Source organism: Ambystoma mexicanum, chromosome 9, assembly GCF_040938575.1.
Source record: "Ambystoma mexicanum isolate Mex_15411 chromosome 9, UKY_AmexF1_1, whole genome shotgun sequence".
NCBI lineage: Eukaryota > Metazoa > Chordata > Amphibia > Caudata > Ambystomatidae > Ambystoma > Ambystoma mexicanum.
Genome location: NC_090931.1, coordinates 1,491,120,100 through 1,491,264,278, shown reverse-complemented (window position 1 = coordinate 1,491,264,278; position 144,179 = coordinate 1,491,120,100). Strand labels below are relative to the sequence as shown.

Genomic DNA, 144,179 nt, shown 5'->3' with positions numbered 1-144,179 from the left:
TACCCGTCACTGCTGCCCTGCAGGGCAAGCTGCGTGCCGCGCTCCTGCGCTTTAACGTGGCCGCACTGAGAACGCTGTCGGAACCACAGTGCTACCAAACATTTGCACTGCAGAGTTCCCTTGACACTACGTGGGAGCAACGCAGCATGGTTCTTTACTCACTGCAGAGCCTAAAGTCCCCAGTGACCACGTTCTAAAGGCCATCACAAAGCTAGTGTCCACAACGAGCCACCAACATGATGATGAGGCCACCACCTTGCTGCTTCTCACAAGCGCGATCTGCCCACCATGGTGGCTGCTTGACCTGCCATCCTCCCAGCGGCTCCAAGCCCTGAAACAAGTTTGACCACTATGCACCACCTCCAGCACACGGCTCCCTAAACACTGCACTCCACTGTTGATCGATGGTCATCGGACCATAGAGGGGCAAACGCCCTCACTTCTGCCATTCTCCACACGCCTTACGGCAGTAAGATAGTCCATTAAGGGATGTGTAGGCCCTTTGACATTCAAGTCTGCATAAGCGTCTCACATCTCTTCCAGGTTGTCAGAGCCGCCACTTCTGTGTCTCTCCTAGGCCGTTAGAACCACCATTCGCCATGTCTCTCCCAGGATATCAGCCGTCTCACTGCTTCTCCTCCAGGCTGTCCACCTGCCTCACAATGTCCTGGCACTACATGACGGCCAAGATGCTACCACAGGGCCTTTTGCTTCCCCTTGCCTGACGTACCCGTCCCAAGCTGCCCCTTGTTAGCAGGTTAGGCCTCCAACTATTGAGTCAGGGGGTCAGCTCACCTTAATGGGGTTGGGGTGTGGGGGTGTGGTGGATGTTCCCTCTCCTAGTCTTCACGTTTCCTTTACTTCCCCAGGTGCTGCTCTCTCTTGCCAGCTGATGCAGGTTCCTGGCTTCTCCCTCTAAGCCAGCTCATCTTCATTGTAAAGATGTGCCTTTGGTGAAGTAGGGTTCTGAGACACCAGGTAGGGAAGTTAACTCTTTTACTTAAGTTCAAGTTGACAAGGTAAATACAAGCAGGTAAGTCCATGGTTGAGTTCTTAGGAAGACATAGAAAACATCCACTGTGTCCCACTCAGAGAGACTCTTGGTTCCAACTGACAACCGTGGAACATTCAGGGGTACTCAAACAACAACATTCTACAGATCAGCATTCCACCAGGCATTCCATCTTGCCGGCATGCACACAGCACCATGGCAGGGGAGACACAAGACACAATATGTATCTACTACTGGCCTGAGGCTCACAAACATACATAGCCTATGCACAAAGTGCAAAGCTGTGGGTTGGGCCTACACGCCTTCCTACCATTGCACTACTCATGGTCACTCACCACACACGCTCGTTTCACGGCTCACCTGCTCTGTACTCACCTCACATTGAGTTAGCTTCTTCTCAGTCAGTCTCACGCTGACTCCGAATCCAATACAGGGCAGGAAACGGAACGGTACGCACACTATGGGCAGGCTGCAGGCCGGCAAGTCAGGGTCTGACTGTCAGGAGAGCAGTGGCGCGGGGGTGATGGCCAGGCAGACTGCGAGCAGGCCAGGCAGCAGAAAAGGATTTGCTGCTGTGGCCATGGTAGGTGGCTGTCTGAGTGGATCTCAGGCTCCCTGACTGACAGTCAGTGAGTGACTTGACTCTGAAATGAGTATGTGAACTGCATGGTGTGTGCTCCGTAACACTGGTCCAGGCCACTTGTTTCAGGGTTGGGCCTGGGCGGGTAAAAATCATTTGCTACGTTATAGCAGATGTCACCTACCTGGTGCCTGCCTACCCGTGTTGATTACAGATAGTCTGGGTCTGAGCCTGGGCCGGGTGGTGGGCCCAAGGAAATCAAAACTACAGCACAGTGTCATTCGTAACATTCTCGGCTCCTGGGCCGGCACCTAACACTGAATGAGTGCCTACTTGGAACACACCATAGAGTAAGCAAGGTTAAGCACATTATAAAACTAATGGACATGTTGTGCATCCTTGCAAAGAGAACCATTGCAATGGCATGGAAATCACCTGGGGGCCCGAGATATGAAATCTGGATTAGGGAGATGGAGGGATGGACTGAAGCGGAAACCAGAGCCTGGCAAGAAGGATCCATGAGTGGAGAGGGAGACAAACGACAAGCTTGGATCGTGGAAAGCACTCATATCGGACATACACTTTTCAGCGGACCACAAACCCCCCTGAACCCACGCACTCCATCCATTGAGAGCGTGCAACGATACAACCAAACCACCAAACACACCCCCCACGGGACCCCTCAGGGTCGGAATTTACAAGCCCTTTCAACCCTCTGCCCATGTAGAGTGAAAAAGACATGACACAGCTCAATCCGAAGACAGACTCTGTTCATTGTTGTTTTACTGTTTGAATGTTAATTCTTAAAAGATAAAAGACATTATGCTTTGACTAAACTCATTATATTTCTCAATTTAAATGTATGCCTGTAAGCAAATGCCAATAAAATACTTTACAAAAAAAAAAACACTGAATGCTGCCAAACAGACTTGATCATCCCAGGCATACAAGGGAAGGGCCACCTGCAGCAAGGTCGCGGGCTCGCGCCTCATAATACACAACGTCGGTGTGTGCGGCCATGCACCCAGTTTTTTGTTTTTATTTTTCAATTAATGTATTGACAATTCATGGCAGATGCTCCGAGTGGAGCGCCAGCCCAGCGCGAACCAACCGGGGAGGCGCACCAGGACACAAGCGTTATGCTGCTATGCAGCACCGAGCTGCACAGTGACTCAGCACCTCTCGAGCGAGGAACACACTCATCCAGCTCATCTTTGTGCGAACATCCACACAGATTTCTTCCCAGAAACATCCTGAAATTGTAAACCTCAGTAACCACAGGTTTACAAGCCTCGACCACGGAGGACCACATTGAGATCCTCACTACGCCTAGCAGTTCCTAGAAAATAGTGCCTGTGGAAATAATTACCCACAGAACGCACTACATAACGTACAGCATTCGTCCTGATGAAGACTGTGTACAAGATTGGGCTAAATAGGCTCTCCAAAACGGTTGAAACACCCCGGTGTAGACGCACCCCTAACCACAGTGCATTGCCACTGCTTACCACCAAATAGAACAATTGCTTTCCACAAACTTTGTTTTGTTGTTACTATGTGAAATTGTTTTTGTTATATATTGTATTATGTGAATTGTTGTGACAAACAACAACTGTGATGAAGTTTGTCTTACACACAAGAATTGACTGTTATGCCAGAAAACCTTTGGCTCTATGTGTTGTAAATCCTTTAGTCTGTACGTTTTTTGCTTGAGACATTCTTTGATGTCATATTATTGAAAGAAATGTTCATTTTATACCAATTTATAAAAATTTAAAAAGATTAACAAACAATCTTTTCTCAAGAAGTAAACTGAGTGAGTTTTTCTTTTTTGTATGCAGAGGGAAATAGGGTTTATGAGTGTTTTTTTTAGCACATCTTTATCTGGACCTATTCAATTGTAATTTTGTTTAAGTAGGAACCCTCCTGGGTAGAATAGGCTCCGAACCAGGAGCCCATTTATTGAATCCACCAGCAGCCTGTTACTACTCTACAGGAGTATAAAAGGAGTGTCCACAGAGAGCAAGTTGAGCGAGTTAGGAGAGCTGAATCGCCAGAGCCATCAAAGGACCAGCTAGAAGAGAATGGAACGCCGAAACACTGAAGGTCTGCAAGGTCTGCAGGAGAAGAAAGCTTGGCAAGGGAGCTGTGTCTCCAAGGAGCCAGAAGGGTCTATAAAAGAGAGCTGAGAGAGTGCTGATCCCATACAATCAGTTTGAAGTGAGGTGCTCGTTCCCCTAGGCTAAGAAGGCAACTTAGGAGTGTCTGAGGGGCAGCGAGACCCTGACCTCCGAACGAAGAACTGATGCATGCAGAGTCAAGAAATCACAACCAGTGAGTGTGTATGAACAGTACAGCCTGGATTGTGGTGAAAGACGCGAGTGAATACAAAGTATCCCTGCGAGAGCGTATATAGAGTGAGACAATTCCTGCTCAGTAATACAATGGCTTCCGCATGAGACCCGACTTCTTGGCGCGCACAAACAGCCCCTTCGACCTTGCAGATGAACTTCTTGGCAATACCTCTTGCTACTCCAATCTCAGAGCTTGGTACAACACTAGCACGTCTCCTACTATAGCTCTCTGGGATCCAGGTGCTTAGAAAAAACACAGTTGAGACACCCCTTCTTAAAGCTGGATTTCTCTGATTTATTCGGTCTATTTTCACAACCGTCTGCAGTTCAAATGGGCCGGTCACTTCTCAATGAGGGCACTTCTGCTCCAAAGTCCGACCTCTTGGTAAACCAGACACCATGCTCCGTTCTCATAGATTCGACCTGTGCAGCTGCAGCCTCAAACTTCAGGCCTGAACCCAACTTTCTGTTCCCAGCACCTGTGTGCTGCACGGCCTGATACAATTAGCTACTGATCTGGGCAGTGCGTCTTCCTGCAACCTTGGGTGTCTGAACATTCACGGTGAGAAAGATGAATTTCTTCTAATTAAAATCTCCAACCGGGGCCTGCTTCTCGTACTACCACAAAAGGCACAGATTAGAACTAAGAACATTGCCCTGGCTCCTAACGGAGAACTTCATTCCATTGGTGCTCTTTCTATCATTATATAAGGCTTTGTGGTGTTTCTAAAGCGCATCAAAACTAACTCCAACTAAACACATGCCTAAAACTGCTGCTTTAAACAACAATCTATTAACATTAAATGGCCTATTTGTTCTATTAAAATATTTTGCACACCCTGAGCCTCGTTCCCTTTTCAGGACGCTGCACTTGCATCCCAACTCCCCCTTTTAGTTAAGGCTTAGATGGTGCAAGCAGCCAAGTTGTCCCCGCTGGTTAGTTTGTCCCGGGGATGTCCAGGAGCCAAGGTGGCACAAATCCAGCATGGCGGAAGCGACGGCAACTTACCCGGTGAGGTTGAGGCAAGCAAGTGACTCCCGGGCGCTCCGATGTTTTCCGCATGTGCCGCACAGATCATTTCAGTCGCGGGTGAGTGAACGAAGCGCAGACAAGTCATATGAATACCAAACTGTTACAAGAGAGTGCGAGCATTGCCAAGGGCCAAGAGAGAGCAAATGTTGCCAAGACCTCAGAGAGCGCAAGCATTGCCAAGGGCCAAGAGAGAGCAAGTATTGCCAAGTGTCAAGAGAGAGCAAGAATTGCCAAGGGCCAAGAGAGAGCAAGTGTTGTCAAGAGTTAAGCGAGTACAAGCATTGCCAAGGGAGAGCAAGTGTTGCCAAGACTCAACAGAGTGCAAGCATTGGCAAGGGCCAAAAGAGAGCAAGAATTGCCGAGAGTCAAGAGAGCAAGAATTGCCAAGGGCCAAGTGAGAGCAAGACTTGCAAGAGTTAAGAGTTCAAACATTGCCAAGGACCAAGAGAGAGCAAGTGTTGCCAAGAGCTAAGAGAGTGTATAAATACTGTCAAGAGAAAGCTAAAACTGGGTGCAAATAACCAAATCAAGCATTGCCCAGACCAATAGAGAATCGGTAAACTGGCAGGGGAGTATACCAGGTTCCCACTGAAGATGAAACCTTGTGATTTGCATATTGAAAGAACCCTGAAGCCTGACAGGAGAATACATCAGTTTTAAAGTGAAGGAACCTTTTTTTGTGAACTTTTTGAGAACTTTGCCAGACAAGAGGCGTAAGGAAACACCACCTGTTTGTTATTTGGAAGTGGTTTGAGAACTTTTGAGTAACTGTGTCTTGAGGAAAGTGAAGAACCTTTCGGTGGACAAAAGGGGCTGGGATGCACCCACTATTTGTCATTTTGAAGTATCTGAAAGCTTCAGAAGGGAATCCCTTCTCAAGCCACGAGCTGTGAAGATCTAGTGGAACATTTGTTGAACACCCATCATTTTTTAGACTTAACCCTTACACATTTTGTTTCAAGTAGTAGGTGAGGGCAAGAGTAGGTTTGGACACAGACAGAACATTTGATTTGGACTTCCCGCCATAGACTGACCTTAGTTTGAGTTAGGTAGGGAAAATCCCACTTATAATAGGGCAAGATAGGCCTTTTTCCAACCTCAATTTTCCTTTCAATAAATGTTTATAGCCAAAACGATCTCTCGTGTCTGCTTCATGATGCATTCCAAATAAAATCGCAAATAAAAACAGTTATTTACACAATTGTGTCGACCCTTGCTCTGTCTCCTTCTCTCCAGATGAGGGAATTCAATTGTATTTATGCACCATTCTATGGGACAGAGGAATCCCCTGGGTCGTCTATGTACGGGACTGTGAAGTTGACTGTGCCGCTGTCTTTCCTCTTCTAAGAGGAGATGTCCCACTTCAGTTCCGCTCCATTATCACAACTACACCACTTATGACGTTAACTTTCCTCACAACAGAGGGGATTCACCTGGACACTACTTAAACTCATAATATTGCCACCTGGTATTCTCCCCTTACTCACACACCCCAATCTCTTCACCTTTCATCCTTATTTCTCCCACAACAGTGCACTTACGTTCTATATGTTCTACTGACCTCCTCCAATGTGGTGTCCCCCTCTAATCGCCTACACAACTGGGTTCAGGGTCCGGCTCCAAGAATCAGGCAGACTTTCTGGCAGCGCGGCCAGTGCGGACCTCCTCTGGTTGTGAACCTGGACTGGTCACTGCAGAAGGGTGCTGCAACCCAGGATTTGCGAACGGGAAGCCCCAGTCTCACTGATGCTCTGGAATCATATCAGGGTCACTGAATTTGTAGGTAAGGACCCAAAACCTGAGCGTTAAAGAACTAACTCCACAGGGGTCAAATGAACACTGAACCATTTGCAAGAGAAACAAGTTATATTATATGCAAATATGGCTGAGAGTTTCCGTCAGAATCGTAGAACTAAAAACAAAACTAGAACTTGGCTCATCGGTTTCAGGTTACAACTTTTATAGCGGAAAACCACAATTAACATAAGGTAAGCATATTAGTTTCATAACATAATCCCACCTTCCCCATTGGCTAAAACATATCCAGAAAATCTAAACATCCTCTATAGTTCAATACCCTATTGGTCCCACGTATCTGAATACAACGCCCTATGATATGACTTAATTATGCAAGAACTAAATTACACTGTAGTATGATTGGCTCATTGTACTTAGGTACTGTGTTGAAATAATGAACTTCCCTCATTTCTTAAGGTAACATTGACTATTGCATGATGTGCATACCCCGGACAGGACCCAATCAGAGAACGAATGGGAATAACGAGTTCACTGCCGCTCAGTAATACAACGGCTTCCTCATGAGACCAGATATCCCGGGACGCACAAACAGCCCCTTCGATCTTGCAGCTGAACGTCTTGGCAACACCTCTTGCTACTCCAATTGCAGAGCACGGTACATCCTTGGCACGTCTCCTACCCTATCTCTCTGGTTACCCAGATGCTCATAAAAACACAGTTGAGACACCATTTCTTAAAGCTGTATTTCCCTGGTTTATTTGGCCTATTTACACAACCGTCTGCAGTTTGAATGGGCCGGTCACTTCTCAATGGGGGCAGTATTGCTCCAAAATCTAGTTGCACCCTGTTGCACACCAGACACCCTGCTCCATTCTCATAGATTCGACCTGTGAAGCTTCAGGCCTAAACTTCAGGCCTGGACCCAACATTCCGTTCCCTGCTAGTGTGAGCTGCACGGCTTGATACAATTAGCTACTGATCTGCACAGTGCGTCTTCCTGCGACCATGGGTTTCTAAACATTCACGGGACGAAAGATGAATTTCTTCTCATTAAAATGGACAGAGCCTCAGCTCCAACTGCGGCCTGCTTCTCGTACTACCACAAAATGCACAGATTATAAACAGGTCTTAAATCCAACATGGCAGGACTCTTGTTAATTTGGTACATAGCCCTCTTGTTACCACACCACGATACTGACCCTCTCTTGCCCCTGAACACTCCAGCTACCTATTGGCCTATTACCAACAATTTCACAATCCTCCTACTACCACGAAAGGCAACATAAGCCACTACCACTAGGTACAAAAACTATTAACATCGCCCTAGCTCCTAATCGAGCACGTCTTTACATTGGTGCTCTGTTATTAAAATATAAGGCTTTGTGGTGTTTCTAATGTGTTTCAAAACGAACTCCAAATAAACACATGCCTAAAACTGCTGCTTTAAACAATCTATTAACACCATATGGCCCCTGAACCTCTGTCCCTTGTTGGGACGCTGCACTTGCACCCCAACATACATAATCAGGAGTAATGGGATACGTTTGATACTGACACGTTCGATCGTGCTCGCCAAGTGCTCGCCAAGTGCTAGCAGTCTGTGCGGTTCGGAGGCTGCTATTATCTTCCAGACATTACTTCTATTCTGCCGCTTGGCTGTTGGTTTTTTCTTTCTTCAAGATAGTGGCAGGCAAGTGGTTAAATCCAAAGCTGCGTGAATTGTACCGTCATTGTTTGCAGCTGACAGGCTCTATCACGACCATGGTGGTATCCCGGCAGTAAATGCGCTGGGATACCGCCAATGCAAATAGCATTACATCAACTTGGTCCAGCGCTATTAGAATCAGATCCTCAGTTGTGGTAAGGCGGTAATTCCTTATTTTATTAAGAGTCCACAGGACTCTAAGGGGCTTTTCGGTGCCATTACTGCTGTAATAGTGCCAAAAATGGGCAGAAAGCTGGAGACTTACCTCCAGCTCGAAGCTAGACGTAAATCTTCAGCTTTCCGCACAAACTCGGGATTTGGCAGAGCAGTAATGCAGCGGTAATAGCGTTACCGCTGCATTTTTACTGCTCTGCCCAACCCGTGATGACCCCCAATTGACTTTTTTTGATCTGTTATGTACTGTTAATAGTGCAAAGTCTGAGACTTGATAAGTAGATTTCTAACTATTCTTTCCTTTTGAACTCGGGACATTCACAGCTATATTTTAATTGGCGAGCATTGTGGGGCCAGCAGTGGATGCACGGCCGGCCTCACAGGTGCTGGCGGGCCAAGCAGCCTGTTGGGTTGCCGGGGGACATGGGCCTGTATGCCGGTGGCACCATGGATCCCAGGAGCATCCGACATGGGCGGTGGGTTGGGTGGACCGAAGACACCAGGCTGATCCAGGGGGCCAGACCAGCAGGGACCTGCAGGACTGTGATAACACGGTGTGGGCCTGCAGGCCAGGTCCGCAGGACTGTGATGACACGGTGTGGGCCTGCAGGCCAGGTCCGCAGGACTGTGATGACACGATATGGGCCTGCAAGCCCAAAATGAGCGACAGAGTCGGCAGTTGCATTCTTGGAGTCTGAAGCCGCTCTGAGGCACGTGCATGCAGGAACTCATTTTAAAAAGGGTAATACACTTTGGAGGGACCCACACATAACAGTGACTACAGGATTTAATACTGTTTGGTGCAATTTAGATACAGTGAACGGCAGCTCTTGAAAGTGGCATGCTGGTGAAGACGGCTCTATATGTGGGACTGGTCCTGCTTTGTTTAGTGCAAATATCTCGTGACACGCGCAGGCTCCCACGGTCGGTTATGGTGTGCCAGTGAGTGCCGGCGAGAGCAAACAAGCACCGTAGACAGGCCCGTTTAGGTTTGCCTAAACCAAGGGTCTGTTCAGTAGGCGATAGGTGTGGTCTGTGTGACTGTGAAGATTCGTTTATATGGTAAACCTTCTAATTATCCTATAGTTTGTTGTTGTCTTTCTTTTTTTGATGGCTGATGTAGAATTTACGTAGCATGATAAAGGTGCTGCTACTGCCATCATCCACGACCAGGAGGGGAAAAAGCGGTCAGGCCATCAATCCTTTTGTAAAGCAGCATTTCGTTGCCATGTTGGATCTGGTGCGTGCCCTCCCGCTACCAGTTTCGCCCATTTTACAGCCGTAATGGCAGGGTTTCCTAAACCAGCTGGAACTATGCCAGTTAAGGTGTCTGAAAAGGCTGCAGAGGTTGCGCGTGCCAGGTGGGAGGTGGGGGCCGGTCCTGAAAAGACAGGAAAAGGGAAGGGCAGGCAGACAGAGGGGGAAGGCAGGCTAGAATAGAAGGTATGGGGGTGAAGTGGCACTTCTTTTTAGAGTGGAGTTTCACATTTGGGAAATGCAAAACTGTACATTGGAAGTGGTAGAATCACTCCATGTCAAAGTAGGCATGAATGCAGAAACTACCCTTAATCCTATTCTGATATATAGACCTCCACCGTGCACAGTAGATTTTCCCTCCGTGCTCTCAAATTACTTAATGTCCTTCTTAAAAACTAACTCTAGGTGTCTATTGATGAGTGATTTTAATCTGTGGTTGGACCACCCAGGCAACTGTCTGGCTACAGACATGGTGAAAGGCTTATCAGAATTAGGCTTTACACAAAGAGTTTGAGCCCCCCCACACACTCACTAGGTCACATACTCGATTGGATCTCAACTAATAACATTGAGAGTAGTGTTACTGAGATACTAACATGCCCATGGTCTGATCACTCATTTATCCACTTTAATATCAAAGCAGAGTTTCCCTCTAAGAATAAACTCAGGCGCGTGTTAGGTCCTCAGGTCAGAAATACCAAACTTATGACTAAGGAGAAGATTTTGCCGTCGGTAGCTCCAGGGTTACAGTTCTCTAAGCCAGCAATTGTTATGGCAAAAAAGTCTTTCCAGAATAACTAATACCAAGTCTAATATTAAAGAACTTTTTAAAATCTTAAAAGAAAATGAAACAGGCATTAAACCCATAGTTCACTCCACAAAGACAGGTGCCTCCTGGTACCAAGAAATACAGGACTCCATGCAAAATAAACTTTCTACCATCAGGGAAAATATAGCCCGAAAAAGGCCATATCTCATACCGACATAGAGAAGGCTTCATCCATAAGATGTCCATCAATACCTCAATTTCACTTTAACTGTACATCAGTGCAGGACCTGTCGCATATTATTGGACAACTTAAAACTACATGTTGCAGGAAAGACCCATGCACTGCCTTAATCATAAAAACCCACCCACTGCCCCTTTTGGAGGCTATATGAAATTTAATAATGCATCATTCTTAGAAGGCCAAGTACCTTCTAATATCAAGCAAGCTTGGGTTTCGCTAATTCTTAAAAAACCAGACATGGCTACTGATAATCCCTTGAATTATAGGCCGATAACTAACATCCCTTTTCTTACTTAAAATCATAGATTGTGCGACTTATAACCAAATCTCTCAACATCTTGATTCTCATCATATCTTAAATCCTCGTCAATCTGGATTTTGAAAAGGCTTTGGCACAGAGACTGCCTTGCTAGAATTAAAATCAAGGCTTCTGGAAAGAATGGACAAGGGCGCAGCATCTATGCTCATGCTCCTAGACTGGTCAGCCAAATTCGATTTAGTCGATCATGCGATCTTGGCTGACAGCCTAGGGGAAGCAGCACATTTTTCACCTGAGGCAACTCAATGGACCATTTTGTTTCTTAATAATCGACTTAGCCGTGTCTTTATAGATGAGGCAACGGCAGATCCTGTGGCTGTATCGTTTGGAATGCCCCACGGGGCTTGCCTGTCCCCTTGCATCTAACATTTTCACTGCCCCGTTTTTTAATACTTTAGAACAAGAGGGTGTACTGTTTACCAACTACACCGACGACACCCAGTGTGTCTTACCTCTGAGAGGCTCCCACGCCTGTGAAGAGGAGGAACTTAATTGAGTTTACTCGATGGTGGAAGAATGGATGATAGAAAACAATTTGGCCCTTAATAGGGAAAAAACGGAATTAATGATGATTGGTACACTATCTATGATTAAGAATATGGGACCATGTTACTCTGAATTTCATCTGGGAGATGTTATAATTACACCACAGAAAAAAGTGAAATCTTTAGGTGTATTATTTCACCAACATCTAGACATGCAAGCTCATGTGAAAAGTTTGGTCTCATCAGCTATTTACTTTATCAAATTGCTCGCCAATTTGCGCCCTTTCATTACTCAAGCTAATGCCGAGACGCTGGCCGAACCTATTATGGGATCAAAGATGGATTACTGTGGGAGCCTTCTGATTGGATGTAGCAAAAATATGACTAATAGATTTCAAGTGGTGCAGAACGGGGCTGTTCGAATAGTAGTTGGATTGTCCTGCCGCGATCACGTCTCTCAAGCAAGAAGGTCTTTGCATTGGCTTCGTGTGGCATCCCAAATCCAGTTTTCAGCTATTAACAATAAACATGAAATGCAGGCTTTATTTAATTTCAAATAAATCGAATAGCCGCCCACTTAGATCCAGCTTCCTGAACCTTATGAATATTCCTAGGAGCAAATCTAAAAAGATGGAAAAGGGAGCTTTCTCTACAGCAGCCCCAGCAGCCTGGAATGCTCTCCCATCAGATTTGCGGGGTCACACATTGCTCACCAGCTTCAAGAAGAAATTGAAGACCTGGCTCTTCGCATAGACCCTGCTCCGACGCTTGTCTGATGGCCTTACACCGACGCTCGCTCCTTTGCTTTCCGTTATGAACCCTCTCTCTGTGTTTTTTTGTCTATGTTTCTCTCTAAGTCTGCGCCCTAACGCCCACGGGTTCAAGGTTGCGTGATACAAATGCTTATTAATGGCACGGGTGCAGGGTATGTGTACTCAGGTGTGAGTCTGTGCAGCCAGGGGCGGTCCTTTTGACAGAGTGAACTGGTAAACAAATATTCGAGCCTTGTGTTGAACAGGCCTTGTGCGAGCATCTATCATCTGGTATAAGAGATGATCGAGTATAATATGATACAAGTCATTTATAACGCGCCTGTACACAAGTGTATCAGAGTTATGTGTACAATGGGAACCAAGTGTTAGTTTACGGAATGTTAAATGGAAAGAGGGGGATTATCAGGATGGGACTGTATGGAGTTGGGGGCCTCACCTGCAGTAAGTCAGCACTCTACGGGTGTGGGTAATGTTGCAGGTCTAGGGCGGAGGGAGGGGTCGAAGGATGGCCCAAATATGGGAAACACTAAGTGCTAAACGTGTGATTGAGGAGAGATCACATAATCCCACTCAGTGTCTTGAGGGGTGCTCGATCCACAGATATTGTACCCGACAGCCCTAAGCAGGTGCAGTATTTGCTGCAAAGAGAATGGGGAGACATTAGAATTAAGGAGCCAGTGTTTTCTGGCATGATCCTGGGGCAAGAAAATAGTATACAAGTGGAATGCTTAGTTAAAGAAGCCCAGCCTGTGGTGACGAGTATAAAGAATGTTCTACTTCTCTTTGCTGAGATTCCTAACTTGCGAGCGATCTCGACTAAGGATATTTCGAGAGCAGATTTTGTAGAAGACGCTCAGGTGGACTTGGTCATATTGGATATAAGATCTAAAATAGTCTTTGATGTAACTATCAAAGAAGCTCCTTTGATGCAGCACTTGGGATACTATGCAACTACATATTGGCCCCCCACCATGTAAAAATGTCAATGCAGGGTGTTTGTGTAGTGGCAGATTCATTGTGTCACATGAAGGGGAGGTAGCTGGGCAGGAAGCAGGTTCCCAGTATTGTTCTCAATTGCCAACTCACAAGGAGGCGGATTGGTCTTGGGTTTCACATGCTTTGTGTAGATCTGGAAAAGGGGGCCTGCATAATGATCAGCCCCAGTAGCTAAAAATGAAATTGTTGCGTTGGAACTCAAGAGGACACTCACAATTCTATGTACATGTCACCTTGGGTCAACTAATGAAATATTATGAGATAATTGTGCTGCAGGAGATGTGGTTGAGGACCCCCCCCCACTGTATTGGATGGCTTTATACTGGTGTTCCAAAATGCTAAGCATATCACAGGAGGACGTCCCACGGGGGTTCTGTTAATTGCAGTTAAGTTTTCACCGTCGTCGAATGTGAGAGCACGTTACGATATCCATGTTGGTGCTCGGTGTTTGGAGACTGGGATTACATTGGTTGTGTATCTTATTACTATTCTTATTGTCAACATGTGTTGGCATCCTGGAGTTGCGCACTTTACATCTTTTACCGATGTGTTACTAGTATTCATAAAGGACTGGTCGGAATGTCTTCTGTTGGCCACATCCTGGTGTGAGGGGATTTAAATCCCTGTTGCTGACCTTTAATCCTCGGTTTGGATGAGTGAGTACAATAACTCCACTAGGAAAATCGTATCGGGCCAAGTCTGGTCGGCATGTTTTGAATCTTTGGGCCTCATGCGGCTCAATGGGAACATTGATGGGGATTGTGCAATGGGTGCTACCTAGTTCAATGGGAAACCGGAATCTGTGATTGATTATATTTACGTCGATCAATACCTGTGGCAATACTGTGAAGCGAGGAAAGTATTGGGGACCATGGCCAGTGATCACAGAATGTTGTCCCTCACCCTTTTAAGGAGTAAAGAGGTCTATAAAGATAGGATACAGGGAGCGACCACAGTCAATGAAGCAAGAAACACGATTAAATGGAATCCAGAGTAGATCGTTTTTTATAATGAGACTGTCACAGGTCTTTTGATCTACTGATTTTGAGTGGAAAACCAGATTGTTTACTCCCGATTTGTTTCACCCTTTTGTGAAGGATTTGGTAAACCCCAAGTTCACTAGAAGAGGAACAGCTGGGGTATTAACGTGCCAGTTCATAAACCATCGGCGTGTGTTTGATGCTACTCTAAAAGAGAGAAAGTCCCAAAAGCAGAAGGAGGTTAGGAGAATAAGGAGGTCATCATTGGGCCTCATTCTGACTCCAACTCTGTTTTCCTGGGCAGTTGCGCCTGGCAGGTCAGACCCGGTAGGCAGGGTTGTCATGGAAGCACCGGCACCGTTAGCAATGGTGCTGGTGCTTCCGTGTCCCCATTCCCGTGGCGTTCCATGGGACTCCACGCGAATGGGGACTTACACTTTCCACCGCCTGATACCCCGGGCCGCCGGGACTTGTAATGTCCCAGTGGCACTGGGATCTCAGGCGGTGGAACAGTGTTACAAGTTCAGCGGCAACCTCCCGGTAGCCAAACTCGTGATGAGGCCCATTGTCTTGGGAGATGTGTATGGAGGCCGTTGTTAAAATTAAACAGGGGTATCGTTGCTGGGTGAAGTTCCATGAATGGAAGTTAAGGCAATGTTGGAAGTCATCTTGAAAAAGGACATCAAGGGATTCTGGGACCTGGTGAATAATCAGGGTGGGTGCCAGGCTGCAGTACAATCTAATAGTAGTTCCGAACCGGAATGGACAGAATATTTTTAGGGGCAAATTTGGTTATACAGTGTCCCTCGATAATGTTCCCCTGGCCACGGCACAGGGGCAATGTGCGATGGAGTTTGACTGTATTCTTATCTTCGTGCCCCGATACCTTCGGGTCCAGCGCGCGTTACAAATAAAGAAACAAACTGTGAGGATGTCTTATATAAGATTTGGAAGGCAAGTTCTTCCTGTGCAATGTGGCCCACCAAGTTAACAAAGGTGTTCTTTAAATCAGACCCTCTTCTGTGGGCCACAGTCTTGGATATGTTTTTCAGACAGATCCTCCTATCTAACTGGTTTCCTGATTCGTGGCAGACATCCGTTGTTGTTCCTATATATAAAAAGGATCCCGAGTAGATCCCAGGAATTATCAGCCCATTATGATCATGGGCACGGATAGTAAGATATTCGCATCCATGGTCCCAACTCATCTGGAAAAATGGGCTGTGGCAGAAAATATTATTTTGAAATATCAGACGGGTTTTAGACATGGAAATAGCAACACGTTAAATGAATTCCCTTTGCATTGTCTGCAGGACTTAGCATGGAGTAAGAAATACGAGTCTATCTATGTGGCATCTATTGACCAGACGGCAGCATTTGACTTGGTGAATAGGGATAATTTATGGACCAAGCTAGCGGCGTGGGGTTTGCAGGTTGGGCTCCTAAATATTCTGATAAAGTTGCACGCGTCCTCGAATGTTCAAGTTCGATTAAACTTGGATGGCACCTTAAGTAGGAAAATTGAGACGAAATTGGGACTCGGGCAGGGCTGCGTATTAGCCCCCTGCCTTTTTAATCTGTTTATGGTAGATATTGAAGAATATTTACGACCGGTGGCCTTTGTTACTCCAAAATTGAGCAGCCAGAGGTATAGGTGGCTGTCCAATGCAGATGATTACTTGTTGTTTGATTGCACGCGTTTGGGCCTACAAAGACTTTTGAGGGGTTTTCCACAATATGCAGATAAAACGGGATGCAGATTAATTCAACTAAAATGAACGTGTTAGAATTGACTGCAAGACAGAGCACCAAAAGGGAGTTGGTTTGTAAATGATGAAAAATTAGCACAAGTTGATAATTTGATCCATTTGGGCTTTCCAGTGTCTTAGTAAGCCTACTAAGTACTGTTTGTGGGAATATTATAAAAATAAAGCAAAGTCCCTTTCTTCCGTTTTGGTAAAGGTAAATAATAGGTTTGGTAAGTTCTCCGAGTCCGGTAGTGAGGTTTTACAAGGCGAAATTAGTTCCTACGTTATTGGGCTCTATCACAGAGATTCGTACTCCAACTTTCCATCCAACTCGAGATTGGGCGGACCCTTAAATGCAGCGGTAATAGAGTTACCACCGCATTTGAGGGCAACCACCCAACTCGTTATGAGGCCCAATGGAATTGAAACCTCCCAGACATGGCTATGGGGACAACTCTATGGGGAATAACTTTATCGGAAGGTTTAATGTGGAGGCAAATGTTTAAAACTGCCAAATTGTACCCCAATTGCACTTATTAGATATGAGTTGGGTCTGGCTTCTCTACAGGCGGGGGTGAGTTGGAAATGTTTCTCGCCTGCCTGTCTGCCAGCCAGCCAGCCAGCAGGATCAGGCAGAACCATGCGAACTCGGCATATGTAGGGCCTCTTCATTAATGCACTCAATCTGGTCTAAACCGGCCTGTCCTGTGCCCTCCAGGAGTGCAGCAGGAAGCCTTCAGTGTTTCGAGGGAAATGAAGATCTTGCTGGTGCCTCCATAATTTAGGTGTGCTTTCAAATCTGTGCATCCTATTGCCTCCCTTGGCTGCTAGGCCGTCTGGTGAGTTTGCCCGTGCATTGTGCAGCCTCTCCAACTGTCCCTTTTTCCTCCACCTCAATGGCACGCTCCATCTCCCCCATCTATTCTAACTGCTCCTCACTCACATCTGGAAGAAAAAAGTTTTAAAAAGATCTCTTGACCTCTAATCCTGGCATACCTATTGCCGACACCTATGTTATGTGCTACTTGCACACAGACTATCACTGATATCCTCTTCTCTGTCCCCTCTCCAGACCTTTAGACCTCCCACCTGATCTCTACCCTCTCCCCTTTTCCTCTTCACCCATTGATGGCAGCACTAGATGGGAACTACTCTTGGTGCACTTCTCATCCTCTAGGGGCCATCATTAATGTCTATCACAATGGCACTGTCATGGCGCAGGGTCCTCAACCCAATCTTTTCTTCCTTGACCGGTATCTGCCAGCCCTCATTAATTTCCTACCTTCTCCTGCGACTCCTCCTTCACCACCTTAATCGGGTGTACCACTTTCCTGTACCCCTCCTCGGAAAACCTTCAAAAGGTGGTGACCGGCTATACTTAGCCACACTGAACGCTCGATCTGCTGTCAAACATTTGTCTGACATCTGCCTCCTTCTTGAAGACTTTGATCTGGATGTCCTTGCTCTCACTGAGACGTGGTTCAATGCCAGCTCAGTCACTGCTTTTGACTCCCTTTTCCCCAACAGCTACAAGATCCTCTCCAAGCCTCAGCCCAACTAATCTGGTGGTGGAGTAGCCCTGATCTTCCCTGAGTGGGTCCCCATCTCTCTCATACCCACCCAGCCCTACTCCCCATTTAAGTCTTGACTGCAAGCATGGCGTCTCTCCGACACTCTCTCTCTCAACCTTACCACTATGTATGGGCCCCCTGGCCCTGTATCGATCTTCCTCTCGTAATGGGTTGACTTCACCTCCTCCCTTCTGACCTCTACCTCTAAACTCCTCCTCCTTGGAGACTTCAACATCCACCTTGACTCCACTGTTCCTGCCTCTTCACTCTACCGTGATCTATGTACCTCTGCCTCCCTCACTATTCTCCCCCCCAGCCCTAACTCTGCTGGGCACATTCTTGATGTCTTCATCCCTGATGATTTCTCTTTCCGATCATCTCACTACCCCTCTCTCCTGGTCTGACCACTCTCTTCTCATCTGGGACTTCTCGACCCCCTGAACGATCCTCCACCAGCACTGCCAGCCTCCTTCGCAGTCATCAGACCAATGAAATGAGTGGCAGCTGCTGCGTTTGCCTCCACCTTCATGCCTCCTCCTTCCCCTCCTTTCGACTCTCCCACTGACTCTGTCCTTGCCAATCTTCTTGTTATCACCAACACTATTGACATTCTTGCCCCTGTCCCGAGGATCCATCTGAAACCTGCCTCCAAACGTAACATCAGGTTCGACTCCAATCTAGCCGCTCTAAAACGCAAGTGCAGAGTTGCTGAAAGAAAGTGGCAGAACTCTGGCTCATCCTCTAACATACTGGCCTGTCGCCTACTCCAAAGGCAATACCATCTCTCTATCCGCTCTAAGAGGGCCCACACCCAGAACCTTTTCTCTGTAGCCTTTAAAAACACAGCTGAGCTCATCAAAATCTGCAAGGAACAAGGCAATCCATCTGCAGTCTCCACCTCGCCTCTTCCATCTCAGGCCATCGGTACTGCACTGGCCACCCATTTCACCACTAAAACGCAGGGCATTCTGACCTCTCTCTCTTCTCCCCATTCCTCACCCTGTCCCCCTTCCTCCCTTGGACACTCTTCCATCCCCACCCACTCTCCTTCTCACATTTCACAACTGATGAGATCTCCAGAGTAGTCCGCTCTATGAAGGTCTCATCCAAACAGGTTTCTCCCTGTTCTTCCAGAACCAGTAAGGACAACAACATCTCCTCCCTCGCTCCAGCTCTTGCTGACGTCTGCAACCACCCATTAGCATCTGGCTCTTTCCCTTCTTTTCTTCCTAAAAAAGCCTTCAGCCGATCCCTTCTGTCCGGCCAACTACCGCCCTATCTCTACTACACCTTTCCTTGGGAGAATCCTCATGAAAAGTTGGTCTTCCCCCAACTGACAACACACTGAGCTTGTTGGTTGTTTACACGACCATCAATCTGGATTCCGAGCATCCAGAGGCACGGAAACTGCTCTCCTGAACAACTGTGAAGAAATGCTTGCAAATCTTGACTCTAACTCTCCTGTTGTTCTCACTCTCCTTGACCTCTCTTCCGCCTTTGACATGGTCAACCATTCTATCCTCATAAAGCGGCTCTAAGATACTCATGGTATCTCAGACCGGGCACTGGACTGGTTGACCTCCTTCCTCGCTGACCGCCCCTCCCAAGTACTCCTGGGCTCCTTCTCCTCCACTCTCTCTACATGTAGTGTTCCCCAAGGCGCCATCCTCTCGCATTGGCTTTTCAACATCTACCTTGCACCTCTTGCTCACCTGATATCTGCCTTCTCTCCTCATTTCCAGTGTTATAGATGACACACAACTCTTCTTCAAGCTCCCCTCTTCCTACTCCTCTTCCTCCTCCATCATCCCTGACTGCCTGTTTGCTATTCAGTCTTGGTGCTCTTCCAATGATCTCCGTCTTAATGCCAGTAAGACTGAGACCCTTCCCATCGGGACACCTGCTTGCAGTTTCCCTCCTGCACTCTGGCCGCCTTCTATGGGCTCACCTTCCTCTCCTTCCACTAGGGCCAAAAACCTTGGGGTCATCTTTGACTCCCCTCTCGCCTATACTCCTCACATCTTGGAACTTGCCAAGAAGGCGGACTTTCAAGTTCACCTCCTTAGAGGTGTTTTCCCTTTCCTCACCTTCCACCACAAGCTTAATGTCTCTAGAGCTCTGGTCCTCTCCAGACTAGATTATTGTAACAGCTTCGTCCTCAACCTGCCTCTTTCTTTGCTCCATCCTCTTCAACTAATCCAGAATAGGGCTGTGAGACTTATCCTTGGCCTCAAGCCATGGGACCGCATCTTTCCAGCTTTAAAATCTCTCCACTGGCTCCCGGTTGTTGCAAGGATCAAATTCAAAACCCTTTGCATCATCCACAAGGCTGTCTGGGGCCTGGGACCACGCTACCTGCAACTCTCTCTTACTAAATACTCTTCTTCCAGATCCCTTCGATCTTCTTGCTCTGACTCTCTGCTGATCAAACGCTTCTCCAAGCAGAGAGATGGGGGCAGATCTGTCTCCTCATCTGGCTCCCTCCTATGGAACAGCCTCCCTCTCCAGTCTCCCTCTCTCTCTCCGTCTTGAACCAGACCACTCAAGTTCCGCAAACAACTTAAGACCTTTCTTTTCTCCTCCTCCTTCCCTCTCCACCTCCCGTGCTAACCATTCCCTCTGACGATGAGATTGGCGGCCTGTCCCTCGAGAGCCCAATAGGATCCTGGCCTTCTGCCCAATTGCCCTCAGGACCACCCCCCTGCACTGCCCTCTGGGCCCACACCCGCCTATCGGGTGGTTTGCCTCCGCCCTGCACTTACCTGTCTGGTCGGTAGTCCTCCTTCGCCTGGGATGTCTCCGCCCTTGCACTTACCTGTTTCCTCCCCAACGGGCACCTCCGGCACTTTCCTCCCCTAGGGCACCCTAATACCACTTGCCCCCCCTTTTTTCAATTTTTCTTTTCACTGCACTTGCACGCTCCGAACATCACAAGGCCTAGTAGGACCGCTCTTTTCCATTTTATTTATGGTCTTTTTCATTGTTTATTTGCTCCCTTGTTCCCTTGCCTTGTGGGGCTTTAAAACACTGTCTTATTGTAGAAGGGCCTTATAAATATCCAATAAATAATCTAACGAGGCTTCCCTCGGTCAGTAATCCAAGAAGCTACAAAAGTAATCCAAAAAGGAGTACATGCGGTGCAGGAAAATACAGCTTATTAACCCAACAGCTGGGAGAAAAACAGACAGCACCATGGAGCTGAACTAACAACCATTTCTCGACCCGCCCATCACAGACCACAATATTCATGCAACAAAACCGCAAATCTCCATAATTCACATGTTACATTTTCAGAGCAGTTCTAATACAATGATTGGAGACCTGCCACTGGGCCCCTACAGAATCTTGTACATTGTGTACTATGAATGGATAAAACATTTCTTGGAACAAAAAACACAACACCCCTTCATAACGCCATAACACCAAACATCCCACCCCTCAATTACATCACTATTTGCTGACTGACAAAAACTCTGCATTTGGATTGGCTGGCACAGGTCATCATACAGGGGGATAAGCTGCCACAGGCTGATTGGGCCACGTTGTCTGTAGATTGCGCGAGCGAGACCATCCCATCAAGCCAAACCAATAATGTGCTGTGCGGACATCAGCAAGGCAACATTGTTGAACCCCAGGAGCACTAAATGCTGTCCCTCTGATTGGCTCCCTCTTACTTCGCTGCCTGCACCTGCTCTGTCCTCACCTCCCTTTGCACGCCTGGTGTCAGCTCCATTTAGAAAACAAATGCAAGGCACCGTCGCTGGAAAGTAATTCCTGCTATTTTATTAATTCTACCAGGAAATGTTGCCGGAGCTTACATGCACACGGCACCTTGGCCTTCGAATTATCTGGGACCGCTCCAGCTGGAGTGTGTACCATGAGAAAGATCCTCCCTTGCAACATTAATAAGCTCTGCTTGGCATCCTCTACCATCGTGCCCTTCGCTGCTCAAGGTTTCTGCTCAGCTGCAAAACTAAAACACAGCTAAAATGAAGACAGTAGTCTTTCTTATGCTGGCTAAAAAATGCTTCTTCTACCATGGGCCTACAACAACATGACGGCCCTATTGGTATACAAAAAGACCTACAGCTCTACCTAACAAAGCCCAATCTATATAATAGCAAAAACCCGTCTCTGCCCTCCTAGCTACCCCCTTATAAGTGCCACACACCTTTCCTTTAACCACAATTCTCTTGCCCATGTTTTTTTTTACACATCGCCAGCTCCCTGACATTGTGACCCACTCTACGTGTCACCCTACCGTGACATCACCCCTCCTGACATCACTCACACATGACCCTTACATCACTGTGTCACTCATGTAGCAGATACGTGCTGCCCCTTTGTGGACGTTGGATCTGCACCTTTACAATAGTGTGGTTTTCCCTCTGTGTTGTAACTCCTACAGGATGGGCTTGACAAGCGGTTGGTAGTATCATCCCACAGGGCTCAATAGGCAGCTGTGAGGGCCTTCAGGGAACAGTGGGTCTCCGAGGAAGAAGTGGAGCATTTGCTGGGAAATATGATCAGGACTTCTTCTGTTTCTCGTCCTCCGGCATGTGCACAGACTCCAAGTTGGGCTCTTTCTTTAGTGTTGTCGTCTCTTCAAGTGAGCCATTTTGATCCCTTGGATGAGATGGATATCAAATTCCTAACTCTAAAGGCTGCCTTTAATATTGCCATTTTTTCAGCTCAGAGGTTGGGGGAGGTAGGGGCTCTTCTTTGTTCAGAGCCATAGCTTAATGTTTTCCCAGAGGATCGGGGTGCTGCAATTGCAATTTGGCCTTTTGTGTCCAGGTTCCACAGGTCCCAGGACATTATTTTGCCAGCTGTGGCGACCTGGAATGAGGAGTCTGACCAAGCGAAGGCATGCTTGTTGCTACAAAGTTTTATTTTTAAATAAAATAAAATTCCACCTATCCCTATGAATAGAGGTGGTCTCCCTACCTAAACAAAACTAAACTTGGAGCATTCTGAAAGACTGTTGTATCAAAAGAAATGTTACCATCCTAGTCAAAAATCCCTGTCACTTTAACACAAATCACTAAGCTAACGAAATAGTTTGTATGACAGTCCAGGAGAATGACTCCCTTCTCCTAGTTTTCATCCAGCTTTAACAGGTTTTCCGAGAGTTATTTTATCCTTAAACTCTTTCATCAATTCTTTAAGTTCTGTGCATGAATTTTGTATAATCTTCACTTGAATACGGTCCTTCAACTTGTCGACAAGGGAGAACCTTCCTTGACTTTCCAGCATTCATACCAAATGTTCTTCGAATTACCCCCACCAGGACGAGGTAGAGAATCCCCAAGTTCTCCTTGGCTCTTCAATACTACAGTCTAATGGAACTCACCAGAGAGTTGCCTCACAAAGTGATCTACTTCTCTCGTCTTCTTGTTTCACCTTCTAAACTTTTCCCAGCCCGCTCCCGGATTTATTCCTGTTCCCTTTACCTTCTCTCAGGGAACTCTTCACCGGCTTCACCAGGGGTCACATGTACGCTCTTCTACTTTCTTCTTCTTCTTTTCTTTGGTCCGCTTGACATCGCGGTTCGTTATTGCCGGCGGTCTGGACGCTAGTTTCAGACCAGGCAGTCCACACGTTGCAGGTTGCACAACCATCACAGTTCCTCATAATTCCCATGCAATTTCCTACGCGATTGCATATCAGGCTGGTCTCGGCATAGTTCTTGGACTGCACGGTCCACCTACCACAGATCACACCGCTGCCACACTGACTCAACTTCAGAGTTGCTGGCTCCACCCAAATGATGAGATGCTTTCCTGGCGTCCCTCGGTTTGTTTCCTCACTCCACAGAGATGTTTTGTTGCAGTGTTTGAAAGTGCTGTTTCAATCTCGTGAAATCTGCGTTAGCCGAACTCTCTTCCTTGCTCTCTCTCCCTTTGTCCTTCTTTACTGTTTGTCTTGAGTAACTGGGACTGCCCCAGCGCAACATCAGCTCGATTCACAACAGCTGGCCGAACACTCTTCATGACTAACGTAGAGTTCTTGGATTCCTCTTCGTCCCAATATTTATCACAGTGAGGCAATCTGACACACTACAGTAACACATTGTTTCCGACTTTACCATAGGTTTATTATTTCTTTATTTCTAGATCGCCGGAGCCCACAGGCATTAGGGTGCACATTTACACATTAGACAAAAAAGTTCAAGACCAGAAGAGAGCAAATTTAAATGCAGCAGTAATACCGTTCACACCACATTACCGCACCAACCAACTATGAGTTTGGCAGCAATGTAAAGGATTCACCTCCAGTTATGAACTGGAGGTAAATCTGCTGACTTCCTACCCGTTCTCAGCGAAATTACTGCTGCAGTAATTCTGCCAAAAATGCCCCATAGAGTACAATGGATTCTGAAAAAATGGGAACATACTCTGCCGCCACCACATGTAATCCAGCGGTTAATCTGCCAGAGAAAGTGGTGGTAACGGTAAGACCAGTGGAAAACGCAGAGTTCAGGCCAATAAAAACGCAATTGTATTTGTGTATAAATGGTTCCCATGAATCTGCGGTCTGCTGCCTAAGCATGTAGGGCATCCGATTTATCATGTGTGTTTAAATTCATGTCCTAGTGTTGATGACTGCAATACCACACTCAGCCCGTGGGGGCAGAGCTGAGCAAAAAATCAACACACCAAAATAAACACAGGTCACCACAAGGCCATTTTTTTTAAAAGTTATACAAATTGGCACAGACGACTTTTAAGTTGTTTTAAATCATTTGGAAGGCATTACCATGTGGGGACTTGGGTTTAGGTCCCAACAGAGAAATCAAGTCCCCACAGCGTGTGTGTGTTTTTATGCCCATGTCCCCACAAGGATAGTAACACACACACACCTATCTTAATGATGTTTCCACCAAACCTGCAATACTCCAAAGCTCTAGACATAGGGCCTCATTAGAAGTTTGGCAGTAGCCTTGCCGGTAAAACCGGCAGGCTGCCGCCAAACTTCCAAAGATTTCCAGTGCCTGCGAATGGGCAATTACTGGGTTATTACAGCCTTGCCGGACCCGGTAATGGCCCATTCGCGGGCGCCAGAACAAAATGCTCCCCATTAGCATTTGAGCCTCATAGGGCTCAATGGGAATGGGGCGGTCGGATGCACCATCCAACATGCTGTGCTCGCGGGTGCCTTTCTGCCCAACAGGTCCGACCTGGTGGGCAACTCGTAGTTTGCCGGTCTGGGAACTACAGTATCGGCAAGCTTACCGGTACCGTAGTTCCCGGACCGGCAAACGTATAATGAGGCCATACACTTTGAACCCTCACAAAGAAATGATTTCTCAGCATCCAGTTAGATGGTCACCATTGGCCCATTCCAATCGTCCACCAAATAGTGCGTGTTGAAAAGCAGACGGGTGTCGCAGACACCTTCTCGATCCCGGATGAAATATACTTGATGCTGATCTATTAGCTTGGCCAGAACACTATTTAAACCATTAGCCAGAATAGAATTCTAGTGTACATGTTGCCATTCATGTCATTTTGTAACTTCTGGTGCCGTCCCTTTTTCATTCATCAATGGAATATTTAAATGGACCTTGCACAGGGGTATTCAGCAAGCCATCTATTTGTATTGAAGACACTCAACAAGTAAACGTTGAAACTTTCAAATAAACTTTGATGTGAATTTATCTAGGTTTATTCATTTTACACTGTTTGAGGCATAACACGAGGCCGAGTACAAGCCTAAAAAAAAGCTTCAGTAATTTCAGATCCAAGGCACTGCATTCTCAGGAATGGATGTGGGCAAATACTACACTGCCTTCGTCTGTATACCAGAGGTTTAGCAACCGGCCCAGCGCATTCCCAGAATGACACATCCATCTAATATTAAATACAGTACAATCATTTTCATTGATTCTCATCAGCCAGGATAACTTGGATGTAGGGGAAGGGAAGGCTGCCACTTTAAAACGATATTGTAAATAACATAAGGAAACTAGTAGCCATGGCAATAAAGCTCATGAAAGTTTCACTAAATCATCTCAAAGCCCTGTGAATAATTATTCAATCAAAAGAAGCTCTCTTAGGTTGCAAAGCACTTTAAGTCAACAAGTCATGTATCCATTGTATGGTTTGGACGGGATGTCTAGTGACATTGAACTTCCCTCTTTGCAACAGTGACAGCCTCAGCAACCCAACCTTTGTGGAATATCTTTCTATAAATAAGTTAATTTTCTCGGGCAACTCTGCCCAACCATACCCATGCCTTTGTAAAAGGGTGCAGTACACATGAGAGCATTTTGGAGGATGCAAAGCTGACATGATTCACTAAATGAACATCCCAAAGACCTCTCCCCATTCACCCCATGGGATCTCAGCTGGTGAGGCTGCACTTCTCTTAACACTTGCCTAGGCCGACCTGTCTTTCTCCTGTTGTATTCCTTAGTATATAAGATGTTAATATTAACAAGTGACTTCAGTGCTACCACAAAACATCCTGAGAGATTTTCTTTATCCTTTATAGCTTTATGATGATTGAAAAAACATTGCTTAGAAATGTATTTCATAGACTTTAAAATGTACCTATTGTGTGTGACTACTATGGTCAAGAGATCTAAGACATTGCACTGGATGTCCTGTTTCACTGTTATTTATAATGTTAGGCGAGACTTCCCTAGCCCCATCTTTCCTCCACCCCCTCGCCCAATCCCTCTTATTTTACCTTATACCCAAAGCCCTTTTACCACATTTTACTAGTGAAGCGTACCATGGAAAAATGTGGTAAAAAGAATGCAAGAAACGAGGGGATACTGTCGGGAAGCCTCTAAACTCCCTATCCTAACAAGCAGAGGTAGCAGACCGCTAGCAGCAAGGTTGATCAGGCCGCTACCTGAGGCAATATGCTTCTCCAAGGGTAGACAAGGTGGGGTCCCACAGGCCCCCTTCTCACTGTGAGATGCAGTAGTACCTCATCGGAAAACACTGGGGAAGAGTTGGACTCTGACTACGGGTACAGGAATGTCTGGGGGTCGTTACCCTCAATCCTAGATTGTTATCCAAAGCTGCAGCATTCGGGAAACTCCCACTGAACATATTAGACTTTTGTTATCAACACTATGAACCCACACTATTCACAGAACACACACCGAACATAGAAGAGAGTTACCTCGAAGGAAGCTGAAGGAAAGAGAAATGCACATACCGTGGTCTGGTGATCCACAGGCCATGCCGGTGTTGGCGAGAGAGAGAGAGGAGGCGCAACTGTGCAGTCGCACGTTCGAAGCACAGGGAGCTCCTAAGAGGGCTATGCATGTTGTGCTCCTCTTTAACTCCTCACAGACTCTCATTGATGAGAATGAAACATGGCAGGTATTTACCCAATCCGAATAGACAACTAACAATTGCATAATGAGGGGGGGAGTATTATTGACTCAGTGAATAGCCAATCAGGTCCCGAGTTACAAACTGAAAGCTGGAATGACCTATGGAGAATCAGAGAGAAAGCCAAACCCATTATGAGGAAGTATACAAGGGGATGTAGAAGCACAGAGAGATATAGAAGTGGAAAATCTAAAATTAGAGCTACCAAAGAGGATGCCAATAGTGGGAACACAGCACAATGGGGAAGACTGCAGACAGCAAGGTTGGGAGCTGCAGAACGGCTTGAAGGGGAAACCAGACTAACTGCTACAAGGTCTTTCCGAGAACACGAAATCTTTTCAAGATAGGGACAGACTTTGAAGAGAAGGTTATTGAACGTTTGCTTTGGGCTTATCCTTAGAGCATTTCTGTTAGACTAGGGTAGTCAGGAGGCCAAGGACTCATTGAGATTAGGGATTTGGATTTTGGGGGCTATCAGTATGAAACCTATTTTCTTTCTAGGTTAGGCTGTCTCCACAAGGAACAGGAACCTGGAAGCTTAGGGATCCACATATGTGGAAGGGGGGGCTCTTACGCGGATCACTTAATTCACAGTTGTCCAAACCATCACCCGTTTATCCAAGAACGTTGTATGGTTTGTAGTTACGCCCATAAGACTGGTAGTCATGAATCCCAATCACACTCTGTATTGTGTCCTTAATAAAGATTCCAGAACCCAACCTACCCGGCACCTCTCGGCTACCGCAACACCTACACATTCTTTTAAAGGAATTCAATATCTAGGATGCATAGAATCAGGGCTTTAGAATTAATAAAGGGATTTGGCTTTGTCTCTTGCATAGTGAACACCATATCCCTACCTTTTGGTATAGATATGGAGAAGAGATCAGAGAGAACATGGTCATGTCCTACTAAATCTCACCCCACGTTGACCATTAGGAGAACCTCAGCAGCTGTATGAATCCTCCATTTGGCCACCTGGCAAATGGAGCACTCGCAGACTGATGCTAAATGAGTAGGTCTAACAGATGAAGCCCTCCGAAGTCACTTGAGTTTGCATAGATTTCAGTTAGTTCTCCTTTTACCCGCAAGAAACTGAGCGTGTATAATTTGTCAGATCAGAAAAACGGTGCTATCTTTGTTAGGTACTAGCCCCAAGGTGTAACTCAAGTGGGGCATTATCATTTTGCCACAGGTTGGATCAACCTTTCACTTAGATCTAGGAGGTTCCATGTCTTTACTTTGACTGTAATTACCAGGAGTGCCTTTCCCATGCAGTAAACACATCGCAGCACTTCCCTCACTGCCTGGTCCTACCCCTTCAAAGGGGTGGTCTCGTCCCTGCACCCTCTACCCCCTGCCTCCAAATTCCACAAAGGGGGTGTTTCACCCCTATCTCATGCTCCACTACCCCCACACCACACACCTCTGTCACTTACCTCATCCTCCCAACCTCGCGCTGCGTCTTCCTCTTTCACTCTGCATAGTGGACATTGCTCCAGTATCCCACCTCAGCACCTTAATGCCCACTACCCGCACCCCACTCTCCTACTCCTTCACCAACCTGCCATAAACACACCCTCCATACACCTCACAATGCATGGGTGTTTGCCGCTTTGAAAGTGTGGCACGGTAAAGACCTGTGTGTTGCACTTGCAACATGACAGACACATCACCAACTAGGGACCTTCTACCTCAGATTTATGTTTTGCAATGAAACATCTAAATGAATGTGGGTTATCTTAGAGCTATCCATCCTTGCAAAACCATTCCCAGATATTTAAAGGTATTGTAAGTCGACCTCACTGGTCAGTCGTCATAAAGAGTGCCAAAGCAAGTCTTCAGGAGGGGTGGCATTTCAGCTTTTGACCAACTCCTGCTCTTACAAGCAAGAGCATTACATAATTTCACTAAACTTAAGACAGGAAATGAAGTAGTTGTTTCACTTAATGTTACCAATTGATCATTGGCATACAAACATTGCTTGGCGTCAGTCCCAGAAAGTCACATTCCCTTCACCGCCTTACCTACCCTAATAAAGAGGTAACAGCAGATGGCGTTGCTATGGGCTATCATGCCAAAAAAAGAAACACAAAATGGCTTACCAATGGAACATTTTCACACACAACAGGCCACAGACACAGACCCGACTGTCCGTAGATTGCACCACCTTAATTATAAAAATTGTAAAACTCCGAATCTCAAGAAGTACATGTTTAACATTCATTTTCAAACGATTTCTCAGACTAAGTGATATAACAGCCATTGGTCCATTCCTATCTTCTATCAAACTGTGAGCATGGAAGGCAGGCGAGTGTTGTGGACCCATAGACCCCAGATAAAAGACACTTGATGTTTGTCTATTAGCTTTGCCATGAACTCCATCTAAACCATGAACCAGAATTCTAATGCACATTTCCCATCACAGTTAATAAAGGAAATGGGTGTTTAACTTGCACGTTCTTCTGGCACCGTCTCTTGTGTGCTTAATATGCAATAATGAAAAGTAAAGCTTGCAGCAGGGTATTCAGCAAGTCTCTGATAGACCCTCACAAAGAGGTCAGCAAGTAAATGTGGAAACTTTGAAATAAAGTCTGATGTGAAGTCATAGTAGACCCAGAGATTTGTCCTTTTTCACACCATTTAGTGCATTAAGTTTAAAGCTGAGTAAAAGCTAATCGAAACTTCAAGTATGTCAGAGATAGGGGGTCACAACACCACACTTTTAGGAAATGAAATTAGTTTACATAACGACAGTCTCAGCCTGTTGTCATAATCTCACCGCCTTTCACATTAAATACATTACATCACTTACCTTAGAATCTCAGTAGTCAGAACATTTTGGAATTTACCAATCTGAGTTTGAAGTTCTCTCTCAGATTCTGGTCTTGCATCCTATGCTATTGTTCCTTCAGTGATTAAAAAGGTTCCCATGACAGGGTGTTTTTCTATGCCATGGAAACAGCAAAGAGACCCCCAGGATTGCTGGGAGCAGGTGTTATTTGATGCAAGATCCACCCAGTGTTTCTCTAGATAATGATGTTTTATTTAAAAAGTTTGTACGGTTAAAATGTTAACTTTTTACACTTCCACTTTACAATGAATAAAATGAGCAAATATCATTTCATTATAATACATATTCAAATATTACAAATGTGAAAAGGTCAGAAAATGATTATCAGTTCATTTAAGTCATAATGGGGTGAAAAAGAAAATCATATCATCATAAACCAGATAAAAAGGAACATAAAGAGTATGATCTACATGCCTAAGGCCAAACATTTCTCCACTTCCATCCATGTAGGACGCTGCTGCAGTAACAACCAAGGCCTTGGCAGAAAACACATGTGCCCAAAATTGAGCAGTTTGTATCAGAGATGGTCTGCAGACAAATTTCATATATCCCAACATATAATATTTTCTCCAATTTGATGCAAAGAGTTAAAACATGTCGAGGCATTTCTAGTTCCATCTGACAGATGCGGCATATTCAGAGTTTGTGCAGGATGTTATATCAAGCACCAGTTATTTCTTATTCTTCTTCCGTTTTTGCCTTGCCTTTCTCCTTATCTACCCTGGTTCCCTCGCAGTCTCCCCTTGCTGCTACGATCTGTTGCTCAGTAGTCTTGTTACCTCCATCATCATCCACAAAGGCTCTGAACACTCCTCAAGCATCCTCCTAGGCTCAGAACTCTCAAGGATTCTCAGGTTTTTCTCTCCAATCTGGGGTTTTTCTCCTTGGCATTGTCCCCCCACTACACCTTCCTGTGTTACCTCGCAGTGGGTTACGCGGCAATATGGACTTGTCACTACCTTCAAACCTACTGATAATCACGATAGGGTACGAGTGCATGCTGACAGGATGCACTGCATGTTTCTCCTGTGTTCATCCAGACACGCACAGACAGGGCGCCAAAGAATGTGGTGCTGGTCCTAATGTTTTTCAAAGTCCAATCGCCATAGCAAGACTGCTCCGTATCAGCCCATAACATCCAATGTCAATAACATACAAGCCAAATAATTGAAGACAATTGAGGCGCCAACCTAGAGTACACGGACAAGGACACCAAAACCACTTTAAATCACATCATGACATCGAAAACCAAATTGTGGCAAGAGGTTATCCGGGATTTGCTCAAATTTCAACTGATTGAATGTTTTACAGATTTTTTTTTAACCAACCTCCCACACCCCAACTGACCATTTACTGATTTGCTGTAATAAAACAGGATCTTTATCTTTTGGTGCTCTTTGTAATGGTGTATGTTACTTTCCCATCATTTATTTTGTTTAGTTAATAAAAATATGAGAAGATGCACCACGCATTCCCATTTATTTTCCATATTTCCTAGTTCCCCTAATGCAGGTTCCCATCTGTTTTTCTGAGTGCATTTTAAGGCGCTTTGATGTGACCCACACCCCCATTAATAGAAAGGAATCCATAAAAAAACTAACAATGAAATGAAGGCCGGTCCCTTCCAGAGGCAGGTCCCTTCCAGAGATTTCTGATTTTCAGCCATCCACACACTGCTGGTGTTCCCTTCCAGAGGTTTGTTGGGCTGATGCGTGTTCATGTATAAACATGTACAAAGTCAGAGGTGCAGTTGCTCATCACATTAAGTGCACACCTGAACCGAACTGGTGGCAAAGAATCTTCCCGAAATAATGTTCATATTGGGATGAAAGTCAGTCCCACTTCATACATCCAGTGCATGATGGTTTTCCATGTCATTGTGATTTTATTGAACTGAATCACGCCTCAATTCATGCTTTTGAAATGGGTAATTTTAGGGTCTGCTCTAGCTGGGAATGTGGCTTTTCAAATGGCAGTCCATTATGGCTTTTTGACCATTAACTGCTCATTGGCTCAGCAAGATATTGGTATAGAAATCTTCTGTTCCAGTTCTATGATGTTATTGATTCTTCATGCATATACATGTTCATTCGTGCTTTATAGGTTGGCGGTAGACAGGTTATTGGGACACTGAGTGGTGGATTCTAAAGGAAGCAATATTCTGATTTGGCAAGCAGTAATGTTCATCTGGTAAGCCCGTCTGATGTTCATCAAGGCTGCTGGTATGGGTAGATTTTCCAGACAGGCTGGTCCTCTGCATAGATGTTTATTGTTGCAGCCAGGGGGTGGGCACCTGGCAGTATTCTCATTAAGGGTAATTTTAAGTTTTCCTGTTATGATTTCTGTTGTAAATAGATGCCATCCATTATCCTTGATTCTGATGCTTACATCCAAGTTATCTTGATTAATATGTTCATCTGGTTGCTCCACCGAGGCTTCTATGGGATTCAGTGCATGCATTTCTCCTGCACGCTCCTCTCATGCTGGATAGGTGTGTTTACAATTGAATGTCGGTTCACATTCAGTAGAGTGGTATGGCTTTCCTTTCATGTCCATTTAGATGGTTTTATGACTGAAACACTGTTGACCTTTAGAGCACTGATATTTAAGTATCTCCATTTCTGGATTTTCAGTACATGTGTTTTTGCATTTTTCCACCGAAACTCTAACATTCGATACATTTATACGCTTCTTCTCCTGTATAAGTTCTCTCTTGCAGGGTCAGACTAATAATAATGCACTTGGGAGGTTTTTCCCAAGTGTGTGTCCTCTCATGGAGCGCAAGATGATTTTTCTGACATTCCAAATGAATGCTTTCTGACATTGAGTGCACTGATAACGTTGTTCTCCCACCTATGCTCCTCTCATTGCTTTCTAAGAATGTTTCCAATGGAATCTTTTCTGACATTCAGTGCACTCATAAGGTTTTTTCCCATATGCGTTCTCGTGCTGAATAAGACCGATTTTACAACACAAACATTTCTGACATCTGAGGCGTTGATATATTGTTTCGTCCGTATGTTTCCTGACATGCTAAGAGTTATTTTACAACTTAATTCTTATTTTAACATTCAGTGCACCAATAAGGTTTTTCTTTAATATGAGTTTTCGCATGCTGAATAAGACTGCTTTTGCGACTGAAGCACTTCTGACATTCAGTGCACGGATATGGTTTTTCTCCTTTGTGAGTTCTCTCATGCTGGATAAGATTGCTTTTGCGACTGAAGCACTTCTCACATTCAGTGCACTGATATGGTTTTTGTCCAGTGTGAGTTCTTTCATGAAGAGTAAGAGTGAGTTTGTCCCTGAAGTATTTCTGACATTCACTGCACTGATGAGGTTTTTCTCCTGTGTGAGTGCTCTCATGCTGAATAAGAATGCTTTTGCGACTGAAGCACTTCTGACATTCAGTGCACTGATGAGGTTTTTCTCCTGTGTGAGTTCTCTCATGCTGAATAAGAACGCTTTTGAGACTGAAGCACTGCTGACATTCACTGCACTGATATGGTTTTTCTCCAGTGTGAGTTCTCTCATGCTGAATAAGGCTGCTTTTGCGACTGAAGCACTGCTGACATTCAGTGCACTGATATGGTTTTTCTCCAGTGTGAGTTCTTTCATGAAGAGTAAGAGCGAGTTTGTCCCTGAAGCACTTCTGACATTCACTGCACTGATATGGTTTTCCTCCAGTGTGTTTTCTCTCATGCTGAATATGATTGTTTTTGTAACTGATGCAGTTCTGACATTCAGTGCAGGGATCTGGTTTTTCATCTGTGTGTGTTCTCCTATGCAGAATAAGTATCTGGTTTTGACTAAATGCATTGCGACATTCAGCGCACTGATATTTTTTCTTTGGGGTGTAGAATTCCATGTCTGCTTTTGCTAAGATTATAAACAATGGCAATGTAGAAGGCAAGGGTGAGATGCAAAGTTGCAGGCCCGGGATCTTAACAGTGTAGTTAGAAATGTCCAACTGTTGGACATTCACCAAAATGTAGCTTCAGAGGGAGTACATCTGCAGAACGTTCCTAGTGGAGGCGTGGTTCTACTTTTTCCTCACTAACATGTAACCCTCTGTACACATTTCCATGCCATTTTAACGGTACCCTTAATATTCCATCCTTCTCATAGTATCCATAATATTGTATTTCCTGTGCCACACAGTGCTCAGTTTTTCCCAGTTAGATTTACGCTATAGAAAACCCAATACATAGCTGAATAAAATTAATTCTAGAGTGAGGACATGCATGGATAAAGCCTAGACTTTATTTTCAAATAGTTGCAAGTTCCATAGCAAACATTTGCATTTCATTATAGATCGATTAGCTTTAGATTGTGGATGTTGTCACTTCTACAAGCAGCCTCGATAAAGTTGCCACATATGTGTTCCTTGGTTAATATGGCAGCTTTAAAGATGACTGGATTATGTTAACCTCCCCCTGTCTGCTCTGTCGTGGTCCAACTGCTTTTGACAATATTTTCTAGCCACCTAGAGCAATATGGTTTCTGTCCAAATGTGTCTATTGTCATGGGAAATCGGGTTTAATTTGTAACCATTTTCTCCTACATGCTTCACATGTATGTAGTCTATATCCCGTTTATGTTCATGCAGATAACGTGTTAGACTCAAAGTCTTCTTAATAGTGATACTTTCATGGGCTCCAGTTTACCTGTGTATCTTTGATTACATTTGGCAGCTGACAACAGTTCAAGGTGCAACCTATTAGCCTGGCATAAAAAGTCAACACCTCAATCCTACAAATACACACATCGCCCCATTTCTGACTGGCCAAGTGGCATTTATCAGTACCCAGTGGCTAGTGAAAAATATGAGCCCTTGAATTTAGGAATCCTTCTAGTGCCCTCATTTGACCTACACTCATCTGTCCAATTACTCAGCTTTGGGAAACATGTGGTTTTGAAGACATCATTTTTTAAACCAGTAGAGTTCTTGGGTCTCCCGATTCCTTCCTTAACACAGCGGCTTGTGGTTTCCTTTGCAGAGCATTGAAGCATCACCCTTTTCCTTTTCAGAAGTCCTTGTAGGGTGTTAGTTTTAGCACAAGTTACTAAATCATCTTCTTGTCTTTTCTGGCAATGTAACAGTCATCTGTAGAATTAAAGTGAAAAGTTAACTTTCAACATAAAAATTTGCAGATAGAAATAGCATTCATGAACTGAAAGGCAGTATTGTATGAATGGAATGTTCTATTAGGAAAGGCAAAATCCACAGACATATTATTATGTATTTTTCAAACTCTTCTTTTAAGAAGTGTTATTAGAATGGAGTGAGCTTACTGTCCCCCACTGGCTGATTCAGGTAAACGTACACTACCTACCTGTGTCCAGCTGTTGCTGGTTGACTGAATCACACAGGGACACACATAAATAGATGTATTGTCATGGGTAAGAGGTGAAAACAAATTGTTTAGCCATTCTTGTTAAAACTTACTCATCCCGTTATATTCACATGGTTCTAAACAAAAAGGTCATATTTCACCAAAGACATTGAAAAGACAAACAGAATCAAAATATTAAAGCATTGAGAGTGATCCAAATGTAAGTGAAAATGCCCCATTCCTTCTTACAGAGAAAGTAAATTATATTATCAGCCCAAAGTCAATGGTGAGAGATTACAGGACAAAGTCCAAATCACGTGGACAGTTGCAGGTTGCATGGTGTATGTCGTAATGAGTTTCTAAAGTATGGCCCCGAGGACAATATCATCAGCATACAGACATATTGATAGCCAGAGATCCATCCATGTACAGGTAAGTAAGCGCCTTGGTCGAGTACTTAACTGTACATGGTAGGTCCTCACGTTTGCAGTTTTTAAAAATCATTCCCCAGACATCACTCTCTGAACTAACCCAGTCCCCTATTATTTGTAGGTGGATGTTTTTTCCTTAACTTCGACCCGACTTGAACCAACTGTCCTGAAGACCGTTCGGTACTTTTACAGCAGCGCTGTCCCAATTTTTACAGCCACTGCTTCCAGCCATCTATACCGAACCAGAAACACAAAATTGTGCGTCGACAATGTTAAATGCATTGCCATTTAAAACAATACATGAAGTATACACTGTTTGTCACTCTGCCTACTAACTCACAAAGATGCAGACCAAAATGTGCTTAATAATGCATATCTTCAGCGCCACGGCGCAGTTTGTAAAACTGTTTTGTTCTCTGTTAGTGTAAATTAAAAAAAACCTTTTTTGCCATTCCTGCATCCTTAGGTGTTTTTTTGTCTATTGAGCTAGCAGTTATCTAGCTCCACTGCAAACCTGGTGACCCTATGTCATGCTTTTGGTTAGGGTAGCTTTGACTCACTTTCTCTCTTACTGTACCTCTCACCCTCTTGAGTCAAGCCCCCTTATAAAAAAAAAAAAAAAAGAGGGTCCGTCCATTTATTTCTCTTCAGATACGTGGTAGGAGAAATTAACCCTCTTCTTTATATTTCTATGGCCAAACCCAACCATAACACCAACTCACACTGCTCAGAATGAACACCTTTTTCTTCTACAGTTCCTTTTAGTAAAACTAGTATAAAGAAGTATTCAAATGCCATAACATCTATGAACTTCAACTCCCAGAATTCCCCAAGAACTGAGATCCAGGAGTTTGAATCGTGTATCAAGAACTTCAATGCAAATAACAAGGGGGGTCCTGGGAGACTCTCTGCCAGACATTAGTCCTGGTTACAAGAGCCTTACCCAGAGTCTTACGCTCACTATCTTTCACAGAGAAATATCCCAAACATATCAGTCTTTGTTTTGCCCAAGAACTTCAATACAATGTGCAGTCTAGTTGATTTTCCAAAGCACTTGTGCGCTGGACATTTAAACCCGGCGAGCACACTTTTCGGAGAGGCAGTGCAGGAGAAGACGTTGGCTCCTATTCAAAGGCTCACGAATGTGAAGATCACATACCAGTGGTAGAGCAGAAGAGAGTGCCACGGGAGAGATGCCGAGTCAGAGACTGAAGTGCTGTGGAGACGCAAAGAAGGTCCTGGGCACTCTGCGATCGAGAAGCTGACGTTGTCCATTTGGGATCCTGAAGTGAAGCAGACGTGTAATCGCAGAGCCGAGAGGGAGGCCGGAGGAACGGCTGCAGCCTCCAGATTGGAAAGTGGGTAAAAGCAGCACACAGCAGAAGCGATAACCCAACTGGAGATGCTGCAGAAAGCCAGCAAGTCTGCCCGAAGACAGTGGGGACCCTGGGGCATTCCTGCGACCACGACAACAGCACTTTGAACATTGTAGCCTTGTGAAGACGACGGAAGGCTTGTTTTAAAATCAAAAAGCTAAAAAGCAAACCCCAATGAACTGTGAATATCTGAAATATAAATGTGGGGCCAAACTTAGAGAAACATTACCAAGAATATGTATCTCAACCCAAGAGCCATCATACCTACAATATTGTTGATACAGAGTAAAGCACTTGAGAAGTCCTGGTAAACCAAAGACACCAAATGAGTGAAATATATGAGAAATCCTGACAAGCAATTGATAAATATAAAAGTCCTGGCAGGGGAGTATACAGGCAAGTGAAACTCATAAGGGAAAACCTGGCAGATGAGTACAAACCAGACAATTATCGTTGGAGAAAGAACCTGGCAGCAGAGTAAACCAGGCTTTTTGCAAGCAACACAAAATGTTAAAGGAAAGATTGGCGTTTATTTGTTGAATCTTGGAAAGTTGGGGGTTAAAGAAAGGCAATGCTATCCAGACCGAGGAGAAAGTAAAGAGAGACTGTTGAAGACTTGATTGACTAAACAGGAATCTTGTGAATCCAAAGAAGACGCCAAGGAACGGTTTACAAGAGTGGCTATTCTTCTTATAATTAATCCATAAGGATCCACCCTCTGGAACCAAGGGCATCTGCCTTGGGAGATATTTTTTTTGGTTGGAATTATACTTTTTAGTTGTGAACACTTTTTGGCCAGTTGAAGATATTTTCCTTACACATTGTTATTTGTTTATAGTGTGAGGGTCAGGATAGGGCGTTTTGGACACAAGGACGTTTTGTCAGTTATTGACATCCTGACACAGACAGATCCTTAGTTTTGGTTTATAGGCAGGGGCATTCCTCTTTAGCATAGGGTCAGAAAGGCATTTAGCCAACCCTTTTTCATTTAATAAATCTCTTTGGTAAAACATGACAACCTTGTTTCCGGCTCTCATTTCTGACTGCTCACACACACGAGTACAAATAAAAATGGCTCGCCCATGTCTGCACTAGGATACGTGACTGGATTCATTTGTGAGACCTGACATACAATGATGCGCCAGAGACCACTCTCCAAAAGGTCTTGGACTCTGAAGTGCTGCAGCAGAATGGGTCTGTTTCCAAATAACTTCAGAAATTTCCTATTTTCCAAATACAAAAACGGTTTATATTCTTTTGATAATCTGATGTTATTAGGACATAGTGAAAAAATGTTTAAATCGAGGTATCATTCGTTTTTTTTTTCCCTTACCCTGCATTTTTATCATACCATTGATTCATTCTTTTATTGGTAGATCTTCATTGTTTAACTTAATTCCTTTGGCGCTTCCTCCAGGAGCCGTTAAAGAGAAAGGTCTTGAGGTATTTTCGGAACTTAGGGAGGTCTTGCTCAAGATGCAGAGGGAGACTGTTCCACAGGAGGGAGCCAGCCAAGGAAAGTGATCGCCCACCAGCTCTCTGTTTAGCAAAGCGCTTAACCCGCAGGGAGTTGGTGCCAGAGGAACGGAGGAGTCTAGAAGGAGAGTTTGGTCAGGAAGCATTGAAGATAGAGTGGTCCCCGGCCCCAGATAACCTTGTGTATGATACAGAGGGATTTGAATTTAATCTGTGCTGAGATTAGGAGCCAGTTAAGGCTGTGTAGGGCAGTAGAGATGCAGTCCCTGGGATTGAGGCCAAGGATAAGCCTTGCTGCCCTATTCTGGGCTAGCTGGAAGGGTCGCAGGGTGGAGGAAGGCAGATTAAGGAGGAGGCTATTGCAATAGTCCAGCCTGAAAAGAACCAGAGCACGGGTAACATTGAGTCTCTGGGGGAAGGTGAGGAAGGGTAGAGTCCCTTTGAGAAGGAAGAGCTGAAAGTGGGACTTCTTCAGTGACCTGAATATGAGGGATGAAGGAAAGGGAGGAGTGAAAGAAGACTCCAAGATTCCTAGCTACAGTGAAGGGGGCAAGAGGGGGCCCATGGAGGAAGGCCAGAGTACAGGGAAGAGGTATGGTGCAGGGGACCCAAGAGGTAGAATCTCAGTTTTGCTGGCATTGAGACAAAGGTCATTGGCAGTGCACCAGGCCTGGATTGCAAAAAGGCAGTCAGGAATGAAGGAGGGTGCAAGGGCATCTGAGGGAAGTTTGAAGAAAAGTCGTGTATCATCAGCGTAGCACTGAAAGTTGGGGGAGAAGGAGAAAATGAGTTGTGCCAGTAAAGAAAGGTATATGTTAAAGAGCATAGGCAAAATAATGGAGCCCTGGGGGACGCCACAGGTAGAGGAGGAAGCAGGGGAGGAGAAAGGGCCATGAATGGTTTTGGAGGAATGGTCAGTTAGGAAGGAGAAAGGTCAGTCCAATGCCCGCTCCGAGATGCCAAGGGTGTCATGGAGCCTTTTTATGAGGATGGAATGAGTCACTGTGTCAAATGCAGAGGAGAGATCAAAAAGGATGAGGACAGTGGGGCAATTGGAATCAAGAGATACGAGCAGTTCTTCACAGGTGTTCAGAAAAGCAGTTTCCGTGCCTCTGGATGCTTGGAATCCAGACTGGTGGTGGTCATCATCAGCCTTGTCCTGTTTTCATAATAAAATCACCATCTCTAATTTTATGAGTGCTTGCCCTTTCTTTAACACACATATTACTGGGCGTTGTATACATTAATGAAACTTCTGCCAATGTGCCGCAAGAGGAAGCTTGGGGGGTCCAGGCTTCCTATCATATTCACGTGCTCCTGATCTGCACTCAGTTCACGTATAGTACTTCCAATATAGTTCCTGGGGGTGGACCAGTGAGGGAGGATAACCTGGATGAGGGGCTTTACCCCATCCTACCAGGTAGGATACTTAGGAACTCAACCTCCCGTCCCCCCCTTTTGTCACAGACAGCTCACTGTGAGAGAAAATGGACCAACACCCAAACTGACGTGTCCCAATACAATGATCAGGCAGGGTCGGGCAATTACTGATCATTACACACACCTGACTTCCATCACACTTCCCCACACGGATAAAAGGCAGAGCATGAAAGCACACTCTGAGCAAGGCAAGGCACACGAGGAAGCAGCAGTTCCAAGATGGCAGTTAAATCCAAGATCGAAGAGGATTGCAAGGAGGGAAGCGCCCTTGACCTTTTTATCCACTGACCGTAACTTTCATGAGCCTTTGAGAAAAGAAAATGTAAGACCTAGAATCAAAGCTGAAGAATCCTGCATTGTGTGCCGGAGGTACCTGGGGCTCTGCCGCGTCCATAGTCAAGGCAGGGAGAATCGTTTGCCGCCATGGTACTGTCCTTGGCTCCTACAACAAAGCAGCACCATTGAAGTCAGCACAGCCGGTGAGTTGGGGAGGACTGATACCAGACCGTTCTGTGTGGAAACCAAGGTTGCAAGCGGCAACATTGTATAAAGAACATTGAAGAGAACAGTGTATGAAACATATGTGGCAAGAGATGCAAATATAATTAAAACAGCAGATGAGTGACTGAACTTTGAAGCTAAGATACAATACCATAGATAGAGTGGTCCGGCACCGCGTGGGTGCTCATTCAAAAGTCTCTGTTAGGTATCCAACTGAAAGATGACAAATGTCAAAATAAAAGGAAAGGAATTGTGAAAGTGAAGTGGTCCTGCAACGGGTCAAGCCAAACCCTGTGCATATTCGAAAGTCTTCAATGCTTGATGTAAACTGAAATTGGTCCGAACCCAGCCGAGGAGAATGTGTTAAAAAGGGATGAGCCCGGCTGAGGGGGATCCAGGGTGAATAGTGAATCACCTAAAGTGAATGGTTGTGAAAATCCAAAGAGAAAAAGAACTTGTCGTTTTAGTTGGTTGCATCAAGCCCTCTGAGTGAAGATACTTTGAGAAGCATGAAGACCTGTGCACAGAAGGCCCTGATGCTAATGATTGAACTGTATCCTCATGCTAAAGAAGCCAGAGACTGCTGCGCTCGAGTGAACCGCCTTGTCCCGTGTTGAAAACATGGGCAAGGGAGGCCAACAGCCTGGACATTCATTTTGTGAACACTTTTTCGTAACACTATTCCCCACACTATTTGTATTTAGAGGTAAGGCTTGGCAATAGGTTTATTAGTATAGGCCCTTTTATTTTTACGAGACACCACTAGGACTGTGTTATTATTTGATGGTCGTAGCTTGCTCCCATCTGTAGATTTAGGATTAGATAGGCGTTTATCAAACCCTTTTTGAAGTTCAATAAAGACCCTTGAACTGTGGTCACTTGTGTCTGTCTTACTGTTGATACCATGCCTTCCTTACATTACTTTCCAACATGCCACAAACCTGAAATTTGGCATGTGGGTAGGTTCCATGGTGTAGACAATGTAACATGTATAAAATATAAATGTACCTGTGTATTTTTTTTTCTGCATACCACTTATTCCATATGATTACCTTTTTCAGTTCAAGCGCCTGCAGTTCCCAGTTAAACCCTGTTTGACAATGACCATTAACAAAGCTCAGCGACAGTCATTCAAAGTAGCTGGAATCGATTTACGGGATTCATGCTTTTCTCATGGTCAGCTTTATGTGGATTACTCCAGAGTTAGTAACAAAAACAATTTGTTCATACTAGCTCTTACAGGAAAGACAAGCAATATTGTCTACAAAGAAGCATTGGTTTAGGGAAATTAGTATACCACTTACGGCAGGAGTCAAAGGGGGCCGACCGGTACAAATTAAACTCCCCATAACTCTCTATACAATACAATTCTCAAATACAGCAGTAGTCAGAAAGGCCTGCCGGGACAAATCAAACTCTCCATAGGAATGACGTATGGTCACCTCCACACGATGTCATTGGGGTAACGCAAACAACCATGCAACATATTCTATATTCGTTCATTGAATAAACTTCACACTACGACTGAAGTAGGAATGTCCGTGCGAAGCACGGATGCAACTGTGTATATATAGATTTCTGAGGTTTGTGGAATCTGCTTAGATCACATGGTATGCAAGGGGCTAACATCTAGTGGTAGCTGCAGAGTATTCATTTATTACATTTTTTGTTTTCGACACTTGAAAAGGAACGTTGACAGGGCATGACAGTAATACTATCCCTAGTGTGACATCTACTTGTACGGTCCTTCATGCATCGAGGTCCCTCAGATTGGTTTTTTTCCACCATTATAGTCGGATGCATATCGCATAGTTCCTTCTTGGCTGGCACCATTATTTAGAAAAGTTTAATACTAGTATTGCTTTCTGTCCTTTCGATATCCGTCTACCGCAAGATCTTCAGCAACGGCTTGAAGGACGAGTTTCATTCGTCGATGACAGCAACTCTGTCTCGACGATCCTTTTTTTGTCTACAGCCTTGGACCTGCACAGTAGGGAGAGCGGGGGTAAGTTCACACTGTCTCGTTAAGAGAATGTATATTCCCCTTTACTCCCCATTTATTTCATCAGTCTGCCATCCCCATACATCATGGAAAAAGCCCCTTTCACAGTTTCCCTGGAAAGACTTGCACCAGGTGTGCAACCTTTGTCTCCCCAAGGACTACGCCGAGGGATAGTGAAAGTCTTGCCAACTGTTCATGCCTAAAACCCTAAATGACCGCAAGACCAAATGCTGGGCGCACCACACCATGCAGGCTGAGGCCGCCATGGACGTTGATGGAGCCTCCAGTGATGGCAGCATCAACATCTTAAGTGATGCCAAGGGCGTTCGGGATCCATCGGATTTTCGCATGCGAGCCTCAGACCCCAACAGGCAGGCCGGCAGTTCTGCTACGGGGATGACACCCGGCGGCTCAAGCACTACCAAGTTGCATCACACCAAGCACACACACCCCATGGCAGAAAGTCGACCACGTCGCCGACCGAGAGACCACAAGCGGGGTCGGGGGGAGCCTCTGGGCCATCGCGGTCGTGTTCAGCACACAACAAGCTCCCGAAACAGACAGTCAAGTCCATTTCCGACATTGCATCTAAATCTACAAATTCCTAGAGCACCGACGACCGGGCGTCGAAAGACGCATCAATGGCCTTGAGAAAAAGCACAAAGAGCTAATTAAAAAGCATGTTGCCGATACCCTTTTAATGGCCAGAATGTCGAAAAAACCATAAGTCTTTGACGCCCCAGGTGGAAAGAGTTCAAGCTAAGAGCAGGGATTTCAGTGCCCCAGAGGGCACCCCTTCAGGGCCTGTGCACTATAAGAAAACCCCTGTCTGAGAGCCCCCACCTACACCTGCTACTCCTGCTCTCTCTGTATTATCAAGTGCCTCACAGTGGACCACAGAACAATTCAATAAAGTTATGAAAAGAATGTCCTCTTTTATACATTTCTTTGACCACCACCCGGAGGTCTTCCAAAATCTTCAGGGAACACAGAGTGGGGCAGCAGTCCCTCAGCCCGCTGCCAGAAAAGCCCGCCCAGGCACCACGCAGGCTAACACCTCGTAACATCAGGACCTAGAGCAAGACACTTATTACCTTACTACACAAGACTCCCAAGACCCTGGCACATGCACAGACCCAGAGGGCGAAGGGGACACAGTGGACCTGGACCAATATTAGGATGAGGACGTATAAGTCATCCAGTCTCCAGATCACACCGACCCACCGGTGGCTGACTCCCCAGTAGACAACCAATTGCAATATTATGACCTGCTCCTAAAGGCTGCAGAGCACTTCAAAATAGAAACACAAGAAGCCCAAGTAGACAAGGACTTCGTTTAGGACATACTTGGGGATATAAAAAACAAAATAAAAATTGGAAACTCAATTTATTCCCCTGTTACAATCGGTACAGAGACGCATCCAACCTCTGCTTATACCCAATTTAACACAGGCGGTCAACCCGCGCATTGAGAAGATGTTCAGACCAACCCCCTCAAACCCCTTATACATTAGGGGGCAGTTAAAGCCTGACTCCTTAGTAGTTACTACAAGAAAGAGTGCGGGAACTGTTAGGTGAGAATTGGTGCAGTCACACTGTGAGACTGCACAAGACTTATCTGCTTGGTATTAGGTAACCCACCTTTTGGTATAGGTCTGTACTACACACGTTGGTAGTGTGACTGAGCAGCCAGGCCTATCTCAAGAGGGGTAAATGTGAGCTGTACAAATGAAATCCTTAAATACAAGTAGCCAAGTAACACTTATACTCAAGGTTTCAGTTATAAATAGTTATTTAACATCAGTTTAAAATAAACATTCTTTAAAAAGGCAAGAGACTGTAACAATACGAATAAACTTTGAAATTACTTTTCAGAATCAATAAAGCCAGTGAATAAATCCTTGGATATGCCCAATACATTTCTCCTACACCCGAAGGTGCCTTCAATCACAAGGATAGGACTTGCATGTATATATTACACCAGTATACTTTGTAGAAAGGAAAGATTAAGGGAAGTAAAAATGTTAGAACAGTTTCTCAGAACATGTGAGGACAAGTGAATCCTCCAATGAAGTCTAGATAAGCCTTTCCCAGCAGTAACAGTGTTTAAAAAGCCACAACCTATGGGGGATAAGCAATACCAAAGTCAATGGATTTAGAAGAATGCCTTTAGGGAGCCAGGACAGCCAAAGTCATTTTGGACACTATTCAATAGTTCTGATGCACTTCTTGGATAAAAGTCTTGCAAAGTTAGAGAGTTCAGAGAAAAAAAAATTCACTTGTAAGAACACAAGCGGTTAAGCCTGTGCAAAGGGAGTTGAAATCAACTCAGAAAGTAAGTAGGTGCAAGTCTCAAGTGAGACAGCACGACTTACGGCAACAAGGTAAGTACCCCAAAGCCCTAAAAAGTACCTTTAGTTAGAAGAAAGGGGTCACCTGGATTCTGTCTTACTACAGCCAAGCAGACCCTGGTTCCTGAGCCTCAGTCATGGGGAGAAGAGGGAGGACATCTGGAGGGCTCCTGCGGCAGTACTCGGGAAGGTCGGCGGCAGTTATGGGTTTTCTTTGGTTCAGCAGCACTTTGCGGTGTCAGCGCTTCGCAAACAGCACTGATGCAGTACGATGGACACCGGTTGGACTTTCCTTGCTCCCTCGGTCCTGCACTTTGAGGAGGGGACTCTGGAACAGGATTTCCTGCTTCTGGGGGGTCCTTCGGAGGCTCCTGGAGCTTTTGGCCAGATTCGTTCCATGGCAGACATTGCACTCGACTATGGACACTATTGGGCTTCTGCAACAACAGAGAGGCACAGCAAGTCAGGGTTGGCGCAAAAGAGGAGTTCATCTCGGGGTTAGTTGGTCCCACTACCCAAGGGGAGAAGTCGTTCCGTCTGAGCTTCTCTGTCGAGGTGAAAAGGAGGTCAGCACAGCAGCATGGCTTTACCAGGGAATTGAAGGTCCAGGAGGCTGCAGCGGGCTTCTCTTCATGGTTTCTTCTTCAGATGTTTCTTCCAGTGGTCGACTGCCTGTAGTTCCAAAAGCCTCGCCTTTTAAGCAAGTTTTCCCATTCACGCACAGCCTAGGCCTTCAATCACACAGCAGGGTGGCTGTCCTTCCAGGACAGCCAGCCGGCCAATCAGGACTAGTTTCGTTCAGGCACTCCTAGAAACAAAGGACAGGGGAGTTTCGGGACCCTACCACACATCATGTCCTTCCAGACACACTGGAGCCAGGGGCGGGGCTAAAGGGCTGAAGCCCGCCAAAGGCAACACAAACAAAGGGCTCAAACCTATTTCGACGCACAGAGTCAGAGCCAAGAAAGATCTCACAAACAGAAAATGGCAAAAAAAGAAGACGGGCCATTTTGATAAAATGGTCACCCATGGGTGCTGTACTGCAGCGGAGGGTTTAGCCTGCGGTAGAAAAGCACAATGGTAGGACAAATTAAACCACTGCCACCAGGCATTTAAAGTAGTGAGGGTAACAACAAATGTTACCTGAGAAAGTAGGATAAGGGGCTACAAAGTAATCCCCCCCAGCACTCCACATAAGATGGTGTGTGCTGGACCTACAAAGAGAAAAGGTAAGGAAAGTTGATTTCACTTTACTATTCTTGGAAACTGTAGTTCACCAAGAAAAGGTATTTAAACCTTAAAGGAATAGTACGCCCAGAAATATTACTGTCCCGAGGGTTCGGGCATGTGTTTTGAAGCATACGTTGATCGATCGTACAAACATTTCCTATGCACCTTACCGTAGATTTCCTCTTTTGTACACATGCGAAATCAGGCAGCAGGACGCGGCCATTTTGTGATATTCTTATCCGTTGCCACATTGCCCAAGCAGGACTGCCCTTGCAGCACTAAATCATATCCCCCGCCCCCGAGCCTGACATCACTAGACTTGTACCGCCCATTTCATAAAGCCAAAGTACGTCTCGTGTCAACATTCTCTGTGCTTCAGCTAACGACGTGTCGCCATGGAAATGGCAGCGCGCCTCTTTCCTCAATAAGTATAAACAGACCGCTTCACAACAGACATGAGATTTTCTTTTCCATTCCTCTCACTGTATTTCTTGGAGTATTCTGTGCCTCGTTTCTGTGCTCTAGTCAGCTACCTTCGTTGCTTGTAGCCCGTGCGAACAGATACCAGTACCATTACTATAAATTATTTTGGTTTGTTTCCCACACAATGGCAACAATACAGCCCTACCAGTACGAGCTGGTGTATTCCGAGGCGGAATTACTCGAAAGAGAAAGATGCGGAAATGATGGGGCTTTGGACAACATTTGGGAGGACGATTCAACAGATGAAGAGCCTGGTCCTAGTCGCATGGACGGCGTTTCCACCTGGTGTACCTGCAATCGGTGCGTGCTAATGCCAACCGAGGAGGAGAACTGCTGCTTCTGAGAAAACTCTGGATGCTTGTCCTACATATCGCAAGGCGAGCCACGGCCGCAATGCGTTACCGATCTGCCAGAGTTCAGGGCAGCCTGCCTCACACGGTCCGGTTGAGGATTTTGATGGTGCATATGCACGAACTTTGCGCAACCGTTTGCCCTCGGAATCCAAGTAACGAGTAAGTATACTCTGGTTGTGATGTCACTTAGGCCACTACTATTTCATGGTTGTCTCCTATATTGTCGTAACTTCAATATATCATTGTCAAACCAATTAAGTCTTGCAATTCTCTAGTAATATTCGTTCAATATTGTACAGTCTCTAGGTAGCATTGTCATTGGCAACTAAGGTTTAATACACTTATCTTGGTCATTTAATAACAGTGTGTATCTTTCTCTTTCACAGGTGGTACAGGCTGTTGGACTATCGTTCATACACATAGTGGCTTCATGGGAGGCTTGGACACCGCGTTCGACGAGTAATACCCGCCTGTGCCGTTGTTGCCATTAGAGACACATTCCCCAGTATCAGCGGTCAATACAAGGTATTTTTCCTCACTGTGCTGCAACCTGAACTTTATAATTTGTAGTACATTTGTGCCATAAAATTAAGAAACAAAATAAAGCACAACAGAACTTTTATCAATCGTTGTTTGTTTTTTCAGTGAATCAAGTGTGTCTCCATTCAGCAGTGTTCCGGGCCTTGTCTGCACGCCTCAGGCCCGTCCATCCCCCCTCCATTATCAAAAGAAGTTGGCACCAGTGGATGAGCGCTGCCTAAGGGGGCTGGCAGGGGCGTGAACGGCCAAAGTGCCAAACACCATGTACACTTCAAAGGTATCTTACGGCCAGGGGCCATTGTACACATGCCCTCCTCAGACCCAGTGTCTCCAGGCAGGATCCCCTGAAGTAGGCAGCACCCCTGCAATCCACGTCATTCATTCACATACACACCCTCTTTTCTAATTCTTTATAAACCACTTGATATTTATCATGAGAACATCTTTGAGCACTGCAAGTCAGCTCGTGAACGTGCTACCCGAGAACCTCGGTGACCACTGCGAATCTGCATGTCGTCGTGCTACCTGTGTACATCTCCCTGTTCTCCTGCCACTAACTACCCTGCTTGCTGAATCTAACTGTTTGTTGGTCAAGGTAAGGGTATGTCTCCTAATCGTATCTCCGTGATCTCTAAATTTCTATCCATTTCGAACTAACGTACCCAGTAGTGTTAGGTTCATTCGTCTCATTACCATCGACTTGAGTTTAATTTGTTATGTTATCGATATATCAATTGTCATCAGTGTCAATAGGCATCGAATTGCATCCTTACCGGACCATGCCTATAACATAAGCATGTTTCCTTTTGATGCACGATAGTACATTCAAGGGACGAGTAACAGGTTCTGATTTTCATCACAAAGAATATTTTATGAAAGTTACCCTATAATACACTGGTTTTGCTGTGGTGACCAAAACATACCTTGCATACAAGAATGTATGGTATAATTCCTTCTTTCTTACGTTTTTATGCAAAGCAATTTTCAAATAATGTTGACCTTTTTTGGTTGTTGCAGATTTTACAACAATGCCTGCATGTGCGATTTTCAGTTGCCCTTCTAAGACCCATGAGAAATCTGAAGGCACTACAATGCATGTATTCCCAAAGACTGTAGATCGAATAAGAGAATGGGTCAGATACTGCGGATATGCGCCGGCTGAGCTTGAAAGTAGAGTCAAACAAGTCTTGGAGGAAAAGAGGGGTGATCGATTCCGCATCTGCACTTTACCCCGAATATGTACGACCCATCCATGTACACAAAGAAGAATCAACTCAGAATGACTCGAAAATTGCTCCCAAATGCTATTCCAACTCTATTCGTTCACATGCCGCCTCAGGTGAGTCACGGTTCCAGATTTAGCTGTAGCCCTTGGGGTAGTGAACAGGTAACTAAATGGACGGATTGGTGTTTTAGGTGTAAATGTCCCTTATAATACTTTTCATATTTATAAGATTGTATTGATTTTTAAATAAAGACCATTTTGCTAAACATCTGTCCTTGGTTTTAGAAGCCTCATATAAAATTGATTTATGGGCACAAATAACTATGCTATAGTGTCCTTTGAAATAAGCATAATCATAATCTGTCTCCTTACATGCCAATTTTTAAGATTATCATTTCTAAGTCGAATAATATTTTCCCTTTACAACTCCATGACTATGCACTGAATATGAAGGAGCAAGATTCAGCATCCATGTCTTGCCTGGAGTCAACAACTACTTCGAGCGCGTATCAGGTACTCTTACTTAGCTATTCAGTTCAGGAATTGTTTTATGCATGGAATTTGAGATAATCTGATCCTATTTACGTATCATGCCTTTCGTTTACACAATGTTTCATTTGTGGTTTGCTACTGATATATATGAACAAAAATGGTACCAGGAGAACAAGAGAGACTGAAGAAGGTGGGCAGACAAATATGAAGCTCAAATCGTTATATTCATTTTATTAAGATTTGTCTAAAAAACAGACGCATATTAATTTAATTAATTCTAAAAAGCATTTTACTAATCATACATCCATACATTCACTCTCTAATGCAATATTTAAATAATATATTGACGTGCTAAGGAATTACAGAAGCTGATCATTTCATTAAACCACTTCTTTTCCATTGTGTTGTAAATCATTCACAATGTTATTAATCACAGTTCATTCCCAATATAATATTGTTCATATTACTTGGTGTTACCTCTAGGTATCAGTGAAAGTTGAGGTTCCCACTTTGGGTTTGTTGCTACTGATATATACCAATGTCTGCGTCATAATGGGTGTGTTCAGTTTCAATTGTTTCATCCATACTAATGCAAGTATTGTGTTTCAGGGAGATGCTGAAGCTTCGACTACAATTACATCATCCCTTGTAGTTGATCCAGACCCAGAGGTATGCGTACTGACAGTTCCATCAAATTAGATAATCTCATCATATTTACATATCGTGTCGTTCGTTTACACAATGTTTCATTCGTGGTTTTTTTATAGATATGTACCATTGTCCCCTTCACATTGTGTGTGTTAAATTTCAAATGTTGTCATCCAGTCTGATACAAGTACTGTGTTACAGGTAGGTGATGAAGCTTGGACTACAATTACATCATCCCTTGTAGTTGAGCCAGAGGTATGCATACTGACAGTTCCCTCGAATGAAAGAAAGTCGGTCCTAGATCTGATACTATTAGACAGTGACAATATTAGAAACAAGCAGTTTTTGCAAATTGCTGGAGTGCAACATTTCGAAGAGTGTGCTTCGGACAGTCAACTTTGATCGAGTAAACTAGCCATCAAGCAGGTGAAATCCCAAATGTATATTTTGACTAAATGACGTACACGATGTACGGGTTTATTTGTGTAAGCCATGTGTGCGAAGGAATAATTTGATTTCGAATACAAATAACTTAACAAATGACTTATTTTAAATGGATACTCTTTTCTAGGGATGTATACAAGATCCAGATATAGAAGAGGAGGCACGTGGATCTGAGTCGGTTTACCAGCTTGCTGTTGCTGACGTTACTGTAAAGAAGGTTTCAACGAAAAGAAAGATATGGTAATTCATAAACATTTTCAATTTTTAACCAGTGTTTTGTGCTGGGGCCTTCATAACATGCTTTTTTTTTAATGTAAATTGTCCAATACTGTATGTTGGATTTACATTGAACATCTTTTTCCAGCCTGTCTTCTAGTTGCCCAATGGTGTACGGACTATGCAGACACAGACAGCGACACAAATGAGATGCCGCTTGCCTATTAATTGAGGCTCGGCGTGTTCAGACTCGAGATGCATTTGCCCAATGGCCAGAAAATGTATTTAATGTGACCAGCGAAGCCAGCAAAGTGTTTTTGGACCATTGCTACAATGCGACTGCTCCACCAGATGAAGATGAAACTGAATGTTTTGAAGATGCTTTTGAATTAGTCGCAACCACTTGACACAATCCACACCCGCCAAAAAAGGGCCAAGGCAAAAACCAGTAACAGACGCTGAAATGACAGAGACTGACGCATCAATACAATTGACCGAGGAACTGGACAAAGATCTCGACTACAGTATGTCCAGTTTGGCTGATCTGTCAACCACAGTTCGGTCAGAAACAACATCCATGCAGGATGACAGTCTAATAAAAGAGGCCAAATACATAGTATTTGACAGCAGCTTGATGGAGATTATAAAGATGCTGAAATGTGTGCATTCAGTGAGAGGGGAAGTACGTGGGAAGCTGTCAGGAATGGCACTCTATAAAGAGTGGCACAGGACACCCAGAAGGGTTTGGGTGCCAAAATAAAGTGGACAGATAAGAACACACACAGCGGAAAGGAAAGAGAACGAAGAGTAGGCAAGAGTAGCAAGGGAAAAGATACAGAATGAATACCCTCTTGGGGTGTATGCAGATATAGGAAAAGAGTATGCCACGAACCTTGGAAATACTCTAGCCTTCTGCACAGTTTGCTATAACAGAGGCCCACGCTGTTTGCTCATGACTTGGAACAGCAGCTATGGGTGTCTAATGTAGAACGAGACAAGGGAAGGGGCAGAGGTTGACTGATGGGAACCAACAGACAAGCTCTGTATAAAAGGGTCTACAAACAGTACAAGAGAAGATACTACAGACAAATCCAGGAAAGGAGGTGATAGCAAACTAGCAGAAGGAAATGACGGGAAAGTCGTGTAACAGGATAGGATAGCAGGGGACAGTAAGGAACAAGGTTGAGAGCTCAGAGGAGCAGGAAAGCAATGAGTAAGCCCACAGGAGTAGGACTGTAAGGTAGAAGGCCCAGAGGAAAAGGGCTTAGGGCAACAGAGTAAAGCAGACTGCACGGCAAGGATCCCAGAAGGGCCGGGCAGTAAGGAGTGAACCCTGAGGGGCAGGGCCACTGAACGTAGAAGATAGCAGAGGACTGTAGAGGGCTGCTAGGCCGAGCACCCAGCGGAAAAGGTAGGTAGTAGGCAGCAGAGCATGATAAGCTGCAAAGTAGGAAGGCCCAAAGGACAAGGGCTGTAGGTAGCCGGAGTGAGGTAGGCTGCAGAGCAGGGAGCCCAGAGGACAAGGGCTAAGGCAGCCGGAGTGAGGCAGGCTGCAGAGCAGGGAGCCCAGAAGACAAGGGCTGAAGGCAGCCGGAGTGAGGCAGGCTGCAGAGCAGGGAGCCCAGAGGACAAGGGCTGAGGCTGGAAAGCAGCAGAGCGTGATCAGCTGCAATGTAGAGAGCCCGCAGGGCAAGCGCGGAGGCTGGAAGGCAGCAGAGCGTGATCAGCTGCAGTGTGGAGAGCCCAGAGAAGCAGGGCTGTGAGGCTGGAAGGCAGCAGAGCGTGATCGGCTGCAATGTGGAGAGCCCGGCAGGGCAAGGGCGGAGGCTGGAAGGCAGCAGAGCGTGATCAGCTGCAGTGTGGAGAGCCCGGCAGGGCAAGGGCGAAGGCTGGAAGGCAGCAGAGCGTGATCAGCTGCAGTGTGGAGAGCCCGGCAGGGCAAGGGCGAAGGCTGGAAGGCAGCAGAGCGTGATCAGCTGCAGTGTGGAGAGCCCGGCAGGGCAAGGGCGAAGGCTGGAAGGCAGCAGAGCGTGATCAGCTGCAGTGTGGAGAGCCCAGAGGAGCAGGGCTGTGAGGCAGGAAGCCTGGAAGGCTATGGCTGGAGGCAGCAGGGTGGAGCAAGCAACAAGGCAGGGTCCAAGCAGGAGTGAAGGTAAACAGCATACAAGATCCGTAGGAAGGCGCGAAAGGGTGGAAGGACGAACTCTCAATGCAAGAGGCTGAGCCACTGCAGGCAGCAGCCTTTATACTGCCAAGCCCAGCACAGAGGCAGGCTAATTGGTTGCACCTGGCTAAGCACACCTGCAGGCAATCGGCCACCTCCCTTTCTGTTCCTGGGCTGGTGGAAGCAGGGCAAGTCTCTAGGGCTTCTGGGGGGTGTAGTTCCTTTGATGACCAATAGGAACAGCCAGGAATCGGTGCTTGTAGCCAGGTGCATTGTGGTATACGTAGTTTGTAGGAAAAAATAATAAAGCACCAAAGTCTCGAAAATGGGAAATAAAGTCCCCAAAGTAAGTATAGATTGATCCAAGAGTCTGTTGTAAATAAATGATAAACAAATAGTCCATATTGAGCGTAAATGGATGCGCCCATGGCGCAAGCATGACAGAAGCCATTGGTGAATGTGACTCGTCTATCACAAGGCAGTAACCTCAAAATACATGCCACCTGTGAAATGTTCCATGAAAAATGTTCATGGTCCGCTCAACCGATGCTGGGGAAAATGCCAGCTTGCAATCAACTGTGTGCAGCAGCTTTACTTTTCAGTGGCTCTAGTTTCATTAAGTTGTCCAGTTTGTCAATTTGTGGGACTCCATTTCATTTCTAAATGCAGTACTACAAATATCAACGTCAATATCTATTCCCTGCCATTAGTGAAGCTTGGAAAATTGAACAATTGTCTATTCAAAGTACATTCTCTGAAAAACGGTTCAGGCTAGCTGGCGATAGACAGTGTGACAGCCCCGGATTTTCAGCAAAGTACTGCACATACCACTTTCAGGACATGGAAAGTAAAAAACTTGTGAGTTCGGTGGTCGTGCAGGTATCCGAATGTAAATCCTCAGTGGCCATGGAGAAACTTGGTTTTATAAAATCACTGGAAGATCTACAATTGAGGGGAATGCAAATCGACCTCATAGCCACGGACAGACATGTTTCAATAGCCAAGACAATGAGAGAGCAGTTTCTAAATATTCACTATCAATTTGATGTATGGCACGTTGCCAAATCCATCAATAAAAAAATACTCAGCTGCAGGAAAAGAAAAAAAAAAAAGGTTCTGAAAGTATTTCACAGTGGTCCCAGTCTTTCAGCAACCATCTTTGGTGGAGCTCCAAAACATGTGATGGGTCTGTGGAAATTCCACTAGAAAAATAGCGGTCACTAATGCACCACTGTTCCAACGTTCACTCTTGGACAGAACACCAACATTTCCACCAATGTGAACAATGGTCCTTTGTCGCCGGAGCAGGAACGGAAGAAGTGGTTGATTCCATCCTCCACACAAAGCCCTCGAGAAGATTGTGTTTGATAAAACTCTATCAAGAGATATGAAGGGACTCACAGCATTCTGTCACACGGGAAATTTGGAGGCGTTCCACAATATGTGCCTAAAGTACAGGCCAAAGAGACTGCATTTCGGCATTCAAGGGATGAAATATAGGACATTACTAGCGGTATTACCGCATAACGAGAATGTAGGCCGTGAACAATCGAGGACTACGGGAAACCTTGGGATGCTTCGCTACACTATGGCCTTTACAAAAAATGGGTGGTCAAGCCAGTATATGAGGAAATGGAATTTGATTTTGTGAAAGATCTTATTAATGTGTTGGAGATACATAATCACGGAATTGCGCGCGATTCAGTACAAGCCCTCATGGACAGCACCACTGCCATGTTTTACATAAACAAGCAGGGGGCACACACTCTCCAAGTCTGTCCAGGCTAGCACAAAAAATGTGGAAGTGGGCACTCGGGCGGGACATGTTCCAAAAATTGCAACATGTTCCAGGGAAACTCAATTCTCTGGCGGACTCATTAAGCAGAGATCATCTACCCGAAGAGCACGAGCGGCAGCTCGACAGAAACATCTAAAACAATATCTTCTCCCTATGGGGTTACCTCCCTTTAGACTTGTTCGCCACAAGCCAAAACACGCAATGCGCAGACTTGGCATACAGGTTTCCCCAACATGGGTCCAAGGGGAACGCCCAGTGGATGAACTGGTCAGGGAAATTTGCCTACGCTCCCTTCCCCCGACGCTACTGAGCAGGTTGGTTGCACCAGAAACATGTGACACTAATCCTAGTTTCTCGTATGTGGGCGAGACAACCTTGGTTTCCACATCTGCGCAAACTGGCGATGTGCGATCCAATCAAATTCCTGTGCCCCTACAACATGCTCACACAGCACGGTGGAAAAACGTTCCACCCACAACCTCAGTCTATGAACTTGGCAGCTTGTCTCCTGAAGTGAAATTGGCCATTTAAAACTACCGCAAAAGGAGTATGGACATCCTCAAGGAGGCACGCAAACCAAACACCAGACACTGTTAATTTAACGCATGGAAAAGATTTGTAATATGATGCCAGTCAATAAGTAAACCCGACAGAATGTACTCCATCATACATTCACTACTAGACTCTGGGCTAGTATTGAACTCCGTCAAGGTTCACCTGGCTGCTCTATCTGCATACACCACTTCTCAAAGCAAGGTGTCCTTGTGGAAAGTCCCAGTCATTAAGGCATTCATGGAGGGAGTGAAAAGACTTTAACCCTCCCATTTCAAACCTACCTCCAGGGGGGGACCTTAATGTGGTACGACAAGTTGGTACTAAGAACACATCCTAAGTTTCACCTAAGTTCATATCCAAGTTCCATGTCAACCAGTCCATCGACCTACCAGCTTTCTTTCAAAACCCTTCAAGCTCAGCTGAGGAAACCTCCATACACTATATGCAATGAGGGTGGTCCTTTACTATGTAAACAAGACAAAACCGCTAAGAAAAACAGACCAACTGTTTGTCTCCATAGCACCTGGCAGGGAAGGTGATCGCATTTCAAAGAACGCCATCTCCAGATGGATAGTGAAATGAATAAAGCTCATCTATTCCCTATCAAATACAACTTTGCCTTTCACACCGAGAGATCACTCTACCAGAGGTACAGAAGCTACCTTGGCATTTATCGCAAACGTCCCGCTGGACGCAATTTGCAAAGCAGCTACATGAAGCTCTATTCATACTCTTACTCAGCACTACTGCATTGACACACATTCTAAAGCAGATTCACCGGTGGGACAAGCAGTGCTAAAACATCCATTTGCCACTGTACCTTCTCACAACCCACCACCTTCTCCAGATAATGCTCGCTAATCTATGCACAGCATGTGATCTAAGCAGATTCCACAAGCCTGAAAAGGGATACATTACTCACCGTAATCCTATTTCTGATGCTTGTATCTGCTTAGATTTACATGCGCCAACCCTTGCTCCACTGTGGAGTAGAAAGCGCATAGATATTCTCTGGCTTTATGACATCTGTACTCACGTTACACATGCTACTTTATGTCAGAAACAAATCAATCTAAGGGACCTCAATGCACAACATTCCACCAGTTACCTTAGAAGCAATAAAAGAGGATGTTGGTCCATAGCTTTCAAAAACAGTACTCTTTATATACTGCAACACACCACTCTGCAGGGGGGGGGCAATCTGTAAGTTCTTTTGAAGCTGTAATCAAGGAGCATGAGGCAACACTGCCCTCTCCCTTAGATTTAACACACATGCAACATCTTCCACTGTCTACCTGCCCCTCCATATGTGTGGTTGGCGCCCCTTCCCTCATTTCCCACCCCACCTTACTTTCAGGCCTCTCCTGCAAATAAAAAGAAAAAAAACATATATCCTTTAGGAACCACCTTTCACAGTTAAAAAATAGAACTAAAAAAATAAGCTCACAGACTCCATCTACTTTACATTTTTTTTCAGTAAAGTAGTTAGATTCAATACGATTCTCCAACATTCCCATTAGCATGTTCTACTACGCTAATTAAAATAATGGACACTTGTATACTAGATAAAAAGAAAAAAAGGACAGAAACACATTTCTGTCCGGAATTCTTCTCCAGTATACAATAAACACCATAATCCATTGCCGTTTGTAACTATCCACAGGCTTTGCATTCCCCCGTCTAGCCCATGCCTTATTAGAAAACCCAGATTGCACATGCACACATCACACAAAACAGCCCTTCTACTCTTTTTACTGTTATGTTTGTAACACTCCCTCATTGCCTGCGTTAAACCATTCACACATATATCCACCAATCACTTAAACTCTACATATAGCCTAAACATACTAAACTTCCACCCACCAGCTGCCACTTAACAATGTTCTACACATTATTTTGCATCTACATTTCCCATAATTATAACAAAAAAGTGTACACAGTGCTCCTATAAATGCACAAATGCATGGTGCAGTGACAGAAGTACATAAATAAAAGGGGCAGTACGGCTGGACAAGTGCTCATGGGATCCCAGGAGGGAAGTGCCAAGAGATTCCAAGGTGGGAGGCCACTAGCTAACTGCTAGGGCAAAGGGGTCCCAAGGGTGGGGTACATCTTAACCGTAAAGTCCCTTTAACAAAGTTGTTTCTGTCAATTGAATACATTTTCATAAGTGAAAATGTTTTATATTGTTACATCACTGTATATAAGTTATTAATAATTCCTCTTTTAACATATATGAAACAACTATAAACCTAAAAAAAACATTTTTGCAACGCATTCTTATGCGAGTCGTTAGCAGCAGCGCATACCCCAATATCCAAATCACAGGCCCTCTGCCCACAGCAGAAAAGTGACATTACTATTTTTTGTACTTCCGTTTCGATAAGATTTCCAAAAGCATCCTTTGAGGGCCTTGCTGATGCTCCAAGCACAACTTACAACGTTACTGCAATCCCATCCAGCGTTCAGTGGCTGCAGCCACAAGCAGATTTATTTTCTTCCCCCATTTAAACCTACAGCCCCGGTCATGCTGCAAGCCCCAATAAGTAACTCAGAGTTGGCATTTGTCCTTGCCGAGGAACAGGCCCTCTGTCCATGCACCAAACTTCTATCACTATTTGTTGTGCTTAAATTTGGACACTTATGAAAAATAAAACACAAAACAGATTTGCAAAACCATGCTTTCAGGTCCTTGCTGATGCTCCTCGCGCAGGTTTGTTGTCATTCAGTACAGCACTTCAGGCTGTAGCCACAAGCAAAACATTTCTTTCCATTCAAACCTAGGGTTTGGCCAGGTTGCATGCCCCAATAATCAAATCAGAGTACACAATTATCAAGTAATTGCAGGGCAGTGGAATGGGTAGCACACTGGGCTTCATCTAGTACTTCAAACAGATTACCCTGCTGCTGGTGATGGGGTTCTTTTGTGAAGGTGCCCTTCCTTCTTCAAGTGTTAGGCTCCCGAATAAGAAAGTGAGTCCAGTTCACCTCAGCACTGGGTTATTCAATAAGTAACTGTTGTCGTAATGAAGCAGTCTTCAAAACCATTCTTGATGCTATATTTATTGTTAGAAGTCAGCCGACACGTAATTCTACATTCTAGAGTTTTTCTCAAGGCATGTGAATTGTGGGCCAGTCATTGCTGCGAGGTTGTGGAAATGAGTCAAGCTTCCGATCCCAATATAATATATATTTGCCACTATGGTTGCAAATAAGGGTGGGTAATGATTTCAAGGGGTGGCCTGGTGACCACGTGGACATACAGTTCAGCGTGCTTGGTAATTATCTGCGGATTAGCATGGTCTCGGAGTGCATGCAGCGATGGTCACAGCGATCTATTGATGCAATCCTGTGCAGCACTTCAGGCTGTAGCCACGGGCAGAATTTATTTTCCCATTCAAACCTATCCCAATTTTGAAAAACATTACCCCATAAGCGGCACCTGGTGGCCATGCCCACTTTAACCCCATTGCCAGTACTTCCGTGGTCATGGCCAGTAGCCAGATTGTCTGAGTCATGGCATGAACTGGACAATCTGGCCACTGCCCATGGCCACGGGCTATACCTCAGTCACCAAAGGTATATCACTATTGTTTGTACCTACATTATGACACTTCAAAAAAGAAAACACAGACACATTTGCAAAACCATGCAGTCAGGTCCGTTCCAATGCTCCTTGCACAACTTTCCTGCAAATCCATCCATGCTTTATTTTTTGCAAAATGTACGTACATAAAATAGTCATATAACTTAGCTCCCAGTTGAAAAAAATCCATTCAAGGTTGGGTCTATAATCTTTCTAAAATCTTTTGTGCACATTCGTCAAATGGCAACAAAGTTATAAGCCATCTAAATATGTTGAACCCCCCCTCTAATGTTGCCCCTTCTTCACAAAATCCCACCAAACTTTGCAAAAACATTAAAATCTGGGTCTTAAACCTTTTTTCAAACTTTTGTGCAGATTTCGTAAAATGGCACCAAATTTATAACCTTTGAAATATTTTGGTGCACCCTCCACTTTTGTTCCCACTTGGCAAACCAGCACCAAACTAACTTTGTAGAACCATTCAAGGTCATGTCTAGAATATCACAACATTTCTGGTAGTTTCATTGATTGGCGCAAACATTTCAGGCAGTTTTATGGAGTGGCGCCAAAGTTATACGCCATCCAAAAACTGCTTTTTACCAACCCTGTAATGCAAAAATATGTATGGATGCCCCCGAACATCTGACATATTCGTGAGCATCACGGGACAGAGCTGTCCTGGACTTCATAGATGAAAAAAGCCTGGTTTTCTAGCTTTTTATGGACATATCCCATCTCATCCTCACCAACCCTCACTGCTCCAGAGCTAGTTTCATTAGTTTGACAAGTGCAATGTTGTGTTTTTTTATATGTTTTACTTCGATGTCCGGGGACCGAACAGGGAAGTGAGTCCGCGGACCAAACCCAAATAGCACAAATGTTTAACGTACTTTTTAGCCGTTTTAACAATAACTAGTTGATGGATTTACACCAAATTTACAAAAGCATCATTTCTGGACCAATCCGCTGCTCCTGCCTCTAATTTGGTGAAAATCCGTCCAGCGGTTTGGGCTGTAGGCGTGAACGACATTTTTTCCATTGTGTCTATGAGGAAAACCACACATTTTGGGACATCTGCATGCCCTTTTTCCACCTATAAAAATTGTGCTGCATCTTTTTTCCACTCCCCCGCCTTTTCCAGCCCCTCTTTCCACCACCAAATAACCCCAAATGTGTTTGCCAGACTTTTTCCCCCACTGCGCTGTCCGCGGACACTTCCCGCTGTCCGCTGACACAGGCCACTGCCCGCAGATCCAACATGGCAGCCGTTTCCAAAAATATGACCCTACTCACCATCCAATCAGCGGACACGTATGATGTCTGCGGACATCACGACGTCCCCTGGATCAATCGGAGGCCTGTCTACGGACCTAAAAGGGAAGCGAGTCCGCGGACCAAAACCAGATATCACACTTTGTGTACCTAGTTTTTGCCCATTTTTAAAAAAATGACTGAACGTATTTACGCCAAAGTTACAAACGCATGCTTTTGGGACCAAGCCGCCGCTCCTGCCGCAAATTTGGTGTAAATCCATCAGGCGGTTTGGGCTTTTAGGCGTGAGCACACTTTCTTTTCCATTGCGTCTATGGGGGAAAACCACACATTTTGGGATCCCCCTATAACTTTGCCCACCCCCCCTGATGAAACCTCACCAAACTTTGCAAAATCAATCCGAGGGGGGCATATACATTTTTGGCAAAGTTTGGTGAGGATTCGTCCAGGGGGAGATGGGGAGGGGTCAAAGTTATAAGCCGCCCAAAAAGTGCTCTTCCTATGGGTTGATCAACGCAACCATAACCACAGGGCTGCTACCGCAGGCCTTAAATATATATTAGTGCGGCAGTCGGCGCACTATAGTTATGGTGCATGGTGGGTACTATAGGAAATTTAAAAAAGCTTTGCCTCGTATGACTAGTTTGGCTGACATTTTGCAGACAAAAATTGTACACACGAGCCCCACCCAAACTGGACATTTTGGGAAAGATCTTTTGGGGAGTACATCCAATGCCCCCAACGTACACTGAAGTACAAGCTCCGAATGTTCCTTTGAAACAAAGCAGGGCCGTAAAGAAAGCAACCTCCATTCATGTCAAACTCCCTTTATAGGTCCAAAGCGCACCAGCAACAGTGCAGTAGTAAGCAATGTCCCTGACGAGAGGTAAGCTATAAGGTACAGACCATATACATGAGTATACACCCCAATTCCTAACGAGTATAGCAACATTACACTAATCAGGAAACCATTAGGGGCCCTAACAATGAGAGTAAATGAAAGTAGACTTTTACACTAATTGACTAAACACATAATTAGGCCTCGGGACATGAATTAGCAGCAAATATCAGCCAGGCCTTTTACAAAAAGCACATACACGAAGACATAGCCTCCAACAGCAGGGCTGAATGCGACGCAGAGATCGGTCAAGACAGGTAGGCGAACACAATCTCGAGGCGAGGCCTGAATTTTGGCAGTGAGGTCATGCAAAGGCAACAAAGATGTAACGGACCCTTGAACTAAGAGACAGACACTGCACACGGATTGGTTGAGACACATCAGCTCAGCCGAGTTCTCAAGCCTGTGTTCAAAAGACATACATTATGTTCCTAAACAGTACATCAAAACGTAACACAGTGAAGGTCACACTTTAGTAGGCAGGAAACAATGAGCAGTGAAAAGCATGTGCGTTAAGGAAGTACGATCAAGGAGCAACACTGCCCCCTGTAGGAAAAACCTCACTGAAAAAAATCCAACCACCCAGACAGGAACCATGTAAGACACTATTGCAAATGGGATAGAATCAATTAGGCACCAACGGCCTTTTCATTATGAATTAACCTAACATATATACACAGTCCTATTTAGAATTACATTCATACCATTTTGATTTATACACACATATATCATTGCAAAGAAATGAAGTCCGCAGACACTTAAGGTGCCAATTCATGAGGTTAAAGCCAGAGCTAATGAAGTCATGCACATCCATGGAAATGAAATGTCGAAGGGGAAGCAAGTAATGTTTCCAACGAGGAGTTGCAATGTTAACTGTCAGTGAACAGGACATAATGGTGGGAACAGTAAAATGGTGCCAACCGATGAGGTTTATGAGAAAAGATGTAAAGTTAACATTTTTGTCACCACACTGTCACATCTCACATAGGTATTGGTTGAAACCTATTAAGTCACTCACCCCAAGCATACTCCACATGGAATAGCCAATCAACAACTAAGTTTATAGGATACAAATTAAAAAGGTTACCATCCAATTGGCATCACGGGAAAGAAGATGATCTCAGTACCATATAATGAATAAACTGAAGTCATAGCTTGGTCACGAGGCGTAGGATAAGCCAACAGGGATAGGCATTGTATAGATTCACCTATAGTGTAAATAACATTGCCCAATCACAGGCTGGGGATTTGAGAATAACCTGTAACATTTGTTGTCATTTCACTGCAAATGTTCACTATACATTCAGCCATTTTATGATGCAAGGTTGAAAGTCTTTTTGATCATTCCCCAGCCCGGGCTGTGTGTAATAAACTTTTGTTTTTCTCACATCTCGTGCATTCATGTTGGTTCATTGGATTGATTTTATTATTATTATTATGGTTTTGGGACTTGCCTTAAATATTTGGTGGCCCGTATGGGGAATCCAGGTCTCTTCCGGACAGCGGTGGGCTCCTCTGCCGCACTCCGGCAAAGCGGGGCATGCCCACAGGGAGCAGAAGACTGCTTAGATCACCAGGAGGCTGCAAGCACCAGGATTACCCAGAGGCTTGCCTGATCGCCTCAGGCCTCGGCCCCGCCACCACGAGTGCAGGCCCATTGTGGGGCGAGGCAGCCCCAGAGGACTTTGGAAAGACCATCGCAAGCCCAGTGCACCTGATCCGAGCACTACAGCAGGAGAGAAAGTATTAATGCAAGAGCGGAGTGAGTGACAGTGTGAACCACCTGGTACTTTTTGCCTCAATTTCTTTCTTCATATTTTTCTTTTAGTAGAAACTGAAGAGCTCCCATTGCGAGGAGCGATGACGTCACAGCAGTTATAGACTTGGTCAGTGAAGTGTACACATCCCTCAATAAGAGGAGAGAGGGCAGGGCGCTTGAGAAATAGAGTGGGTGAGGGACGAGAGGCGGAGAACAAACAATTGTGTAAATAAGTGTGACTGTCAAATTATATTGTATAAAGAGTATATAAAATAAGTATTGGGCGATCAGAGGCAAGCGTTTGATGTAAGGTTTTTGAGTGAGGGGAAAAGATTGGGGTGGTGGATGTCGCATTTGGGAGGGGTGGTTTTGGTGATCTTGTTTGTGCGCGAAGACGCACTGTGATTCCATGTTCAGTGTTGTGTCCCTTTTTTGCCTTTTGTGTTTAAGAGGTAATTTAGGAGTGCACCATAGCGGGACAACCTTTAGAGATGGGATTGCAAATATTGTTTTAATCTCTTGTAAGTAGTAGGTACTGGTCAGCTGTGTTCATGATTTTACGGTCTAGAAGAAAATGAGCACTCCATTAGAACATATGTGCAAGGAGCTCCCAACCTATACGGATAAGATAATTAAGTAAAACAATGAGTGGTCAGTGGGAACCGAAGGGAAAAGGTTTACAGCATGGCCTGCTGAGGGCACGCATTATAGAAATATAATCCAGCATATGTGCACCCATTTATTGTCCACATGCAAGGGTAAAAAGCTGAAAAGGAAAGAATACTAGAAATATGGAAGTTGCATGGGGAAGTGGAGGGCGGAAATAAAGAAGGTACAACAGCCCCGCTCCTTTCAGACAGCACAAGCGCAACACAGGCTTTGATGCCTGCACTGTCGTCACCCCTGACAGCTTTAGAAGAAAGCACTAAATCGGCAAAGGCTCCAGCGCCTGCACAGCCGACATCCCCGCACACACCCAGAATGTATCTACCAAGAACTGCAGCAGCGTATACAAACCCCCAGCCTATTCAGAAACAGCCACATTTCGGGAAACAGGAGTGGCTAGTGACAAGCGAGATCCAGCTATAGTAAACATAGAAAATAAAGTGCATAGAGATTTAGAAGCAGCGATACATAAAACAGCAGAGGATTTGCGAAGGACAGCAAGGAAAAGGGAGGGGCCTTGCACTATGGTAGACTCTGATACTAGAGCAGCAGGAGGAAATATTACTAAAATTAAATATAGCGGTGAAACAAAAGGTGAAAGTGGAAACAGAAGAGCCAGAGCAACAGTTTGTATAGTATGATTCCGAGGTGGTAGAGAGTGAAGATGAGCAAGAAGAGAGTGAGGAGAATTGGGAAACAAAGGAGGATTAGGAAAAGAGAACTCCATGGGAGAGAAGATTAAGACCTCACCCCAGAAGGAAGGTAGTAATTAGAGGGAAGAAGGAGGCTAGGACAGCCCAAAAAGTGGGTGGCAATTCCCACTAATACAAAATGGGGTAGGTAGGTCCCAATACATACCATGGCCCCATATGGACACAAATAATGTAATAAAGACCCTAACACCACAGCAAGGGCAGGCAAGTTGATCTATGCATTAGAAAAACACACAACTGGGGCCACGTCAGCAGTAGGAGATATGTGTATGGGATGCATTGTGAAGGACATATCCAGATAAACCTGATTTAGGTTCCACCATGGCACGTACAATGAAACACGATGAGCACCCAGGTCTATATATTTATCCATCCAAGTGATGTGGCGAGAGGAAACAGGGGAGACATTGAAAAATAATGTTCCATTCTTCTACCATGTACTACGAAAGGGTCTTCCTGCAGAGATGCAGGCAGAATAGTAGGTATGGAAGCAAAAGGGTGGGGCGAACTACAGGCGCACATAGTACATTTCTGTAAATGCAAGCAGGAGAATGAAAGGGCAGCGGACGAAAAGGTGCAGCGTGCAGAACCGAAATGAGTACAGAAGAAATTGGCAGAAGTGAGCAAGCATGGAAGGTGCTGTAGTAACCAATCCCACAGTTAACCAACAGCAGTCAGGCCATAACGAGAATGGACGAATAACCCAGATAACAATCGACGAGACAGGGGGAGGGTCCAAGGAGCAATTCACAATAAGGGAGAGGGGGAGAATTGGGGGGGGAGAGAGTTACGATCATGAATTAGAGGATCATGTTGGACATGTGGAAAGATGGGGCACATAACCAAGTATTGTTGAAGGAGACCCCTCATGCAATACCACCCGGGAGTACCCCCAGCTCCATATTATGAACCAGACCCCTCATACCGAGGACCAGCACAGGGAGCCTATATCTCAAACCAATCCATAGCCCCAGGACCCATGTATGTCTCAGGATCCGCACAACTCCAGAACATAGGCCCAGTGAAAGAAACCTCCCCCACACAGGGATAACCTATACAATAACCACTGCATGCAGAATGTCACGCATCAGGCTCCATTCCAAGCACCTACAGTACCATGGGAACAAAATGCCCTCCCTCAAGGGACAATGACATATTATACCTGAGCTAGTGTCCTAGAGAGCAATTATTTTCCTCTTCCAGGGTCAAAACACATATACACAGTAGGACAGCCCAAAGTGAGCCCGGACATGCCCAGTCCTCTCCATCACCCGAGACCCAGACAAGGAGCTAAAGTGGGAGTGAGGATAGGGAACAGAAGCCACCCGGTCCTGCATAACTGAGGGATGGTTTTCAATGACAAACTACAGTACGGACACACAGGGATTCCATGGGGCTATTGTAAAGGTTCCTTTTACAGTAGAATTACCCCTTACTATAGGGAATCAAGAGATATTAGCACCATTACTTTACAGCACAGAGACAACAGTGAATCTATTTAGGTAGGGACCTACTTCATAAGCTAAATATGATCATTTCATTCACTGGCAAGGGAATCGTGTGTTCTACACCAGGCCTGCATTACAACAGAGTAGCTGCAGTAATACAAGCACTCTGTAGCACCAACACAATCCAAGCCCTACCATTACAGGACACTCTATTCACATATGCAGTGATCATTTTGATTGGCTAGTAACCAGGCATGCAGAATGTAATATTTTGCCTAACAGCAGAATTCTTATTCAGACCAGCAATGCCACGCGAGACGCCCCATGGGCAATTTTCACATTGCACATCGAGGCAGTGATCATGAGGAAAGACACAGTCATCCTAACAGGCACAGATGAGGAAGGAATGCACAGATGAGGAAGGAATGGAGTACAGTACTACGCATAGACCCCACACTGCCATTAAAGGACATCACAGACGAACAGTTATTCGCAGACATAGAAATGGATGGAGAGATATTTGAAATTAGCATACCGTGCCCCATGGAAGTACAACACAGAGAATACTGAAAGGCACAGCAACACCATCACAATTACAGGAGGACCTGGAAAAAGTGCCCTGTTGACTATGGACAAGCAACCCACACAATGTAGGGAGACTGGCCAATATAGGGGCAGTAAAAATCAAACTCAAACCAGGAGCAATACTCCCCAGAGTAAAACAATACCCGCTATCCAAAGAGGCAGATGAGGGAGTCTACACCACCATCAAAGCACTACTTGACTAAGGCATTATAGTGCCCTCAGACTCACCATGTAATACGGCTATATACCCCCTGAAGAAAGCAAAAGGATCATCATGGAGATTCATCCAGGATCTCAGCCCTCTGAACGACATAGTAGAAGCAGAATACCCACTAGTGCCTAACCTTGCATCAATACTTTGCAATATCCCTTCAGATGCAGTCTATTTCACTGTAATTGACATAAAGAACGCATTCTTCACCATACCATTACATCCAGATTCCCAGTACTTGACCACGTTCTCATATTGCAGAAAGAAAATTCCAACACACTTGTTTACCACAGGGATACTGTGAATCCCCTAGTGTCTTTAACAGAGTCTTCCAGATGGACCTAGGAAACATCCACATGGCTAGCACAGTGCTACAGTACGTTGATCTATTAGCATGCAGCACCATAGAGTAACAGTGCAGAAAAGACACAATACAACTCCTGGCGATCCTTGCCGACAAAGGTTAGAAAGTGGACAAAGAAAAATTGCAGTATGGTCAAAAGGAAGTTATATATTTGGGACAGATCATGGCCCAGACAGAGCCACAGTAGTAAGAAATACACCACAGCCTAAAATGGTCAGCGAGATGCAGCAATTCCTAGGCAAGTGTAATTATTGGAGAACATGGGTATTTGACTATTCAACATATGTTAGACCCCTGTTGCATGCACTCAAAGAAGCATAAAAAGGCACACTTGAATACAGAGGTGATGACAGAATGTTTTGAGGATCCCAAAACAGCTATCAGCAGTGCACCCATACTAGCAACCCGAAGGCTACAGCAAACAGTTTTACGTATTCTCACACTCAAATGCACAGGTCATGATAGCAGTACCCACGCAGCAATCGTCACAGATACTCAAGCCATTGGCATACTATAGTGGTCTTTTAGACCCAATAATGCAGGGTCACTTCCCATGCGAGCAGGCATTGGCTGCTTCAGAATTTGCTTTACAAAAATCAGCTACTATAGTTATGGGATGCCCAGTCACTTTGTATGTTGAACATGCAGTCTTCTTCATTTTAGAGAGAAACAAATCAACCCTAACCACCAAGAGAGCTAGTGGATATGAGGTAATCTTGACTAACCCAGCTATCACCATAGGGAGACGGCACATTGTGAATGAACCCAGCAACATTCATAGCTAAACCAGTTGAGGCCCAAGACCAGGTACACGACTTTGCAGTATATGAAGGAGAACCAGACAAATAGAACAGCGTGAGTGAAGACGCCCTAGACACAGGCGAAGTGCTCTATGTAGACAGGAAATCGAGTATAGATCAAGATTTGGCTAACGACAAACTGGATCAGCAGTTATAAGATATGTGAAAGATCAAGAGGAGAATTTCAAATAGTGATGCAACAGAGATTACCCTCATACTATTCAACACAAGCAGCAGAACTTGTAGCACTCATAGAAGTGCTAGGGGCGTCACAGGATGATGACATCACCATACATACAAATTCAGCTTTCATGACATCTTCAGTACATTCAGGCTTATCAAGGTGGAAGAGGGGAGGATATAGAAGGGCAGATGGGTCACCAGTCCAACATGCTACCTTGTTAGCCAGGTTAAAAGAAACATTGAAAAGTCCCCTCCATGTAGCTATTGTAAAGTGCACATCGCACTGCAAGGGGAAAGATCTGATATCACGTGGAAACGTGCCCGCTGACCCAGCCACCAAACAGGCATCTTATATGCCCTTTCCAGAGGAAAGCCAAATGCCTGTCACAACAATACAAGGGCAATTACGAGACATTTGTAGTGCCTTATATCAAAAAAAACACATTGTGTTCCAAGAAAGAGCACCACCAGAGGAATAGGTGCTGTGGGCAAAAAGGGTATGTGCCCTATCACCCACCAACATCATTTGGAGACAAAACAGCACAGGTAAAGTAGTTATGTCCTAGAACTATTGAAGATCGCCATGGAGCAACTCCATTATCCCATGCATGCACCTAAGCAGCACATTGCTGCTGACATTAGTGAGAACTGGTTTGTGCCCAACTTAGTCGAACAAGTCGACATAGTTATGGCAAATTGCATCACATGCCACAAGTTACATCCAGGACACACTCTCAAGACAATATAAGCAACATTGCCCCGCCCCTCAGGGCCCTTCAGGGAGATCCACATCGATTACATCGACATGGTAAATAGGTGCAGCACATACAGGTACATAATAGTAGTTGTGTGCCCATATTCCTGTTGGATCGAAGTGGGACCTGTATGAATGTAGATGCCAAATCTGCCATTCGATTCCTGGTAAGGGAAATGTTCCCCAGATGGGGTCTGAAATACTGAGGTCGGATAATGGCCCTCATTTTGTAAATTAATTCTTCAATGAGGCAACACGATTGTTAGGCATTAGACACAAGCTTTGCACAGCATACCACCATTAAGAAAATAAATGGGGTGGTAGAATGTTGTCTACTCAAGATTAAGTTGGCCAAACTGTGTGACACACTAAAGAAGAGCTGGCTCTATTGCCTGCATCGCACACCGCGCAACCAGCCAAGCAAAGACCGCCACTTGCCACCTCATGAGGTGTTGACAGAAGGAGGATGCATACCCCGGCTGCGCCGACACAGACAGCATCTGTCGTGCTTAGAAGTGGCAATTTGTTGGGGGAAGAATTTAATGTGCATCTCAAAAACATGTCGAACTGTGCTAAGCTTATCTCTTCCCACATAAATATCAAAGTGCACCAACAAGCTCCCAACAGACCAACACAAAAAAGCGACCGAAGAACCCCTCTAGCTACAGCAACGCGACATAGTCTATGCCAGACAGTACCCGCGTTGCTGGAATCAGCCCAAGTTTATGGGGCTCTACGAGGTGGAAAAAGCTACACCGACTACAGAAAAGTTGTAGATCCGTTGTGCCTGGGTGCATCTGACCGATCTACAGAAGGACACCAGCGCATCATCACAGCATTGAACCACAGTAAACATCGAAAACTAGAACAGGAATCAGCTGCCTTGAGTTAAACTTATAAACTATAAAAATGTACCTTAAGTGAATGCAACCTTTTGGGCACAGTAGAGCCAATGCAGCAGCAAACATTCAGGAAGCCAAAATGTCAAGCATATGTTTTGGGGATATGCTGTCTGTTCTTTTCTCTTCTCTCTTTTTCAGTAATGAAGCTAATAAGTTTAGGTTTAAAGGTAAAGGAAACAATGATACAGAAGTAATACCTATAGCCACGATTAGAAATAACCCTTTGACCGGACAGATAAGACAATTGAATACAGATGTAAATACTAACTCGTTGGATGAACACCATTCTGATTGTACAATCGGTAGGGCTCAAATGAATAAGTCATGTTACATATGCAGGCTTATATCGCATGCGATTGGCACCCTGAGACTGCTTATCTAAGGAAGTGCCGAGTTCAGAGGCACAGTGCTTGCCACATTTAGTACTCTGCAAGGGCAGTTTCAGGGACACAGTACGAATTGGAATGGAAGGAAAAACAGAAGAAGAATGCCAAGGAAAGGGGAAAACTGAATGTGGACAGTGTCTTATAAAACCACAGATGATAGAGGGAGCAACATATTGGAACAAAAATATGGTGAAGGGGCAAAAAGTATTCAACGCAAAGGGACTAGTGGGAGTTACGGAAGAAGCTATAATGAAAACAGATGAGTTGTAGAAATGTATGGGGTCACATGCAAATATTGTTCAACCTGCATTCTTTTGGGGTTGCCCATCTCGCAAAGACGGATATGACGATGCCCGTTGTCTGCACACCGTTGTGTGGGAGGATGCACCAGATATGTTCCGCAAGCAGGACCGGATCCACAAGCACGGATAGCACGGTTGCAGATTTCCCACAGAGGAGTTCAGGCCGTTAGACTTCCCCAAGCAGGGGCATAGGTGGCCTGCTCTCCACAAAGGGAAGCGCAGGGGTGAAATGCGCATCAGACCTCAAGTACCGGGCTCTGTGGTGCACCCCTCATGCCTGGCATATAGGACTCGGCCCCAGAGAATGCCAGGCACGAGGGGCGCACCACAGAGTTCATGTCACACCAGACTCCGGGGTCTGGAGGTGCAGTGTGGGGCTTGTGGTGGAGCAGGACCCCACCCCTTGAGCCAGAAGAGGAATTTAGGGGGGGATGCATGAACTTCAATAGGGCCCAAAGGGTACTCCTCCCCCCCAGGATCACGCCTGTACTGCTGGCCAATCCACACTGCCGATGTAGCACAACGCCCCTCCCCCTTCAATATATTGCCAGCCCAGGGAGGTTGGATCACGTGGGTTGGCTGGGCTGGGATTCGCACTTGTCCCTGTGCAGCACCTCAGCTGCGAGGCAGGAGGCATTACCGCCAGGCAGAAGGGGGGGCTCTTCATCCCGCTCCCCCAGCTGGACAGCAGTGAAACCAGGCAGTGATCGCATAGTGGGTCCGGGACTGCCACAGCTGCAGTCCCGTGACACACATCCAGCAGCCATTCCTCCTGGGGTATGCCCCTCACCTGCTGTTCCTGATCTGCCGACAGGCTACGCAACTGTCACAGGGCACTCCTCCCATTCAACCCGGTCAGCAGGGACAGCGCCCACACAAGCGCAGGTTGTAAGCAGGATTCACTAGGCCGTGGCAGACAGGCATTTCATTCGGGAGCAGCGAGTCGTCAGGCAAGGAGGGTGCTTTTCGGTCCAGGACCACAGCGTTCCACCGTCTCGTCCCTCAGACAGCCTTACGTCAATTTGTGGGACTGAACGAGTCCTCTGAAGGCAGGATATTTAAGGAGGATTTCGCCAGAGCTCTCTCAGGCAACAGTCATTTTCTAGCCGTGCAACAGCACTCCAGCCCCCTGTAATTTGTACTTCTAAACTAAAGACCAGATATGCTCTATTTGATTACGTGAGGTAATCATCATACCCAAGTGATTAACATGATTTCTTGTTTTTGCCAAAATTTGTGTTCCCCTTTGTCCTCTCATCGCTCTCGTGAATGAAAAGAGACATTGTTTCCTTGTGTATGCAATGTCTTTTATTAATGTATCATGTTTTTTGTGGTTTCTTTATTATTTGCACAATTCCACAACACTTCTTCCTCCGTCTTTTGGGTGCGGGTCCCAGACCTGTATGGTTTGGCACACTCGATTCAGCAGTCCTGGTTCACTACCCTGCCAGGCACTGAAGATGATGATGATACAGTGTACTCCTTATTTGGGTGCGAGTCCCAGACCTGTGATTCTTCCCTTCTCCTTTCTAGCAGACCTGCTAGGATAGGTGCGACTTAGGGGATTTTTCCCCTTTCAGATGTGGGTCCCAGCCCCGATTTGAGGAACCTAGGAACCCTTCCAAAGCTCCACCAATCGTCCCGGCAACCCTGGTCCCTTAAAGAGATTTGCTGATGCTCTCCCAGTGTCCAGTGGCTTTCTTGCATCTCCTTTTGGGTACCGCCTCACTTCCTCTGCGTTCTCAGGTGCTGCAGCGCCTCCACAGCGGTCTGCTTCTCGCAGAAAGCTTTTCTCCCTTTGAGGGGGCACTGCTACGGTCTTCTGTTTCGTGCCGTAGGCTCTTGTATCCTTCCGTAGTGCCTGGCATTAGCGGGCTGGTACGCAACTCCTTAGCAGGCCGGTAAGCGTCCCGGAAGCGGTCTTCTGAGCTCTGCAGCTCTGATCAAGAGTTCCTCCAGGGATGGCTTCTTTACTTGTCTTGGTTTCCCTCTGCAGTTTTGAATGGGTTCTGCACAATCAGGTTTTGGGAAACACTACTTCATACAAGTTCTCTCAGTGAGGACATTCTTGGATTCTATTGATCTTACTCTTCCTAATAAAAACACCTATCCTACATTCTCCAATTAATTAAAAAAGAAAACTCACTGGGGTTCGTGCACAGAATTTGAGTAAACTATCCCTAAAGAAACGATATATAGAATATATTCATCAGGGCTTTAGACCAGGCATGCCTTGCTCCTATTTAACGAAGACTTGCATGAATGAAGAGAGACATTTCATTAGCTATCTACGTTTTAATATTCTCCCAACTTTGGAGTACACTGGCACCTGGAAGGGCTGTAACGAAAGACTCTGCCTCCTGTGTAGTCTGACAGCTGAAACTAGTAGACATCTGTTGACGCAATGTAGCTCTTCAAATGAAAAATCTAGGTTAAGTTATGGGAGATTTGTACATAGCTCTCAGATCAATTTTGGAGCACAATCCTAGGTGGAGAATCGTTCGTCATCACATTAGCAGCTTTCCATATTTGGAAAGAGATAACTAAAACTTGTGGATACCAACTGTGATAGATTGTTGATTTTAAGGGTGAGACATATCTGGGATATTTGAACCTGCTCTATAATGACCTTTATTTACTTTCTTTAAACTGGTGCAAAGTGATGGAAGGTACATGAATTTATCTTTTATTTGATGAAGATGAATTGTATTTGTAATGAAGTGTAGTTTTAACTGAATTTTCTACTTTTTAGGATTATTGTATTGTTAGTATTGGATGAAAAAGAATGTATTTGTAATGAATTGTTTTTGTAATGATTCTTTTATTGTGTTTTAAGATGTTCATGTGTGTAAGTAGTTACGTTTCACCCCAAAAAGCGGTGCTAATGCAATTACTGCCATTTTCTTACTACACTGTCAAACTCTTAATGAGCCCCAAAGGCACCCATTTTTAATACCGGGGGATGATTTATGGCACATTTTCAAAAACTGGAGGCCGAGCACCAGTACTTTGAAAATGCTCAGATGAATATTATCCAACATGGACCCAGAGATGGATTAGAGTACGCCCTAGTAAAGTGCACCCATTCCAGACCCCTATTGAAGGTCTTGTTGAAATGGCACTTCAACTTGATCAGAGAATCCTGAACTGCCAGTCGAAGTGCAAGAAGACTGACGGTTTTGAACATTCTTGTGTTTTACAGGCCAGTTTCACATTTACTACCAAGATCAGAGTTGGAGAAGAACCCATTCCCATGGAGACGGACACCTCTGCATGCCCCTCTTTTCCGAAAGAAATAAATAAATAGGAGCTTCCTGGATGTTGCATGTGTACTATAGAAACAAAGGTCAGTTGTTAATGGATTGATCTTTCACAAGCTCGGGAACACCAAAGCTCAGAGCTGAAGGGGAACTCTTCATCAAGGGTTTTTGACGCCTTCTTGCGTTCCCCCCATTTACATCCTCATCTAATGCGACATCACCACATCAATATACCCACTGAGGTTTTAGGAAGCACAGAATGTGTGAAATAAATTACCCACTTCCATTCACTTACTATAGTTTGCCCGAAAACACACAAAAGCAATGTTCTTGTAGCCTTAGGCTGTGCCTGTCCCATTCAGTTTATGGATCTCCATAGAACTCCATAGACATCACACAAATGAGCACAGCCTTGTGAATTTGCATTCAGGACCATCAAGATAACTTATGCTTTGACATCTGTGAGATACCTGAAGGTGTCTCCCCAGCTAGTCCCGGGGATCTGTCACCCAGGTGGCCAGGACACAGACATTGCTATTGGATCCAGTTTCTGGGGGTGAACCAGTGAGGGAGGATCACCTGGTTGTTGGTAGGGGGGAGGTCCTTGAGTGTGAGTGGGACACAGACGGGCGAGATGAGGTATCCCCCTCTTTTCAACACCTTTTCCCCATTCTACCATGTAGGATATTCCAAAACACTGCCCCCCCTTTTCTGACACGAACACTTTCACACAACACAGAAGACAACAGACTAACACCAGAGCCGTTTACCTGACATGTCCCAATACAAGGGTCAGGCAAAGTCAGGCAATTGACCAGAATCAAACACACCCGACGGCCCTTTCCCTTCCCCACTGTGATAAAAGGTGGAGCACCAGAGCACAAGACGAGCAAGGCAGACCGCACAATGTGAGAGCTAACTCAGCACAGCAGTTCAAGAGGAGGCAAAAGACAGCAAATACCAAGAGGGTGACAAGTAGAGAAGTAACCTTACCCTTTCGGATCAAGGCCTGTGAAACTTCCGCGGATTGAAACATAAGGCCGCGAACAATAGCTAGCGTGTGTTGCACCAGATGTCTACAGTATGCAAGACCCTCCTCAGCTGATAACCAAGCAGGGGAAGTAAGCTGGTCTCGCTGGTACCTACCTTGACTCCAAGGATAAAGAAAGGCAAGCAGTTCATCACAGCCGGTGAGTCAAGGGGAAAGATAAGAAACCGAACTTTGTTGAAAAAAAAGTAGCCAACTGCTAATTTGAACTTTGAAAGACTTAAAGATACGATTGAGGAGAGAGGGGGGAGGGGGGAAAACCAGCAACAGAAATGTCTGTCACCACGTGGGTGTTCAGCCAGGAAACTCTGGGCAATTACCCGATGGTAGAAACTACCGGAACCAGAAGCCCTTGGGAAGAGGCGAAAAGAGGTCAAAGTGGTCATACAGGGGTCTTTTAAAATCCTCTGTAACGTCGAAAGTCTTTGACCTACAGATGATTGAGAAGCGAATGGAAATGAATACCGCTTGGTGAAATGAGCAAATTAATAGTGTGTTGTAAAAGTTGTCGAGAGTGAACCCGGAAGAGGAAAGCCAACAATCAGGAACGAAGCCTGAAATGCCGTTTAAAAAGACATTAAGATTTGTGAAAGCAAGAAGTATTGCTAGACAAGGGGAAGGTCAGCACCCCCTTGTCATTTAGGATACAGGCCCGGCCGAGGGAGATCCAGGGTTGAAAAGTCATCACCCAAAGTTAATTGAGAAAGGAACTGTTCAATTGATTGGTTGAATAATATAAGTGAGGGGTCGGCGCCCAGAAGACGAGGACCCAGTGGTGAAGCCATCACCCAACGCGAACTGTGTAACAGAACTTTTTGTTTGTTGGATACATCAGGCCTCGAAGGCAAGAGACTTTTTAATGCAAAGAGACCTTAGCATCGAAGAACCTGTTAGCTGGAACGGAACGGTCGGCTCGTGCTGAGAAAGCTCAAGCGTGTGCTGTGCCAGCTGGAAACAAACTGTCAGCTCATGCCAGGAAGCCAGGAAGGCTCGAGCCTGTGCTGTGCTCCAGAGTCCCACCTTGTCCCGTGCTAAAAACGTGGGGAAGGGAGACCTCAAGGCAATCACATCCTGACTTATTAGTTGAACACTACTTTCTTTATTTGTGATACTCTATCCCACACTCTTTCTGTAACAAGGAATTGGCAATAGGTTTTTCTTCTTATAGGCCCTTTTATTTTTGACACAACAACACCAGGACTGCCTTTTTCTTTTTCATTTGATGGTCACTGCTTGCTCCCATCTTGGATTTAGGTTTAGCTTGGGTGTTTTTCCACCCTGCATTCATTGTTCAATAAACACCCTTGAACTGTGATCACTTGTGTCTCTCTTTACTGTTGCCACCATGAATTCCTTACACATCAGAGGTACGGACCTACAAGTTATTCTGGGAATTGTTTGGTAGTTTTGGCACAAGAATGGCCCACAAACAAAGCAACTTGTTTGTTTCAGCCTCATCAGCAAATCTCGCATTCATTGATGAGGTTCTGTGATATCAACACCTTACTGAACCATAGTTCTGTGAAGGCATCATGAAGTAAGACACAGACAACAGATTACATTTTCTAAATAAAAAGGTTATTTTCCTTAAAGGTCAGGGTGGAGTAAGGCCTAACTTGCCCTATGCTAAGGTGGCATTTCCCCTACCTAAAGAAAACTAAGGATAGTCTGTGTCAGTAAGTTCAACTCAAAAGTCTGTCTGTGTCCAAAACCTATACTTGCCCTCACAACTAAATATATACAATGGGCCTCGTTCTGAGTGTGCCGGGCTGGAAACAACGGTGCCGGTAAATTTGCTTACCGGCACCATTGTTACCGGACCGGCACACTACAACTCCCGCCCGCAGAGTTTTCACGGAAGCACTGGCACCGTTAACAACCACGTATATGCTTCCGTGTCCCCATTCCCATGGGAACTAACAGAATTACCGGTGTCCGACTTCCCGGCTGCCAGATCTGGCATAGCCCAGTGGCACCAGGAAGTCAGGAGGGACCGGTAATTTTGTATGGGTCTGCCGGAAACCCACCGGTAGCACCGGCAGGGTTACCGCCGGACCCGTAATGAGGCCCAATGTGTACGTATGTCAGTAGCAAAAGTAAAAGTTCAGAGCTTCCTCCAGCTCCTGGTTTAAACTCTGCTTCACCTTCCCCAAGTTGAGAACAGTTCCACAAGGCCTGGCGGTCCCCTTCCCCAAGAGTAACAATCTTTCAGCTTGAAAACAAGAACAATGACCTTTTCAAAAACCTCATTGGATCGTCAGGCTTTTCTCAAGTTAAGGTCTCAGGGTTCCCTTCCTCATGAGTACAGCTCTTTTAGCTTCCAAATCTATACTCAGTTGAAATCAACTTTCAAACAGTTCCAGTTCAATTGCTTAGTCATCCAGGCTTTTCAATAGTTCATCTGGGTTGCTCTCGGTCTGCCTTTCTCATGCACTTCAGCAACAGTTGTATAATACAAGCTTCTTTGCATTTGCTTTCCTTGGCTCTTTCCAAGCAGGGGGTCATTCAGTCTAGGCGCAGTTGTCGGACCACGCGTTCCACCCATCACAGGCTGCGCAACCAATAACCCTAGGCACTTTGTTATGCTTCTGTATTCTTCAGGTTTTCGCCAACACAGGTTCTCTCTCTCTGAACCTATATCCTTGGCCAACACTTATTTCCGATTCTCCTTGGAAGTCTCTTGGCTTTGCCACAACGTGCATCTCACACCTTTTGTATCTTTAGCCTCTACTTATTTTAGATTCTTCTTGGCAGTCTTTTGCCACAAAGTGCATTTGAAACAACTCACTCCATGGTGTTCACCATTTAGATGTATCTCATACAATTCTATCCGTGGTGTGCACCCTTTTCCACCACCTTGCTTTCACTTTATTCATAAGTGTTCACCACTTGCTTTCGTCTCGTATTGTATTCACATATGCTCATCATATCTTTCAGTTAGTTTGGTATTCAATAATGCTTGCACTTCTCAAAAGTATTTATAACACTTTGCATCTTGCTGGTATTCAAAAACCCTTGGTTTTAACTTTCACAGCAGTTATAATAGTTTTAAATTTGTTCAGCATTCAGATATGCTTGTTTCCAGCTCACGGAGTGCCCCGTCAGGAGTGTTCCCTTCTTTACACTCATCGGTATGTGATCGCTCCTCCGGGCGTCCAGGTTCTGCTTCCCGGCTTCTTTCCGCTCAACCTTTTCCTTGAGGAAGCCCCAGCAAGCAGCGCTCGCCGCCCTGGAATCTTGCAGCGTGTAGGTCTGTGTACTCTCAGCAGAAGCTACGGATAGCACCTCTCGCCCTCTCAGTGGCCAGCAGCAATTGGGAGGCTTTGGTGCCCCACAACTCCTGCTGTGGACAACGGGCAAGGAGGACAGCAGGCTTTTTCGACCCTCTCACAGCCACCTTTGGCCCCGGCGCGTCTCTCGCACTCCTGTGATGTGAATGGAAGTGTGCATAACTCCCAGTTGTTTCTTCTTCATTTTGGTATTGATCTGCTATTTCTCTGTATTAACCAGGGGTGGCTGATGTGTGCTGATCCTGCCTAAATGAGGAGGTGTCCTCCTAGTGGATCTCCTTCTTGTCCCATAATAACAATGGCATTTTGAAAGGAGGGGAAGGGTTGACAGTATCCTACAAAGGCTGCTGGGATTGAAGGTTCATTGTGAAAGGGGAATGGGGAATACCATGTCTCACCTCAGGACGTCCTCTACCCCACTCCCAAAGTCTCCTCCACCCAGGTCATCCTCCCTCGACTCTCCACCCCCAGGGTCAGGATCCAAGAGCAATGGCCCTTCCCTGGCCACCCGAGCAGAGGATGTCGGGGGGAAAAAAGGAAGCAAGGACGCCCTCAGGTTCCTCAGAGTTCCCACTGAGTGCTATTCTATCTGAATACCAATTGTTGCCTGGTGTGTTCTCACAAGCAGAATTAGACAGAATACCCCCACTATCCCAACGACTACCTGATGGATCTCAGACGATTCTGCATGGATGAATTTACTTTTTGTATACAAAAGAAGAAATTGCCCTGAAGAATTATGTGGACAAATCCCGTCAAAGGGGTTCCTTTAACCTTCTACATCAATGCAGGGCCCCTGATCTCCTTCTTGTTAAGAAAAATAAAGTCTTCTTCTACAAGTCTGCTGTTACGCTGGTGGAGTCCTGCCTCCTTTGACTGGGAGTTTGTCATTCAAACTCGGCCTTTTTACCCACAATCCTAATACTATGGGAAACGCTGCGCTTCTTGAGCACGCGCTTCCCGAAGTCCGCTTCTCCAAGTCTGCTGTTACGCTGTTAAGCTGTGACAGCAGTGCAGCGGCAGAGGTGTGCGAGGAGGAACCCACCCAAACTGCTATAGCGAAGCCGGGTGTCTTATTTTGGAGGTACCTCTTTTGTATTTAGTGAGGAGAGCTGAGATTTTCAATGCATGCTGGTCATCTACGTCTGTATATCAAGTTTAACTTTGCATCTATTGTTAACATTGGTGACCGCTATATGTTCGTATAAACTGTGTAAGCTGTCGTAAGTAATTTGTTGGCATTAACATATGAAAGGCAGCATGTACACCTTGAAAACGGGTATGCCGACTATCTTGGTAGTTACCCGCGCATCTGTTTTGCTGAAACCAGCAGGCCAAAAACCTTCTCCTACCATTGCTTTAAAAAAGAAATTAAGCGGACAACTGCTTAGGACCCCTGAGATAAGGAACTTAACGGGAGATATTCGTGGGTTTTGTTTCCCTAGAAGTGAATCCAATATATTACCTGTGGTGAACATTGTACAGAACTTACCTACATCTAATGAGTTATATAAAGTTCTTGTTAACGGTGATAAAAATGGGTCTATATCTGACACGATTTCAATAACTGAAGTATGCACTACGCAGCGTGAGGCCGATATATTGCCAATTAATTCTAATAGCTTTGGAAAATCTGCTGCCACTAATGAACCCGATGGTGTAACTGTTCCTCCTGTCCCTTTTGAGAAACAACAAGGCGTCACTCATGATTTCCAAACGCCTAATGTAGTCCCGGCTTGTATCTCTATTCCTAATGAGCTAAGTGGGTTTGATGGTGCAAATGGTTCCTATTGTCCATCCCCTATAACTGTTGATAGAACTACCGTCACAATAGTGAACTATATGGCTCGCCGAGTCTATTCGAAAACCATGTTTCATCTTCCAAAATTGGGACTTCTTTTGTGCACCCAACACCACGCAGGCTTTTGACTCCCTTCGTTCCCTCTGGTCCTCCAAGCTCTTTAAAGAATCATAACCCTTTATTGGAAATTACCCTAACTGCGATGAACAACTCTATTACTGCCCTGTTTAAGTTATATTAGTCTTTGGATCTTAAATTGACACGACAGGCAGTCCAAATAGAGCAAATGACTAACCAACTAATAGGTTTAAATAAAAAAAATGAACAAAATCATATCACAAACCAATTCGCCGCGGGTTGATCCCGACTTAATAGAGGTGATTAACCTGAGCCATAGCGACCCAGTTGTGGCTGGGAAGAAAAACGAAGGGGATACCTGTTTTGCCGGTGTTCCCGCCTATTATTGGCCTAAATGGAAATACAACAAATAAAAACTGCCTTCACTGGATAAAGTGGATCAGTGTGAGCCATTGGTACCAGCTACTCCCCTGATCCAAGAGAAAGGTCAAGGGGTTTACAATATGTTTGACCCTAAGCTAAACACAGTGAATCAGGCACCATCTAACTTGTCCGATAAGGAAGCTAAAAACCAAAGACATGCCCAACTCACCTTAGGTTCAAATTCCAGACGCTTAGCTAAACGCTCTGTAATATTACAAAAGCACGGAGCCCTGCATCTGAAATACATCAACTTGAGACGAGGAAAAACTCCTCAACCCACCATGGCCAAGGTCTGTCCTACTGAGAAGCCATCAGAATATTTTCAGTTAAATGAACTTGTGTCATTAATCGGAGATACTCGGGCGGGAGTAACAGAAAATCCTTCTACCTTATCACAGCTTCCTACTGCTGCAAACCCAAATATAAGATCTGAAGACGCAACTGTTAGAGATGCCACTAATTGGAAATCCTCAATTGAGGGTGCATTACCCCCGTTAGCGATGTGCAATCCTCATCCACCCCCTAAACTGATTTCTCTCCCTGACGTGAACCCTGTTAGTGACATACTCAGACATCAGGGCAGAGATTTGGAGATCAGTGGACGAGTTTCTAAAATACAAACAATCGTGCCCACCTACAAATCAACCACCTGTACATTCTATGGTGGATAGGAGACCTCCGAGTACTAATATCAAGACTCAAGATAAACTTCAAACTTCCCAATCGATCAATTCTCAATGAAAGAAATGAAAAAATTATCACAGCGGCTTGTCAAGGCGTGCGAGATCCAATACCGCTAAAGTCTAAACATGCCTTATCCTACAACAACTATCATCGCTTCATTCTGAAGTGCCGCCATGCCCCACATCTAAATTAAGATCTCAATAGGACAAGCGTTATGGCTATTTTTGAGCATATTGAAAGCCTGAGAGATATTTCATCAACAGACATCCATCAGGTAGAATTCCTAAATGAAGAAAACCTGGGAGTTTTAAGACTGTGGATAGCCTCGAATTTAGTGCGTAATACTATATGGCAAGCGAGAATGGAACTTTTTACAATGGGTTTTCTTCTCGCAGTTGATCCTACAACACTTATCTCCAAAGACGATAATAAGAGGGTACATTTTCAAGATGATAGCTCCACAATAAGAACACCAAAAATGTATACTGCCCAGAATGTAAGATCTCATTCCAACTGGTTACAAGATCAAGAAATCAATGTCGTAAATGAATTAAACACTCTGTCATAACAATGCAAGAAGAGCCAGCAAGGGACCATAACTTTGGCTTGCTGGAATACTTGCGGATATGTACATTTAACTGGTCCAAGTGCCGATACTCTGAACAAGTTTGATGTAGTGGCTGTTCAGGAAACATGGCTGGTGGAACGATCTGTGTGGGATGGCTATGATATTGAATTCCAAGCAGCAAAAACTAATGGGAGAGGACGGCCTTCGGCTGGTTTGCTCGTCGCTATCAAACTTAGTCGGGTAATTTCTATTCATCCTTGGGCGACACCGAACATTGCACTACAAATTATCAAAATTGAATTCGCAGCAGGAGTGGTTGGGTTAATCAACATTTATCGCAACCCGCTTGATATTACAGATCATGTGTTTTTTTATGAGCTAAATCAACTATTTAACATAATCTCCCAGACGCCAGAGATAACCAATACTATTCTGGTGGGGGATTTGAATCTCCAATGTTTAGACTTAAAAAAAAAAAGCTGCTAAAAACCCAGTCTGTGGAAATTGGGATCTGTTGATTAGTCATCGTAACATGTACATGCTCAATGGAACCATAGCTGGGGATGTCCCCCCTCGTGACACCTGAAGTAGAGGAACAACCCGATCAATTATAGATTATATCTATACTGATAAGCATTCTTTTCAAGTAATAACACAATTTTGTATTCTAAAGCAACCATTCAGTGATCATGAGCTGTTATCAGCTGAGTGGAGTTACGATATAACCTCAACTCAAGATAACCCTAGGAAATGTACGTTCCACCTTACTGTTAATAACGCCAGATCTCGCTTTCATTGGACAGAGTAATCCTTAGCCCTTCTAAATGATAATATTCTACAGAACCACCGACTCCCCCAGTGGCAAGCAGTGCCATATAATACCGCCCTGCAGGTCTTTAAGGTAACCTCGAACCCTGGGTTCTATCAGGCCTCTATCCCAAAACATAATTTCAACATTGAGATCCAAAAACGAAGATGTCTGATGCGCCAGGAAAGGAAAGCAGCTATGCGCCTACCCCTGGTCATCAGAACATCTACCCATACAGTTGATACAGCGTAATTATAGAAATTGGATAAAATCACAAAGGAGTATGCTGTATCAAGCTGATGGGGAAATGCTGAAATCGATTGTGTGCAAAAATATTGCTGAAATTTGGTCTCTTCTTAATGTAGCCTCCAATACGAAGCAAACTAGTGTTCAGATCAATGGAGTATTGGCGGCTACTTGGATAAATTACTATTCAGACCTGTATAGCGCCTTTGATGGGTGGCCGAGTAGATCAGTGATTACTGAGGTAAATGACTAATATATGGATTTACAGGAGAGTGATATCCTGGATTACATAAGGAAGTCATCAAATTCAAGGGCTCCTGGGCCTTATGGCCTTACAATGATGAAGCAGCACCCCGGCTCCTGGGCCCAAATTTTGTACAATATCTTCGTGCAAGTTTTGAAATCAAATATTATCCCTCTATCATGGCAATCTTCAATAATTGTCCCGATATTCAAGAAGGGCGATCGTGCCTGTCTGGCTAATTACAGACCGATCGCCCTCTTGGATATCCCTGGTAAGATATTTGCGCGGTTCATCTTGAGGGATTTTGATAAATGGACTGCAGTATCCTTGAAACAAGATCCTTACCAAACATACATTCCTGGTATGGGGAATGCAATCAATTTATTCACACTAACAGCGATTATACATCATCATCAGATTGTGAAGCAAACTTTATATTTTGCATTTATTGATTTTGAGGCTGCCTTTGATTCTGTCTCTCGTGCCCTGCTCATTTCAAAATTGACTAAAGAAGGCTGTCCTTTCTATTTGATGAAGTTCATCGAAGCCCTACATACTAACACTAACTTGCAAGTGAGACTCGACTCTAAAGGAACACTCTCCTCAGTCATTAAGACTTTCCGTGGGCTGAGGCAGGGCTGCATATTGGCAGCTTCACAGTTTAACTTTTTCATCTCAGACATCAGTGAAGAGTTTGAGGGTGTGGCTGCAGACGCCCCGAAATTGGCAGGCAAAGTTGCCTGCTTTGTTATACGCAGACGACCTTGTGTTGATTTCAAGACTCCGAGAGGGCTACAGAACCTTTTAGATGCTCTCACCAGATATGTAGAAAGAAACTTTTTAACAATCAATTTAAATAAAACGGAGGTGATGGTGTGTAATCCGCTTAAACGAACTAAAAATTGACAAAATAACACCCTTTGAACTGTTCCTCAATATACATACCTTGGAGTGGTCATTTCTGGAGCAAATAATAATTACATAATGGACCTGAACAATAAATTAAATGCAATGATATGCCAAGTATCAATAATCCAAGCTAAATATGGGAAATTTTCCATCAAACCGGTATTGACCTATTTTTTACAAAAGGTTACGCTGGTCTTATTATATGGATCCGAAACCAAACCGGTCATTGCTAGCAATATATGGAACTGGCTGGAAGGCAGGTATTGGAAACAAGCTGTGAGCCTGCCAATGTAATGCCCATTGCGTGGATTAGAACGGAATTGGGGTTGATGTCATTGCATGTAAGATACTTATGGCAGGTTATTGCTCTTTTCCGGAAATGTATACTCGCTTCAAATTCAGGGAAGCTGACAAATGTCTTGGCCGATGTAGTTCAGAATACATGATTATTTTATATGTAAGTGGTGAGATTTGGTTATAAATTCTCTTGCTGAAGCTGGCGTATCTCTGGGTGATCTTCTAACAAACCCAGTTAGGCTTAAAACTAAATTATTCCAACTTGATTGGCAGAACACACGAGATAAAGGTCTCTCAAATCGAGACTTCCCAAAAAACTAGTTTCTACATAAAAAAGCCAGCCATTTGGAACTATATCTCCAGAAGTCACCCTCGCCAATACACAGAGCAGAATTCATGCGACTAAGATTTAATCTCTGGCCAACCAAGGATCTCTTAGCGAAATGTGGAATGATACCACATGGAGACAACCTTTGTCGGTTTTGTAAAGAGGTATATCAACCAGAGACTACACACCACTTGATATCAGAATGTGTGACATTAAGACTGAAACGTGAGCAGCATTTTTTTTTAAATGTTTCCAAGATTTTGTAAACTTGACAGTGGAAACAATGTGGTGGATGGTTTGTGGTGGACACATTGTAACGTTAGAATCGCTGCTATTGCTTTAATAAATGATTTAAAGTTACATGAAGAACGAAATTGAGATGAATTCTCCTTGCTTCGGTGAATAACAAATTGACGGTTTTTATTCCAATTTTACGCATTTTTAATGTTTTACGATGATTTGTAATTGGTGTAATTTTTTTTTATGTTAATATTCTGGTTGTGTAAATATTGTAAAGCTGATTAAGTTCAGTTGAATCAATAATAAAAAAATAATAAAAATGTAGCGAGCTCTGTCCCTGCATTGACTACCGTGAGTTTAACCAGATCGTCAATAAGAGTTGCTACCTGCTACTGCTCATTCCGGATCCGATTGAGCAAGCTCGGGAAGACTCACAGTTTATCAAGTTGGATTTACATGGAGCCTTCAATCTGGTAAGGCTCTGGGAAGGGTGTGGATGTTAGACACATTTTGGCCATTTAGAACAACCTACTATCCCTTTTGGCCTTTGTAACACTCCAGCAGAGTACCAGCACTTTATCAGAAATATATTCCATGACTTGTGTGGTGTTTACGTTGCCATGTATTTTGATGATATACTCATGTACCACCCACCCACCCCCCCTAATAGGCAAGACCATATTGAAAATGTGTGGTTAGCACTAAGCCGATTATGAAAACACCACCTATATTCCAAACTTGAGAAATGTCAGATCCACAGAAATAAACTGGAGCTCTGGGCCATCTCCTAACACCGAACAGTATGAAAATGGATCAAAAGAAGAGGCAAGTCAGATTGGAATGGCCAACTCTTGCTGAATGTCAGTTATCCATAGGCTTTCGACAACTTTCACAGGTGATTTGTGAAAGATTTCTCGCGGCTGTTGCAATGCTTGTGCGAAATGAGAGCTAATAAACATGGGGTCGGTCTGCGGCCATTTTGGACACTCATCTCCCACAGTAATAAAAGCCTGCGCTTCCGCGGGCCTCATAAAATAAATGAGCATTTCAGTAGCGAAAGCAGAGCAAGGTCACATGACTACATAAATATTGTTGCAGAGTGGACTTGCTTTGGAGAATAGTTGCTGTATTGTCCACTGAAGGACTAATACAGGGAGGGAGTCGGAGCGTCCTGCAGGTGCATGATAAGGGGTTCTGGGAATAAATGCGAAAAGAGGGGCGCTGGGTTTTTCCACTTCTGACTGGATTTTTCCACTCTCTGCCCCTTCCACTTGTGTTTTGCTCTTTGGCTGTGGGTAATCGCAACTGGGAAGGGCGGGGATATGCCCCCATAAAGAGAAGCATTCTGTGGCACAGTTAGTTAGAACTTGGACTGGGTGATGCAGTCTTGCTGAGTGGGATGACGCCCCGCCTTAGACCCCGTTAGCACAAGTGATCTCTTTGCCTACTTGCTCTTGGGGCTAAGCATTGTCGTAGTGGCCAAGATGAAGAGGTCTTCTGCTAACCTTACTAACAGTGAATCCTTTTTATCCATCTTTCTATATATTTGATTGTATGTTTATGGATGTATGCCAAGTACATATATTGTGTGAATAAAGGGCCTATAACAAGACATTTTCATTTTTACCAGAACGATTAGTCTAAGTGTGATTTCTTGCCTATCCGAGTCCAATAACTGGCTTTGCTAGGGTACGGGGAAACGTAAGTGTAAGTGTTCTCTTCACATGGCTAAGTAAAAGCAAAATATTTTGGCGCTGTGAGCAGGGTCTTTGTGCTGATATTGATGTCAAAGGATCCTGTTAGAAATTGAATTTCAAGTTTTGGAAAATAATTGTTTTTCCCTTTTGTCTTTCTTCCTTTGAAGTTGAAAGAAGGGAAAAACCGTATACATAGGTGTGTATGCATTGAAGTTTTAACAATAGGAGAGGTGAAACATCCATTTGTAATTAGGAGTTCCCTATTTATGAAAAAAGGAAGCTCTGCAGGCAGAGACTGTCCTGATATAACTATCCCAGGGTGGACTAAGGGCCCATATGATAAGATTGCACAAACTTGGCCATGTGGTGCAGGACTGAGTGAGACCTGGGATACGACTATAGGATAAGCGAGCCCAGCCGAAGTGGCAAAATGCTTGCAACAAGTGTCTGTAGAGAAGGGTAAAGAATGCTCAGCTCTAGGAAGAACGGGTTGGATTCTATTGCATGCTTTTAGAAAGATGCATCAACAGAATGTGGAATTACAAGCTAATGTTGAAAAACTGGAAAAAGAATTAGCTGCAGAAAAACAAATTACATTAATGCAGCAGCTCCAAGTGAAATTGTATCACGATAAGGCAGACAAATACCAAGCAGTGACTGAGTGAGAAACGGTGAGGGTTGCTCGCTACAAATATCGGAAAAGACGAGGAAGGGTTAATTCTCGAAAGGTGGCAACTGTGATTGCTTCCGCAGGTGTGGATTGGAACCCCAATCAATGGGATGGTGACATTCGATAGTACTACTACTGATAGCGGTTCAGAACCAGAAGTTGTATCCAATCCGGAGCAGGCTCGTACGGAGGTGGCTGTTAAACCTGTAGTATGCAGAAAGCTGGATCGTCATCCAATGAACCCGGGAGGAGGTGTGGTAGACCGCACTGGAGAATTATTCACAGCAGGAGGTTGGGGAGATTATTAACTGTTTGAAGCAGGGAGCTGGTGAATCTTTGCTAGCTTGGATGGTTAGACTTTTGGATGGAAGGGCGGCAGGTCTCTCAATAGATGCGACAGATTCTGCTACATTTTTGCCTTTAATGCAAGAGGTTCAAATACAGGAGACACTACGTGCAGGCCCTCCTCAGAAGGCTAATGGTGACGCTGGACAAATGTCTCTTTTACAATTAGCGGCCCAAGCATGTAATCACAAGTACCAGATTACGTCGGATTGGCCTACAGATGATTACAAAAAAAATGGTACACGTTGAAAGAAGCTATTGAAAGAGTTAGGGAACATGCAATGAAGGAGGCCATTCATATGGAGACTCTGGAGCATATGGGGTTGCTAAACCTGTCCATTTCTGCTAGAAATGCCCTTATTGGAACTGTCCCTCCAGCATATAAAATCATCATGATGACATTGTTGGTAGGAATGACTGGCAAAATAACTGAAGAAGTGGTGGACGCCATTAGACAATTGGTAGATCTAGGAGAATGGGAGAAACCGGATGAATGACCTAGAGAGAGGGAGAGGCGAAATTAAAGACGTACTCTGGGAAGAGGTTTGACAGCCGTGATTCTCGCGTCTAGAAAGGACATGTTTAAGGCTTTCGTTAAAAGATGGTGTTGTGTGCCATGAGAAGATATCGATGGGATTGAGACCCGAGATATGTACTTGTTGTATAAAAAAATGAGGCCTAGATGGGAAGGAGCGTTACAAACAAGAGAAGCGACAGGACATACTTAAATCAAAAAAGGAGGAGGATCCTTTTGGTCCATCTCCAGAGGGGGTAGTCGGTGAGTCTTCTGACAAATCTGTGCCTTCCCAGCCCACTTATGCAGACTTAAGAATGATGGTGAGTGCAATGGTGGAAAGGGAATCTAAACACACGCACTCTAAATACAAATAGGATGAGGGTCAAACTCCGGTTACAACAGTTCATGTAAAGGTAGACAGACGGCCTCATGTGAAAGTGAAATTATTTTGGCATTCAGTTGGCTAGTGCCAGCAGTACAGGATGCAGCAACGTTGGTAGAGAATGTACAAAGATTCAAGTGGACTTGGTATGCAGTGCTGTATTTGGCTAACGCCTTCTTTACCGTACCTATTGCAGATGAATGCCAAGAGCAATTTGCATTTTCTTGGAGTGGGAGGCAATATACATTTCAACGTTTGCCTATAGGCTACATGCATAGTCCGACGATCCGTCACCGGCTGGTGGCAGAACATTTAGACAAAATTCCATGTAAACCGGGTGTTCACATCATTTCATTGATGACATATTGATTCAAGGTAAGGATGAGCAAAGTGTGCAAGTGCACCTGGATATCAGTAGAGAAGGATTGCGCAAGGAGGGATGGGAAATGAATGATGCTAAAATCCAAAGTCCAGCAGAGACAGTGATTTTCCTGGGAATACAATGGCATAATGGCCACCGTGAAATGGTGCAAAAGGCAAAACAAAAAATCCTTATGTTTTTAACACAGAGGACCAAAAAACAAGCGCAACAGTTCATTGGGCCGTTTGGGTTCTGGAGACAGCACATACCACATTAAGGGCAGATTTTGGCACCTCTTAACAAAGTGACGCGTAAAAAATGTAATTTCGAAAGGGGTGAGGAACAGGAAACAGTGTTCCAATTAGCCAAGGAAACCATTCAAAAGGTGCTTGATTTATGGCCAGTGAGGGATGGTGAGGTGGAATTGAACGTGTCTGTACAAGGTGCTTATGCCAACAGGAGTTTATGGCAGAAAAAGGACAGACGAGTACCCTTGGGATTCTGGAGTAGAAAGTTGCCTGATGCGGGTGACAGATATACACCCTTTGAAAAACAGTTACTAGCATGTTACTGGGCACTCATAGATACAGAACAAATGACAGTGAGTCATGATGTACTGATCCGACCTGAAATACTGATTATGCAATGGGTACTGAGCTCCTCAAAGACCCACCGAATTGGTCATGCACAAGAGGCTAGTACATTCAAGATCGTGCCAAGCCTGGAAAAAGTGGCATTGAGAAGTTACATGAACAAGTGGCAGGTGTCCCACTAATAGATTTGGAACCAGAGGGAGAGATACTTATTGATGAGTCTCCAGTTAAATGGGGGATCACATATGGAGAATTATCGAAGGAACAAGTCGAGCATGCATGGTTTACGGATGGTGCAGCCAAATACGTGGAAATTGAAAGACACTGGAAGGCAGTGGCATACAATCCCAGACTGAAAAAGGTACTGACCACCTCAGGGAAAGGAAAGAGTAGTCAGTTTGTGTAATTATATGCTGTGTATCAGGCTTTGAAGCAAGAAATGCCTGGGAGTTGTCATATCTATACTGATTCATGGTCCGTTGAAAACGGGTTGGTAGTATGGCTGCCGACTTGGAAAAAAGAATGCATGGAAGATTTATGCAAAAGAAGTGTGGGGTAAAGAATTGTGGCAAGACATTGCCGAGATGCTAATGCATACTACTGTAACCGTTTATCACGTAGATGCACATTGCGCAACAGACTCATTAGAACGGTGGTTCAATTCTGTTGCAGATGAACAAAAGTGGCAGTCATGAACACGAGGGCTGAGGAGGATGATTTGGAGGGAATTGCAAGATGGGCCCACCAGAAAGGTGAACACCTTGGAGAGAAGGCTACTATCAGTGGGGCACAAGACAGAGGAATTAGCATTCCGTTAGAAACTGTGAAAACAGTAATCTTACAATGTCCAACATGTCAACACCAGAAACATTGATCGATTTCACATATCATTCATGGTACATTGAAGTGAGGTACATTGCCTGGACAAATTTGGCAAACAGATTATATCGCACCTATGCCCACTAGTAAAGGATGTCAATATGCGTGCACTATTGTGGACACATTTGGGTTACCTAATGGTTTTGCCATGTAAAAGAGCTCCCCAATTGAATATGATTAAATTGTTGGACCAGGTGGCTGTATATTATGGTATCCATTTGCAAAATCAGAGTGATAATGGGTCCCACTTTAAGGGGAAAGTGGTCCTAGAATACTGTCAAGAGAAAGGAATCGAATGGATTTTTCATGTCCCCCATCACCCGGAAGCTACTGGGTTAATTGAGAGAATGAACGGATTGTTGAAAGAATAATTGCGCAAAACAGGTGATGGTACTTTGAAAGGTTGATGAGAACATATATTAAAAGCTGTTCAAATTTTAAATAACCATCCCATTGCGAACAGTGAAACTCCATAGATGCGCATGTTAACGCCAGCCTTGCAAATCAAACCAAATCGAGATATGGAAACAATGTTATATTGGGCGATGTCCCCTGGTGCGTTGGCCGCTTATCGTGCCACTCCTGAGTCTGCAGGGGTAGATTTGCATGCAAGGGAAGAAATTTGGCTTGAACCAAAAGGGTATTGCTGTGATTGCTACAGGAATTGGAGTACAAATTCCAACTGCACATATGGGATTAATTTCCCCGAGATCAGGTCTAGCCTTAAAAGGCCTTCAAGTGTTGGGAGAGATTGTGGATGCTGACTACCAAAGTGTCATTAAAGTTATTCTCATCAACAGTGGTGGGACTATGCTGCCGATTTATAAAGGAGATTGAGTGGCCAATTAATACTAGTACCTGTAAAGCTATCCATGTTTAAGAAAGGAGAGCTACCCACGGTATTAACAATTCGAGGGGACAAGGGTTTTGCGTCATCTGATGCAATGGTCCCAGGTGCCAAAGTATGGGTTGAGAAACCTACTGGTCTGCCCGTTCCGGCGGATGTAATTGCAGCTGGGGAATATCAATTGGTTCTGGTAATGGAGACAGGAAAAAGAAAATGGACCCATATCCCCGCTGAAAAATGTTGTTTGCGTGAGTGATGTACTCCACTGATATCTTGTTTTTGAATTATGACATTTTAGATCCCGAGTATGCTGAGTGCCTGTGTGCAGCACGGTGGAGTCCATTCGGGAGGGTCCAGGAACATGTCGGGGGACGTGGCAGATGTCTCTATTCTCCAAGTGGATCGAGGGATCTGGATGAGAACTGAGATTCCCCCTACCAGTTTTACGCCAAAGGATGCATCTATTGCAGCTTATCGCGGTGAATTGAGAAATCTGTGGGGGCAGCGAAATAATGCCTTGTTTTTACCCCCTTCTGGAAGTGCAATGTCATTTTCACATCATGGTTATTCAGCTCTTGTTAGATAGCCTGAAAATGTGTGGTTCTATTTAGTTCAGCGGGTTTTGAACATTTGACATTTCTGCTTGACTGATGTGCATAGTTGCGAAGAATTGATCTCTACATGCCTGGTGGCTATTCCAATGCCTACCCCGATTTTAAAAGTGTTATTCGGAGCCCTGCATACTGACTCCTTGGTTGAATATTCAGATGTCCAGAATTCTTTTTCAGTGTATGAATACTGTAAGTTCTGTGCCACTATCCACAAATGGAGAAACATGACCCGTATCATGTTACATGATATCGCTCCTGCAGGTGTATGTTATCAAATGACTTGTGATCCTTCCTACATTGGGAAGTGCCAGCAGTTAAAAATGGCCGCAAATGGAAAACAGACTGATTTTGAGCGACGATTGTGTACAATATCTATAAATGTTTGTGTTGATGTTTCCAATGATATGATATGCAATTTTACTGTTTCTACTGCTAGCCACCTGAACCATGTAAAGCTTCCCACAGGTTGGTTATTTTCCTGCGGGAACTTCACTTATTCATACATTCCTGCTCATATTTCAGGTGGCCCATGTGCTTTGACACGTCTGGGTTTAATGATGTACCCTCTGAAACCTGCAATTCGATGTTCTATACGTGATGCTTCATATGCTGCCTTAGCGCCAGACTGCATTTGCTCTCTGAAGCGGAAGTATTACCATTAGCCATTTCCATTATTGGAATTTGGGGCTTAGCGGCTGGAGGATATAAAACCATGATCAAATTTGCCTGTCTGGTGGTTAAAGGGCTTAATGAGATCTCACAAGCTTTAACTGAACTGTTAGACAATAGACATTTTAGGAAAGCTATTTTACGAAACAGAGCAGCAATAGATTTGTTTTTAAAGCATAATTTAGGTTGTGAAACCACAGAAGGAATGTGCTGTTTTGACCTGGGAGACCATTCCCGATCTATTGAAAAACATATTAAAGGTATAAGGGATCTGGTTGCCTGAGTAACACAAGATCAGGACAGGTATTGGTGGGAAAACTTATTTGCATGGATTCCTGAAGCACTGCGTTCTTTTGGGTGTTTGGTATTACTGTTGTAGTGATTACTTTCTTTTGCTGTGCTTCATGTAGTCCTACTTTATGGAGAATGACCCGACGATTTTGGGTATCCCCTTCACGCCCTACGGGTTATGGTAGTCGATTGTCCAAGGGGTGGAGTGTAATGCCTGTGCAAAATGAGAGCTAAAACAACATGGCGTCGATGCGGCCATTTTGGGCACTCATCTCCCATCACAGTAATAAAACCCTGCCTTTCCGCGGGCCTCGTAAAATAAACAAGCATTTCAGTATCGAAAGCAGAGCAAGGTCACATAACTGCATGAATATTGTTGCAGAGTGGACTTGCTTTGGAGAATAGTTGCTGTATTGTCCACTGAAGGACGAATACAGGGAGGGATTCAGAGCATCCTGCAGGTGCATGATAAGGGGTTCTGGGAATGAACGCGAGAAGAGGGGTGCTGGGTTTTTCCACTACTGACTGGATTTTTCCACTCTCTGCTCCTTCCACTTGTATTTTGCTCTTCGGCCGAGGGTAATCACAACCGGGAAGGGTGGGGATATGCCCCCATAAAGAGAAGAGGGCATTCTTTGGCACAGTTAGTTAGAACTTGGACCCCCAGGTGATGCAGTCTCGCTGAGTGGGAGGATGCTCCGCCTCAGACCCCATTAGCACGACTGATCTTCGACTACCTGCTCTTGGGACTAAGCAGTGTCGTAGTGTCCAAGATGAAGAGGTCTTCTGTTACCTTACGAACGGTGAAGCCTTTTATATCTACCTTTCTATATATTTGTTTGTGGATGTATGCTAAGTTCATATATACATATATTGTGGGCCTATAACGAGCCATTTCCATTTTTACCATTAACGATTAGTCTAAGTGTGATTTCTTGACTATCCGAGTCCAATAACTGGTTTTGCTAGGGACCGGGGAAACGTAAGAGTTCTCCTCACATGGCTAAGCAAAAGCAAAACAGCTGGCCACCCCTCTTAATCAACTAACCCGAAAGTCGGTTCCCTATGTTCGGGAAAAGGGTCACCCAAAAGGCAGGAACCCTTCTGTTCAGCTCAAGTCTTGATCCTGCATGGCACATACAATCCACTTGTGCTTGAAGCAGACCCCTCCAGTGATGCTGTGGAAATGTAGCTGCCCCAGAAAAGGAAATATTGGTCATTATCCTCCCCTCTGTGGACTATCAATCATGAAAACTCACCCCAGCTGAATGCAATGATGCCATTTAACATTAATAACTCCTAGAAATCCAGTAGGGATTCATGTAATGATGGCATATGCTGAAAAGTGTTTAGTATCCTGCGGAAGTACTCACGGAGCATAATAGATTTGACATTTATAAATGCAGTTTGATGTCTCAGCAGCTTGGCATTGCCAAGAATTAGTGCTTTTAGCCTGATTCAACTTCACCTTGTCTTACCGTCCCCGTTTGACAGAAGTGTATTCCTCTCACAAATGCACTTTTACATACATCTGTAAGCAATTCTTTTGAAAACACAGCTTGATTTTGGTTCCAAACACTGGCCCAAAACAACAATGGTTGCATGCTTATTAAACCACTTAAAATAAAAGCTACTGCCAATTCTGAGTGAATGTTATCGTTTTGCATTATGTCGCTTTATGCCTAAGGTCCAGAATGTTACGCAGGAACTTATCCTGGACCACTTGCAATTTCCCCACCTTCACAAACCCGCAGATAGCAGCACCATATCTCCCTCCCTACTCATGTGGCCTAAGCATTGTAAGCCTTTAAGATTGCCTGAATGGGATCATGATTTAGTTATCTCACTACGCTGAGTATTGCAGCATTGGCCGAGACATGGTCACTGCAGGACTGTGCACGTTACACGTTCTACCCGAATGCCCAATATTGGAATGCTGTTCATCATTCTAGTCTCTCTTATACCGTGTACACAGGAGTGAACTTTTCTCTTTTCCTCGATATCGCCACACCGGTGGATTTCCTAACATCCACCATCAGGCCCTTTAAGGCCATGCACGAAACACGTGCAGACACTCGTTTATTTAATCCTGCTGGGGTGCGGGGCTAGTAGCACAGCGTCATCTGCATTGCCAAGAATGGGAATTCGCCACTTGCCAATATGCGGTACATAGACAGTGACACACTGCAAGTAAGCATTTAGTGAATTTGTGTACAGACTAAAAGAGGGTGCGGGGGTGGGGGGGGTCGGTGCCAGTACACACCCGTAGCAAAGGCCCCTTTCAACCTGGAACTTATCGTTAACTTCTCCCTCCCACCCGGACCTAACTCTAGCCATATTCCTAGTTTGCAACTCAATTATGACATTCAACAGACCAACGGAACAGTCCTATCCATTAGAGTTTACCATAAATGGTCTCTATCCACGTGGTTGAAAGCAGCCATCAGGTCCATTAAAGCGGCATACACTGTGGCATTAGGCCTAAACACATATTTAGATAGAATCAGATACAGGTTTGCCACGTGTGTCACCGTGGCCAAACCTTGTCTGAATCCTAATTGTGTATTGCTTGTAATTAAGAGTTCCTCTGCCCCTTGAGTGATTTATTATGTAATGCACTCCTGAAAACCTTGGAAGTTCTAGATAACAGTGATAGGGGACATGCCTCCCCCAGCAGGCAATGATGCACTCTCTGATGCTGCCTCACAGTGAGAGTACGGATGCCATGGATGGACGTCTTGTGCGCAGGACCTAATAGAAATGTTTCCAATCACATCACTATTCACTTGCATCACACTTTTGTAAATGTGCCCCTTTATAAAATATCAACTTCACACAAATAAACATTGTCTTTGCATTTCTTAAAGTGAACCCATATTTTATTGTGCACTGTGGTGAGCATCCATCCACAAGCCCTCCTCTTACACCTCCCTAATCCCCAACACCCCTACCCACCCACCTCTGCAATCCCCAACAGCCCTTCCACCCACCTCTGCAATCCCCAACAGCCCTTCCACCCACCTCTGCAATCCCCAACAGCCCTTCCACCCACCTCTGCAATCCCCAACAGTCCTTTCCTCCCACCTCTCCAATCCCCAACACCCCTACCCACCCACCTCTGCAATCCCCAACAGCCCTTCCACCCACCTCTGCAATCCCCAACAGCCCTTCCACCCACCTCTCCAATCCCCAACACCCCTACCCACCCACCTCTGCAATCCCCAACAGCCCTTCCACCCACCTCTGCAATCCCCAACACCCCTACCCACCCACCTCTGCAATCCCCAACAGCCCTTCCACCCACCTCTGCAATCCCCAACAGCCCTTCCACCCACCTCTCCAATCCCCAACACCCCTACCCACCCACCTCTGCAATCCCCAACAGCCCTTCCACCCACCTCTCCAATCCCCAACAGCCCTTTCCACCCACCTCCCCAATCCCCAACAGCCCTTCTCTCCCACCTCTCCAATCCCCAACAGCCCTTCCACCCACCTCCCTTGTGCCCAGTGAAATAATGCTATGCATCTACGTGTTATTTGTGTGGCCTCTTGCCCTTGCAATCCTGCTCAGGCAGTGTTGGGATGACATTGTGGAGGGATCGTCACAGTGGGCTCGCAGGCAATGACCCTTCCATGGCGTGATGGAGGTGAAAGGTTCGGAATCCTGGCCCCGGATGTGTTGCAGGGTGAGGAGCATGCTAGCGTGCATCGATTCAGTAAAAGCCGACATGCCCTCTTGTGTGCTCCCTCATCCTCTGGCCCACCATTGCTAATTCAGTCGTCGCCATAGATAACTTTCGGCACTGGCGGTCCAGTGACCTTGCTATTCTCAATGAGGAGCCCTGAACACACTGCCAGTTTGCCTGCTGATGCTGCACCTTCATCTCCACCAGGTTTTCGATGGTGACCTGGCGGCGCTCCATGATGCCCAGCCTCCCCCAGATGGCATCCAGTGCATGCTGTTACACTCTCTGTGGACTATGGAGAGGGCCAGGGCTGAAGCCTGTGTCTTCGCAATCAGATGTACCACTGCCATCACTGCCTGTTTCCGGCTCAGCCTAGCAATCGGAAAGGCTGTCTGCGTCTGGTGCCAAGGGGGGGGGGATTAAGTGGGCTTATGGGTGGGTACGGGTGCTGTGCCATGTGCAACACTGACCTCAGGGATCACCACAGGGGCCAGCCGTGGTGTTGCGTGGACTGTGGCTGTCTCGCCACTTGGCATGGCGACATGCTGCTGTGCCCCGGCCCTGGTGCCTCACTTCTGCTCTTCCCATGGCTGGCCTGTGCAGTGCTGGAGGTTGGTGTGTCATCAGTGGAGTTCCTCCGGAAAGTGGAGGGCCTGCCTCATCAACCTGCATGGACTGTGAACCTGCTGGGTGAATAATGACATGCTGTCAGTCATCATGTATGCTAGTACATGGGTGGGCTAGCGAAACAATCATGTAACATAATAAACGGTCATCCTACATATATTTTGTCTGATGGGCAGGGTTGTTTGCAGTCCAACGAGTACAGCTCAAGCAAGGTGGGAGTAGTGTCTGATGAGGGTGTACCTGGCACATGCATGGGCTCTTTGCCTGTTGGCATGCCAATATGGCTTGTTGATGTGATGGCGTAGGGGGTTGGGGATCACTTTGCGACTCACAGCACACATGGGTGCTTCTCGTGGCCAAGTGGTTTCACATGCACATTTCCCTTATGGTGCATGTGTATTTCAACAGTATCCCACCTTCCTTTGTTGGTTTCTTAAGATGCAACTCTGATGGATGAGGCCGATATACGAGACCGAATACCATATTGGGAAAATAGGAAACAAAATGGAGTGTGTGCGTTAAAGATACACATGTACCGTAGACTCAAACAATCACAAATAGTACAGTAAAGTCAGATCTGCAGCACAAAACAGATCTGTTTGTATCTTTGTCACTGACTCACAAACTATTGAAAATACTAGAGTAGGGTCAATGACTTGCCCGTGTGGTTTGCATTACATAGGCACGACCAGGCGCAAAGCGAATCCACGCCATCACTGGCACCGCTGACACAGAAAGACGATTACTAATCTTAGAACAAAGAATTATCCACAAAGCTAAGACACATTTCTGGAATGAATGAATTCTCTTTTCTATGACAGAGGAAGGGGGTGGTGGAAAAAAGGCAAGTCCGTTCCATGCCCCCCTCTCCAGCATACAAAGGAATGAAAATATGGCGCGGCGTAAAAACACATGCGTAAACCTTTTATGTATACACGTACACGTGATTTGTATGCTAAGCCATAAAAACATGATCCCGACTCTATAAGATCACCTGGTATAGAGATCGCTTGTCAACCATTTCCAGCTTCTGTAACGCCTGATGTTAAGAACATCTGATACCCACAGAAAAGCAACCCCTGGCTCTTTACAAGTCAAGGTAGTGGACAGCATGTGTATAAACTAATATTTATAAGGGCCCTTTATGGTTTTACCCACTTTGTCTGGAAGGAGACACAGATTTGCTAGAGGCCTTTCAGTTGGAAATGCACCATTGCAGGCCCAGTTGGGTAAAAAAAATATATGCCCAATAAAGGTACTGCTGATAAATGGGCAGATCCGACTCTGTATCACCCGCATGCCACCCTGTTCCTGACAGGAGTTACCAGGGAGTGCTCAGTAACACTGCAACCAGAACATGCAGGACAATGAGCAGACACTATTGCCCCCTCTGCTTAGGAGAACCCCTAAACCACTGATGGCAGTGAATCATATAAGAAATCAATAAATCATATAAGACATAGGAGCTCTTGTGCTAGGGTGACCAGACGGCTCCGGCTTGACAGGACTGTGCCAGAATTGGGCCCTCTGTCCCCACATCCCAAGAGTCTTTTTAATTTAAAACCCCGTTCCAGTTTTGGGCAACGAGGGTGACCACGGGCAAAATCCCAGCTCAACTTCACTATCATCGACATACTATTTATAAATGACATAACATTTATAAATCAAATAGACATAATGGCAGTCTCATGATTTGACACTATCACTTCAGCCAGACCTCTGCGCCCCCAGAACGGCCTCGAACCCCCAACCTTTCATGTATCAGCCACCTGGCGAGGGGTAGACACAGAGAACACCTTTTAATAACAATCAGAGCAACCCCCCCCCCTTTATGTCATGATTGAGCCACAGGGGAATCAGCACAGCTGTGTCTATGCAGGAGGTTTTATATCATGATTGAGCCACGGGGAAATCAGCGCAGCTGTGTCTGTGCAGGAGGTTTTATATCATGATTGAGCCACAGGGGAATCTGCGCAGCTGTGTCTATGGAGGAGGTTTTATATCATGATTGAGCCACAGGGGAATCTGCGCAGCTGTGTCTATGCAGGAGGTTTTATATCATGATTGAGCCACGGGGAAATCAGCGCAGCTGTGTCTGTGCAGGAGGTGTTATATCATGATTGAGCCACAGGGGAATCAGCGCAGCTGTGTCTATGCAGGAGCAGCGCTGGAAATGCAAATGATGTACTCCGGGATGTTGGGTAGAAGGTGTACGGGCCTATGTTTGTGACCAGGCAGGTTTTTTTGTATATCTGGTGACCCTGTTTTATGACCCTGATGCCAATCGCACGTCTCCGCCTGACACCCAACCTTTCAGATAACCCCTTGATAACCCACCCCTGCTCCTGGGCTCCTCGCCTCCTGCATCCACCTCTTCCAACCCCTGCTCCTGGGCTCCTCTACTCCTGCATCCACCTCTTTCCACCCCTGCTCCTGGGCTCCTGGGCTCCTGCATCCACCTCTTCCCACCCCTGCTCCTGTACTCCTGCATCTGCCTCTTCCCACCCCTGCTCCTGGGCTCCTCGACTCCTGCATCCACCTCTTTCCACCCCTGCTCCTGGGCTCCTCATCTCCTGCAGCCACCTCTTCCCACCCCTGCTCCTGGGCTCCTCGACTCCTGCGTCCACCCCTGCTCCTGGGCTCCTGCATCCACCTCTTTCCACCCCTGCTCCTGGGCTCCTGCATCCACCTCTTTCCACCCCTGCTCCTGGGCTCCTCATCTCCTGCAGCCACCTCTTCCCACCCCTGCTCCTGGGCTCCTCGACTCCTGCGTCCACCCCTGCTCCTGGGCTCCTCGACTCCTGCATCCACCTCTTTCCACCCCTGCTCCTGGGCTCCTCGCCTCCTGCATCCACCTCTTCCCACCCCTGCTCTTCGACTCCTGCATCCGCCTCCTTACACCCCTGCTCCTGGGCCCCTCGTCTCCTGCATCCACCTCTTCCCACCCCTGCTCCTGGGCTCCTCGCCTCCTGCATCCACCTCTTCCCACCCCTGCTCCTGAGCTCCTCGACTTCTGCATCCACCTCTTTCCCCCCCTGCTCCTGGGCTCCTCGCCTCCTGCATCCGCCTCTTCCCACCCCTGCTCCTGGGCTCCTCGACTCCTGCATCCACCTCTTCCCACCCCTGCTCCTGGGCTCCTGGACTCCAGCATCCACCTCCTTCCACCCCTGCTCCTGGGCTCCCGCATCCACCTCTTCCCACCCTTCTCCTGGGTTCCTCCATCCACCTCTTACCACCCCTGCTCCTGGGCTCCTCCATCCACCTCTTACCACCCCTGCTCCTGGGCTCCTGCATCCACCTCTTCCCACCCCTGCTCCTGGGCTCCTCGACTCCTGCATCCACCTCTTCCCACCCCTGCTCCTGGGCTTCTCGACTCCTGCAGCCACCTCTTTCCACCCCTGCTCCTGGGCTCCTCGACTCCTCCATCCACCTCTTCCCACCCCTGCTCCTGGGCTCCTCGACTCCTCCATCCACCTCTTTCCACCCCTGCTCCTGGGCTCCTCGACTCCTGCAGCCACCTCTTTCCACCCCTGCTCCTGGGCTCCTGCATCCACCTCTTTCCACCCCTGCTCCTGGGCTCCTCGACTCCTGCATCCACCTCTTCCCACCCCTGCTCCTGGGCTTCTCGACTCCTGCAGCCACCTCTTTCCACCCCTGCTTCTGGGCTCCTCGACTCCTCCATCCACCTCTTTCCACCCCTGGTCTTGGGCTCCTCGATACCTGCATCCACCTCTTCCCACCCCTGCTCCTGGGCTTCTCGACTCCTGCAGCCACCTCTTTCCACCCCTGCTCCTGGGCTCCTCGACTCCTCCATCCACCTCTTTCCACCCCTGGTCTTGGGCTCCTCGACTCCTGCAGCCACCTCTTTCCACCTCTGCTCCTGGGCTCCTGCATCCACCTCTTCCCACCCCTGCTCCTGGTTCCACCCCTGCTCCTGGGCTCCTCGACTCCTCCATCCACCTCTTTACACCCCTGTTCCTGGGCTCCTCGACTCCTGCATCCAGCTCTTTCCACCCTGCTCTTGGGCTCCTCGACTCCTGCATCCACCTCTTCCCACTCCTGCTCCTGGGCTCCTCGACTCCTGCACCCACCTCTTTCCACCCCTGCTCCTGGGCTCCTCACCTCCTGCATCCACCTCTTTCCACCCCTGCTCCTGGGCTCCTCGACTCCTCCTTCACCCCTGCCCCTGGGCTCCTCGCCTCCTGCAGCCACCTCTTCACACCCCTGCTCCTGGGCTCCTCGACTCCTGCATCCGCCTGTTCCCACCCCTGCTCCTGGGCTCCTGCATCCACCTCTTTCCACCCCTGCTCCTGGGCTCCTCATCCACCTCTTTCCACCCCTGCTCCTGGGCTCCAGCATCCACCTCTTCCCACCCCTGCTCCTGGTTCCACCCCTGCTCCTGGACTCCTGCAGCCACCTCTTTCCACCCCTGCTCCTGGGCTCCAGCATCCACCTCTTCCTACCCCTGCTCCTGGTTCCACCCCTGCTCCTGGCTCCTGGACTCCTGCAGCCACCTCTTCCCACCCCTGCTCGTGGTTCCACCCCTGCTCCTGGGCTCCTGGACTCCTGCATCCACCTCTTCCCACCCCTGCTCGTGCTCGTGGTTCCACCCCTGCTCCTGGGCTCCTCGACTCCTGCATCCACCTCTTCCCACCCCTGCTCCTGGGCTCCTGCAGCCACCTCTTCCCACTCCTGGGCACCTGGACTCCTGCAGCCACCTCTTCCCACTCCTGGGCACCTGGACTCCTGCAGCCACCTCTTTATGTTCCTGAGACCTTGAGGCACAAATATAAAGGGCAACGTGCTGAATCACAGCGCAGCAAACGATAGGGTGTGCAAAGTCTCACCATGGGCGCAATCTCCAGGATAATCCTCTGATCTATATCTCAGGACAGGGAAGATAAGGGAGTCCACTCGCTTCCTGCGCTGGGGCCCCGCCCTCGCTGTAAGGTCGCTGGCTCAGAGCATCTCTTGGAGATTGTGTCTCGCTTTATGCGCATGTGCAGTAGATATAAAGGTGCTCTATCACTGCGCGCGTGCAGTATCTAGAACACTGCTCTTGACGCATGCGTCGTAGATGCAACTGCTCTCCCTGTCTACATGTAATACATTGCCTCCTCGTCCCAGTACTTATCTATGAGGCTCTAGCCTTTCCCAACTGTCGTAGCGCAGATAGTAAAGACAGACGCTGGAGGTCTCGAACAAACGTCTAATTTATTTCATTGTCGGCTCCAACTGCGGGACAAACTGGGTAAGCCGCACCGGGCCTCTGGGGCCCAGATTGTCAGTTCCTGGGGAAAGCTGCAGTCACCTCTCTCATGCTCCCGCAGTCCGGAGCACTTCTTGTGGGCAGGCGGCATTATGGTAGGTGCGGCCAGAGGGATGGTGCTGACGTTCCTCCACCAGTTTTTGGCTTGTGTAAACGTATTAGGCATTTGCACGGCACTACTCTTATATGCCCATGTACTCACACATACATGCCAACATTCTGTGACCAAAAATCTGTAGGAATCGTAAAGTTTCAAAAATATTGAAAAAAATCGGTATTTGTTGCCACTAAATCAGTAGATGGCAGGACTGCTTGAAAAGTGGTATCTTACCACCTAAATCGGTAGGGTTGGCAAGTATGTAGGAAGGGGTGGCGCGTTAATGAGCACAACCCTTTCCTCTCCCCGTTTTCCCTCCAGTCACCTTTCACTCAGCCATTTCTTGCTTATGACACCCCTGACATACGGCCTGGCAGACATCAGCTTACATATATGGGACAGCATTGGTCGCCCATCAACCCAACCTGATACACTTGGCCAACACACACTCAAACAGGGAACGCCCAAGCACTTGTTGGGTCCATCATGCATCCATGGTTCACTAATTTCTAAAGCACTCCTCTCTGAAGTCTTTCAAAACCTCCACAGGAATATATTTGTCCCAACGAGATAGGTGTTGGGGGGTGTGCGTCTCTCTCTCTCTTTCCTTCACTGTACGATCCCAGGTAGGTGGTTGTCCTGACAGCGTTGCAAAATGTCTGTCTTGGGTTGATTAAGCTATGGATAAAGTAGCACTGCCCTCTTGGACAAAGACAATTTGCTGGAGAAAAAGGTTTGCAATTGGGCTAATTTATATACCCACAATCCATTGCTGATATGGCTCAGAACTGGAGGTGAACTTCCGGCGATGGCTACTAGGGGCGCTGTGGAGTGTGTGACTTGGCTCTTATGGATTTTCCTATTTTCACATTTCAGGTAAAAGGTTATTTTTTTCCAAACCTTTTTAAACCCACCATAACTTTGTTGGTGTTGCTAAAAACATGGCCAAATGCTCCAACTACAAAGTTCCTCCTTCAATATATTAGGGACACTGGGAAGTGGGAGGAGCTTTAGCAGAGTTGCATGACTGACAAGAGAGACAAACAGCGAACATCGTTTCTCCAGATGGGGGTGCGGGAAGAGAAGAAGCAGGCACTGTCAGGACTATACTGCACTGATGCTCACTAATAAGGGGGAAAACAATTACCTAGTTGTCCTGACAGCCTTTCAAGATGTCTTTCTTGGGTTGATTAAGCCATTTATAAAGTAGCACTGCCCTTAGACAAAGCAATTTCCTGGAGAAAAATATATGTATTTGGGCTAATTTGCATACCCACAATGCCTTGATGTTGTGGCTCTGATCTGGCGGCATGTATATATATTTTAAAGACACCCAGCATAACATAACAAATCACTGAATCCAACTGCCTCTCAGTGGACTTAAATTGCAATATTGGAAGTGAATTTTAAAACGTTTTTGCAAAAAGAACTTTATGCATCCTAAAAATGGGACCATTTTCTCTTGTTTGGTGTTGCAGTGCAGCGCCCACGATGTGGGTATTCTATAGTCTCCAAAAAATATCAAAACAAATATTAATGCTTAGGGTCTTCATAGTGTAGCATTCAACATGAAAAGCCATTCGGCAACATGTTCCTGTATGGCCATAAAAAATCATTGCCATGTTAAACTAGACTGAATTATAGCTGCCACTCCTGCCCTCTAAGGGACAGGCTTAACACTCTTCTGGCCCAGGGTGGCCAGGCAGCTTGCAGAGCCACAGTCCTGACCCTAAGCGGCTTGGAGGCTAAACCACAGAGACTCACTTGGACTGACGGCTGTGTCCGTCAAGGTCACTGGTAGTATTTGGGAGTATTAAGGAGACGTGGAGGAGGCAGGACTCTACCCATTCCTCCCCAGGATTAGGAATGGCTGTGCAAGAGGGCAAGGAAGGAGCAAAGAGAGAGAATGACCGAGTCTGGCACTTGTACACAATCACAATTCTAATCCTTGGCATTCAACCATCCCTAACCTTGGGAGAGAGTTCAGCATTCTACACGCATGTTACCTGAGCATTGTCAAAGCACTGTACTACTGTGGTCAGTGCTGGAAATGGAAAACACGTTTGGGGGAACTGTCACCTCTTTGGAGGGGCGAGGCTTTTGGAAGAAAGTGGTGAGGACAAGGGGCATGGTCCCATGCCAGGTTGTGCGCCACAGTATCTCTTCATAGAACCCAATCCTAGCGATTTGCATAAAAGCAAGGAGCATTATGGGAACATCATAATGTGTACAATTTAAAATGTTAAACATGTCTTATAGTGATTCAGTAAGAAGCGCTTTTAAGTGTATAATGAACTCTTTTATTTTTATTAGTCACAACATTCACCCTAATAAAGAAATGTCTGTAAATTACAGGACATATATACCACATACATGCCAGCATTCTGTAAGCAAAAATTTGTTGAAATCGTAAAGTTTCAAAAATATTTAAAAATCGGTATTTGTTGCCACTAAATCGGTAGGCGGTAGGACTGCTTAAAAAGCGGTATCCTACCACCTAAATCGGTAGGGTTGGCAAGTATGCTCACACCATTTTGCATCTGTTACCATTCATACCACTACAGCAGTGCCTGGCAAGGGGCTTTCCCATGCCTATCCAAAAGCTCAAACTAGTGGCATTGTCAATGCTTGCTTCCATCATGACTAAACTTTTAAAGTGTTGCCTTAAATGCCCTCTAAGTATTTACCTCTTTGCTAGGTAATTAATCGTCATTGGGTCTTTCATACTGAAAGAGCTCATCAATGCAAAATGCCTCCACACAAACCTACAAAGGGAGCGCTGGTGATAGTAGAAAGGAGTACTTGCAGGTCGTTAATGGGCTGCAGACAGCCCCGTCCAGGACACTGCGTGTGGCTTCGCATTAGAAAGGCAATCAGCCTGAGCCTCACAGCTTAACTGTATATGGGAGGACGGGATTTTCGCCTTTCATATGCATTTTCTTTTCTTTTTTGTGAATGGAGCCAAGTCGAACAGGGACTGGCATACAAGCGGAACAATACGCGCACAATAAGGGGAAAATGCAGACAAAAACCATAACAAGCGGCCAGAAAATATAAGCGACTTTGGGCAAAAACAAGCTCAAAGTCGCTTATAATAAGCGGACATGGCAACACTGCGCATATCACTGCCGAGCTGGAAACTGCTCGGCCCTTTTATTGAGTCTCTGACACGTCTCTCATGTGTCTCAGACCACATGCGTGTTGCCCGAATGGGTACTCCCATGGGACCAACACAGGTCCGGGAAAAAGCAGCATAGAAGGAGGCAGATCCAGGAAGTGGATCCACCCCTGCTGACATCTGCTTCATTTTCCTTATCAGAGGAGGAGCCAGACCCTAGATGGATGTACCTGGACAGATAGGAAGTAGCTAAGATACTTCTGCATGTATCAGAATCAAGCGGGCTAGGGTGCCTTGGCAACGTTGGACACCTATACAAGCAGTCGCTTGGCAGTGTCTGCGGTTGCCAAAGGGAATGGCTGTTCACACGCTCACGTATCACATAGCACGCCTCGCCTTTCCTTTTGAATAAATGCTGCATTTAGCCGGAAGCGAATGCCTCCGATTGAAGTTGTATTCCTGTTCTTGCTCCTTGTTTTTGCTACGTTATCTTGGATTCCTGACCCGGCTCTGCTTTCTGGATTTGTCTCCCTTCCTGCCCATCTACGGCTATCTTCCTGATTACCGACCCGGCCTTGCTCACGGACTTGTTTTGCCTCACGTTTTGTACCTCCATTGCCCAATAAATCACTGACCATTTGCCTGTCCCTGGAACTGCCTTTTCTACTGTTTGGATTCCGTTGCTGCCCACAGGCTGCGGTCTCACGATTGTATACTGGACTTCTTTGCGGCTCATCCTGGAGTGAGTGCACGGACTAGAGATGCTCCCCAGACCTCTGTGCACCTCTGGCTGCCTCATCCTTCTGGATTACATCACAGCTTGCGGTTGAGCCAGTGCATGGACTAGAGATCTTTCCTGAATTATTGTGCACCTTCCCGGTCGATAGAGAGTCCTCGTGCCTTCGGGAAACAGGTCCCACTAATATTCCCTCATTCCTTTCGCTTACCTTTCCTTGGCTGGATTCCTTGGATCACTGCTGCTACCCTGGTCTTCCTACATTCCAAATACCGGTAAGGTTCTATTAACTCAGGGTTACCTTAGATTTTGCCTAGCATTAGCATTGGTACTTACCGTATTCTGTTCTTTCGTTGTAGAAGTCCCCGACCTCATAGGAAACACTTGGTTTATAGTCATCTTCCTGAAAACCTTTGCTGATAAAAACTCCACTCTCGGGGACACATTCCTCAGTCTAAAGGTTAGCTTTACTCACCCCTGGATGAAGGCTAATTCATGCCACATATTTATGTCACTAATAGCTGTTTTTTTCTGATTCACAGCTGGTGTCATTCGTGGTGTGTTCGTGCCTTGCTCTTCCAATTAATGAACCCCTCTTTTAGTAATTCTGACTTAACAGAGGGTTGCATTGATAGGAAGAACTCCGTCCTGGTGAGGAGACCTATTTATTCTTATATTACATTTGTTAAACACCCAAACCTTCGGGAATCACGGCGTTGTTGCAGACATCTTACAATAAAATTCAACAGTATTCCAATTACTTCCAGTAAAACACTGGTACAAGAAATTGCATAGGTTAATACATTGCCTGGTCTCTTTGACTATTTACAGATTCTATTAACAGTCTACCCTAGGGAGGCATCTATCTGGGCCTATGGGGGTGGATATTTTAGATTATGTGTGGTTTAACTAGTATTGGTTGAACAGCCAGGTTAATAGTTTTTTGAAACAATGGAAGGAGTCTTCATTTTTAATGTTTAGTGGAAGCTCGTTCCAGAATTTCAGGGCCATGACTAGGAATCTGCTGCCTCCTGCTCCGGAGCTTTTGAAACGGGGGACAGCAAGGAGCGACTTTTTTAATTGGATCTGAGCGTTCTATTATAACTTTGTTGCTTATTGAGTTATTTAAGTAGATGGGAGCTTTATTGGAAAGGCATTTGTGGGTAACACACAGTGATTTGAAGATGATTCTAGCCTTAATGGGTAACCAATTAGGCCGATTCATGGAATAATTAGCGCGGCGCAAGTGGCCAAAAACTTGCGAATCGCGTAGGAATAGCGAAAATCGCAGTGCAAGTGCGAAAATCGCACGAAAAGCAGCGCCCATCGATTCATGGAAGGCCGTGCGCGAGAAAACCATCGGATGTGCGATAAAAAAGTGCGCGGCGCACGTTGGCGCACAGGCCATCTAACGGCGTGCGCCAGGTCACAGCGAAAATCGCACAGGCCACAGCGAAAATCGCACATAGCGCGGCGCACGCAACAAAAGTAGGCGGAACACGGGGCGTAACACTCGGAATGGGGAACAACTTGCCAAAATGTGGGCGTCACGGGGGAAGTACAGGGTACAAGTGCGCGGAACGCCCACACGCTCGCCTACAACACGTATTCATGGAATAGAATAGGGCAAAAAAGCGCACGCTCAAACCAGCGCACAGGCACAAACACGACCGCCACAAGAAAGCAGGCGGTAGCGTCTCTGCGCCTGTAAGAAATGTGCGCCAAAAGGTGCGCCAACAAATAGCACCTATATACAGCCATGATGAATGTCCTATACTGTGGCCCTCCAGGACAAATGACGTGCAAAGGGGTACCCACAAACACGGACACCCGCTGACAGAAAAAAAACGTGTGCGTGTATACCGGGGTGCGCGGGAAGTCTCACACGCGAATTGGCAGGGCATGTGAATTTCAGCGGTTTGCGGGAAGTTCCACACGCGATTTGTCAGGGTACGTGGATTTCAGGGGTGCGCGGGAAGTTCCACACACGATTTGGCCGGGTACATGGATTTCAGGGGTGTGCGGGAAGTACCACACGCGATTTGTCAGGGTACGTGGATTGAAGGGGTGCGCGGGAAGTTCCCCACGCGATTTGTGAGGGTACGTGGAATTCAGGGGTGCGCGGGAAGTTCCACACGCGATTTGTCAGGGTACGTGGATTTCAGGGGTGCGCGGGAAGTTCCACATGCGATTTGCCAGGGTACGTGAATTTCAGGGGTTCGTGGGAAGTTCCACACGCGATTTGGCCGGGTACGTGGATTTCAGGGGTGCGCGGGAAGTACCACACGTGATTTGTCAGGGTACGTGGATTGCAGGGGTGCGCGGGAAGTTCCACACGCGATTTGTCAGGGTACGTGGATTGCAGGGGTGCGCGGGAAGTTCCACACGCGATTTGTCAGGGTACGTGGATTTCAGGGGTGCGCGGGAAGTTCCACACGCGATTTGGCTGGGCACGTGTATGACAGGGGTGCGCGGGAAGTACCACACGCGATTTGTCTGGGTACGAGGATTGCAGGGGTGCGTGGGAAGTTCCACACGCGATTTGGCAGTGTACGTGGATTTCAGGGGTGCGCGGGAATTTCCACACGCGATTTGTCAGGGTACGTGGATTACAGGGGTGCGCGGGAATTTCCACACGCGATTTGGCCGGGTACGTGGATTTCAGGGGTGCGCGGGAAGTTCCACACGCGATTTGGCCGGGTACGTGGATTTCAGGGGTGCGCGGGAAGTTCCACACGCGATTTGTCTGGGTACGTGGATTTCAGCGGTGCGCGGGAAGTACCACACGCGATTCGGCCGGGTACGTGGATTTCAGGGGTGCGCGGGAAGTTCCACACGCGATTTGTCAGGGTACGTGGATTTCAGGGGTGCGCAGGAAGTTCCACACGCGATTTGGCTGGGCACGTGTATGACAGGGGTACGCGGGAAATTCTACACGCGATTTGGCCGGGTACGTGGATTTCAGGGGTGCGCGGGAAGTTCCACACGCGATTTGTCAGGGTACGTGGATTTCAGGGGTGCGCGGGAAGTTCCACACGCGATTTGGCTGGGCACGTGTATGACAGGGGTACGCGGGAAGTTCCACACGCAATTCGGCCGGGTACGTGGATTTCAGGGGTGCGCGGGAAGTTCCACACGCGATTTGGCTGGGCACGTGTATGACAGGGGTACGCGGGAAGTTCCACACGCGATTCGGCCGGGTACGTGGATTTCAGGGGTGCGCGGGAAGTTCCACACGCGATTTGTCAGGGTACGTGGATTTCAGGGGTGCGCGGGAAGTTCCACACGCGATTTGGCTGGGCACGTGTATGACAGGGGTACGCGGGAAATTCTACACGCGATTTGGCCGGGTACGTGGATTTCAGGGGTGCGCGGGAAGTTCCACACGCGATTTGTCAGGGTACGTGGATTTCAGGGGTGCGCGGGAAGTTCCACACGCGATTTGGCTGGGCACGTGTATGACAGGGGTACGCAGCAAATTCTACACGCGATTTGGCTGTGTGCTCCCAGGTATTCCCTGTACACCCTCCACGGCCCCTGCAGGCAGCACACACCACAGGGGACTACCCTGCACACCTGCTCATGTCACCCAGCACCCCCACCCCCCAGCATCCAGGGGCACCCTCCACCAGGCCCCCACACATGTCTCCCACCACCCCCACCCCCCAGCATCCAGGGGCACCCTCCACCAGGCCCCCACCCATGTCTCCCACCACCCCCAGCATCCAGGGGCAGCCTCCACCAGGCCCCCACCCATGTCTCCCACCACCCCCACCCCCCAGCAGTGCAGGGGCAGCCTCCACCAGGCCCCCACTCATGTCCCCTATCACCCCCACCCCCCAGCATCCAGGGGCACCCTCCACCAGGCCCCCACTCATGTCCCCTATCACCCCCACCCCCCAGCATCAAGGGGCAGCCTCCACCAGGCCCCCACTCACGTCCCCTATCACCCCCACCCCCCAGCAGTGCAGGGGCAGCCTCCACCAGGCCCCCACCCATGTCTCCCACCACCCCCACCCCCCAGCATCCAGGGGCACCCTCCACCAGGCCCCCACTCCTGTCTCCCACCACCCCCACTCCCCAGCATCCAGGGGCACCCTCCACCAGGCCCCCACCCATGTCTCCCACCACCCCCACCCCCCAGCAGTGCAGGGGCACCCTCCACCAGGCCCCCACTCATGTCTCCCACCACCCCCACCCCCCAGCATCCAGGGGCACACTCCACCAGGCCCCCACCCATGTCTCCCACCACCCCCATCCCCCAGCATCCAGGGGCAGCCTCCACCAGGCCCCACCCATGTCTCCCACCACCCCCACCCCCCAGCAGTACAGGGGCAGCCTCCACCAGGCCCCCACTCATGTCCCCTATCACCCCCACCCCCCAGCATCCAGGGGCACCCTCCACCAGGCCCCCACTCATGTCTCCCACCACCCCCACCCCCCAGCATCAAGGGGCAGCCTCCACCAGGCCCCCACTCATGTCCCCTATCACCCCCACCCCCCAGCAGTGCAGGGGCAGCCTCCACCAGGCCCCCACCCATGTCTCCCACCACCCCCACCCCCCAGCATCCAGGGGCACCCTCCACCAGGCCCCCACCCATGTCTCCCACCACCCCCACCCCCCAGCATCCAGGGGCACCCTCCACCAGGCCCCCACTCATGTCCCCTATCACCCCCACCCCCCGGCATCCAGGGGCACCCTCCACCAGGCCCCCACCCATGTCTCCCACCACCCCCACCCCCCAGCATCCAGGGGCACCCTCCACCAGGCCCCCACCTATGTCTCCCACCACCCCCACCCCCCAGCATCCAGGGGCAGCCTCCATCAGGCCCCCACCCATGTCTCCCACCACCCCCACCCCCCAGCAGTGCAGGGGCAGCCTCCACCAGGCCCCCACTCATGTCCCCTATCACCCCACCCCCCAGCATCCAGGGGCACCCTCCACCAGGCCCCCACTCATTTCTCCCACCACCCCCACCCCCCAGCAGTGCAGGGGCAGCCTCCACCAGGCCCCCACTCATGTCCCCTATCACCCCCAGCATCAAGGGGCAGCCTCCACCAGGCCCCCACTCATGTCTCCCACCACCCCGACCCCGCAGCATCCAGGGGCACCCTCCACCAGGCCCCCACCCATGTCTCCCACCACCCCCACCCCCCAGCAGTGCAGGGGCACCCTCCACCAGGCCCCCACTCATGTCTCCCACCACCCCCACCCCCCAGCATCCAGGGGCACCCTCCACCAGGCCCCCACCCATGTCTCCCACCACCCCCACCCCCCAGCATCCAGGGGCAGCCTCCACCAGGCCCCCACCCATGTCTCCCACCACCCCCACCCCCCAGCAGTGCAGGGGCAGCCTCCACCAGGCCCCCACTCATGTCCCCTATCACCCCCACCCCCCAGCATCCAGGGGCACCCTCCACCAGGCCCCCACTCATGTCCCCTATCACCCCCACCCCCCAGCATCCAGGGGCACCCTCCACCAGGCCCCCACTCATGTCTCCCACCACCCCCACCCCCCAGCATCCAGGGGCAGCATCCACCAGGCCCCCACCCATGTCTCCCACCACCCCCACCCCCCAGCAGTGCAGGGGCAGCCTCCACCAGCCCCCCACTCATGTCCCCTATCACCCCCAGCATCCAGGGGCACCCTCCACCAGGCCCCCACTCATGTCTCCCACCACCCCCACCCCCACCCCCCAGCATCAAGGGGCAGCCTCCACCAGGCCCCCACTCATGTCCCCTATCACCCCCATCCCCCAGCAGTGCAGGGGCAGCCTCCACCAGGCCCCCACCCATGTCTCCCACCACCCCCACCCCCCAGCATCCCGGGGCACCCTCCACCAGGCCCCCACCCATGTCTCCCACCACCCCCGCCCCCCAGCATCCAGGGGCACCCTCCACCAGGCCCCCACTCATGTCTCCCACCACCCCCACCCCCCAGCAGTGCAGGGGCAGCCTCCACCAGGCCCCCACTCATGTCCCCTATCACCCCCACCCCCCAGCATCAAGGGGCACCCTCCACCAGGCCCCCACTCATGTCCCCTATCACCCCCACCCCCCAGCATCCAGGGGCACCCTCCACCAGGCCCCCACCCATGTCTCCCACCACCCCCACCCCCCAGCATCCAGGGGCACCCTCCACCAGGCCCCCACCCATGTCTCCCACCACCCCACCCTCAGCATCCAGGGGCAGCCTCCACCAGGCCCCCACCCATGTCTCCCACCACCCCCACCCCCCAGCAGTGCAGGGGCAGCCTCCACCAGGCCCCCACTCATGTCCCCTATCACCCCCACCCCCCAGCATCCAGGGGCACCCTCCACCAGGCCCCCACTCATGTCTCCCACCACCCCCACCCCCTAGCAGTGCAGGGGCAGCCTCCACCAGGCCCCCACCCATGTCCCCTATCACCCCCACCCCCCAGCATCAAGGGGCTGCCTCCACCAGGCCCCCACTCATGTCCCCTATCACCCCCACCCCCCAGCAGTGCAGGGGCAGCCTCCACCAGGCCCCCACCCATGTCTCCCACCACCCCCACCCCCCAGCATCCAGGGGCACCCTCCACCAGGCCCCCACTCATGTCTCCCACCACCCCCACCCCCCAGCATCCAGGGGCACCCTCCACCAGGCCCCCACTCATGTCTCCCACCACCCCCACCCTCCAGCATCCAGGGGCACCCTCCACCAGGCCCCCACCCATGTCTCCCACCACCCCACCCCCCAGCAGTGTAGGGGCACCCTCCACCAGGCCCCCACCCATGTCTAACACCACCCCCACCCCCCACCCACCAGGGGCACCCTCCACCAGGCCCCCACTCATGTCTCCCACCACCCCCACCCCCCAGCCACCAGGGGCAGCCTCCACCAGGCCCCCACTCATGTCCCCTATCACCCCCACCCCCCAGCATCAAGGGGCAGCCTCCACCAGGCCCCCACTCATGTCCCCTATCACCCCCACCCCCCAGCAGTGCAGGGGCAGCCTCCACCAGGCCCCCACCCATGTCTCCCACCACCCCCACCCCCCAGCATCCAGGGGCACCCTCCACCAGGCCCCCACTCATGTCTCCCACCACCCCCACCCCCCAGCATCCAGGGGCACCCTCCACCAGGCCCCCACTCATGTCTCCCACCACCCCCCAGCATCCAGGGGCACCCTCCACCAGGCCCCCACCCATGTCTCCCACCACCCCCACCCCCCGGCAGTGCAGGGGCACCCTCCACCAGGCCCCCACTCATGTCCCCCTGCACCCAGGTCCTCACAATCACCAACCATGTGCGTAATGGTCAGCCTCCACAGCCAAAAGGCCCTACCAAGTAACCTATTCACCCACATGGAAAAGGAAATTACATGTTACACCCCCAACGTACATAAAGCAAATGAACCCATGTCTGTCACACACAATGGTTGCAAATGAATTGGAAAACACCCAACATGACATGCATGAAACCAATGAGATGATACCACACAGTGAAGTATGAAAACAAAATTGTATTAAAAAAATATGAATGCAAATGAAATGAAACAAACTACAATGCCAATGAAAAAAAGAAAAGGTGCATGTCCATCCAAAAAAATTAAAAAGACCAAATCCAAAAAAAATGTACTTCAAAGTCACATTAAAAATGAAATCAATCCGACAGAAGAAAAAAAATCCAAACACCATTGCTCCATGGAGAAGAAATAAAATATTAAAAAATAAAAAAATCCAATGAAGAACTATGTACAAAATATCCAAGGGTCCATGAGCCCAACTGAACAAAGGAAACCTACAAAAAACCCTAACAAAAATGCAACTATATACAAAAAGTGGAGCTGTGTCCGTCGACTCCAAATCATAAGAATAAACAAATGAAACCTAAAACTAAAGAACTATATACAAAGGCGGCGGGCAAGTCCAGCGGCTCACTCCGTAGTGTTCCGGGCCAAGGCATCATCAAACTCCTCGTCTATGTCCCGGAGGCGGTCCTGTTCCATGGCCCCGAGGGTCCGCAGGGACGACGCCATCTGCTCCTCCAACCCCCTGCGGATTGCCTCGAGGCACTCGGCCCGCCTCAGGGCCCTCCGCATGGAGTTCTCCGCCCTGACCATCGTGAGCCGCTCCTCTTCCGCCCGCCGCCGCTCCGCACCTATCTGCTGGCCCAACCGCAGCCACACGGAAGACACTTCCTGTCCTGGGTCCTCCTGCCCTCCGGCCGATGCCTGCCCCTCCGATGTTGATGGCCCCGAGCCATGATGCCTCCCACGTTGACTCTGCTGCTGCCTCCGACGCAACTGCCTCTGCCAGCACGACGGCATCCAGGCTGATGGAATCCACCGACGCCGTCGTGCACGTGCCCTGCCTGATGATGCCGGCACATCCTCCATCTGCTGGGGTACAGTTGCTGTGGTGTCCACCCCTGCTTGACCTCCGACTCCCGACTGTGGCAGGGATGGGATCCCCACCGAGCTGGCTGCATAGGTCAGGGCAGGTCCACAGGGGGCCCTGGTGGCATCTGGGCCGGAAGACGGCAAGGAGAACGACCGGCGTATAGCCTCCACAGAGGAGGAGAGGGCCGCCAGATTGGCCGACACATGCAGGAAACCCCCGAACATGGAAGATCCCAATTGGGCCACGTCGGTACGGTGCTCTTCGTGATGACGTGCGTGCTCCTCCCGGGAAGCACGCACGTCATCACGAATTGCACCCGCGCGCATCGCAACCCCAATCAGGACCTTCTCCATACGGACACGGGTCCCCTCGTCCGCAGGTGGAGGGGAGTCAGGTGACATGGACATCCCCTCTACCTGCGGACGGGCCTGGGACGGGGCATCCCTGCTGGTGCATGGTGGTGCACTCACAGGGTCAGGGACAGCGACATGCACAGGCCCCTCCACGGTGACCTGTGCTGCCTCCTGCCCCTGGCCCTGGACTGCACCACTTGCACCAGCAGGGATGCCCCCACCAGGCCCCATGTGTGCTCCAGTGGCGGCCTCCTCCTCCTCTGTGGAAACCACCAACCTGGATGGCTCCTCACCGTCTTCCACCGTAGCAGGCCCCTGTGGGGGCTCACCCACCCCCTTCCGCTGCAGCCGTGGGGGCATCCCCGCCGCCTTGCTCCACAGCGCCGTCTCCGCCCTCTTCTTCACTAGCCGCTGCGTAGAGGGAGACAAAGAACACAAGCATCAGAGTACTGTACAATGGTCCCCTAGACAGGAAGCAATAGCAGATGAGTACCACTGTCAAAGTACACTTCCATCATGTCCCTCCACAACACATGCGTCAGTCCAGGCAAAACACACACAGTAACAGGCATGGTGCATGCCATGGACATTTCCATACATGTCCAATGGACTCTTGAAACATACAATGATATGGAACTCACATGCATCATGGGTCATGCCTATCACATGCACACACTTCACCTCAGTCACATCCATCTGGCCCCATACACCCCAAACACAGCGGATACAAGGGTAATTAGGCTGCATCAGTGAATCTGTGCATTGTCACACACATGTGTCATGCATCCATGGCATGCACAAGTCACAGACACGCAGGTCAGGCACACAGACATGGCTACCATATATGTACCTGGCATCAGCACCCATCCCTCACCCCCACCCATGTCCAGGAACAGAGACTGGCATGCTCTCATGTTTAAAATCTGCATAGGGCTCCCCATGTGGCATTTAAACACATGCAACAACCATGTGGTTCACACATCACTGGTCGCACATGCATTACCATGATGTCCCTGCACACATACATGCATACATGGCCTATGTCACACATACAGGCAAGTATCAGAGAACCAGCACACCGCAACATGCCCTGTCTCACACAGCAATGCTTGGACACTTACCGCTCAACTCCAGACGGGTCTCCCTCTCAAGGATCTGGGCGTGGAGCGCTTGGCGGACGCGTTCCAGGACCCTCATCTGGATGGAACTCATGCGGCCCCGGCCCCCCTCCACGAGGCGCCGGGCCTTTACGAGGGTCCTGGACCTCAAGTCCTCCCAGCGCTTCTTGATCTTCTGGACGTCGCGGGTTGCCACACCCTCTGCGTTGATGGCAACCACACAGTCGGCCCAGATCCTCTCCCGTCCTTCCTTGCTGGCGCGGGACGATCCAAAGAGGGCATCATACTGCCCCAGGACATGCTCCACCAGGACACCAACTTCGGTGGCAGTGAAGCTGGTGCCCCTCTGCCCCTCTGGCCTGGGGTTGCCACTGGTGCCAGATGTGGAAGTGCCCGACATGGCAACCCCAGAGGCAGGTGTGGGTGGGCAACTGGGTCCTGGGGCTGGGCTGTGGAGCGATGTAATCCCAGTCGGGAGTCTTCAGTTCCAGAAGGGGTGGACACATCAACTGGACCCCTGCAGATGGCTGATGTGCAGGCACCAAATGGCAGGGCACGGTGGCAGCAGGCAGGCAGGCAGGCAGCAGCAGATGGCATGTGGGAGGCTGCTCGGGGCACTGGGGGGCAGTAACTCGGCCTTCTGGGCAGGAGCGTGGTCTTCCGTGTGTTTTCGCGTGGCCAGCTTGATACGGAGTGATTTGGCACGTGAAAATCCTGCACGTCAGCGTGAAATTCGAGGAAAGGCCCTTAGCGCGTAAGCGCGTCAGCACGCATACGCGATTCTATTGGACCAAAGGCCCTCAGCGCGTAAGCGCGTCTGTGACGTGACCCGCACGGGTGTTTCCCACACAGCACGTGATGACGGAGCACACGTGGAAAGACTGCACGTCAGAGTGTCATCGCGTGCAATTGGACAAAAGTGCGCGTACACGCGATTGGCCTATGTACGTGTATTTCAGGGGTGCGTGGGCACTTACACACGCAAGTACGTCAGCGCACCTGTATCCCGGGGTGCGTGGGAATTTCCACACGCTATTGGACCGGGAACTGGATTTCAGGGGTGCGCGGGTCACACGCTCGCCTACAACACGCGCAACGCAAATAACAAGCTCAGACGCCAGGATGAACATACCGTTCCTAGCAGCAGTGGCCGTGGGCTACCAAAGGAGGAGGAGGAGGATAGTCAGGGCCAGAATATTCACACCCAGAACCAGCCTTTTCGGGATGCCCGATGACCAGGTGTATGGGAGGTACAGGTTTCCACCACACATAATACTGGACCTGGTGAGTGAGTGGGAGGATGACCTCACATCACCCACCCTGTGCTCCCAAGCACTCAGCCCCCTGGAGAAGGTCCTCAATGTACTGCACTTCTTAGCCACTGGATCATTTCAGCGGACAAGTGCCATAGTGGGTGGGGTGTCACAGGCCACCCAGTCACGCTGCCTACACCAGGTCTTGAACATCATCACTGCACGCCCATCAGTCACAGGCACATATACCTGCCCAGAACACCTGCAGAAAGGCATGCTGCCGCCCTGGATTTTTACGGTGTGGCACGATTCCCCAAAGTGCTAGGTGCCATCGACTGCACCCATGTGGCTCTACGTCCCCCCAGGGCATCAGAGCACATCTATAGGAACCGCAAGCACTGGCATTCCATCAACGTGCAGGTAGCATGTAATGCCAAGGGAATCATCACCTCAGTATATGCCAACTATCCCGGGTCCACCCACGACAGCTTCATTTACCGAATGTCCACCCTAAGCCGGGACCTAGAAGCTGGGCGGCATGGCGATACATGGCTGCTTGGTGAGTATGAATGCCACTGCACATGCATGCATGTCGGATACTGAGCAAGGTCACAACCCCACCAATGATACCAATCACCACCTCCACAGGGGACAGTGCCTACCCTCTCAGCCCCCACATGATGACGCTAATTCGGAACCCCACCACGCCACCCGAGGTAAGATATAACACAGCCCACATTACAACCCGGGGCATAGTGGAGCGCACATTCGGAGTGCTCAAGTCACGCTTTCGCTCCCTTGACCGTTCTGGCGGGCAGCTCTTATACGCTCCCCCAGTAGTGTGCAGGATCATAGTGGCAGCATGTGTCCTGCACAACGTTGCAACACGCCGGGGCCTGGCCGTGGACATGGTGGTGGCCCCACATCCCCAACCACATGCACAGCCGCTGCGCATGGGAGGGTAAAGGGCACGGGGGGAGGCAGCCCGTACACAGCTAGTGGCTAATTACTTCACATAGAAATCACACCCCTGTGGAGTGCACACTGCCCTGGCACATACCATCTGACAATCAATGATGACTCAACCTGACACTGATCCTGAATGTCTGGAGAATCAACCGTGAAAAGCATATCAGCCTGAGATTGTTCACCTGGAAGTGTTACAATGTGTGCATCCCTACCCACACATACACCACCAATGCAGTTTTGTGAAGAAACACATTCAAGCAGCTAAAATGAATACCCACTTGCTAAATGCTACAAGAGGACAGTGCCATGTCACCCAACCCATCCCCAGCACCGCCACACAACACACCGTGCCATGTCATGCTATGTGCAGGTAAACAAAGTAATCCCCACAACATGACAAGTGTCACAATGTACAGTGTCCCCAATTGAAACTTGCAACACCTGAAATGCTCACAGTAATGCAGGACCAACAACAAACTTGAGCAGGTACTACCATTAACATGACATCACTAATGTAATAAATTAGTAGTCTCACCACCTGGAAATGCCTGCACTCCCACCACTTCCAACTGTACAGTGTTGGCGCCATGTAGAGTTGTAGGTGCACTGCTGCCAACATGGGCCCCATCTCCAAACTAGAGGGCCTTGTGTAGACATGAGGAAGGGACCTGCAAATTGGGAGGTAGACACAGATGATGAGTTACACATCAATGCAACATGCAGTGTACAACACAACAGCAATATGCACTAGGAATGTATACACAGTATTGACTAGACTACCCACACATGTCGTGGGAGTCCAATGTCACCATGTACGTCAATGTCACTTGGGCACACCCTTTGCAAGCCCATGGAAACGGGAAGCAGGAGGGGTGTGTGTGACTCAAACCCAGGCATCTGAACCAAATACATGACAAGCCTGCATGTGCCCAGCCACAATGCAGCGTATGCCCACAGGAACCACGGAAGCCAACAAATTGTCCCAAAAAAATTGGGAAAAATAAAAATAAAAATAAAAAAAAATCCAAAATGGCCATTGATGGGCCCGGGGGGGTTGGGGAGGCCACCCAGGAGGTCCGAGGACAGGGTGCACACCAAAACCCACCTGTGTGGATCCTGGGGAAAAAAAACACCTCCATGGGCTCATGGCCCACACGGCTACCCTATTGTGGGAGTATCACTGCTGTCGCTATTATCACCCTGTGCAGCATCATCCGGAGGTGGTTGCACTATGGGAGGCAGCCCACGCAAGGCCCTAGTCTGTTCCTCCATGGCTGCAAGCATGCGGGTGTGGTAGGTCTCGTTCTGGAGGATGAGTGTGCAGAGGTCCCCATGCAACAACTCACGGGATGCCCGGACCTCCGCCCTCGTTGCCTGCATCTCAGCTGAGAGCGTACGGGTGAGTCGCTCCAGCTGCTGTTCTGTCCTTTGGTGTGTTGAAGCCTCAAGCTCAACAAGAGTCGTCCTGAGGTGATGGAGCTCCTGCCTCAGGACTTCCCTGTGGCCCTGGGACTCTATGGAGATGGCCTCCTGCAGAGTCGCCAGTGCCGCCCGCCTGTCCCTGTTGGACGCCAACATGTCCTCCCTGTGTGACTGGCAGATGGAGTCGGTTGCCTGCTCTAGTCGCTCCATCAGCCTTTCAGGGGGGACAATGGAAGTGGCCACCCTATCCATGGCCTGAGCCATCATCTCGGATGATGCTGCCTGTTGGGTTGCCATACCGTAAATGGATTGCTCCCATGCGGTATTGCCAGGTGGCGTACGGCCACCACGTCGGCGGGCACCACACCTGTCTGGGGCAAGGCGGACTGCGCCTTGCTGTGCCGGCACTGCCTGAGGCTGCAGGACTGCATTCCCCCTCTGATCTGCTGGCCCAGGAACAGGATCAGATGTCGCGGAGTGTGACCCTGCATCCGTAACCACCAAAGGCGTAGCTGCCAACACTGACATCCCCATTGAGGGTTCTGACCCTGGTGCAGGTGGGTGGGACAGAACAGAATCCCTCCCTGGAACACTCACCTGCGACGGCACGTAGGTCTCATCATCCGAATCAACAGCTGAGTACAGCTCGGGGGAGGTGCAGCCAGAGACACCCCTTGAGAGCACGACCTGCAGCACTTGTGGGTTCTCACCCACCAGCACACCACGTCCCTCACTGGTGGTTGGTCGGCCCTCGGACCCCTCCTGGCTCTGCACCATCTCCACAACCCCAGCAGTATCAGGTGCGTCTTCCCCTGCAAAGACATAAAAACAAAGAAATGGAAACAGGCATTAGCACCATGGCACACAATGAGGGCTGAGAAGCAAGAGAACCAGTACTTGATTGACACATGTCCCACATGACTAAAACCCTCCCATACATGCACCCTCACTGCGTATGAAGGGCAGGCAAATGGCACACACTGATGACACAAAGATGGAAGATGAACACATTTTCTGCATGCTGCCTGGCAGTGGCATCACACATTGGCCTGTGATTGCCAGGTGAAACACACATGCCATCACACAGATGGCATGTACCATTGCTATTGAGTCAAGATGGAGAGGAGGGCAGCACTTATTCATTCAGTGCAGTTCCCGCATGTAATAGCTTTTCTAATTCAAACAGGTCTGATTTTTCACCTGGAGCTGCCAGTCCAAAATGGTCCAATTGCACAGGGACATGTGTGAACAAATGATATCCAGGTAACAAAGTCACTCCACTTTACCATAGCCATGTCAGACATGTGACTAGAGGACTGAGAAATGCCTAGTAAAAGTGGTGGAATGCAAACAATCTGCCTGAATGAACAGAGAAAAATAAGCAACAATGTTGTGGCAAGGTGACACTTCAAGGGCAACTGGCGTGCTGTTGGGCTAGATGTCTACTGTTGGCAGAAGGGATACTGCTATGGCCAAATGCAGCTGCGCAGGATGTATTGCATGAAGCACATGGCTGACCCATACGACTCAGGCGCACACACTCTCACCTGGCACACAAACAGAAGCCCTCACACACACACCATGCACATGGATGACACACACATGCATGTGCACTCACCGGACAATGCCTCGTAATCAGGCAGATCTCCCACGCCTTGGATCTGTTCCTCCGTGACGTAGGTCCCAGCGACTGACTCATGTGGAGTGAGTTCCATGTCTACTACTGGAGACCCACCTCCAGTCACTAGAGTTGCGGCATGACTTGAGGCCAGCTTATTCTTTGCCCTGCGCTTTAGGTCATTCCAGCGCTTATAGCAATCATTGGCTGTGCGCCTCACGATTCCAAGGGCACTTACGATGTCCGCAACGGTCTGCCAGTGTGCCTGGCGTTGTGCAGGTGTGGTCTTGGATCCTGCAACAATGACCATCTCGTTATCATGTCCGGACACATACTCGACAAGTGCATTCAGTTCGTTATCCGTGAAGCTTCCTCGACGGGCCGGACTGTGTAGCCGTGTCTGGGGCATCAGCCTGTGCGGGACGAGCACTCTTCCTCTTCCGCTTGGAAGGTGGTGGTGATCCTGAGTGTCCTGCGCCGCTCTGGACACTAGGGGCAGGAGCCCTGGTGGGCTCTGTATCAGGAGTGTGGGATTGCACACTCAGCATGGGAGTTGGTGCAGGCATTGGCTCAAGTGTAATGGTGTCAGGGGGAATGTCAGCAGGATGGACTAGGACCGACACTGTCCTGGCTGGGTGTGTGAGAGCTGGGGTGGATGGAGCCGCAGCTGCCCCTGCAGCCTCTCCGCCCTGCCTACTTGGGGCAGCAGATGACCTTGCTGCCCCAGATCCACGTGGCATGATGACATCAACGTGCACCAGCGCACGTGTCATAGGCCTGCTGACCTGGAAGTCAGCCATGGAGTCAGCCAGGTCTGGTGCCACAATGGGCTGGTCCAACAAGGGCTGAGCATGGATGGTGTCAGCCACATCAGCCTCAACGGGAGGGGGTGGGGGGATTATGGGTGCCCTTGACTGGTCCTCCACACATGGGGGGACAGGCTCACCCTGCAAGTAACGACCACGTCCCCTACCGGATCCACCACGGCCACCACTTGTGGCTCTTCCACCTTTGCCACCCTTACGGAATCCTCGCCTCCCAGCCATGGCACGGATGTTAATGTGCGTATGGGAGTGGCTGTAAACTATTGTCCTGGGCAATTGGGGGTCAAAGGGGTTGGGTACCAGATGGTAATAGTACCCTAGTGCTCTAGCAAGGCTGAATGTAACCCCTGGGGAAAGATGACGGGTCACGCAACGCACAGGAGGCCCAAAAAAGGGAGATGACGTGCACGCAACCCCTCCTAGACCACGTGTGCAGAAAGAAAAACCTGCACTACGCTGTGGCACCCAGTAACACAAGAATGAACGTATGCGTGTCACACGCAGCCTAGAATGACCTCTGAAGGGGTAGGCTACACACGGGGCAAGCACAGATGTTAGATACGTGCGTGACTCACCGTCTGCCAGGTAAAAGAGCGTGAAAAATGAGCGCGTTTGGTTGGCAACACCCCCGCCAAAAGAAGATATGTACGCTGTCTGAGGAGACAGGACAACAGTAGAAGGGAACACTGTTTGAGGGAACAGGCCCAGGTAAACCAGTACAAGAGAAAAAAGAGAAAAAGCTGTCAGAGTTAACAGGGAGTACGAACTTGAAACGCAGTGAAGTAAATCGCGTGTGAAACGACAAGAAGTACAGAATTCACCCACTCACTCTCCACGAAAAGCACGTACAAGGAAATGGTGTTCTACACGTACCTTTTATGCAGGCCCACACGTACAGCGTCACTTACGCGGCGTGTACGCGCTAGGGCCATTTCCACCAATTACACGCTTTGTCACTTCTGCGTGTAGGTCCATTTCCACCAATTACACGCTTTGTCACTTCTGCGTGTATGGCCATTTCCACCAATTACACGCTTTGTCACTTCTGCGTGTAGGGCCATTTTCACCAATTACACGCTTTGTCACTTCTGCGTGTAGGTCCATTTCCACCAATTACACGCTTTGTCACTTCTGCGTGTATGGCCATTTCCACCAATTACACGCTTTGTCACTTCTGCGTGTATGGCCACTTCCACCAATTACACGCTTTGTCACTTCTGCGTGTAGGTCCATTTTCACCAATTACACGCTTTGTCACTGCCGCGTGTACGCTCTAGGCCCATTCCCACCAATTACACGCTTTGTCACTTCTGCGTGTAGGGCCATTTCCACCAATTACACGCTTTGTCACTTCTGCGTGTAGGGCCATTTTCACCAATTACACGCTTTGACACTCGGACGTGTCTTTCATTTTTTTCACACGCAACATTTTCCTACGTGTGCCCAATTCAACGTGCACGTGACTTCATAGACGCGCATACGCTGGTGACGCGTTTACGCGCTAAGGGCCTTTCCTCGAATTACACGCAGACGTGTTGGATTTTCACGTGCCAAATCACTCCGTATCAAGCTGGCCACGCGTTCACACACGGAAGACCACGCTCCTGCCCAGAAGGCCAAATTACTGCCCCCCAGAGCCCTGAGCACGCTCCCACCTGCCATCTGCTGCTGCCTGACTGCCTGCTGCCCACGTGCCCTGCCATTTGCTGCCTGCACATCAGCCAGGGGTGCTGTTGCTGTGACCACCCCTGCTGGAACCAAAGACTCCCGACTGCTTTTCCATCGCCCCACAGCCCAGCCCCAGGACCCAGTTGCCCACCCACTCCTGCCTCTGGGGTTGCCATGTCGGGCACTGCAACATCTGGCACCAGTGGCAACCCCCGGCCAAGGAGGCAGAGGGGCACCAGCTTCACTGCCACCGAAGTTGGTGCCCTGGTGGAGCATGTCCTGGGGCAGTATGATGCCCTCTTCGGAAGGTTGCGCGCCGACAAGGAAGGACGGACTCGGATCTGGATGGACATCGTGACTGCCATCAACGCGGAGGAGGTGGCAGTCCGCGACTACGAACGTGTCAGGAAGCGCTGGGAGGACTTCAGGTCCAGGACCCTCAACAAGGCCCGGCGCCTCCTGAAGGCAGCGGATGCTAAGGGGCGCCGGGGCCACTTGTCGGAAGATCAGATGAGGGTCCTGGAACGCATATCCCCAGCGCTCCACATCCAGGTCCTTGAGAAGCAGACCCGTCTGGAGTCGAGCGGTAAGTGTACATGCATACTGATTGTAAGCTGTGCGTGTGGTGGTGTGCCAGGAGTGTGCAGGTTGAACATGTATTTTTATGTGGCCAAGTAGGGGGGGTGTACAGGGCCGTGAAGGTGACACATGCGAGGGGTCTCATGTGTGACACATGGATGGTGCTTGTGTGTGTGGGCTTGCATGGCACAGGATGTGGAGGAATGATTGTCAGGTGTGACATGGATGTCGATCGAGACACTGCGACAGTTGGCGGAGGTGTACACATGCATGCAAGTTTGGTGTTGTGTGTGCATGTGTAGTGTACTCCCTATGTTGCATGTGATGTGTGGATGACCTTTGGCTGCTCATGCTGTTGTATGTGAATGGATGGTGCTGGCTGTTGCATTATGGCTGTGGTATGGCTCATGTGTGCAAGTTGAAATGACATGTGTGTTGGGGATTGTGATGCCATGTGTGAGGTTTACCAATGCCACTCATGTCTAACTGTCATGTGTGTATGAGTCCATTTTACAGTGCCCTGATGCCTGTGTTTTCTTTCTCCCTGTCTGCAGCGTCAACTGATGAAGAGGGCGGAGAAGGTGCTGTGGAGCACAGCGGCAGGGGTCGCACCACCAGCCGGAGACGCAAGGCCCGGATCCCCTCCCAGGTTGTGATCTCGTCGGGGAGTGAGGAGTCCGGTGCCGCGTCCCAGGCCGCAGCTGCCGAGGGGAGGTCCAAGAGGCGGAGGTTGGAGTTGGACTCCTCGGCAGCAGAAGGGGCAGCTGGGACCCCACAGGGCTCAACGGGGGAAGATGGCACGGAGTCATCCAGGTTGGTGGGGGGTTTGGTGGAGGAGGAGGCCGTGCAAGCGACAGTGGCGGGGTCTGGAGGTGGGGATTCCACTGGTGCTAGTGGTGCAGTGCAGGATATGGGACAGGAGGCAGCACAGGCCGCCGCGGAGGTGCCTGTGTGCAATCCTGTCCCTGCTCCTGTCACTGCATCATCTTGCACCAGTGGGGATGCCTGCCTCCAGACCCGTTCTCAGGGAGAGGATTGGCGTACAACACCTGGCCTTCCTCTCCCTGCGGATGTGGCTATCCTGCACCAGGTTGAGCCTGTCCAGGGTGGGGTGGCATTGCGTCAACGGGCCATGCGAGCTGACCTGCAGTCTTTTCATGATGAGTCTGCACGTCTTCTCGCATGGCTCGATGACCGCGTTGACCCACTGGGACAGCTCACCAGGGCTGGATTCCTCCGTTTCCTGGACCTTGTTCCGACCCCCTTCTCCACAGAACCCCCTATGCCCCAGTCGTCCTCCATGCCATCTTCCCACCCATGTGTCACCTGGGTGCCCTGTGGAGCTGCCTCTGACCGTGCGGCCAGGCTGGTGGACAACAGATCCCTGCCACAGTCGGGAGTCGGACGTCCAGCAGGGGTGGCCACGTCAACGACTGCACCCCAGCTGGAGGAGGATGTGCAGGCACCATCGGACAGGGCACATGGACAGCAGCAGCTGCAGCAGCAGGAGGCTGTAGGTGGGAGCCACGATAGCTCGGGGCCTTCAACATCGGAGGGGCAGGCATCGGCAGGAGGACCCTGGACGGGAAGTGTCTTCCGTGTGGCAGCGGTTGGGCCACGCCATAGATGCGGAGCGGCGGCAGGCAGAAGAGGCGCGGCTCACGATGGTCAGGGTGGAGAACTCCATGCGGAGGGCCCTGAGGCGGGCCGAGTGCCTCGAGGCAATCCGCAGGGAGTTGGAGGTGAACATGTCGGCGTCCCTGCGGACCCTCGGGGCCATGGAACAGGACCGCCTCCGGGACATAGACGAGGAGTTCGATGATGCCCTGGCCCGGAACACCACTAAGTGAGCCGCTGGACTGGCCCGCCGCCATTGTATATAGTTATTTAGTGATAGGTTTCCTTTGCAGTTTATTTTTCTTTGGAGTCGACGGACACTGCTCCACCTTTTGTATATAGTTCCATTTTAGATAGGTTTTTTGGTAGGTTTCATTTCTTCTCTTGGGATGATGGACCCTGAATACTTTGTACATAGTTGGACTTTGGATTTGGATATTTTTTTAACTATGAATATTTTTTGCCATGGAGCAATGGTTTTCTATTTCTTTTTTACCTTCATTTACTTTTCATGGACTTGAACTTTGGAAGATATTTTTTCGTATTGTCATTTATTGATTTCATTTTGAGAAGAGAGAGCCTGCTTAATTTTTTTATTATTTGACTTGTGTATTTTGGTTGATTTTGATAGCCATTGCTGTTGTTTTTAATACATTATTTTGATTTTTTCATTCTTCAATGTGTGCTTTCATCTCATTGTTTTCATGCATGTCATGATATGGGTTTTCAGGTTCACTTGCAACCATTGTGTGTGTGTGAGACACGTGTTGATTTACATTTTTTCCATTGGAGTAGTATCATGGGCACATGTAATACTTGGTTGTGTCTTTGGGCTGTGGTGGCTGGCCATGAGGCACATGCTTGAGGATTGTCAGGGCCTGTGGGCAGGGGGACATGAGTGGGGGCCTGGTGGAGGGTGCCCCTGCACTGCTGGGGGGTGGGGGTGATAGGGGACATGAGTGGGGGCCTGGTGGAGGCTGCCCCTGGTGGCGGGGGGGTGGGGGTGATAGGGGACATGAGTGGGGGCCTGGTGGAGGCTGCCCCTGCACTGCTGGGGGGTGGGGGTGGTGGGAGACATGGGTGGGGGCCTGGTGGAGGCTTCCCCTGGTGGCGGGGGGGTGGGGATGATAGGGGACATGAGTGGGGGCCTGGTGGAGGGTGCCCCTGCACTGCTGGGGGGTGGGGGTGGTGGGAGACATGGGTGGGGGCCCTGGTGGCGGGGGGTGGGGGTGATAGGGGACATGAGTGGGGGCCTGTTGGAGGCTGCCCCTGGTAGCGGGGGGTGGGGGTGATAGGGGACATGAGTGGGGGCCTGGTGGAGGCTGCCCCTGCACTGCTGGGGGGTGGGGGTGGTGGGAGACATGGGTGGGGTCCTGGTGGAGGCTGCCCCTGGTGGCGGGGGGGTGGGGGTGATAGGGGACATGAGTGGGGGCCTGGTGGAGGGTGCCCCTGCACTGCTGGGGGGTGGGGGTGGTGGGAGACATGGGTGGGGGCCTGGTGGAGGCTGCCCTTGGTGGCGGGGGGGTGGGGGTGATAGCTGACATGAGTGGGGGCCTGGTGGAGGCTGCCCCTGGTGGCGGGGGGGTGGGGGTGATAGGGGACATGAGTGGGGGCCTGGTGGAGGCTGCCCCTGCACTGCTGGGGGGTGGGGGTGGTGGGAGACATGGGTGGGGGCCTGGTGGAGGCTGCCCCTGGTGGCGGGGGGGTGGGGGTGATAGGGGACATGAGTGGGGGCCTGGTGGAGGGTGCCCCTGCACTGCTGGGGGGTGGGGGTGGTGGGAGACATCGGTGGGGGCCTGGTGGAGGCTGCCCCTGGTGGCGGGGGGGTGGGGGTGATAGGGGACATGAGTGGGGGCCTGGTGGAGGGTGCCCCTGCACTGCTGGGGGGTGGGGGTGGTGGGAGACATGGGTGGGGGCCTGGTGGAGGCTGCCCCTGGTGGCGGGGGGGTGGGGGTGATAGGGGACATGAGTGGGGGCCTGGTGGAGGCTGCCCCTGGTGGCGGGGGGGTGGGGGTGATAGGGGACATGAGTGGGGGCCTGGTGGAGGCTGCCCCTGCACTGCTGGGGGGTGGGGGTGGTGGGAGACATGGGTGGGGTCCTGGTGGAGGCTGCCCCTGGTGGCGGGGGGGTGGGGGTGATAGGGGACATGAGTGGGGGCCTGGTGGAGGGTGCCCCTGCACTGCTGGGGGGTGGGGGTGGTGGGAGACATGGGTGGGGGCCTGGTGGAGGCTGCCCCTGGTGGCGGGGGGGTGGGGGTGATAGGGGACATGAGTGGGGGCCTGGTGGAGGCTGCCCCTGGTGGCGGGGGGGGTGGGGGTGATAGGGGACATGAGTGGGGGCCTGGTGGAGGCTGCCCCTGCACTGCTGGGGGGTGGGGGTGGTGGGAGACATGAGTGGGGGCCTGGTGGAGGCTGCCCCTGGTGGCGGGGGGGGGGTGGGGGTGATAGGGGACATGAGTGGGGGCCTGGTGGAGGCTGCCCCTGCACTGCTGGGGGGTGGGGGTGGTGGGAGACATGGGTGGGGGCCTGGTGGAGGCTGCCCCTGCACTGCTGGGGGGTGGGGGTGATAGGGGACATGAGTGGGGGCCTGGTGGAGGCTGCCCCTTGATGCTGGGGGGTGGGGGTGATAGGGGACATGAGTGGGGGCCTGGTGGAGGCTGCCCCTGCACTGCTGGGGGGTGGGGTGGTGGGAGAGATGGGTGGGGGCCTGGTGGAGGCTGCCCCTGCACTGCTGGGGGGTGGGGGTGGTGGGAGACATGGGTGGGGGCCTGGTGGAGGCTGCCCCTGGTGGCGGGGGGGTGGGGGTGATAGGGGACATGAGTGGGGGCCTGGTGGAGGCTGCCCCTGCACTGCTGGGGGGTGGGGGTGATAGGGGACATGAGTGGGGGCCTGGTGGAGGCTGCCCCTGGTGGCTAGGGGGTGGGGGTGATAGGGGACATGAGTGGGGGCCTGGTGGAGGCTGCCCCTTGATGCTGGGGGGTGGTGGGAGACATGGGTGGGGGCCTGGTGGAGGCTGCCCCTGCACTGCTGGGGGGTGGGGGTGGTGGGAGACATGGGTGGGGGCCTGGTGGAGGCTGCCCCTGGTGGCGGGGGGGTGGGGGTGATAGGGGACATGAGTGGGGGTCTGGTGGAGGCTGCCCCTGCACTGCTGGGGGGTGGGGGTGATAGGGGACATGAGTGGGCTCCTGGTGGAGGCTGCCCCTGGTGGCTGGGGGGTGGGGGTGATAGGGGACATGAATGGGGGCCTGGTGGAGGCTGCCCCTGCACTGCTGGGGGGTGGGGGTGGTGGGAGACATGGGTGGGGGCCTGGTGGAGGCTGCCCCTGCACTGCTGGGGGGTGGGGGTGGTGGGAGACATGGGTGGGGGCCTGGTGGAGGCTGCCCCTGGTGGCGGGGGGGTGGGGGTGATAGGGGGCATGAGTGGGGGCCTGGTGGAGGGTGCCCCTGCACTGCTGGGGGGTGGGGGTGGTGGGAGACATGGGTGGGGGCCTGGTGGAGGGTGCCCCTGCACTGCTGAGGGGTGGGGGTGGTGGGAGACATGAGTGGGGGCCTGGTGGAGGCTGCCCCTGGTGGCTGGGGGTGGTGGGAGACAAGAGTGGGGGCCTGGTGGAGGCTGCCCCTGGTGGCTGGGGGGTGGGGGTGATAGGGGACATGAGTGGGGGCCTGGTGGAGGCTGCCCCTGGTGGCTGGGGGTGGTGGGAGACATGAGTGGGGGCCTGGTGGAGGCTGCCCCTGGTGGCTGGGGGGTGGGGGTGATAGGGGACATGAGTGGGGGCCTGGTGGAGGCTGCCCCTGCACTGCTGGGGGGTGGGGGTGGTGGGAGACATGGGTGGGGGCCTGGTGGAGGCTGCCCCTGCACTGCTGGGGGGCGGGGGTGGTGGGAGACATGGGTGGGGGCCTGGTGGAGGTTGCCCCTGGTGGCGGGGGGGGTGGGGGTGATAGGGGACATGAGTGGGGGCCTGGTGGAGGCTGCCCCTGCACTGCTGGGGGGTGGGGGTGATAGGGGACATGAGTGGGGGCCTGGTGGAGGGTGCCCCTGCACTGCTGGGGGGTGGGGGTGATAGGGGACATGAGTGGGGGCCTGGTGGAGGGTGCCCCTGCACTGCTGGGGGGTGGGGGTGGTGGGAGACATGGGTGGGGGCCTGGTGGAGGGTGCCCCTGCACTGCTGGGGGGTGGGGGTGGTGGGGGACATGAGTGGGGGCCTGGTGGAGGCTGCCCCTGGTGGCTGTGGGGTGGGGGTCGTGGGAGACATGAGTGGGGGCCTGGTGGAGGCTGCCCCTGGTGGCTGGGGGGTGGGGGTGGTGGGAGACATGGGTGGGGGCCTGGTGGAGGTTGCCCCTGGTGGCTTGGGGGTGGGGGTGGTGGGAGACATGAGTGGGGGCCTGGTGGAGGCTGCCCCTGCACTGCTGGGGGGTGGGGGTGGTGGCAGACATGGGTGGGGGCCTGGTGGAGGCTGCCCCTGCACTGCTGGGGGGTGGGGGTGGTGGGAGACATGAGTGGGGGCCTGGTGGAGGCTGCCCCTGGTGGCTGGGGGGTGGGGGTGATAGGGGACATGAGTGGGGGCCTGGTGGAGGGTGCCCCTGCACTGCTGGGGGGTGGGGGTGGTGGGAGACATGGGTGGGGGCCTGGTGGAGGCTGCCCCTGGTGGCGGGGGGTGGGGGTGATAGGGGACATGAGTGGGGGCCTGGTGGAGGCTGCCCCTGCACTGCTGGGGGGTGGGGGTGGTGGGAGACATGAGTGGGGGCCTGGTGGAGGCTGCCCCTGGTGGCTGGGGGGTGGGGGTGATAGGGGACATGAGTGGGGGCCTGGTGGAGGGTGCCCCTGCACTGCTGGGGGGTGGGGGTGGTGGGAGACATGGGTGGGGGCCTGGTGGAGGCTGCCCCTGGTGGCGGGGGGGTGGGGGTGATAGGGGACATGAGTGGGGGCCTGGTGGAGGCTGCCCCTGCACTGCTGGGGGGTGGGGGTGGTGGGAGACATGAGTGGGGGCCTGGTGGAGGCTGCCCCTGGTGGCTGACGGGTGGGGGTGATAGGGGACATGAGTGGGGGCCTGGTGGAGGGTGCCCCTGCACTGCTGGGGGGTGGGGGAGGTGGGAGACATGAGTGGGGGCCTGGTGGAGGCTGCCCCTGGTGGCTGGGGGGTGGTGGGAGACATGAGTGGGGGCCTGGTGGAGGCTGCCCCTGCACTGCTGGGGGGTGGGGGTGGTGGGAGACATGGGTGGGGGCCTGGTGGAGGCTGCCCCTGCACTGCTGGGGGGTGGGGGTGGTGGGAGACATGGGTGGGGGCCTGGTGGAGGCTGCCCCTGGTGGCTGGGGGGTGGGGGTGGTGGGAGACATGAGTGGGGGCCTGGTGGAGGCTGCCCCTGCACTGCTGGGGGGTGGTGGGAGACATGGGTGGGGGCCTGGTGGAGGGTGCCCCTGCACTGCTGGGGGGTGGGGGTGATAGGGGACATGAGTGGGGGCCTGGTGGAGGTTGCCCCTTGGTGGCTGGGGGGTGATAGGGGACATGAGTGGGGGCCTGGTGGAGGGTGCCCCTGCACTGCTGGGGGGTGGTGGTGGTGGGAGACATGAGTGGGGGCCTGGTGGAGGCTGCCCCTGGTGGCTGGGGGTGATAGGGGACATGAGTGGGGGCCTGGTGGAGGGTGCCCCTACACTGCTGGGGGGTGGGGGTGGTGGGAGACATGGGTGGGGGCCTGGTGGAGGCTGCCCCTGGTGGCGGGGGGGTGGGGGTGATAGGGGACATGAGTGGGGGCCTGGTGGAGGCTGCCCCTGCACTGCTGGGGGGTGGGAGTGGTGGGAGACATGAGTGGGGGCCTGGTGGAGGCTGCCCCTGGTGGCTGGGGGGTGGGGGTGATAGGGGACATGAGTGGGGGCCTGGTGGAGGGTGCCCCTGCACTGCTGGGGGGTGGGGGTGGTCGGAAACATGAGTGGGGGCCTGGTGGAGGCTGCCCCTGGTGGCTGGGGGGTGGGGGTGGTGGGAGACATGAGTGGGGGCCTGGTGGAGGCTGCCCCTGCACTGCTGGGGGGTGGGGGTGGTGGGAGACATGGGTGGGGGCCTGGTGGAGGCTGCCCCTGCACTGCTGGGGGGTGGGGGTGATAGGGGACATGAGTGGGGGCCTGGTGGAGGTTGCCCCTGGTGGCTGGGGGGTGGGGGTGATAGGGGACATGAGTGGGGGCCTGGTGGAGGGTGCCCCTGCACTGCTGGGGGGTGGGGGTGGTGGGAGACATGAGTGGGGGCCTGGTGGAGGCTGCCCCTGGTGGCGGGGGGGTGGGGGTGATAGGGGACATGAGTGGGGGCCTGGTGGAGGCTGCCCCTGCACTGCTGGGGGGTGGGGGTGGTGGGAGACATGAGTGGGGGCCTGGTGGAGGGTGCCCCTGGTGGCTGGGGGTGGTGGGAGACATGGGTGGGGGCCTGGTGGAGGCTGCCCCTGGTGGCGGGGGGTGGGGGTGATAGGGGACATGAGTGGGGGCCTGGTGGAGGCTGCCCCTGCACTGCTGGGGTGTGGGGGTGCAGGGGGACATGAGCAGGTGTGCAGGGTAGTCCCCTGTTTTGTGGGCTGCCTGCAGGGGCCGTGGAGGGTGTACAGGGAACACCTGTGAGGACCCACCCAGCCAAATCACGTGTGTGACTTCCCACGCACCCCTGTAATACACGTACCCAGCCAAATCGCGTGTGATAATTCCCGCGCACCCCTGTAATACACGTACCTGGCCAAATCGCATGTGAGAATTCCTGTGCACCCCTGTGATACACGTACCCAGCCGAATCGCGTGTAAAACTTCCCGTGTACCCCTGTAATACACGTACCCAGCCAAATCGCGTGTAATGATTCCCGCGTACCCCTGTGATACACGTGCCCTGGCTAATCGCGTGTAAAACTTCAGGCGTACCCCTGTAATACACGTACCCTGGCCAATCGCGTGTTAAACTTCCCGCGTACCCCTGTAATACACGTACCCTGGCTAATCGCGTGTATAACTTCACGCGTACCCCTGATATGCACGTTACCCGCTTTGCGTTCCTTGTTTGGCAGCCCTGTAAACTGGTCCAGGGTTAGCGCAGCCCTTTGCGATGATTTTGCGATTTTGATGGCTTTTCCTTGCGCGAGGGCGTTCTTGGGGGCGTTACTGGCGCTGCTGCAGAGTCGCTGCGATACTCTGCGCCACGGCTGGTTTGGGAGCCTGAAATCCATGAATACGCTGTGCGCGGAATTCGGTTTTAGCGCACGTGCCTGGCGCAGAAAATCGCACGCGGACACTCTGCGCCAGCCGCTTGCGAAATTCTTTTCTGCGAAATTCTATGAATTACCCTGAATGAGTCTTCCTCCTAATGTTGGAGATATGGTCAGACTTCTTGATTCCTAAAGCAGCTCGAAGCGCTTTGTTTTGCATTAATTGTAGTTTCCCTAGATTGGAGTTGGAGGTCCCTAATTGGAGTATGTTACAGTAGTCCAAATTGGATAGTATTAAGGCTCTGGCTAGAGTGATGCAGATTGTGGGCGTGAGGTACTGGCGACTCAGGGCAATCAATTTGGAAGTGTAGGATGTAGACGACAAAAGAGCGCTTACATGTCTGGTCATTGTTAGATTAGCATATAAATAAACTCCTAGGGTATTGACCTGTTTCAATACTAGGATCAGAGAACCGTCAATGTTGATATATGAATAGTCTGAATGGAGGGCGCTGATTTTGGTTTGGGAGCCTACGATGAGGATCTCCGTTTTCTCATCGTTAAGGCAGAGGCTATTCAGAGCCATCCAATTTTGGATTATTGAATTTTATCTGGTTGATGATCATCGTGTCCTGGACATAATCCTCTGAGATTGGGACAAGGGATCGGATGATGCCGATAGCAATGAAACAGCAATGCAGAGTGAGAATGGCTTAGGAATGCTAAACAGCACCAAGACAGCATTTGCTAATCTTGCGTTAAGGCAGTGTAATCATTATTCTCTAAACATATAATATTGGCTTGCTATACTAGTGACGGTGCAAACAGTGCGTTGTATACAGCCACACAATAGATGAAAGACATACACAGAGTTCAATAGCACGTATTAGTGTGAAAATAAGGCAGTTCCGTGAGCTGCGGCAATGCAAGGTATACTGGGACATGCAGGGTTGGTACAGGTGCTAGGCAAGAATCACATACAATAAGGTTGTAGCAGTGTGCTTTTGTTGGCAATGCATCTGCGTGCAAATTTTGCGAGATACTAAAGTAGGCATGTACATCAATATGGGTGGTACTTTACAGAAACAATGCAGCGACGCGACTTCCTAGAACAATAGAGTACGGAGCAGTGTTGGCATGGCTGCTACTTGCGTGGCACATAAGTGACCAACAGTAAGGAACAAGTTACTTACCTGTAACTGTTGTTCTCCAGCATGGGTCTGGCATGGATTCACATGCTCATGAATATTCCCCGTCGTCAGGCTGGGAATCCTCGGTAAAGAAAAAATCAGTATCAGTTTCGTTTCTGATCTGTCTTTCGTAGTAGTAACCAATCACTGATCTCTGCGTCATACTGACCACAGCCAATGACTGCCCTCTACCTAAGCCCCGCAGAGGGGTAGGCGGGAGGGTTCGCATGTGAATCCATGCCAGACCCATGCTGGAGAACAACAGTTACAGGTAAGTAACTTGTTCCTTCTCCAGCATGGGGTCTGGCATGGATTCACATGCTCATGAATAAAGAATACATAGCAGTACACACATGCACAACCACGGGAGGTGGCAAAGGCTCAACATTAAGCATTACATCAAACTCAACATTAAGCAATTCTTACCTTCTCACCAGGCTCACCTTAGGCGAACAGGTTGCGCAGCACTGCTTGGCCGACCCTGGACTCCTCCCTGGAATCCCGATCGACGCAGTAGAATGTCGTGAAGGTGTGCGTCGACCTCAACGTAGCAGCCCTGCAGATATCCAGCAAGGGCACACCAGATAGGAACGCCGTGGTAGCTGTGATCGCTCTGGTGGAATGGGCTCTTGGACGGCCAGGCAGCGGTCGGTTTGCCAACCGATGACAGTACATGATACAGCCGGAGAGCCATCTGGAAATGGAAGCCTTCGAGAGAGCCTTCCCCTGATTGACAGGTCCAAAGTTCACAAAGAGTTGTGACGTCTTCCGAAAACACTTCGTGCGGTCCACGTAGAACTTCAGCGCTCTAGCCACATCCAGCGAGTGCAAAGTCCTTTCAGCCAGCGACGAAGGCGACGGGAAGAAAACAGGCAACACCAAGGGTTCGTTGAGGTGGAAGTCCGACGGCACCTTGGGCATGAAGGAGGGGTGCGTCCTGAGCACTACCTTCGTGTCGTGAAAAGTCAAGTACGGGGCCTTGCAGGAAAGGGCCTGGATCCCTCCCACCCGTCGTGCGGAGGTGATGGCCACAAGAAACGCTGTTTTCCACGACAAGAACTTCAACGGAGCCGAGTGCAGAGGCTGGAACGGAGGTCCCATGAGCTTGGTCAGCACCACGTTGAGCTCCCACGCCGGGGCCAGAGCCTTCACCGGCGGGAACGATCTGAACAGTCCCTTCATGAACTCTTTCACCAGACGATGAGACCACAAAGACGTCCGCCCCGTGGTTCTGGTGTATCGGCAGATCGCAGCAAGATGAATCTTGATGGACGCATGCGCCAGTCCAGCTTTGGCCAGCGTCAGTAGGTACGGCAGTACTTGGGGAGCTGTAATCCGTAGAGGGCTAATCTTCTGTGCGTGGCACTAGACAGAGAACCTCTTCCATTTGTGTCCGTAGCATTTAAGAGTTGAGGACGCCCTGGCCTTTGCAAGAACCTCTCTGCAGTCGGCCGGTATGTCGTATCCTCCAAACTCTAACGCTGCAGGAGCCAGGCCTGCAAGTTCAGCGACTTCGGGTCGTGATGGAGGATGGCGCCTCCTTCCCTGGAGAGAAGATCCGCGTCCACTGGCAGCTTGATTGACGGGGACGCTGACAAGTCCAGAAGGTCCGGGAACCATATCTGCCTCGTCCACGCAGGTGCAACGAGGATCATCCTGCACCGTGACCTCTTGAGCTGGTTGATGAGCCGGATCAGCAATGGCAATGGAGGGAACGCGTATAGAAACAGGCCCTCCCAGGGGAACGAGAAAGCATCGCCCATGCTCCTCGGCTGGGGAAACCTGCTGGCGAACCTCCGGCACTTGGAGTTCGTCGCCGTCGCGAACAGATCGATCTGGGGTGTGCCCCACCATCGGAAGAGGCGGTCCACTAGATCCTGTCGTAGTTCCCACTCGTGGCACGAGCGCAGCTCCCTGCTGAGTGAGTCGGCGATGGTGTTTTTTATTCCTGCCAGATGAAACGGCACCAGAAACATCCCTTGGGCGACGGCCCAATGCCACAGATCCTGCGCCTCCATGGACAGGGCTGGGGACCTGGTTCTGCCCTGTTTCCTGATGTAGAACATGGTGGTGGTGTTGTCGGTGAAGATCCTCACCACCTTGCCCTTGAGGGACGGAAGAAAGGACCTGAGGGCCCAAAACACTGCACGGAGCTCCAGGACGTTGATATGGAGGGACTTCTCCGTCGGGAGCCAAAGGCCTCTCGCGTGCAGATTTTCGGTGTGCGCTCCCCACCCTTCCAGGGAGGCATCCGGGGTCACTGTCTCCTGGTGGCCGGGGGTCTGGAAGTCCATGCCCGCCGTCAGATGCGCGCGGGTGCCCCACCACCGGATCGCTCGTCGGAAACTCTCGTCGAGTGTGATCCTCTCCTCGAAGCTGCCCGTCGTCTGGATCCAGCGCGCGTCCAGGAACTCCTGCAACGGGCGCATCCGGAGCCTGCACAGGCAGATGGGGTAAATGCAAGAAGACATCATTCCGAGGAGGGACTTGATGGACCACACTCTGGCCGCGTCCGCAACCAGTATCCGCTGCACCTTGCCCAAGATGGCCCTCGTCCTTTCCTCCGACGGAGAGGCCAGAAGCGACACTGTGTCGAGCTTCGCTCCCAGAAACAGTGCGTCTTGCGCAGGCACCAGGTGGGACTTGGCGCAGTTTATGGAGAATCCCAGGTCCGTGAGAAGTTGGACGGTCCTCGCCGTGTGCTCCACGGCGAGCTCCTTCGTCTTCGCTCGGATGAGCCAGTCGTTCAGGTAGGGGTAGACGTGGATCCCCTCTCGGCGCAGCTGTGCCGCCACCGGTGCGAGGCACTTGGTGAACACCCTGGGTGCCGACCTCAGTCCAAAGGGAAGGTCTCTGAACTGGTAGTGACGCCCTTGGACCACGAACCTGAGAAACTTTCGGTGTCCCTTTAGGATGGGAATATGGAAGTAGGCATCCTCCAAATCCAACGACGACAGGAAATCGCCCTCCTCCAGCTGACCCAGAACGTGTTGGAGGGTGACCATCCGGAACTTCTGTGCCTTGATGAATTTGTTCAGTCGTCGTAGGTCCAGGATGGGACGCCATCCTCCCGTCTTCTTCTTCACGAGGAAGTATCTTGAGTAAACTCCGGAGCCCCGAAGCCTCTTTGGGACGAGCTCGATGGCGCCCTTCTTGAGCATCGCCTTTACCTCCAAGAGAAGTTGAGGGACGTGATGTTCTTTCCTGGCCACAGGGGGGACGTGCGGGCACCTCTTTAGAAACTCGAGCGCGTGACCCTGAGCTAGGGCGTCCAGCACCCAACGGTCGGTGGAGATGGACTCCCACACGCTGACGAAGCTCGCCAGACGGCCTCCCACCGGGGTGCTTCAGTGGGGGCCCGACCCCACGGCCGGTTCAGTCCTGCTTCGACAAGGCTTTGCTGCCTTGTCCTCCTTGGCGACGACGGCGGGGTCCGCCTGACTTGCCTCGTCCCCTGTAAGCTTCCTGCGACGACGAACGGGCCGCTTGACGGTAGGTGGAAAATCCGCTGCCGGAACCTTTGGAGGCACCCTGTTTGCCTCCGCCGCTCTGAAAGGGTGGCCGCCGTTGCTGGAGAACCCCAAGAGCCCGGGCCGTCTCCGTGTCTGCCTTGATGGCTTGAAGGGAATCGTCCACTGTTTTCCCAAACAGGTTGTTTCCGTCGAACGGCATGTCCAAGACTCTGGTCTGCACGTCCTGACGGAAGTCAGTAGCCTTGAGCCATCCACGCCACCTAAGGCACACGCCGTTGCCCAACTGGCGAAATCCAGTGTCAGCGATGTCCGTCGCAATCGTAATGGCGTGGCTCGACGCCACCTCTCCTTCCTGCAAGATCTCTAGGGCTTCCGCCCTCTTGTCGTCCGGTAGGAAGTCCAGCAGGGGGGCCAGTTTGTACCACAACTCCCTGTCGTAGCGGGCTACGATAGCCAAGGCGTTGGCCGCCTTAATCGTCGTCGCTGCAGACGAGATGACTCTGCGTCCCATCGTATCTAATTTCTTTCCCTCGCCGTCCGGCGGGGAGGTCGACGTAGAGGCCGTGCCCCTCCCCGCTTTCTTCCTGGCCGCCGCGGAGACGACCGAGTCCGGGGTCGGCTGTGCCCAAAGGCACAAGGGGGCCGCGTCCGGGACCCGGTACTTCTTCTCGTACCGATCCCTTCTAGCCGGCGTCGTGGATGGGTTCTTGAGGAGGGCGAGGCCCTCATCCCAAATATCGTCCAGTAGAGGTACAGAGAGGACCGTCTTCCTCTTGGCCTCGCGCCGTTGATAAAGGAAACCTTCCTTCTTCTTCTCTTCCGGGCAGAGCTGGAAAAGCTCGGATGCCCTGGCGATCATGGAGTGAAACGATCCAATCTCGTCGGGCTTCCCCGCCCGACGAGATTGGATCGTTTCACTCCACTCGGGCGGGGAAGCCCGGGTGGGAGGTGACGACGGCAGATCCTCGTCGTAAACCTCGTCATCCGTACCCGTCGCGGCCGTGTCAGTCCCCGTATCATCCCCACGAGTCGTGGACGGGGAGGAGGGCTGAACAGGGCGCGATGGCTGAAAAGGAGGTGGAGGATGAATCCTTCTTCTCTTAGGGGGAGGGCTCCCAGAAGGGCCTGGCTCCGGGTCCCCCGTCGGGAGCGGTTCCTCCGCTGGTGGTAACGGCAGTCTCGTCCTTATCTCCGAGCATAAGGACTGTATAGCCAACAAAATGGCCGCCGAGTTGTCTTGCGGCACTGGTTGAGGGGAGTCCGACGGGCGGTCAGGGGCCCCGTCGGCACCCTCGACGTTATCGTCGTCTCCTACGTCGGGGTCCCTCCCGACGGGCTGGTCTTCTTCCACGCCAATGCCGTGGCTTAAGACTTCGATCAGCTCTTCCTCAGAGGTTGAGGCCGAATCCACGACGACCTCCTGCCCCCCCTTTTTCTTCTCTGTCGGAGGTTTCACGGGGGTCCTGTCGATGGGCATAAAAGAGGACTCCCTCTGCGGTGGCAGGGAGACTCTGAGCCCCGAGGTCGCCACCACTGGTGTAGCCTCCACAGGCTGAGCCAGGGCCGCCGCGACTGTCTCGATAGAGGCCTTGGCCAGATGGATTAAGGCTTTCACCACCTTAGGTGCGCTCACCGCCTTCTCCTTGCGGGGAGGGTCACTGCCTCGCTCCCCCTCCGATGGGGCCTTCGAGCTCGACCGGGGTCTCTCCAGGAGCTTCGCCGGGTGCTTGGCCTTCCTCTTACCCGAACCAGAGCGTTGGCTCGTGGTTGATGGCGCCGGGGAGGATGCGCCCTGCCTGGCGCCCGAAGAGCCCGACCGTTCGGCGCTCCCGGTGCCAGCGGACTCGCAATGCTTGGCCTTGTGTTGGACCCCCGTCGCCGGGGCGTCCTCAAAGGTCTTCGAAGACCGCTCGGACTTCTTCTTCTTCTCGCCTGACGGGCTCTTCCCTTCCAGCCAGTTGGCGAGACGTTGATGGCAGTCCTTCATGGTCCGCTCCGACATATTGCCGCAAAACGCACAGTCCTTCTCCACGTGCGTCTTGTCCTCATGTAGGCAGTAAAGACAAAGGGAGTGTTCGTCCTCCTTAAAGACATTCTTAAGCTGGCATCCAGGGCAGACCCTGAACAGCTTTTCGGGCGTCGAGCTTCCCTTCTCCTGGGCCATGTCTGAGATGGGCCTGAGAAACTTCTGGAGTCCTCCAAAAGCGTGGCTCGACGAAATCTTCACCCTTGAGGGGCGTAGACGAATCCGACACGGGTCCCCGTTGATCGGATGAAGAAACGGTGGAGCTTGAGGCTCTTTTGACCGAAAAATAGAAGTTTTTTGAGAAAAAATGTGAAAAAATAGCACTAACGCTCGAGAGCAATAGCACGAGGATCCCAACACTTGAACGTGCGGTAAAAATCTGAAGATGGCTGCCAGAGGCGGGGCTTAGGTAGAGGGCAGTCATTGGCTCTGGTCAGTATGACGCAGAGATCAGTGATTGGTTACTACTACGAAAGACAGATCAGAAACGAAACTGATACTGATTTTTTCTTTACCGAGGATTCCCAGCCTGACGACGGGGAATATTCATGAGCATGTGAATCCATGCCAGACCCCATGCTGGAGAATGTCATGTATAATGGAATCATAAGGCTCAGCGCCAGACTAGGTTCGATCGGACTACTCGAAGGCGAGTTAGTAATTTAGCAGATGCATGATCAGGCACTTTGCGTGTGTAAGATCGAATGGCAGTCAGTGTCAAACATTTTAGGTTCGCAGATAGGCAGTGGTGATCTGAGACATACGAGTAGTTGGGTACTAGACTGTATGGGTTCAGTGCTCAGAAGCCTATCTTATAGAATTATTGTGGAACCTGGGCGAAAGGGGTTCGTCACGCTCCCAAGAATGCGAATGGGCGCAAACAGGGCCTTATCCCCCATGGGCCAGCTTCCGCCTGCCCGCGGAAATACTGCAGACAACAAAAAAGGCATACGTTGCTAGGCAACGTGGTAAACCGCTCGTTCGCACTCAAGCGCTGTATCAGGCGGCCATTACGGGATCGGGAGACCTCGTTGTGGAAGGATGGCGCGTGGGTGTCAGGCAGCTTTGCTCTATTGAGGTGCTTCAGTAAAAAAGGTCAGGCAAGACGCAGTTTCTGCTTAATGGCTGCTCACCTATGCATGCACCGTAGGCCCAGGTGCAGCGGCTTCAGTGGGGGGTGTTTAACTGCTCCAGCAGCGCGATGCAGATCCACAAATGCTCCGGTGTCCCTGCATCGGTCTAGGTTAAGGATCCAGTGGTCGCCATGGAGTGTGAACAGGAGTCGGTGGGGATTTGTGTCTGGTGAGTCACAACAATTTCACTCCAGAGGCCACCTTACCTAAGCCGCTACATCCGCTCCCCTTCAAGCATTACCCCTCAGTCCCCAACCGCATGCACACAGACACACAGCTACATTTTCCCCATGACCCCATCACAAACAATCCCCTTCTCCCCCACCACACAGGTACACTCACACACAAAAACACCAACACACACAAAGCCATTCATCTAGGATTCCCGCGACTCCTCTTCTGGGCCCCCCCGCGCCTGTCAGCCCCTGTGCGCACGCGTGTGCGGCAGGGGCGTGACAGTTTGATTTAGAAAGACCGCTCGGAGCAGTCTTTCTAAATTGATTTTCACTCCATACGTCCCAGAGATATATTGTACTAAAGCATCCATTTGAAGGTAGTAAGGTGTTTGGGGACACTCTTGGAAAAAAAGGTCAGTAAAGTGCCAAAGGCAGACAAACGTACAGAGAGGATCCAGAAGAAGGAGAAGACATCAGGCGGCTCACAATCCTCAGGATACGACAAGGATAAAATGAGAGAACTGCCCAGAATTAGATCAAGTCAGAAGTGTAGAGACAGGCTTTGATTCGACAAAGTTAAGGGGAAAGTCCCTCAGAACACTCAGAAGTCCTGACAACCACTGTGGTCTGGTGGGGGGCAGACAATTTCATCTTGCAACGATATGGCAGCTCTTAGCCTGTGATGTATGGAGTATCAGGACCATCAAATGAGGATACAGACTGTAATTTTCACATCCACCAATATCGTTGCGGACAGTGTGGAAACCATCTCCCCAGTCCAGCAGCAAGAGGAAGGCATTGTACCAGGACATCCAGGAGTTGCTGGAGAAAGAGAGTACCAGCAGAGGAAGAGGGGCAAGGGTATGATATGAAATGAGAAGTCATTTATAACGCACATATACACAAGTGTTTCTAGGCGCGAAACGACAAGGAGAGGGAAACAGAAGGAGGACAAACAACAATCTTACTAGGCCTTGTGTCATTCAGATCGTGCACATGCTGGGAAGAGGGGAGGGTGGAGAAGTGCCAAAGGGGGTGGAAGGTGAGGAGAGGTGCAGGTGACTCAATAAGTGCTGCCAGAGGGTGGCTTTTAAGTGCAAAGAGAAGGAACTGTAGGGTTACATATTCAGACCCTTAAGTGTTGAGGGATCCCAGAGGCAGTGCGAGGGCAACTGGACATGAAGGAAGAGCCTGGGCCTGAGTTCAGGGGTGGCCAGGTGACCAGTGTGCGGAGCTATCGGGGGTCATTAGCAGGAGAGAGGAAGAGAAAAAGTGGAAGCGAAAAGGAAGTTCTTGAGTTGCTTCCAGAACCGCAGGTGGTTCTGCTTAGGATATTAGTCAGTCATCTTCCTGACGCCAAAGGACAAGACCACATTCTGCAAGATTGTGAACCTATAAGGCCAAAACAAGTTATTCTCATGGTTCTGTTCATGATGGAGACTTTCCAGAAGATCGTGCCATTCATAACCAGGGGGGATTGGCTGACATCCATACACATTCAAGATTCTATTACCATGTGCAAATCTGGGAGGGCCACTAAAAATTCATTTGGTTTGCAGCAACAGGGATGCATTTTCAGTTCAAGGTTCTCCCCTTTGTTCTCAGATCAACTCCCAGTGTCTTCACCAAACCCCTGGCTCCCCCAGTGGCCACGCCTAATATTTGGAAGGTATACTCTCAACATCCAGGCCAGGTGAGTGGAAAGGCCCTGGGACTGCTTTGGGACCGTTTTCTGTGTAGATCTCAATTTGTGCTGCCCAAGTGGAGCCTTGTCCCCTCTCTCTCTCCCTCTCAGCTCCCCGTGCTTTCCCATCTCCTCCCGCCTCCCAACCCGCCCACCCCCACTGTGATTGGCTATTGCCAGCAAGGCGAGTGCAGGCCTAGCCACTGGCCGCCTCGCTGCCTCGCCACTCTCAACATTCAGGCGAGGTGAGTGGAAAGGCCCCGGGACTGCTTTGGGCACGTTTTCTGTGTAGATCTCCATTTGTGCTGCCCGAGTGCAGCCTTGTCCCCTCTTTATCCCCCTCTCAGCTCCCTGTGCTTTCCCACCTCCTCCCGCCTTCCAACCGGCCCACCCCCACCGTGATTGGCTACCTCATAGACATACCTGGCCTCCGCCGGGCAGCCCACTGCCCGGCAGCCCCCTTTGGCTAAGGGCCCCAAGGCAAAGGGCGGCTCCTACATTGGCGGCTCCAAGATGTGTCTGCAGGTGTCCGCAGAGAAAGCCAGCGAAGCCAGCAGTCAACAGACACCAACAAAAACTGAGTGTGGCATGGGCAGGGAGTAGAGCAATTACTCTACTCCAGAAAACCCCTGCCACTCTATCTTACCTTCCAATAACATATACTGCCATAGACTCACACCAGGCATACGAGAAAGATTTGTGACCACCAGACTGAACCTATTCATGACAGGATTGTAGAAGTTGCCTTGCATTACATACTAACATACTTGTCAAGGTCAACAAGCGCCGCACTTAGATGAAACTTGAATGTTAACATGGCCACACTTGGATAGAATTGTGAACATTAGCCTGCATAGCTTCTAGATAAGATTGTAAATGTTAGCATGCCCACACCTAGATAGAATTCTGAACATTAGCCTGCGTCGCATCTAGATAGGATTTTGAATGTTAGCATGCCAGCACTTAGGTGAAACTTAAATGTTAGCATGTGCCATACTTGGATAGAATTGTGAACATTAGCCTGCGTCGCATCTAGATAGGATTTTGAATGTTAGCACGCCCGCACTTAGGTGAAACTTAAATGTTAGCATGTGCCATACTTGGATAGAATTCTGAACATTAGCCTGCGTCGCATCTAGATAGGATTTTGAATGTTAGCATGCCAGCACTTAGGTGAAACTTAAATGTTAGCATGTGCCATACTTGGATAGAATTCTGAACATTAGCCTTCGTCGCATCTAGATAGGATTTTGAATGTTAGCACGCCCACACTTAGTTGAAATTTGAATGTTAGCATGTGCCACACTTAAATAGAATTGTGAACATTAGCCTGCGTCACATCTAGATAGGATTTTGAATGTTAGCATGCCCGTACTTAGGTGAAACTTGAATGTTAGCATGCTAAATGTCAGGTAACCCATATAATCTCAAACTCTGCATACTTATCTCACTCAAAAAACTCACACAACCATCTCTCGCACAACAAGCCGCACGCACTTCACAACACTGCAACAACACATAAGCCACACCAACAGCACACGCGGACTGACACCAATCCAATACCCACACCAAAGCTCAGCACCCGGTGTATACCGAGTTGAAGCTGCCAACAGAACACCACTCCTCTCACTATCCTACTCCCTCTTCACATTACTAACCCATCCTACCTTATCGTTTACAGGTCCGCCAGAGCGCCTGGGGATCAATTCCATTGGTGACGGTGTGCGGTACAAATACCTTTAACATTTAACATACAGTTGTTCCCTTTTTTTAGACTACTTGCTGGTGTGAGGGGTCAGAAATGTTAGGCAGCCAACTTTTGGAGGATTTCTCAAAATATGCCATTTTATTAAACTATACGTTTCATCAAACGCCTCACTATCCCTACCCTGACGAGGATTTCCCTGCCTATTAAAACTAAAGGAAAACACAGGATATCTGGTCATCAGACTTAAACATAAATGACATAAGAAAACATATGGCAATTCACGACAAATCTCAGCAATGGCATTTCTAATATATTCAGTGTCTTTCGTTGTAACCTGGGTGTACTCCCCATGCCCAGGTT

The 144,179-nt window shown here is 48.9% G+C and overlaps 1 protein-coding gene across 3 annotated transcripts; it reads right to left on the bottom strand.

Annotated features, from left to right (window-relative positions):
* Positions 1-30,138: 30,138 nt before the first annotated feature.
* On the bottom strand, positions 30,139-101,220 carry LOC138489275 (zinc finger protein 300-like). Of its 3 annotated transcripts, none has more exons than XM_069616969.1 (3): positions 101,099-101,220; positions 96,095-96,310; positions 30,139-35,069 (listed from the first exon to the last, which is right to left on the bottom strand). In XM_069616969.1, exon 3 carries the CDS (start codon positions 33,828-33,830, stop codon positions 33,027-33,029), a length of 804 nt encoding a protein of 267 aa, XP_069473070.1. In that variant the 5' UTR covers positions 33,831-35,069; positions 96,095-96,310; positions 101,099-101,220; the 3' UTR covers positions 30,139-33,026. The 3 variants fall into 3 exon arrangements, with proteins under 3 accessions (XP_069473070.1, XP_069473072.1, XP_069473071.1); XM_069616971.1 differs by having other exon boundaries at positions 96,095-96,307; XM_069616970.1 differs by lacking the exon at positions 96,095-96,310.
* Between the last annotated feature and the right edge of the window lie 42,959 nt (positions 101,221-144,179).

Coding starts and splice junctions, on each gene's coding strand:
- LOC138489275 (XM_069616969.1), bottom strand. CDS start 33,830: ATGGAATTCTACACCCCAAAGAAAAAATATCAGTGCGCTGAATGTCGC.